The sequence below is a fragment of the Pteronotus mesoamericanus genome, unplaced genomic scaffold (assembly GCF_021234165.1).
Source record: "Pteronotus mesoamericanus isolate MK-2021 breed Mesoamerican mustached bat unplaced genomic scaffold, CSHL_Meso_final contig_78, whole genome shotgun sequence".
Lineage (NCBI taxonomy): Eukaryota > Metazoa > Chordata > Mammalia > Chiroptera > Mormoopidae > Pteronotus > Pteronotus mesoamericanus.
Genome location: NW_026555258.1, coordinates 681,675 through 801,886, shown reverse-complemented (window position 1 = coordinate 801,886; position 120,212 = coordinate 681,675). Strand labels below are relative to the sequence as shown.

At 68.5% G+C, this 120,212-nt stretch overlaps 13 protein-coding genes across 18 annotated transcripts; 10 read left to right on the top strand and 3 right to left on the bottom strand.

Moving 5' to 3' along the window:
- Positions 1–3,299: 3,299 nt before the first annotated feature.
- Positions 3,300–5,462, bottom strand: LCN15 (lipocalin 15). The gene is made up of 6 exons (XM_054584709.1): positions 5,367–5,462; positions 4,834–4,973; positions 4,683–4,753; positions 4,413–4,523; positions 3,670–3,771; positions 3,300–3,355 (listed from the first exon to the last, which is right to left on the bottom strand). Exons 1-6 carry the CDS (start codon positions 5,460–5,462, stop codon positions 3,300–3,302), a joined length of 576 nt encoding a protein of 191 aa, XP_054440684.1.
- Positions 5,463–9,058: 3,596 nt separating this feature from the next.
- On the top strand, positions 9,059–11,909 carry TMEM141 (transmembrane protein 141). The gene is made up of 5 exons (XM_054584781.1): positions 9,059–9,138; positions 9,364–9,430; positions 9,600–9,683; positions 9,949–10,056; positions 10,471–11,909. The coding sequence occupies exons 1-5, from the start codon at positions 9,085–9,087 to the stop codon at positions 10,482–10,484; spliced, it is 327 nt and encodes a 108-aa protein (XP_054440756.1). The 5' UTR covers positions 9,059–9,084; the 3' UTR covers positions 10,485–11,909.
- A 1,214-nt stretch (positions 11,910–13,123) lies between these two features.
- CCDC183 (coiled-coil domain containing 183) lies at positions 13,124–20,702 on the top strand. Its single transcript, XM_054584780.1, has 14 exons — positions 13,124–13,193; positions 13,654–13,775; positions 14,225–14,302; positions 14,449–14,616; positions 14,854–14,958; positions 16,390–16,512; positions 17,569–17,694; positions 17,784–17,838; positions 18,309–18,409; positions 19,249–19,409; positions 19,574–19,742; positions 19,837–19,947; positions 20,017–20,113; positions 20,587–20,702. The coding sequence occupies exons 1-14, from the start codon at positions 13,124–13,126 to the stop codon at positions 20,700–20,702; spliced, it is 1,602 nt and encodes a 533-aa protein (XP_054440755.1).
- A 440-nt stretch (positions 20,703–21,142) lies between these two features.
- RABL6 (RAB, member RAS oncogene family like 6) lies at positions 21,143–35,131 on the top strand. Its single transcript, XM_054584125.1, has 15 exons — positions 21,143–21,516; positions 26,439–26,573; positions 27,411–27,458; positions 28,411–28,463; positions 28,817–28,908; positions 30,133–30,273; positions 30,530–30,635; positions 30,929–31,032; positions 32,115–32,386; positions 32,559–32,706; positions 33,125–33,313; positions 33,389–33,614; positions 33,844–34,015; positions 34,526–34,569; positions 34,644–35,131. Exons 1-15 carry the CDS (start codon positions 21,387–21,389, stop codon positions 34,824–34,826), a joined length of 2,043 nt encoding a protein of 680 aa, XP_054440100.1. The 5' UTR covers positions 21,143–21,386; the 3' UTR covers positions 34,827–35,131.
- Positions 35,132–36,490: 1,359 nt separating this feature from the next.
- AJM1 (apical junction component 1 homolog) lies at positions 36,491–42,283 on the top strand. Its single transcript, XM_054584779.1, has 3 exons — positions 36,491–36,531; positions 38,089–38,172; positions 38,247–42,283. Exon 3 carries the CDS (start codon positions 38,306–38,308, stop codon positions 41,222–41,224), a length of 2,919 nt encoding a protein of 972 aa, XP_054440754.1. The 5' UTR covers positions 36,491–36,531; positions 38,089–38,172; positions 38,247–38,305; the 3' UTR covers positions 41,225–42,283.
- Positions 42,284–43,312: 1,029 nt separating this feature from the next.
- Positions 43,313–44,750, top strand: PHPT1 (phosphohistidine phosphatase 1). Of its 2 annotated transcripts, none has more exons than XM_054584777.1 (3): positions 43,313–43,553; positions 43,773–43,972; positions 44,475–44,750. In XM_054584777.1, exons 1-3 carry the CDS (start codon positions 43,394–43,396, stop codon positions 44,565–44,567), a joined length of 453 nt encoding a protein of 150 aa, XP_054440752.1. In that variant the 5' UTR covers positions 43,313–43,393; the 3' UTR covers positions 44,568–44,750. The 2 variants fall into 2 exon arrangements, with proteins under 2 accessions (XP_054440752.1, XP_054440753.1); XM_054584778.1 differs by having other exon boundaries at positions 43,326–43,553; positions 43,848–43,972.
- Positions 44,751–46,113: 1,363 nt separating this feature from the next.
- MAMDC4 (MAM domain containing 4) lies at positions 46,114–53,832 on the top strand. The gene is made up of 27 exons (XM_054584776.1): positions 46,114–46,159; positions 46,724–46,831; positions 46,914–47,087; positions 47,189–47,314; positions 47,460–47,590; positions 47,679–47,763; positions 47,878–48,003; positions 48,159–48,296; positions 48,390–48,478; positions 48,565–48,738; positions 48,998–49,120; positions 49,194–49,323; positions 49,409–49,537; positions 49,692–49,823; positions 50,436–50,552; positions 50,638–50,772; positions 50,909–51,045; positions 51,111–51,324; positions 51,472–51,609; positions 51,748–51,866; positions 51,957–52,047; positions 52,163–52,309; positions 52,426–52,560; positions 52,694–52,821; positions 52,914–53,022; positions 53,460–53,647; positions 53,791–53,832. The coding sequence occupies exons 1-27, from the start codon at positions 46,114–46,116 to the stop codon at positions 53,830–53,832; spliced, it is 3,411 nt and encodes a 1,136-aa protein (XP_054440751.1).
- A 768-nt stretch (positions 53,833–54,600) lies between these two features.
- On the bottom strand, positions 54,601–58,164 carry EDF1 (endothelial differentiation related factor 1). Its single transcript, XM_054584775.1, has 5 exons — positions 57,992–58,164; positions 56,490–56,541; positions 55,975–56,135; positions 55,549–55,642; positions 54,601–55,053 (listed from the first exon to the last, which is right to left on the bottom strand). The coding sequence occupies exons 1-5, from the start codon at positions 58,067–58,069 to the stop codon at positions 54,992–54,994; spliced, it is 447 nt and encodes a 148-aa protein (XP_054440750.1). The 5' UTR covers positions 58,070–58,164; the 3' UTR covers positions 54,601–54,991.
- A 7,297-nt stretch (positions 58,165–65,461) lies between these two features.
- Positions 65,462–81,973, top strand: TRAF2 (TNF receptor associated factor 2). The gene is made up of 11 exons (XM_054584773.1): positions 65,462–65,531; positions 71,578–71,795; positions 72,155–72,233; positions 72,442–72,540; positions 75,708–75,869; positions 76,798–76,872; positions 78,510–78,584; positions 79,925–80,245; positions 80,486–80,663; positions 81,076–81,224; positions 81,722–81,973. Exons 2-11 carry the CDS (start codon positions 71,608–71,610, stop codon positions 81,938–81,940), a joined length of 1,545 nt encoding a protein of 514 aa, XP_054440748.1. The 5' UTR covers positions 65,462–65,531; positions 71,578–71,607; the 3' UTR covers positions 81,941–81,973.
- Positions 81,974–86,098: 4,125 nt separating this feature from the next.
- Positions 86,099–108,123, bottom strand: FBXW5 (F-box and WD repeat domain containing 5). 5 transcript variants are annotated; one of them, XM_054584121.1, is made up of 9 exons: positions 108,107–108,123; positions 90,110–90,325; positions 89,691–89,848; positions 88,986–89,160; positions 88,740–88,888; positions 88,240–88,663; positions 87,935–88,082; positions 87,651–87,863; positions 86,099–87,564 (listed from the first exon to the last, which is right to left on the bottom strand). In XM_054584121.1, exons 2-9 carry the CDS (start codon positions 90,300–90,302, stop codon positions 87,327–87,329), a joined length of 1,698 nt encoding a protein of 565 aa, XP_054440096.1. In that variant the 5' UTR covers positions 90,303–90,325; positions 108,107–108,123; the 3' UTR covers positions 86,099–87,326. The 5 variants fall into 5 exon arrangements, with proteins under 5 accessions (XP_054440096.1, XP_054440094.1, XP_054440093.1 ...); XM_054584119.1 differs by lacking the exon at positions 108,107–108,123 and adding an exon at positions 91,307–91,468; XM_054584118.1 differs by lacking the exon at positions 108,107–108,123 and adding an exon at positions 91,105–91,252.
- C8G (complement C8 gamma chain) lies at positions 91,958–93,590 on the top strand. Its single transcript, XM_054584124.1, has 7 exons — positions 91,958–92,221; positions 92,335–92,471; positions 92,595–92,665; positions 92,736–92,843; positions 93,151–93,252; positions 93,332–93,370; positions 93,454–93,590. Exons 1-7 carry the CDS (start codon positions 92,084–92,086, stop codon positions 93,498–93,500), a joined length of 642 nt encoding a protein of 213 aa, XP_054440099.1. The 5' UTR covers positions 91,958–92,083; the 3' UTR covers positions 93,501–93,590.
- LCN12 (lipocalin 12) lies at positions 97,271–100,381 on the top strand. The gene is made up of 6 exons (XM_054584708.1): positions 97,271–97,387; positions 97,638–97,774; positions 99,148–99,227; positions 99,298–99,420; positions 99,511–99,612; positions 100,290–100,381. The coding sequence occupies exons 1-6, from the start codon at positions 97,271–97,273 to the stop codon at positions 100,379–100,381; spliced, it is 651 nt and encodes a 216-aa protein (XP_054440683.1).
- Positions 108,124–110,161: 2,038 nt separating the features above from the next.
- Positions 110,162–113,435, top strand: PTGDS (prostaglandin D2 synthase). Its single transcript, XM_054584772.1, has 7 exons — positions 110,162–110,356; positions 111,207–111,346; positions 111,450–111,526; positions 112,092–112,208; positions 112,322–112,423; positions 112,993–113,018; positions 113,291–113,435. Exons 1-6 carry the CDS (start codon positions 110,243–110,245, stop codon positions 113,016–113,018), a joined length of 576 nt encoding a protein of 191 aa, XP_054440747.1. The 5' UTR covers positions 110,162–110,242; the 3' UTR covers positions 113,291–113,435.
- Positions 113,436–120,212: the final 6,777 nt, after the last annotated feature.

The window sequence follows — 120,212 nt, the reverse complement described above, 5'->3', positions numbered from 1 at the left end:
CCCCAGGCCCCCACCCTGACGCCTTTCCCCCCGGACCCAGGCCCAGACGACATGTGCACCAGGGCAGCCGCCCGGCCCCCTCCCGCCGTGGGGCCCACCTCCTCTGCCTCAGCTTCCGCATCTGTAGCGATGGCGAGGCAGAAGGGCAGGGGGTCCGAGCGTGCCCAGAGTGGCTGCTGCCCAGACCGACACCCCCGGTCCTCGGCCGGCGGGAAGTGGGGAGACAGCCGCCCCGCCTCTGGGCCGGGAAAGCCCGCCCTGGAGCTGCTCGGGCAGGTGAGCGGAGGGCAAAGACGGTCAGGTTGGGTTAAGGGCCCGAGCTAGGACGGTGGCCGGGGCCGGCTGGCACGATGGGGACCCAGGGGGCCGCCCAACGGGCAGGCGCGGCATGGCATCCGGCGGAGGAGGCTGGGGCCAGGCAGACCCCCCCGGCCCAGGGCTGATACACCAGGGCCCCCTGGAACGGGCTTGGCAGGGCGGCAGGGGAGACAGGAAGTGTGGGGCCCGCCCACTGTCTCTGGATGACCGAGGGCAGGGCGAGGACAGGTGTCCGCAGGGCCGATGGCTTCTGGCTCCGGCTCTGTGGGGGCCGCGGGGCCACGACCAGCGACGCGGGACCTCCGGCGCCTTCCTGCCCGCCCCGGGCCGGGCCCTTTGAAGTGTGTGCTCCCACGCCCAGCGTTGCCTGGACGCCCGGCACTCCCAGGGGGTCCGGAGGCCTCGTGGGCCCCGGGGACGGGCCTCCTGCCCCCCGATCTTGTCACGGGTCAGCATGGAGCCCAGACCCTGGAGCCTGACCGCTGGGCCTGGACCCTGGGCTGGCACCTGCTGGGCAAGTCGCTGACCTCTGTGTGCCTCAGTTCCCAGATGTGTGGAACGTGGGCCAGGTCGGCGGCGAGGGCTCGGAGCACACCGGCCGCATTTGTGATGCACGTCCAGGCCTCATAGAGGGTCACACTGTGCCCCAGGTCCGGGGCACACCAGCGGCGGGGGGGGACCCCAAAGCCCCATGTCGCAGCCTCCAGCCCCGGCAGCCAGGGCTCTTGCATGTCCAGCGTAGCCCCAGCAGCAGGGCCGACCTCCGCAGGACGCCTCGGGTGCTGTGACCCGTAGGGGTCAAGCCGGTGGGGGCTCCATGCTGCCTGGGGGTGTGGCCCCGGGGCCAAGCCCACAGCTGCCAAGCTTGGCTGGAGCCCCTGCCCCTTAGCCAGGAGGAGCTCAGCAGCCAGCGCCCCTTCACACCACCTCCCTGCCTCAGTTTCCCCAGCAGCCCAGGGCCAAGGGGGGCCCAACCTGCTCTCCCCGAGGACCTCTCCAAAGAGACAAAGAGCCTGGAGCCGATGGAATCCGTTTATTGAGGGAAAGAGGGACGGCCCGCTGGGGGCCGGGGCGGGGCAGATGGGGGCTGAGGCGCCAGGCCTGGAGAGAAGGGAGAGCTCGGCTTCCCGGTGACCTGGGGCGGCGCGGCCCGCTGCTCCGGCCTGCCCTGCGCAGACAGGAGAGGCGCAGTCACCGCACCCGCCCACTCCCTCAACATACCGTCCCGGGGCGCCCCGCTGCCCAGCACACAGAGCCGGGCGGCACCTTCCCCCTAAGGGCCACCCCATCCCGCTCGCTCCCCCGCCCCCCGCCGCCCCAAAGCAAGACCCGCGGAAGCTATGCTGCCACCCAGACCTCTGCAAACCGGGAGACACACCCACTGCCCCTGCCCCGGGCCCTGGGGCCCCCGCACGGCGCCCAGTGCCTGGCTCGCAGGCTGGCAGGGCCGGCGGGGGCGGGGGGGGGGTCCTGCAGGGAACGAGGCCCCAGAAGGGCCAGGGAAGCACAGCCACGGCCCACGGAGCGAGGCGCCTGTCCCCAGAAGCTGTTTTTCCCTTTTAAGATAATCTGGGGGTGGGGCACAGAGCAGGAAGCCAGGGCTCGCAGTCTCCCCAGGTAGAACCTTCTGGAGCAGCGTGATTTGGCTCAATTCCTGATCCCCTCTCCTCCCACCTGGGAATGTTTCTGGAACAAGCACGTGTGTGGCTGGCGGCCTCAGATGTGTGATCAGTTAAAGCAGCCCCGTGACGCCAGCGCCCCTGGGTCAGTAGCCAGGGCAGCCAGAGAGCAGGTGACAAGTGGGACACGGGGAACACCCACCACAGGGTGACACAGAGTCGCCCCTGTTCCTGCCGGAGGGTCCGAGGGTCGCCTCCCGATGCTGGAGACCATTATGTCGTATCCGCTACTTACTGGTTTACTTAGGATCCAGATTCCTCGTGATGAACTCGGGTAGGGGGCCTGATGGCTCCCCGGTGACTACTTTTGGGGGAAGGGGTCCCCAAGAGCCCACCTGCCTCTGTGTTCCCAGGGCTCTGGGGACCCAGCCCGGCAATGGCAGTGAACGAGAAAGTGGTGGTTCCCGCCTCAGGGGACCCTCAGGGAGAGGACGAGGACCCAGGCCATCCCAAGGCAGGACCCCGTGCCCGGGGGGATGAGCTAGGGCCAAGGGGGACACAGTGTGCTGGGTTGGATAGGGTCCGCCTAACATTCAAGTCCCCCTGGAACTCTGAATGTGAACTTGTCTGGAAACAGCATCTTTCAGATGTCATTAGTTAAGGACCCCAAAACGAGATCCCCCTGGATGGAGGGTGGGCCTTCCATCCAGTGACAGCTGTCTTTATAAGAAGAGGGAAATTTGCCCCGGCCGGTGCGGCTCAGCGGGTTGAGCGCCGGCCTGCGAACCAAAGGGTCCCCTGTTCGATCTCGGTGAGGGCACAGGCCTGGGTTGTGGGCCAGGTCTCCAGTGGGGGCGCTTGAGAGGCAACCGCACATGGGTGTTTCCCTCTCTTCCTCCCTTCCCCTCCCTCTAAAAATAAATAATTTTAAAAAATAAAATAAAGAAGAGGGGAATTTGGACACAGACACACGGAGGGCAGACGGCCCTGTGACAACGGACACACAGCCGAGGGGTGCCAGGACTGCCGGCCCCAATGGGAGCGGGGGTGGGGCTGGGGTGCCCCCGAGAGCCCCCGCAGGAACCAGCCCTGCCTTGGTTTTGGGCCTGTGGCCTCCAGAACCGACAGGACAATGTTTCGTGTTTTAAGCTACCCGGTTTGTGGTCATTTGTTATGGCAGACCTAGGCAATCAGTGGAGGCTTCCCGGAAGAGGTGATGTGTAAGCTGAGACCTGAAGCGCACACACCAGGCGGGAAAACGCAGAGTGGCCGGGGCGGGGGGGGGGGGACCTTTGGAGAGAGGACAGGGGGTCTGCTGGGAGAGGGGCAGCCCACGCAGACCCTGTCCCCACCTGGGAAGGGTCAAGGTGAGTGTCCGCAGGCATCATGGTGTTCCTTGTCCCTTGAGGCACACGCGTCTGTGGGAAGGACAGTCCTTGGGAGGCTGAGCTGGCCGGACTGCCCACCGCTTCCTGCAGCCCCGGCCCCTGGGTGTCGTGGGGCCTGGTCCAGCCACCCCCCAGAGGGTGGGGCCCAAGGACTCTCCTTCCTGAGCTCCCCAAAACCGCTCCCCCGGCGTGCGTTGGGGGAAAGGCTGCGCTAGCCCAGCCTCTGGTCCGCACACATGGGAATCGGGCAGGCGGGCTGAAGGCGGGGCTTGGCAGGGCGGCCTCCTGGCGGGGGCGTGGCCTGGCCGGAGGCGGGGCTCGGAGAGGGTGCCTGGCGGGGGTACCTGACTTGGGCAGCAGGACCATCATCTCGTCCGAGAGACCCACGGTCGGGTAGAAGTCCTGGAAGACCCTCAGGGCGTGGGGGCTCGCTTCCTGGGTCCGGCCTGGGGCAGAGCGGGGCCCCTGTGAACCCCGTGGCTCCCAGAGCGAGGGAAGGAGAGACGGGTGTCTCCCTGCCTCGCTTCCTTCAGGGCGGACAGCAGGTTGGCCCCCCTGCCCACGTCGGGCCGGTTGTGCCGCCAAGTGCCTGCCTGGCTGAGGGACCGGCGGGGACTGGAATCGGCCCAGAGGAGTGCCCTTCCCTAACTCACACAAGGGGTCCAGGAGGCTGGGGACCCAGCTGACCCCCCGGCCATGGCAGGGTTCCCCTCCTGCCGCCCCTAACGCCACTGTCCCGCCCTCACCCCGGCGTCTGCACCCTGGGGAGCTCCAATCGGCCTATCCCCCGGGAAGTAAAGCCACACAGGAGGGTCTCAGCCCTGGTTCAAGGTCGCAGGCAGCCGGGGACGATGGGTCCCGCTCTCAAGCGGTCAGAGGGGGCCTGAGTGTGCAGCCCGCAGGGGCCCCGCCAGTCCACCCTGCCCTTCCGAAGCGCCGCGGAGGCCCTGCCCTCACCGCGCCGCCACCGGACCCCGGCCGGGCCCAGACCGGGAGCGTGGGGGCGGGGCAAAGGAGGGTCGGGGCGGGTCCTGGGGGGGGCGGGAGGGGGCGGGGCGGGGCGGGGCGGGGCGGGGCGCGGCCTCACTGTAGAGCTGCACGACGGTGCTGAGCGCCCCCTTCTGCTCCTTGTAAACGTAGACCACGGCGAAGGAGCGGTAGTCCGTGTCCACCACGCGCACGTCCACGAAGCCCAAGGCTGCGGAGGAGGACAGCTGCAGGCGCCCAGGCACCGGCCCCACCCACCCTGGCCTCTGCAGGAGGTGGCGGTGGAGGGCTCCTGGCTGAAGGACCGTCCCGTGTCGCCCTACGGGGAATCGGCATCAGGTGCCGCGGCCAGGGGCGGGGCAGGACCTACCTGGGACGCGGAAATGCCCCTCGGAGCCGGCCTTCAGGTACTCGACGTCCACCTGGCTGCAGCCCTCAGAGCTGGGGGCGAACAAACCGCTCAGTCTCCGCGCCGCCCCGGCGCAGCCACCCCACCCTCTGCACCCTCCCACCGTGCTCACCCGGGGACCTCCATGTGCACGCTGAGGTTGCCCCCCGCCGTGGCTGTGACGGCCGCGGAGGACATCAGCAGGTGTTCCTTCTTGCCCAGGAAGACCTTGCAGTCGGAGGCCATGGAGACCATGTACCAGAGACCTGAGAACTGGGAAGCCGCTCGGTGACGCGCAGGCTCCGGGACCAGGGCACAGGGCCAGCAACCCGGAGCCAGAGCGTGTCTGGAGCTACACAGCCAGCTCTCCGCAGCGTCTGCCCCTTGGGTCTGAGGCCCGGGTGGACGAGGGCCCTGTCCTGAACTTACCTGGGGCAGGTCGTGCTACCCGCCGTGAGCCCCAGTGCCCTTACGGCGGGCACTAATCAGCCCCCTCCCCACAGAGCAGTTTCAGGGTTACAGGGAGAGCAAGTCTAAAGGGGTCGCAGCCCTGAGGCCCAGCAGGTGAAAGCAACCGTCGCTGCCCGCCCCCCACCCACTGCGGTGGCTCCCAGTAGGGACTCAGCCCCCAACCCCGCCACTGCACAGCACGGAGGCCTCCGGTACCTTCTCGGCATCGAAATCCGGCTGCACCAGGACGTCGGCACAAGCCACGGACGCCCAGAGCAGCGCCAGGACCCGGCCCAGCAGGACGGACTTCATCCCCGTGCCTGTCTTTGGCTGCTGGCACCACACCCGGGCCCCGGCGGCCCCGCTTTATAGCCCAGCCCAGCCGCTGGGCTCACCAGACCCGCCTGCTGGCGGCCGGAAGGCTTTTGGACTCTGGAAACTCCAGCCCTCCTTTGTCCATTGTTTGGCACAATCACTCGAGTGTCCCCACCAGCTCCAGGGGGCACTTCCTGGAGTGTTCCAGAAAACGGGGCTCTCACCTGACTCCCCTGCGCCGAGGGTTTCTCCCCCTTCCCTGCCAGGCAGTGCTGGGGGCCCAACCAGAGGCTGCTGTGGCCTGCAGAGACTCGGGCCCCCTGCACCCTGGTCTACCTCCCATCTGGCTGGGGCTGGCGGCCCAGGGCCCTGGGCCTGCTGCTGGGAAGCAGTCAGGCCGGCTTTGCTCGGGCCAGTAGGTCCTCTGAGGGCCGGGTCGCCCACAGTCCTCACCTCCGCCCCTCTCCACGCAGCAGTGGGGTCACCACTGGCCAGGCCCCTGGGCCTCGTCTGGGGCAGAGCCTGTGCCAGGGCAGCTGTGACAGAGGAGACATCAGAGGCCTGGGCGTCCCTCAGTTGCAGACCCTGGTCCTCTCACGCAGCCACCAGCTGGGCTGCCAGCACACATCTGGGGGGAGGGGCTGAGCCGTTACTTAAGTGGATTATGGTCTCAGAACCGCCTTATCTCCGGATGCAGAAGCTCACGGGCGGGGGCGTTGCTAAGGAGGCACTGTAGGTGGCTGGTGGGCGCTCCAGCCGCCGAGGCCTCTGCAGGTGACGTCTCCTCTGGTGTCCACGGTGCCAGGAGCAGCACGTGGCCTCGGGGTGTGCCACCCAGATGCCTCTGGTGAGGGGCAGGGGTCCCTGAGGAGGGCCAGGACGACCAGCGCTCAGGAGTGGAAGTGGGTACAGGGCGGGGGGAAGGCCCCCATCCCCAGCTGGAGGAAGGGGCTGGACCCAGGCTTCTGGTCGCCACCTCCACGGGGTTTCAGGTGGCGCCAGCTCTCCACCAGGTCCCAGGGCCACTGGATGGAAGGCGGGCAAGTCTTCCGGTGGAAAGATTTACAAAACACACAACTGATAAAGGACTTGGACCCAAAAGTCTGCAAAGAATTCTCCAGGCTCAAAAAATAAAAACAAACCATCCAATTAACAACAAGGAAAAAGTGATTTAAAAGGACATTTCAGCCCTGGCCAGTGTGGCTCAGTGGATTGAGCGCCAGCCTGCAAACCGAGAGGTCCCTGGTTCAATTCCCGGTCAGGGTACAGGCCTGGGTTGCAGGCCAGGCCTGCATTTGCGAGGGTGTGAGAGGCAGCCACACATGGATGTTTCTCTCCCTCTCTATCTTCCTTCCTTCCCCTTTCTCTGAAAATAAGCAAATAAGATCTTTTTTTAAAAAAAGACACTTCACGAAAGAAGACATTTGGTTGGAAAATAAACACGGGAAAAAATGCTCAACCTCTTTCATCCTGGGGAGATGCAAATGAACACCAGAAGGCCCAGCACACCTGTTGGAATGGCAGCATGTGTTTTGTTTTTTCTAAAGTTTTTTTAATCCTCACCCAAGGACAATTTTTCATTGCTTTTAGAGAGAGGGGAAGGGAGAGAAACATTGATTGGTTGCCCCCGCCATACGTGTCTGAATCGGGGATCAAACCCCCAACTCGGGTATGTGCCCTGCCCTGGAATCGGATCCACAACCCTTTGGTTACAGGACGACGCTCAAAGCCACTGAGCCGCACAGGCCAGAGCAGCAGCATGTTTTAAATACACACGGTCGCTGCGGGGCAGGGAGGCGGTGGGGCGGGAAACCGCTTGGTAGGTGCCGGGAAAGCTCAACCCCCGTTTTCCATCCAACTCGACAATCGCACAGCTAGGTGTTTACCCCAGAGAGATAAAACCCCTGTGTGAGTGGAAACAACCACGTGTCCCTGGGAGGGGGTGACAGAGCGGCAGCCGCCCCACGACGGGCGCTTCTCAGAAGCAGAGGGAGCAAGTCGTGGGCTGAACCGCAACTTGGGCAAATCCCACACCTGCTGCCGTGAGTCAGAGGAGCCAGTGACAAAGGCCGCAGACCTGGTGCCCTTTTCTAGGACGTTCTAGAAAAGGCAAACCGTAGGGGCAGAAAGACGTTCCATGGTTGCCAGGGACGAGGTGGCAGAGTGGCTGATGACAAGGGGTGTTTGGTGGTCACATGACTGCGTGTGTCTCCAGTTAGAGAGCTATACACCAATAAAGGTGAATTCCACTGTATGGAAATTACACCTGAGTTCTTAAAAGCGTATACATGCAAACTACACATGTATATCAAACCTTCCCCCCATACTCCCCCCCGGGGGGCAGGCAGGGCGGCCCCAAGGAGTGAGAGTCCCGGTGTCACTGTCCGTGGAGTGGCCCGGCACCGAGGAGCAAACAAGAGTCCCGTGAGGTAAGGAAGCTGTTCACTCAGCTTTTATTGAATGCGAGTGCACTCAAGATAGGCCATCGACGTACACTAATATCCTGCTCACACTCTAACAGCCTCGGAGGACTATAAAACGCACGGCAATTGATGGGGGACTACGATCCCGAGTCCCGGAGCCTCAGCCAGCGGCCCCGGGAGACAGCATGGAGCAGAGCCTCCGGCGGCCGATGCCACGGGAGACCGGCGTGGCGTGGGCAGCGCCCGGTGTGCGGGGCTCAGCTGTCTCCGCAGTGGTCCGGAGCCTGCCTCAGCTATGCCCTTGAGGCCCGCGCACGCCACGCCTCTGGGTCTCTTGATGAGTGTCTGCAGACCCCTGATGGCGAGTGGGGAACTTCTTCCTGAGCTCACCCTGGGCTCTCCACCTCCACAGACGTGACTGTTCAGGTCACGTGTGCAGACACCTTGAACACTCCGGCCTGCCAGGCATGACTTCAGTATTTTCCTTCTTGAACCAAAGAATCGCGGCTGGCTGGCAGCCATCTTGGTTGGCACGAGTGACTCCATTTTGTTTTATATATTTTTATCCTACCTTGACCAGACGCCTTGTTATTGGTCCTGCTCTCCACACCCGGCTACAAGTCCAGAATGCCAGAGAAAGGTTACTTCCCAGCTCCTACTGGAGGGAAGTATGGGTTTATAGTATTTTTGGAATTAATTTGCTAAATACTCTTTCCATACATAGCAATTCCGTGACTGTTTTTCTTTCCATACATAGCAATTCCGTGACTGTTTTCAAGAGATTTAATCCCTTCATCGAAGCCCCACCGCAACAAGTAATACTATCAATCACCATTCCGCCTCTGCGCGCGTGGCAGTGAGGCAGAGTGACTAACGCCTGGCCAGCGAGGGGCCTACCGCCCGCGGCCCGAAGTCGCAGAAATGGGAACGCAGAGACTGGGCTCTGGGACCCGCCCCCTCCCGGGGCCCGCCCCGTCTCCGCTCCGCCCCCTCTCCGCTCCGCCCCCTCCACCTGGTCCAGAGCAATCCCTGCCCCCTCGACCGCAGCTCCGCCCTGTCCCGCTCCTCTCCAGCACGCCCGCCCCTCCACTTGCGCCTGCGCAGATCGGCCTTCCAGGCCCCGCCCCCCACACCCCGCCCCCGGCCGCCCCCTCCGCCCGCGCCTGCGTGGATCGCACCGCCAGGCCCGACCAGCCATGGTGAACCTGGGCCTGTCCCGGGTGGACGACGCCGTAGCCGCCAAGCACCCGGTGAGAAGGCCGGCCTAGCACGCGGGCTCTGGACCTCACAAGCAGACCTGAGCCGGGCAGGGGCTCGGTGGGCGTGTCCCCGTCTGTGGAAAAGGGCAGAGTCGGGACCCTCTTGCTTAGGGGACGGGCACCCAGCCTGGGCAGCGGGGAGTGCCCTGAGGAGGGACAGGAGGGACGGTGCAGGGAGACGGAGGGGCCTGAGCCTTCAACACCTGCCCCTCCCAGGGACTGGGCGAGTACGCCGCCTGCCAGTCGAACGCCTTCGTGAAGGGCGTTTTCACCTTTGTCACAGGTAAGCTGGGTCCAGGTGTCCCCGGGTGCAGAGACCTCACCCCCTGCCTTATCCGGTCTCCCCAGCAGGTGGCGCCATGTCGGCTGCCTGCAGGTGCCGGGAGCCGCGCAGGCGCCTCGGGCCCCCAGCCGGTGGACGGCTGGCTGATGGGGCCCGTGTCTCTCGGCAGGCACTGGTGCGACCTTGGGCCTGCAGATGTTCCTGCAGAGGAAGTTTAAGTACCCCTTTCAGTGGAACGTCCTGGGGGCCGTGGGTGGGTACTCTAGCGTCACTGCCTGGGGTCCCTGAAATGCCCCCGGGCTGCCAGAGGTGACTCTGGGTCTTCTGCGGGGGCAGGTTCCCACCGGGAGTGGGCGGGAGCTGTGTTCCAGGCATTCTTGCCTCCCGGGATGGGGCCCCCGTTCCCGGAGGGAGCCGAGCCCACACCGCCATCTGCCCAGGAGAGTCCTGTGCTCAGGTTCTCCTTCCCCGAAGAGCGCAGAGGCCCGGGCCCCCGCCCACCGGCCCCTGCTCCCCAGTCGCAGGCTCCGTGGCCAGCTACTGGGTGACCCGAGTGGAGACGCGGAAGTGCAGCGACCTCTGGCTCTTCCTGGAGACGGGGAAGCTGCCCACAGACGCGGGCCCAGGTGAGAGGCCCGGGGCCGTGGGAAGCGGAGGCTGTGCCGCTGGCGCCCATAGTTGGAGGCCGGCAAGCTTGGGGCGGGAGGGATAGGCTGTGCGGGGCCTCGGCACTCTGGCCTGCGCCCTCAGCATGCGCTCTGGAGACGGAACGCGTGCCGCGGAGCAAACTTCCCGAGCCCCGTGTGCAGGAGGAAGACGCCCCTCCCTGGAGAGGTTGGGTGGCCCTGGGGTGGCGGGAGCCCTGGAAGAAGGGCCGGCCTCAGAGGCCGGGCGCCAGACAGTGGGCTGATGGGCCCGAGTCCCGACCCCCACTGCCCGCGTCCTTGTTAGGGGGTTCTCCGCGGCTGTCGCCGCTGTGAAACGGGCACAGGGACCAGGAGCAACCTAGGGGCGGGTCTGTCTCTGTTTGCCTCTTGTAGATCAGCGCTCCTAGAAGACCTTCCCCACAGCATCCAGCGAAGGCCTGGAGAGTTCTAGAACACAGCCCTCAACCGCTCCACCCCCTGGGCCGGCCCTCCCCCCGACAGTGCCTCCTCGCACCCTGAGGTGCACAGGCCTCTCCTGCCCAGGGGGTCGCGCCCGCCGGGGCCACTGCTGGGTTGGCCTCCTGCGGGGCAGCGAGCGGCCCGGTGGACCCGAAGCCAGAGGGCCGTGGTACAGCGGCGTGAGGGGAGGGCGGCTGCCCCCCCTGGTGCACTGAGGCTCCCTGTCTGGCCCTGCGTCCCCCACGGTCAGCGGCGACAGGTGCTGCTGGGCCTGCGGCACTAATAAACGCCTTGATCTTTTTGCCACCTGAGTTCTGGAAAGCAAGCGATCGGAAAGCAAGTCAAAGCAGGAAGCAGCCGAGAGACAAGTGTCGCCTTCATGCCACGTGGCTGCTACTCAGGCTGTGCCAGGCAGCCCCTAACACTGAGCCCTGGGATTAGACCCTCCTGCTGGCCCTGGGGTCTGTTTCTGTGCAACTGGCTCAGAGGAGTGGACCCTGTGTGTACAGCCCGTTGCACCTGGCTCCTGAGAGACAAAGGACAGATGGTGGCTGTGCCCAAACACCTGCCAGAGGAAGTCTCTTCTCTTCAGGGGCGGAGGGAGGTCGGAGCTCGCTAACCGGAGCTCAGTCCTCATGGGAGGAAAGCTCGCAAGTGGGCAAGCCCACCCCCCTCAACCACCCCAACGGGCAGAGGTGCAGATTATATAAACTCTGGGCAAGTCCACTGGCCTTTGCAGCTGGCCTCCCATTCCCACCGAAGGCACACAGCACAGGGCCACGCCGCCCGCGCCAGCTCAGCCCCCAGGCCCTTGGCCAGCCGGTCGTTCAGAAGAACGTCTGCCGAGCACCTGCTAGGCCCTAGGACCCTGTGGGTGGGAAGGCAGCGGCAGGAGGCCCAAGATAACTGTGCCGTAAGCAATGTAGAGCCTCTTTCATGTAAAGGTCGAATCGGGCAGCCTGAGGCTGACAGTCAGGGGCCCGGACTCCTTTTAGTCAATTGCCTGTTGCAATGGCATCTACTCCAAATCTACCTCATGGTCCCAGACAGCTGCACCACCTCCAGCCATTGTGTCTTCATCCCAGCCACCAGAGAGGAGGAGGCGGAGGGCAGTTCACTCACCACTGTGCTTACACTGCATTGGTACACTGTGCAGAGGCACCCGGCAAGGCTGCCTTGCGCTGAGCAGCCCTGTGCCCCGACTAAAATTCAGGGGCTAGCCCTGGCTGGTGTGGCCCAAGGGACTGAGCACCGGCCTGCAAACCACAGGGTCTCTGGTTGGATTCTCAGTCAGGGCACTGGCCTGGGTTGCGGGCCAGGTCTCCAGCAGGGGGCGTGTGAGAGGCAGCCACATTGACGTTTCCCTCCCGCCCTTCCCCTCTCTCTAAAAATAAAATCTTTAAAAATAAATAAAATAAAATGGAGGAGTTCTATATCTCAGCAGGAAGGGAGAACCAATGTTGGGGAACAGCAGGCAGCTGCTGTCCCAGGCTCTGGGTCCGGGGTAGGGGGAGGTATGGGGCGCAGACTCTGCAGGTGTATGTGGCAGGTGCTTCCATCTCCCTGAGGGTGAGACTCAGCTCAGAGGGCAGGCGGAGAAGGTGAACTGGGAGTTTTAGACCTGACTGGACCCACTTTATACAAACAGAGCGACCAGAAAAGTAAAGCTTCTATGTAAGAGGTCATACGGGAAGACGGTGCTGTGACATCAGGTGATGCCATTGCTATGGCTGAGCCGTGACCCCCAACTTCACACGTTACAGCCCTAACCCCAGGGCCTCTGAAGAGGCGACGGAGTTACCATGAGAGTGGGCCCCAACCCCGCCCGACTGGTAACCTTGCCAGAGGGGGAGACGGGGACACAGGCAGGGACAGAGAAAGGGCCATGGGAGGACACGGGGACAGGATGGCGCCTGCAAGCCCAGGGGAGAGCCAGGAGGAGCCAGCCCTGCCCGCACCTGCAACTCAGAGGTCCAGCCTCCAGGCCACGAGGCGGGGAACGTCTGCTGTTCAAACAGCTGCCGTCAGAGGTGCTTTGTCTCGGAAAGTGACTCGGCCAGTGTGCGCCCGTCCCCCTCCCGAATCCCAGGCCGTCCGGTGCTTGATGCTCGTGCTCTATGGGAATCCTGGGCTGGGGGTGCAGAGAGGGGACGGATCCCTGCTGGAGTGACATCCAAAGCGAGACCCGGGGCCTCCCAGGGGGGCGCAGGCAGAGCTCAGAGAGAGGCGAGGTAGCGAGGGCCCAGGCCACCGGCCTGGCATTTGGGCCCGGCTGGGCGGGAGGAGCGGCCCTTCAGGAGACAGCGGAGGGAGCCGGGGCCGCCCTGCCACACCACTGCAAGTCCCCTGCCCGCCGGAGGGGGCGCCTGGCCCGGCGCTTCCTGACCTGAGAGAAGCCACAGGACTTGTGTCCAGGGCACAGCCTCAGGCCGACCGGGGGCAGAGGCGGTGGTGGGGTGGCTAGGAATCCCAGGGTTCCTTGGGCTTCGAGAACCTCAGGCCCTATCACAATGGCCCGAGATTCCGGGACAGTCTGAGGGTCTGAGCGGCGGCTCTGCTGAGCAGCCCAGCACCAGGCGTGGGCACCATGAAGATGCGGAGCGAGGCGGACGTGGACGAGAAGATCCAGGAGCTGAAGACCATTACCCGGCTCCAGGGTGAGCCGCGCCGGCGGGCCGGCCCCCAACGTGCCCGGGGGCCCCGGGGTGCAGGGCTTTCCGTTCCAACACAGGGGCAGTCCAGGGCCAACGGGCTACGGGCCACCTGCCGCCTCCCCACCAATGGCTGGGAGAAGGCACCAAAGGGGCCTGCCATGGGGGGGGGGGCGCGGCGAGGAGAACCTGGGGGCTGCCCAGATGGTTGTGCGCATGGCGGACCTCGAAGCCAGAGGGAGCCGGAGGAGACCCAGCTGCTTCCGTGGGCCAGCCGGTCAGAAGGGAGCCTGGGTGGTCCCCATGGCTCAGCACAGCCACCCAGGTGGCGCTGCTGAGCGGTGTGGCCCGGAGCCCGCCGGCAGCGTGGGAGTTAGGCACAGGGCAGTGGAGGCTCCCCAGCTCCTGCGTCCTGGGAGGCCAGGCCCTGGGCCCACTGGCTGCCCCGACCCCCGGCTGCCCACAGAGCAATGCCGGGCGCTGCAGACCCAGGCCATGAAGGAGAAGACGGCCAAAAACAAGGCGACGCAGGCGCTCTTGCGCAGCAACATCCGTCTCGGGGCCCAAAAGTGGGCTTTGGCCAAGAAGGTGACCAGCCCAGCCCCTCCCAGCTGCCTGGGGAGGGGGGCGGGCACGTGCTGCACCAGACGTGCAGGTGGACTGTGGGCACCTCCGCTCCTCTCCCAACTCTGACTTCTGCAGCTGGGGCATCTCTGGGGGGCCTCCCAGGGACCTGCTCTGGGCCCCAGCCCCTCCAGTGGGCCCGGGGGGCGGGGTTGCTGATGAGGCGCCCTGTCCTGGGCTGCGGGCTGCGGCCGGGCCCGTCCAGCGCCCTGGCCCTGTAGGGAGGCCTGGGCCCTCATCACCTCTGAGCTGGGCAGCCTGCATGGCGTCCTGTAGCACTCTGTCTCCCGGGGTCTTGCTGCTGGGCGGCCCCGGGCAGAAGCAGCTCCGGGAAGATGCCTGGTGGGGCCGGTGGCCGGCATACGCAGACGTGCCCCCAGCTCAGCCGCCTCCGCCGCCGCCGCCGCCCCCAGGACGACCAGCAGTCCATCGCCAAGGCCTGCGGGAAGGACGTGCCCATGCGGCTGGCGCATTGCCGCTGCACCATGGAGGTACGGCGGCAGGAGGGGCCCCACCCCCACTAAAGCGTCGCGGCCGGTGCGGGGCAGAACGAGTTTCCCACCCCCGGGGCTCTCCCCGCCCACCCTGCTGCAGGCGGGCCCACGGGCCCCTGCGCACCATACCCTCCCCAACCCAGGTGGCACGGGAGAAGCTGCGCAAGTACGTCTTCGACCGAGTGAACGTGCACAACGCGCTGATCCACCTGGCGCGGCGGCGCGGGCAGCAGCTGGAGAGCATGCAGCTGGCGCTGGCCAGCCTGCAGAACCAGCCGGCGGCCACCAAGGAGGAGCTGCGCCTGCGGCAGGTGGCCCGGCGAGCGGGGCGGGGCCTCCGGCGTCCGAGGCGGGGCTCCTCGGTGGCAGGCCCGGGAGGGGTGGGGCCTCTGGGACCGGGATGGAGGGCCGGGCGGGGCTTCGCGGGGTATGGCCTGGAGGCGGAGCTCCGCGGAAGCGGGTCTAAGTGAACAGGACCTTACCCCCAAGAGCGGGCCTCGCTGCCCCCAGCGGGCCAGGCTCTCATTGCGCCTTCGGGCAGCCCCCAGGTCATCCGCCAGCTGGAGAACAACATCGAGAAGACGATGATCAAGATCACCACGAGCCAGAACATCCACCTGTTGTACGTGGACCTGCTGGACTATCTGAAGAAAGTGAGCCCCTCACCCGAGCACCGACCCCAGGGAGCCCAGCTGGGTAGGAGCTGGGGTCTCCGTAGGGATGGAACCGCCCCTCCTCGCGGTAGGGCCTCCCCCCAGGCCTGCCGCTGTCCTGGCCTAGCTGCCTGGAGAGGACTGAGGCAAAAAAAACATTCTTCGAGAACTTGTCACTGCTGCTCAAAGAAGGCGTCTCGGGGGATCAGAATGGTTTGCATTGGCTTGCATGTACTGGATGGTTAGTGTGGCTTTTTGTTTGCCCGTCATTTTTCATTGCTTGGCCTCTGAGCCCCGAGAAAGTCCCCCAATGTACAGGGCACGTTGCCTCAAAGCAAGCCGGTGGCCTCTGCTCGCTGCCCACCATGGAGGAAGCCAGCAGGGAGCCCCCAGTGGCCGCCAGCCGCCGGGAGGCAAGACCCCCTCCCGGGATGCCCCTCCTGGCCCCCACAGAGCAGAGCGCAGGCATCTGCCACAGGCCAGGCGGACGGTAGACGGCGGGTGGGCGCAGCCCGCAGACCCGGACCGCGGGCCCCAGAGCCGGGCAGCACAGCCCCACCCTCCAGCTGGTCCCCTTGTCCCGCCCCCGCCCGGCAGGCGCCCGAAGGCCCCGTGCACCTTCCCGTCCTGGGCTGCTCCCACTGTCCCCCAGGGCCCAGCTCCTCCTCCACCGGGACCCGCTGTGTGCCCCCCAGCGGGGGCACCTTCTCTTTCCAGAACATGTGCATTTTTAAAAAATAACACCAGGGGCCACCTGCATTTTTTAAAAACAGCGGAGGTTCTGTCTTGCAGTCATGAATGACAAAATACCAGGGGCCAAGGTGTCTTGGACATCTGTGCCCCCGGCCCTGTGCTAAGCACCTCACTGCACCTTCTTGGTCGACAGCGCCCTTCTGGAGAAGCCAGGATCACCTCTGCACAGATGGGGCGCCCGGAGAGGCTGGCGTCTCTCCCAAGGTCCCACACGAGCTGGCCAGCGTGGCCTGGACCTTGAGTCCTGCGTCTCTGACCCCAGCCCACCTCGAGCCCCCTACTTCACGTCACAAAGCAGCCACTCCCGAGCGGCGGGTCTCCCTGGGTTCAGCGTCCCCTCTCACAGGGCAGGACGCCCCATCGCAACCTTCTGGAAGTGTCGCTGGGCTCCTGGCCCCAGACGTGGGAGAGTCCGCCAGGGAGATGCTGTGTGCCCCTCCCAAAACACTTCCCTTCACCTGCCCTGTGCCCCGCAGGGGGCTGGGGCCACAGGCCACTGTCCCTGGGCGCTCACGGTCTGGAGCGAGGGGTGGGTGGCGGGCTCGGTCCACTCTGCAGGGCCCACAGGAGCACCGCGTGGGGCCAGGGAAGCTGCTGTGGACAAGGGGCGGCACGCAGTGGGCCCGCAGCCCTGGGCCATCGGGCTCCACGCCCACCTGCCCTGTCCCTTCGGCTCAGGAGCTGGCAGGGTACCCCATGGCGCTGGACAAGCTGCAGAACCTCGTGGCCGACTACTGCTCCGAACTGTCGGACATGACCGTCATGTCCCAGGACGCCATGGCGATCACAGACGAGGTCAAGGTGAGCTCCGGGCGCCAGCAGGGGCCCCGCGGGGCTCTCTGCTGGACCTGCCTGGCCGAGGGCCCCGTGGGATGTCCCCTGCGCACAGCTCCTGCAATCGCCGGAGCCGAGCGGCCCCCAGCAGCCTGCTCTGCGCATGCTGCGGGGCTGGACAGAGGGAGCCCCCTAGGCAGGGAACCACAGGGTGGACAGACGAGGGACCCAGTCTGTGCCAAGGCCCCCGAGGCCGCCCGCGTGAAGGGGCCGTGTCAGGAGGAGCTGCTCGCCCTTTCTGGTCACACAGCCTCCAGCCAGTACAGCAGAGGGAGACCCAGGGGCGCTGCCCTCCCAGGGCAGCCGGGTCAAGGGGACTCTGGAGCCAGGGCCGTCTAGGCCGGGGGCGCGCCGGGCCTGAGCGCAGTGGCGGCCGGCTGCTGCGGGCAGCTGGGGCTGGGGCGTCGGCCCCCCACCGCCCCTGGAGCCCAGGAGGAACTGGGGCAGATGCGGTCAGATGGGTGTGTTGGAGCAGGTGCGCTCCGGCTGCGGAAGCTGGGGCCAGACCAGTGGCGGAGTGTTGAGGGGGGGGCGGCTGAGAAGCCTTTAAGAAGTCGCTGATGGGGTGGCGCTGAGTTGGCTGTGAATGGTGAGCGACAGAGCAGCCTCCAGGAGGCGTCAGCGGGTGTGGACGGACCGTGGCGCTAGCCCCGGCAGCAGGACAGGGGGAGACCAGGTTTGGGGGAGGGTGATGAGCCGCTTTCAGACTCGGGGATCCGCTGCAGCGAGCTCCCTCCGAGCGGAGCGGCCGGAGGCCGGGAGAGCGCCCGAGCCAAGCCGTGGCCGCAAGGAAGTGCCTGGGGCGCAGGAGGGAAGGCACCGCCACCCAGAGGCCGGGCGGAGGGGACACGGGACCCCAGAAGGAAGGTGAAAGCCGCCGGACCGTGTCTTAGGGGGAAGGCCCTGCCTACGGCCTCGAAAGCCGTTCCAAATCTAGGAAGATGGGGTCTGAAAGCGGCTGCTGGGTTTAGCGCATGGGAGGCCTCATTGAGACAGACCCCCGCCACCTCCCTGTGCCCCCAGATGAACATGAGGCAGGGGGAGGCCACCTTCATCGAGGAGCGCCGGGCACGGGAGAATAGGCTGAACCAGCAGAGGAAGCTGATCGAGAAGATCCACACCAAGGATACCAGTGAGAAGTACCGCTGGGTGAGCGCCCGCGGCCCCAGCAGCTCGAGGAAGGGGTGGGGAGGGTGCTCCCCAGCACTGGCTGCTGCTAACCCGGCCCCCCCAACCAGGGCCAGAGGGATTTGGACTTTCCCTCCAACCTCATGGGAATGGAAACCCTGAAAGGTAAGTGCTCAGCTCCCTGCATGTCCCCACCTAAGGTCCCAAGAGGCCAGCCCTGGCTCGAGCCGCCCAGTCAGGTCACTGTGAGGCCAGGTGTGACCTGCAGTGGCCCCAGTGAGGGGTGTGGCCCTGCTTCTCCCTGGATCTACCTGCGGAGGCTGAGGGCCTTGGCCACCAGCTTCAGGGCTCCGGCTTTGGGTTCCTGGCCCGGTGTGGCTGCGCCCTTGGTCTCTTCCCTGGGCCCTGAGCTGCCCCGAGAAGCTCCCCGAAGGCTCACTGAGCCACGCTGCTTCCCCTCTGCCCATCTGGATGGGCGGCCCTGGCCCCTCCCCCGCAAGGGCTGTTAGGGAGGAAGCAGGTGAAGGTGCCAGTGGGCGATGGGGACCCAGCTCTTGGGTGGCCTTCCCTGATGAGGGGCAGCTGTGGGGGCACCCACCCCTGCACGCTGCCCGTCCTCCCTCTGCCCTGCTCAGTGAAGAGAAGAGGGACCTCCATGGCCAACATCGAGTACCAGTCGAATATCACCGCTTTGGTGGAGAAAGTCAAGAGCACCGTGCGGTGCTCCCACCTCTGGGTACTGCTTCCTGGCGCTCCCGGGCCCTGGGGGAAGGGCAGGTGCCCCCCACCCCGCTGAGCAGGGCCAGGCTCTGCAGGCGTCTCGTCTTAAGATTTTTGATTTATTTACTTTTTTTTTAGAGAGGGGAAGAGGGAGAGAAACGTCCATGTGTGGTTGCCTCTCGCTCGCCCTCTACTGGGGACCTGGCCTGCAACCCACACCTGGGCCCTGAGTGGGAATCGAACTGGTGACCCTCTGGTTCACAGGCTGGTGCTCAGTCCACTGAGCCACACTGGCGAGGGCTGCAGGCACCTTTTGTATGAATGAATACACAGTGCTGTGGCCTCCTCAGCTCAGAGTAGAGGGCTCTCTCGGGACACAGCTGGCACACGCCAGTGCGTTCCAGGGGACATGCGGAGCCACACCATCTGAGGATCCAAGCCCCAGGGCGTGGCCTCCACCTCCAGCCCCTCCCTGTCCCAAACTGTCAGCATTACAGCGGGTGGCTGCCTCTCCACCTTCCCCCCGCCCCCCGCTTCATTTTAATCCAGTCTGGGTTTATTATTAGTAAGCCTTCAGCTCCTACGGCCCACGGCCCCGGCATGAGCTTGTCGTCCCCTTACAAGCGCCTCGGAGCCGTGCAGCCTCTTAGTGGTGGTCTCCGGTCTCTGCCCTCTGCTTGCTGTGAGGGTTCCATGCGGTGATGCCCACGAAGTGCTTCAGCCGATGGCCCCCCAAGCACTCAGTGCTTGGCTGCCCTGGGCGTCATTGCCGACCACCGGGCAGGACCCGGAAGGAGCAGCCCTGTGGGTTCCGCCCGGCCAGCCCACACTAGCCTCTCCCGCTGGCACCACCAGGACATCACAGGCCAGTTCCTGGCTCAGAGGACCACGGAGGACAACCTAGAGGTGCAGATGGGGGACTGTGAGGCGAGGCGGACTCAGCTGGGAGCCCTGATGAGGCAGCTGGAGATGGAGGAGGCGCTGCTCAAGTTCCACCAGATGCCCAGCTCCAGCAGGTACCCAGGTGCCCGCCCTCCTCCACCCGGAGCCACACGCCGGGCTGCCGGTCCAGCGCAGGCTCTGCAGATGAGCCTGGGGCCATGTCGCAGCCCCCGAGCCCCTATTAGCGTAGCACCCACCACGGCCACCGGGTCTGTGCCCATCCCATCATCCTCAACAGCTTTGAGTCTGCCCAGAAGAAAATGAAGGATATACTGAAGGAGGAGGAGGAGCGGCTGCAGCTGGCCCAGAGGAACATGACCAAGGGCCAGAAGCTGCTGCTGACCGTCCAGATGGGCATCGACAACCTGTGCTTCCGGCTCGCCGGCATCGCCCTGTCCCGCGCCCAGGTATGGGGGGAAGGCAGCAGAGTGGGGAGCAGCTGCCCCGACAGGGAGCCTGGGAGGGGCCGGGCCGAGCCGAGCCCCTCCTCCTGGCCCGCAGAGAGAAGTGGTGCCCTTGGACAGCCTGGACGTGCACAGCAAGCTGGCCTACTGCGAGAAGAAGCTCCTGTACCTGGCCGACAGGGTGCAGGCGTTGTCCCCGACCGAGGAGGTAGCCTTGTGGCCCCGGGGCCTGCTCGTACAAGCGCCCTCAGAGCTGACAGCCCCCTGTGCCCTGCAGATCAACATGAAGGTGAGGGATGCCTTGGAGTCCTCGACTCTGAAGGAGAAACAGAACACCAGGATCACCTTTGAGGACCTGGAGGAGGACATGATCGGTACAGGCTCCGCGAGGGCTGGGGGGCCAGGTTGCGCCCCGGGGTCGGATGTGGGGCTGGCGGCTGGGCTGAGCTGTGCAGGGGCAGAGGCCGGGCCTGTGGCTTGCTCCATCAGACCGGGACAGCCCTTACCGGGTTTCTGCGGGAAAAGGAGGGTCAACAGTTTAAGATGAGCACCTCCAACGGGCCGGGGACACGGGGCCGTGCCCACTTGTCTGGTCCCTGGCCCTGACAGGGGGTGACTTGGGCAGGGAAATGTTGGCTCGCTGTGACATTTTGATGAGGAAGTGAGGGGCTGTGCATTGGTCAGCTTGCAAGCCCTGGGGCGCAGTCTCTCCCCGAGTGTGCAAGACCCCAAATGCCAGACTAACAGGGATACAGAAAATAATGTCGCCAGTACCTGGCCCTGCGATGGATGAGGGCGGCAGACAAGACCATGACCTAAGGCCCGACTCCCGCCTGTCCCTCCCCAGACACCTTCCACTTCGCGGATGTGGACCACAGCTACGTCCCCTCGCGGGCCGAGATCAAGAGGCAGGCCCAGCGCGTGATCGAGGGGAAGCTCAAGGTGCCCAAGAAGAAGAAGTGACCAGGAGCGGGACCCTGCCCCCTCCCCCTGCCCCCAGGCCACCGCTTTGTTATACAAATAAACAGTTTTCCACAACTGCTGGGGACTCGGGGCGGGGCGGGGAGGTGGAGGGAGGCTCAGTAAGTGAATCTGGGTCGGGGGCGCGTACGTGGGGACCACGTTGGGAAGACTGCGGGAAGTGTGGTGTACGATGTGGATGCGCAGTCCTCCAGTCCAGGGGAGAGGGTAAGAAAAGGGGTCTCAGCGGACTGGCGGCCGGAGTCCCGGTTTAAACTGAAACCCCTGGGACCGCCTCTGTCCACCCGGCCCCGCCCACCCCGCCCCGCGCGTGCGCGCCGCCGAACCCCTAGGGCCCTCGCAGCGCCCCGTAGCCGCGCGCTCTACCCCCGCGCACGCGCACTGCCGCACTCCCGTGGCCCTCGAGGCGCCCCGTAGCCGCGCGTCCCGCTGAGCAGTAGCCAACATGGCAGCGCTGGCGGGCGGAGGGCGGCCGCGCCGGGGGCCGAGGGGCCCGGAGCAGAGTCGCCGCGGCTGAGCTCCCGAGAGGCCTTTGAAGCAGGTGCCCGGCCGCCGGGACGCGGGGCATGGTGCGATCCGCGTCGCGCCGCCGCCGCCGCCGCCGCCGCCGCCGCTGCCGCCGCTGAGCTCACTGGCCACGCCGAGCTCGGACACGGAAGCGGGAAGATGTTTTCCGCGCTTAAGAAGCTGGTGGGGTCGGAACAGGCTCCCGGCCGCGAGAAGAACATTCCCGCCGGCCTGCAGTCCATGAACCAGGCTCTGCAGAGGCGCTTCGCCAAGGGAGTGCAGTACAACAGTGAGTGGGCGCGGGGGCGTGGGAAGTAGGGTCCGCAGGCCCGGGCCGGGGTCCCTGGGACTCGGCAGAAACCGACCCGGGGAGCCCTGGGCGGCCTGTCGCGCCTCGGGCAACTCGCCGTTTGCGGGGCGATCGTGGCAGATCCTATTCATATGTTTTAGGATGTGCCTGTACGTCGCGGGTGCCCTAGCGCATTCCCTTTGGTCCGGAGGGTGGGCGGGCGCTGCCCTGTGGCCGTGGGTCCTTCCCGAGGAGCGCCGGCCCAGTAGGAAACCTGTGTTTGGCTCGCGCAGTGAAACTGGCCCGGGCGGTCCGCGTCCGCGATGCGCTCTGCCGCGCCGCGACGGGTCCGGGTGACCACCTCCGAGAGGGATTCTTACATAACACGGGAAGAGCTCTGAGGTCTGTGACCCTTTGAAAGGGGTGACGGGCTCTCCGTCCGTGAGCTGGGGTCACCTGCGCAGGGGCGACGAAGTCCCGCTGGCTCCGGTAGGACGAGCTCGAGGACCTTTGAAGACGGAATGTCTCCGACGCCACACATTCTTGCCCCCGCCCCGCCCCCCTTTTAAAGATGCGTTTGTCAGGGATCTAGTTAGAGAAGCCCGGAGCTCACTTGCCGCTGCACCAGAGCCGTTGACAGCCGGCGGCGTTTCCAGCCCTGGTATAAATTATGTAAACGGCAGAGCTCCTCGATGCTGTCTTCCTGACCTCTTTTAAGTCTTTCCGTCTGGTGGGTTTTTTTTTCCTAACAGTTTTTAAAGGCTTTCTGTGTCCTCTGCTTTTAGGTCGTTCCCTCTCGAGTATTTTCAAAGGTGCTCCAAGATTTGGGCCTTCTCCCTCTTTGCTCCTTGAAGGGGAGCCTTCTAGTCTGTGATGCCATGTTTTGGTGACCACGTACGGTATTAAGAAACTGATCGGAAAGACTTCAGGGCAGCTTTCAAAGCGAGGCCATTGTTGGGGTGTTCCACTCAGGTTGTGTGTGCATGTATTTCTCCGACAGGAAGAAAACAAGTCAAAGTGCATATTTCACAAATCTTTAAAAGCTTGCGTTCCCTATTTAACTTTATTACTTACAGTATTATTTTAAACACATTTCCAGCCCTTTGGAAATTTGACCTAGAAACTGGAAACAGTTCACCTTCTGGAAAGGCCTTCCTGACAGCCCCGCCCCTTAGTGTGGGGGGGGTGGGGTCGGGAGTAGACACGCCGCCCTCAGGCGGTGGGGGCCAGGTGCGGCTCCCCTAGAACCAGATGGAAGGAGAAAGGTTGGGGTTTGGACCTGAATTACAGCCAGAGGGACGTTGTCCCTACGGTGGAGTAATAAGCGATTTAAAAACTTCCTGATGTCCTGTCTTAGTTGACTAGAATGTCTCAAATTTTTATTTTCCAAGATGTATTAGAGGAGCAAACCAGCAATGTGATAATTACAGGTTCAGGATTTTTGTAGGTGAGAGTCGATTTCCAAGTACACGTCCTCATAGAATGTTGTCCCCCTGGGTCAGATCGGTCGTTTTGTTTTCAGTTGCTCGATAATGAGAAGTGACTTGTGTCACACACGCACAGAGCCCCCCGCTAGAACCAGGTCAGAACCAAAACCCAAACGACGCATGGGGCCCTGTTTGTCGTTTGCAAGGCGTTCGCATGTCGAGTGGAAGGAAGAGCGTGACCCGAATGGGCCCGCGCCGCCTGTGGCAGCCGGACACAGGCCGTCAGCCGCGTCTGCGGGGCAGCGTGGCCTGCGTGTGCCGGCGGCAGGACCGCCGCGCTCGGGCCGCGCGCCGTACCACAGAGCTGCCCCCGGACGACAGCCCGAGCCCGGCCGCCGGGCCGCGGGGCCGGGAGTTGGAAACGGACTTGAGCTCTTCCTCACTGGGACCGTCTGGGAAGGTCGATTCAGGGCCGGGCGGCTTTCCCTTCGGGGAGTGAACGGCTGCTTTTGAGGAGCAATTCGACCTGCCCAGTGGGGTCGCCGACCTACCTGCCCAGTGGGGTCGCCCGGCACGTTGCCGAGCCTTGCTGCCCGTGACCTGTCACGCTTCCTCTGTGGCTGTTGCTTCTCCAGCACTCGCCTGCCAGCGCACATGGACTGTGTCCGTGGTGAAAACCCAGACGCCGTCCCTGCCTGTGGCGCCTGTGCTCTAGGGCGCCGGGGGCGGAGGACGGGGCGCCGGGAGGCAGGCAGCGCCCTGGGGCCTGTCTGAAAGGTTGGGGGCTGCGGAACCAGGGAGCGTCGAGGGGGTTGGGGCTTCAGGTGGAGGACGGAGCCGGCCGGGTGGGGTGAGAGGGTGCGGGGGAGGCACAGCAGGTGTGTCCTGGGCTGCGCGGGTCACGGGGCCCGGCTGCGGCGCAGCAAGGCCGGGAGAGCGGTGCGGGCGGCGAGCTGGCGGGCACTTGGGAAACAGAGCTGCGAAGGACTCTGAGCAGCCAGGGACCCGCTGGGAGTTCGCTGTCACCGTCCTTGTGAGGGGACGGCTGCACAGCGAAGGGCGTCACGAGCAGTAAACCCAGGTCTCCTGCAGAGGTGACTGCACGTTTGCCTCTCAGAGAAGCCAAGTGGTTGGGGGTTTTGGGGGTGGGTGTGTGTGTGTGTGTGTGTGTGTGTGTGAGAGAAAGAAAAAGGTTTTTATTGTTAGGAAATGTGTGGAGATGTGAGTGAGCCAATAGCGAATCGGGGGGTCGGGGGAGAGTCGCGGGCCGCCGTGCGGGCCGCCCTCTGCGCCAGGTCCTCGCTGTGGACAGAAGCCCTGTCTGTCTGTCTGTCTGTCTGTCTGCCTTCCTGGAAGCCAGCTGGTTCGCCGCAAGCTCCGCAGAGAAAAGGCTGCTCTTCCCACTTTGAGGTGAATCTCAAAGGTTTTTCCAGGCACATCACTTGGCTCAGCGTGTGTGAGCCAACGTCTCAGGTTCTGAGATTGATTCAACTTTGTTAAGTCGGGATTACTTTTGTTTAACAAATGAAACCAGATCGTTTTACTTATTTCTGACATTCTAGGGCTTCTTTTAATTAACCTTTAAAATGAGTCAATATCAAAGTTTAAAATGATTTGACTTTGGGAGAAAGTAAAACTTTCCATTCTCAGAAGCTGAAAGAAAATAGAAAACAAATGCTTTTTAATTGGTGAGGATAAGAAGAAGGAAGTTCCAAGATCATGTCAAGATTGTGAACCGGCAAGTCCCGTTTGGCAGAGAGCCCGTGGGAAGGGAAACGTGGTTGGTCACCGAATGAAGAAGTCGACACGGGAAGTCCGCTGGGGACAGATGCGCGGCGCCGAGCCGGAGCAGGTCCGGCGCGCGTCAGGCGGGAAGATAGGATGAAGGAGAGGCTGTATTTGGAAAAAAGACAGGATTTCTCCGTAATTCATGAACCTCATGAAACTGCAGGCCGTCTGAGTCCAGAATTTCATATCGTCTGCAGCTGGAAACAGCACTGGAAACTTTTGGAATCAAAAAGAAAGACCGAGGAAGCAACCAGAGCGAGAAGACGGGCTCGGGGACAGCGCGGCCTCCGGGGACACGGCCGCCTCGGGGACAGCGCGGCCTCCGGGGACACGGCCGCCTCGGGGACAGTCCTGCCCGCCTGGCGCTCCCCTCCGCGCGAGCTGTGGTTTGAGGCGACCGTGATGAGGCGGGTTCAGCCCGAGACGGACGGCCTGCGGTGCGCAGGTGCTCGCTGGAGCGACCGCTGGAGGGGCGCCCTGGAGGGGGGCCGCGGGGCGGGAACGTGCCGGCCGGGCGTGTGCGGGCCACGTCTCCGCGTGCGGCGGTTCTGCTGCTGGCAGTGACCATCAGCACGGGGACGTGGGCCGAGAAACCAGAGTCCCAGAAGCCAGCGCGTCGTCCAGGGCACGGCTGGTCAGAAGTGAGGCATTTGAAAGCCTTTGTGTTATTTAAGGGGAAGAGAAAGACGTTTATTAACTTCGGAGTTTATCACAGCAAATGTGAACGCTAAAAATTGAAGAGTTACCACTCAAAAAATAGGAATACATCAGCAAATAGAAGAATAAAGACTGCACAGCCCTGATGTTGTCCTGCAGAGTGAAAGGTCGCTGGTTTGATCCTGGGTCAGGGCTCCGGCCTGGATTGTGGGCTCGGCCCCTGACTGGGGCGCGTGTGACGGGCAGCTGATCGGTATTTCTCTCCCATGTGGATGTTTCTCACCTCCTCTTTCTGCCCCCCTTCCCCTCTCTCTAAAAAATAAATATGACCTTAAAAACCAAGGCCCTGCCCAGCGGGGTGGAGGCGGCACCGGTCAGCCCCGCTCTGGCCACGCCCTGGGCCTCGCCCGCCGCGCCCGCTCTGCAGGGCGCCCCACTGCCCTCCTCGACGTCTCCCTGCAGCAAACCAGACCGCGGCGCCTGGCGCTGGGCCGCGCATCTCTCCGGGCAGCCGCAGCCCCGCTCGCACACCCCTGCCCCGGCTTGTCCTGCTGGCACGTGGCCGGGCGCGCTCTCCCGGCCTTGCCGTGTTCTGCCTGCAGGCCCCTCTGGAAACACTTGTTGAGCAGCATAAAACACAGGCTTTCTGCTGTAGCCCCCACGTGGGGCCGTCAAAAGCCTGGCGCTCTGCCGAGTCGCGCGCCAGAAACACAGCTGCGGCAAAGTAGGTCAGGAGCGAAGCGTTGGGGTCTAGGAGCCTGTGGGCCTCTCCGCAGTCCCGCTCCGGAGAGACGCTCCCCTGGGAGCCCGAGGTCCGAGTGGGCGCCCCGTGTCTGCCCAGCAGGAAGCGCCTCCCGCTCCTCCAGTGAGGATGGGTGGGGCGGGGCCCGTGGGCTCTCGTGGGGCCCCGCCCCCCTCCGGACACCCCGGCCCGCCCGCCGCGCAGGCAGGGGTGTGCCGAAGACAGTGCAGGCGCGCATAGACTTGGGGCGGGGGGTTGGCTGTGGTGTGGTTTCTCTGCCTGATCTGCCCTTTCTCCCCCCCCGCCAGTGAAGATCGTGATCCGCGGGGACAGGAACACCGGCAAGACAGCGCTGTGGCACCGGCTGCAGGGCCAGAAGTTCGTGGAGGAGTACATCCCCACCCAGGAGATCCAGGTCACCAGCATCCACTGGAGCTACAAAAGTGAGCGCTGGCGGGCGGGCTTCGTCCCGTGGCCCTGCCTTGGCGGGGTCCCGGGGGCGCCTGCCCCGGTGTGGCGGCGGCGTGGGAGCCCTGCGCACCTAGGCCTGTGACCTCAGAGTGGCTCTCTCAGGGAAGTCACTTTTGGGGACCCTGGAATCCCCTCCCACAGAAGTGGACAAGGCGGCAGGGGCTCATGGGGCAGGGGGTCCCAGGCCTCCCTCTTGAGCCTGGAGACCTTGGGAAGGCCCGGGGCCGCGTGCCAGGGAGCCTGGCCCTCGCTGCCGCGGCAGGAGGGGTCCTCAGTCCCCCTGCGCCACAGGTCTTTGCTTCAGGGCTTGAAGGCCCCGTCCCTGAAAGGAGCTGACGGGCAGAACAGGTCCGGGGGCCGCGGCTGCCCCTCAGGACGCAGAGCTGCCGCCCGGCTGTCCGGGTTCACGAAACAGGTTCAGCGTGGCTTTCCACTGAGAAGTCTGCAGCAGGGCACACGGGGCCTTTGTAGGGGTCCTGCGTCCCCTCAGCGACGGCCGGGCCGCGTCCTGGGACGACGGCAGGGCCTCTGCGCAGCCCCTGCTCACCGGCCAGGGCTGCCTGGGGCCTTCGGGCAGCACCCCAAGCTCCACCTGCCCACCCCCCAGCACCCCCTTCCTGGCCAGGGGAGGCCGGCGGGGCAGGGGCACCGGGGTCCCCTTGGAGTCCGTGGGGTGAAGGGCAGAGAGCCTTCCTGCGGCCGGGGAAGGGGTGCAGGGCCGGTGGGGCGGGGGGTCCCAACGGCGCTAATGGCCCGTCTTTGTGGCACCAGTGGGTTGCTTGGGTGCTAATCGCGCTTTCTCGTTTTAGCCACTGACGACATCGTGAAAGTCGAGGTCTGGGATGTGGTTGACAAAGGTGAGTCGGCCGTTGCTGCGGGTCCTCCCCCTTCACGCTTCGCGCGCCTTCTCGCGAGCAGAGCCGCCTCGGCCCGTCTGTGCCCGGCCCCTGGACGTCCTTGTCTGTCGCGGCCCCCGCCTGCCTTCGTGTCAGCTCTGCCTGCAGCGGGCAGGACGGGACGTGGGCACCGCGGGGCCTGCTGGGGACCGAGGTCTGCGCCGCTCAGGCAGCGGCTCGCCCGCTGGCCCCGGGCAGTGCCCGCGGGGGCGCTAAGGGGAGCAGCCTGCTCTCCCCCGCCCCTTGGCACCGGCTGGATGGGGTTGGAAGGCGACGAGGGGCTCAGGGAGAGGCTGTGAAGGAGACGGGTGTTGGTTTTTTAATAAACGAACCCCGGTTTGTTCTGAGGGGTTGGTTTGTTTCGCCCGGCCGGCTGCTTCGAGCCTGGGGGACCCCGGATTCCCCGGGCGAGAGCAGTCCCCGCTCCTCCATTAGAAGCGCCTTGGCCATGGGGGCGGGTGCTCTGTGTCACTCGGGGTCCCCAGCGCTCGGCCCCGGGTCCGGCCGGTCCCCGCAGCAGCGGCCCCTGAGCCTCCGCGAGCTGGGGGCCGCGCCCTCTCGGGGCTGGGGCCTGTCACCCCTGCCAGGCAGGGCTCACGCGCGAAGCTAAGCCTGGAGGGGGCATGGGCATGGGGAGCGCCCCGGGGCCCCCCACCTTCAGGGCCGGCCCCGCTGCTGGCCTCCTGTCGGGGCTTTTCTCCGGGCGGGACCGGGTTGGGCCGGGGAGCCTCACCCGGGCCCCACCACGTTGTGCCCGACGGGGCGCTCCAGACGGGGCGCTCCAGCGCTAGCGTGGGGCCTCCGGTCCACGCGGCGCCCCCTGGTGGTGGGACTGGCGGGTGCGGGGTGCGGGGTGTGAGGGAGGGGCCCCGCCGCGAGCGCCCACCTGGTCATTTCCGTGTCTTTTAATAAGGAAAATGCAAAAAGCGTGGCGACGGCTTGAAGATGGAGAACGACCCCCAGGAGGTGAGCGGCGTCCTGCCCGGGGGCCCGCGGTGGGGCGGAGCGCCGGCCCCTGCTTTCCAGACCCGCTGCCTCCGCGCGGCGGCTCCCGGGGCCGGCGCCGTGCCAGGGGCTCCGTTGGCCCTGCGCCCAGTTCGGGGGCCCGGGAGGGACGTAGGCGAACTGGCCAAAGCGCGCCTTCCTGTTGCAGGGGCCTCAGGTCTTAAGGGCCCGGGCGCACCCCCAGGCCGCGGCGGGCTGTGCGGACTGTAGGAGTCCTAGTCAGGCTCCCGGTCGGGCTTGTCCGAGGGCTGCGGGTTCCCACCGCGGGAGCCGCCCGCGGCGCTGCCTCTCACGCGCGGCGCCCGCCCCCGCAGGCGGAGCCCGAGATGGCCCTGGACGCGGAGTTCCTGGACGTGTACAAGAACTGCAACGGGGTGGTCATGATGTTCGACATCACCAAGCAGTGGTAAGGGGCCCTCAGCCCGGGGCCAGGGGACAGCCACTGGCATCCCCGCCGGGGCCGTGGGCCGTGCACGCTGGCCGTTCAGCCTCGTGGAACCCGGCCCAGGCCTCTCTGGGCCTCTGCACGTGTGGGCGCCTGCGTGGGAAGGCGGGCGGGCTCGGGATGGGCGTGCAGCGGGCCTTACACAGCCCCACGGCCTCTCCTGAAAACTCTAAAATCTGGTGGAATGAAGCGGCGCTTTGTGTCGGGCACCCCCAGGAACACCCCACATTCTTTGGTCTGTGCTAGGATGACGTATAGCAGATCCGTCTCAGCGAGAGGCGCCCGAGCAGGATCAGCCGGCGGGGAGCGCGGGGCGAGGCGGGGTGCTGGGCGCCAGCTCCTGGGGCCTCTGCGTGGAAGCACGTGGGATGGCACCTGTGACGTGTCCATGGGGACTCGTGGGATGCGGCACTGGGACCACCTACTCCCAGAGGAAAGCAGGTGTCCCGAGTCAGCGCACAGAGCTCCTTGCCAGGCCAGGGCTGCCTCCAGCTGATTTGAGGCGCCACCAAAAATCTGAGTCCTTGAGACGCCAATGTGGGAGGGGCTGGCAGCCTGCGGGTGCACCCGGCCTTCACGCTACTCCCTGGCGGTTACTGTTATTACCGCACGGGGACCCCGACGTGTTGGCAGACCCCGGCGTCGGGGCTGGCTCGGCTGCGGTGGGTGGCACCCGGCCAGACTCCTGCGCATTGTGCACGCACGTTTCCTGCCGTGCTCGGCTCTTGCGTGCATGCTGTGTGCCCGTCACGGCGGGCCACCTCCCTCGACCCCGGGTGCCCCGCAGTGACGCAGGCCCCAGGGCCTGCCGGGCACGGCCGGCAATGCACCGGAGACGCGTGGGGAGCTGGGCGGTGGAGCCGTGAGCGTGGGCGCAGGTGCTGAGGGCCCTGTGCCAGGGGACCACGTGAGCCCCCCATGTGACCCAAGCGCAAAGCCCCGAGTCAGTGAAGGGCCACCTCGGAGAGCCCTATGAGCCCTGTGGCCTGCAGAAAGGTGGTGAAGGCGTAGCGTGGCAAGGGGGTGCGTGAGCGCCAGCGACAGACAGCACCGGAGGCGGCCTGGGGACCGGAGGTGGCCTGAAGCCCCCGGAAGGCGGGGCAGCAGGCGCTGCGCGGGGGCTCGCGGGTCCAGGGCACTCGGGCTGAAACTCAGGCGGGTCTCTCCTCACGTGCGCCGCCGAAGGACCTTCACCTACATCCTGCGGGAGCTCCCCAAGGTGCCGACGCACGTGCCGGTGTGCGTGCTGGGCAACTACCGCGACATGGGTGAGCACCGCGTCATCCTGCCTGACGACGTGCGTGGCCTCATCGACAGCCTGGACAGGTGGGTGCTTTCGCGGGGGCCCTGGCCGGGGGCGCAGCCTGGGAGCCGTGCGGCGGGGGCGGACCCCGCGGGAGGCAGGGACAGTAGGGCCCTTGAGTGGCTGGAAGGGTGCGTGGCGCTGCCGAGGCCTAGGTCTGGGTCCCCCGGGGCTGCTCGGGGTGGTCGCCTGCCGAAGACAGCTCAGATGCAGGGAGGGCAGCAGGGCCGCTCAGCCCACAGCTGCGCCCACGCCTCACGCTGTGGCCTCCGCAAGCAGACCGCCGGGCTCCTCCTACTTCCGCTACGCCGAGTCCTCCATGAAGAACAGCTTCGGCCTGAAGTACCTTCACAAGTTCTTCAACATCCCGTTCCTGCAGCTGCAGGTGAGCCGGCCCTTCCTGCGCGGCAGGCGCCTCGCTCCCGCGGTGCTCGGGCCCACCCCCCGGCCCCAGGCGTGCAGTTTGGGGTGAGCTTCGGGCGCCGCCGCCACCCCACGGACGCTGGGGGCCCCAGGGTGGCCTGCCGTGTCCCCGCCCCTCTGCTGGGCTGGCTGGAGACCCAGGCCTCCCTGGAACCACCTGCGGCTGCCGGGTATGTGGGCACCGCCTCCGGCCGAGGGGTGGGCGCCGCGGCCCCCCCGCCCCGCGCGTGCTCAGGCAGCCGCTCCCTCCTGCAGAGGGAGACGCTGCTGCGGCAGCTGGAGACGAACCAGCTGGACATGGACGCCACCCTGGAGGAGCTGTCGGTGCAGCAGGAGACCGAGGACCAGAACTACGGCCTGTGCGTCCGCTGCGCGGGGCGCAGCAGGGGGCGGTGTCCAGGCGGGGCCGCGGCGGCGCCTGTCCCCTCGGCCTGCGGGGCTCGTGGGGCTCCCGGGGTCGCTGCGTCGGCACCGGGTTTCCGTTAGTAATGGCAACCGCGAAATACCTAGGGGAAGGCAAGCACTTGTCTGGAACAAGTGGATTAAGTTTGAAATGGAATCCACCCGGCCTTGGGGGGCACCGCCTGGCTCCCCAGGTGCTCCTGTGGGTGGGAGGCCCCGCCCCCCAGCCTGTGGGGCTGGACCCCTGTAACCGTCCTGACAAGACCCACAGTGGCTCCCAGCGGTGGGGCCTGACTGGGGACCCTCGGTTCCTCAGAGCTGGCTGCCCCGCGGCCGCCCCAGACAGCCACCTGGCTGTGGGGACACGGGCACACAGGTGGGGTCCCCGCTTCTGCCCCGGCCAGCCTCACCTGTTGGCCATCGGGCGTGTGGTGCCGGGACCGTTGACGGGGCGCCTTCCGCCCAAGGCCCCCGCGGGACCCGCCCCCTGACATTGTCTGGCTGCAGCCACAGTCCCGGGTGGGAGCTGTTTCCCGGGCGGCGGCCGCAGAGCCGGCTCCTGGAGAGCCCCTGGCTCTTGGGAGGGCTCCTGCGGTGGGACCGGACCCCTCCAGTCGCAACAGCAGAAGGGGAGGGCAGAGCGGGGCAGCGCCGCCGCCGCAGGAGGCCGGGCGGCCGAGGACGGGCCGCAGCCCAGAATCCACTCCGGCCGTGTCGGGCCCAGTCTGGGGGAGGGCAGTGTGCCAGGCACCTGCGCCCAGCCCCCGGGGGCTCGGCCTGCCAGCGGGGACCGGCCTCGGGCGGGTGCAGTCCCACCGCCGCTGCGGGGGCCCTCCTCCCGGAGGCCGGTCCTGCCGTCTACACACAGGGTGGCAGGCAGGTCAGCCCGGCCCCTCCTCCCCGGCCCTCTCCCCAGGGACGCTCCGCTTGACACAAGGGGGTGCGTGGCTGCTGAGCTGAGGGCAGGGACACTGCTGCCATCACAAATGAGAGAGAGGGAAGACGGCTGCCTTCTCACTCCCACCCTGTGCCCCCCCAGCTTCCTGGAGATGATGGAGGCGCGCAGCCGCGGCCATGGGTCCTCGCCGGTGGCCGACGGGCAGAGCCCGTCCTCGGGCCCCCGGTCCACGGGGAGCGGCGGCCCCAGCACGCCGCAGGCCGCCCCCTCGGCCTGCCCCTCCCCGCTGTCCCCCACGGAGGCGCCGCTGCCCCCCACACAGCCTGCAGCCCCCGCCCCGGCCCCGCGTCGCAGCATCATCTCCCGGCTGTTCGGGACCTCGCCGGCCCCTGAGGTGGTCCCTCCCCCGCCAGGTAGGCCCTGGGGCGGCCCCTCGGGAGGCGTGGGCGGCCCGAGTGGTGGCGCCATCTGCCTGGCCCTGTGAGCTCCCCCAGACCTGCATGGGGTCCCCCTTCTTCCTAAGTGGTGGCTTGATGGCCCAGCCACACCCAACCCCCGGCTTGTGTCCTGTCCCTGTGGGCACAGACCCAGTCCCCGCTGCAGAGGCCCCGGCGCAGGCACAGGACATGGAGGAGCTGGTTCCTGCAGGCGGCCTGGACCACGGCTTCCTGGATGACGTGGCCCCCCCAAAGGAGAAGAGAGTCGGGGCTGAGGTCCCCCCGGACAGTGACAGGTCAGGCGGTGCCACGCCCCCTCTGAGCTGCAGGCAGCAGCGGCCCCCCCAACCCCCCGCCCCGGCATGCAGGCCACACACCCCCTACTGGTGCTGAGCCCCAGGCGGGGCCCGCTTGCGCGTCCCCCGTTCCCGTGCCTCCGTGGGAATGCCAAGGAGGGAATGGAGCCAGTGGTGCCCTCCGGCCCGAGTGCCTGGCCCCAGCGTCGGGCCCCACGCCGCGCGGAGACCACAGGCCGCCCTGCAGCCCCCCGTCCCCGAGACCCGTCTCATACCCCCGACAGCCCCGAGCTGGGCCCCCCTCACCGCCTTCCCCGAGGGCAGCGGCCCGCAGTCGGTGTCCGGTGCGGGTGCTGCGGGGGTCCTGGGGGCTGGGGCTGGCCCCGCTTACAACCCCTGGCCCCTGTCTCCGCTGCAGTGATGCAGAGGCCCCAGGAGGGAACCCACTGGTGGCAGGCTTCCAGGATGACGTGGACGTTGAAGACAGGCCACTCAGCAGGTCCCCACTGCCCGTGGGCCCTGTCCCTGACCCCAGGGAGAACACCACTGTCTCCAGTGAGGTGGCGGCCCTGGCCCCCCAGAAGTGCTCTGAGCCAGAGACCAAACAGTAGGTGGGGTCGCGGGGGGCGGGGCTCCAGGGGCGGGGCGGGCACAGGCCCCTGACCGCCGCCTTGTCCTGAAGGCCCTCTGCAAAGGCCTCGAAGCCACCCAGGGGCACAGCCCCCCGGGCCGCCGAGCCCCCCAGGCCCCCCGCAGAGGGCGCCCCGCTCAGGCCCGAGGACGGGAAGGACGACGAGCCAGCAGCATCGTCAGAGAGCGACCCCGAGGGGCCCATTGCTGCCCAGATGTTGTCCTTCGTCATGGACGACCCCGACTTTGAGAGCGACTTGGAAGTGCCCCAGCGAGCGGTGAGCCGCCCGCGGCGTGTCCAGGGTGGACGGGCGGGGAGGCTGAGCGCTCCAGGGGCCGTCCCCCCAGCCCAGGCCTGCCCGCCCCCCACGGCGCCAGTGCAGGGGCCTCGCCGTCCCCTGACCCTGGGTCGGCGGTGGCCCCTGGTGGGGGCTCGGCACCTGCCCGGGAAGTGGCAGAGCCTGGCCGCAGGGCTGACCAGGCCGGCTCCGTGGCCTGCTCCCCTAGGACGAGTTCCCGGTGCGAGAGGATGCCTCCGACGTGACCGACGAGGACACCGGCCCCGCCCCGCCGCCCCCGCCCCCCAAGTCCCGCATCCCCTCCTTCAGGCAGAAGGACGACACGGATCTCTTTGGCTTGGGGCTGGAGGAGACAGGCCGCAAGGCGAGCAGTGGTGAAGGTAGCTGGGGGCCTCGGGTGGGGTCACAACCATTCAGCGCTGCTGGGGGCGCGGTGCTGTCCTTCCACACCCTGGGGGTCCTCAGAACAGCAAGGCCGCCCCGCAGGGCCCAGCCAGCTGGCCGTTAGTTTCCCTGGGTGCCCCTCGGCCTTGGTTGGGGTCCAGCTGTGCTCCAGCGACCTGGCGCTCAGGGTTGGGGGCCGGCCCCGTGCCCTCCCAAGAGGCATCGGGGGGTGCCGCTGTGGGCTGGCGGGGAGCTGCACGCACCCCAGGTCCAGCCCCCTGCAGAAGCGCGGGCACAGCCTTCAGGCCCGATGACTCTCCGGGGCTCCCTGTCCCTGCCCTTCACCCTGGACCTTGAGTGCCCAGCTCTGCCCCAGCCAGCAGTGTCAGCTGGTTCCGGGAAGGGAGAGTCAAGGGCCTTCCCGGGCTTGGCCTCGGGGGTGCGCCTGCTGCCAAGAGCGCTCCAGGGCCCGGTGGCCGGGCTCATGCAGTGTGTCCTCTGTGCAGATAAGCCTCCGTCCAAGGAGAAGAAGAAGAAGAAAGGCAGAGAGGTATCTCATGCAGGGGCTGGGCGGTGGGGGGGCCTCCAGTCTGCCCACCCTGCTGATGCCGGCTGCGCCCGCAGGAGGAGGACAAGGCTGCGAGGAGGAAGAGCAAACACAAGAAGGACAAGGACAAGGAGGAGCGCCGGGAGGACCGGCGCCGGCGGCGGCGCGAGAGGACGGCAGTGGACGAGCTGGAGGCCTTCCTGGGCGGTGGGGCTCCGGGAGGCCGCCTTCGTGGGGGCGGGGACTATGAGGAGCTCTAGGCCCGCCCCTTAGGGTTTGCCCACTCGGCCCCCGGGCCCGCAGGCAGGGGGCAGCGGCCGCCCCACGGCTTCTCAGGGAGGGACTAAGGCCTGTGCCGGTGAGGCTGTCTGTTTACAGAGGCGGGAGCACCCTGGTCGCCGCCTGGCCCCTGCTTGTCCGGCCCCGCATGCGGCCCGGCTTCCGCGGAGCTGGGCGCTGCACCCGTGTCGTGCCCGTTGTGGGCGCCTCCAGCTGGGCCAGGGTGTCCTCCCTCGTTCCCTTTTTCTCCATCCACACTGACCCCCAACCATAAAGCTCTTGTTTTACTGCGTGTCTGTGTGCCGCTTCCTCCTGTGGGGCTCCCAGGGCGGCCAGGCGGGCCGGCCCCATTGCCTTCAGTCGAAACCAAAGCCTTGGGCTCCCGTGGGGCCAGCTGCCCCTGGGGCAGGAGGCCTTCCTGCGGGAGCCACGTGTCGTCCAGACCCGGCCAACGTGGCCACTGTTGTGCCTGTCTGCCCCAGGCCGCCAGGGCCAGGGCTGGGCAGCTGCACCTGGGGGCGGGGACAGGGTGCCCGGCTCTCGAGGACAGGTGTGTGTCAGTGCTCTGCTGGCCTCCACGGGTCCCTGGCCTGTCCCAGCCACCTGCAGCGCCTGCCCTGCCCCCTCCCCCACAGTTGCCATGGGGATGGGGCGGCTCTGAGGCCGAAGTTGCCCCTCTGGGTGGCGGGCTGAGCACCCAGTGGGAGGGTGGTATCTGGGTGTTGCCTCCCTCTCCCAGTCGAGCTTTGGAACCGGGGGTTGAGGGGGCGGTGGGCCAGCAGCTGCTGGGCAGGCACCCAGCGGACAGGCAGGGGCTACCCTCAGCCCACGGGGCTGGGCGTCCCTGTTCTCACCCAGGGAGGAGGCCAGCACGGTGTGGGCTTGCCCAGGGCCCTGTCCCCACCCAGCACGGGTCCCGCCCTCTGGGGCAGAGGGTGTCCTGCTCCTGTCCTCTGCCCAGCCAGAATGTTCCCTGGCTTGGCGCTTGCTGGCCGGGGTGGGAGAGGGGGCCGGGGGTGCGGCGTGGCCCGGGGTGCCCCCTGCAGCCTGGCCCGGCCCGCCTGACACTGGAGGTGGTGGTGGGGGCAGGGGCCGGCAGCTGGTCCTCGCGTCGGGGGGCTGGGCATCTTGCGAAAGGCTTCAGACCCCAGTACGGATTGGGGACCATATGGCCCAGGTACCTGTGGAGATCTGGCGCCTCGGTCCTGCAGCACAGGGCGGGGGGCGGGGGGGTGCGGGGCCCATCTGCTCCTGCCTGGGCCCAGTCCTGGGCGTGAATTCCAGAAGATGCCACCGTCCTGGCCAGGGCCCTGCTCACTCCCATGCCTGCCAGGCCATCCGCTGCCAGGCGGGAGCCGGCAGCACTGGGAGGCCCCCTGGCTGGACCTCGGGCCTGCCCCTCCTGGGTGCGGGGCGGCTCGTCCTGCAGCTCCCAGCACCGCGCCGGTGCAGAACCCGCGCACCGCGCGGGTCCCAGGCCCGAGGCGCGGCCCCTTTAAGTGCAGCTCCGCCGGCTGCCACCTGGGGCAGCACTGAGAAGCCGGACGGCCTCCGCTCCGCTGCCTCGAAGCTTCTGCCGGTGCCGGGGACGCGGCGCGGATGCAGCGGGGACGCGGGGGAGCGGGGGACGGTGGGCGGGCTTGGGCCTGCGCAGCCCATCAGGCTCGGCGGGGGAGCAGTGACCAGGTAAGGGGTCGGAAGCTGCTGCCCCGCGCGCTACCTCGGGTGGGGCGCCCGCAAGGATGGGGTCCCGCCCCCGGCCATCCTGCAAGGGCCCTCGGGGCCGGGGACTGGGGGCCTGGCTGTGCCGAGGGGAGGGCCTCCCCCAAAGCTCATCGGGCATCGGACCCACACGGGCGACCCCCCTGTCCCCATGGGGTGGGTGTCGTCCTCACCGTAGCAGCAGCAAGGCCAGGCTGTCACCTCCCTGGGGCGGAGCCTCACCCTGTCATGCGGCCCCCAATTCCGGCCTGGCTTTTAGGCTAAGGATGGTTGGAAGGGGGGCGGGGGGAGTCCTACCCACCGGGGACAGATCTGGGGCGCACAGCAGGCATGGACGGGGGCCGGCACTGGGCCCTGGCGACCCCGACCCAGAAGGGCCGCCCCACTGGCAGGGGCCCCTTGCGCTCCTGGGACACAGGGTCTGCGGCCCCGGGGACCGACAGGAGGAGGCCCAGCATCCCCTCTCCCCCAGCTCACCCGGGGCGCACTCCTCGGGCGGAGGGGGGCTGGGGTCCCCTCGGCTCCCTCTGAGCCCCTCCCCAGCCTGCGCAGCCTTGGCACGCAGAGGGGCCGGTGGCCCAAGTCTGAACGTGGGCCGAGGCCAGAAGCGCGGACCCCGGCCCGGCGGCACCGCGGGGGCGCAGAACCTCCGGTTTCCATGGAGCCTTCCTGAGATGCTGTGGGGGGCCCTCTCCTGAGGAAGGGGGTGGAGCCCAACCCACCCGCCGCCCCGCCTCCGCCACAGGCAGCCAGCCTCCTGGCCAGGCGCCCTCCCGCGGGGAAGAGGGGAGCCTGGGCCCTGCTCCCACACCCCCACGTGGCCTGGCAGCCCCAGGGGGCGCTGGCCGCACACATGCAGCGGCGCTGGGGGCCACTCTGCCAGCGTGGTCCTGAGGCCCCAACAAGCCTGGTGGGCTTCCGCCCCCCCCACCGGAAAGCTGGGGTCAGAGCCTTCTGCAAAGAGAAGGGGGTTGGGGGCCCACTGTGCTCTTCGAGGACATTATTCCAGCTGGGGCCACACCAAGTGTCAAGGGTGGAACGGGCCACTTTCTCAGCCTAAGTGCCGTGCCTGGACCGATGGGGCCCCCGGCTGCCACCCGGGCGGGCGCCGCACCGGGGGAGGGGGAGGGCTCCACGCCCAGCCCCGCCAGCAGGTGCGGTGCGAGACTCAGTGACCGCAGACACGGCTCCAGCCAGCGCCCCTGGAGGGCGCGCTCTGTGCCGGGTGCCCAGAGGGCGCTTCTGTCGCCAGTGGGCTGTGGGGCCGGCAGCCATAAGGAAGCCTGTGCTTCAGGCTCAAATGAGCTCACGGTCATTCCAGCCACGGGCACCAGGGGGCAGCCCTGGCCCACACCCCTTCTTTTCCTACCGGGGCCTGTGCTGGGAAAGGGAGTCTGACCACGCCTGTTTCACCCCGCCCGGCCTTTCTAGCCCACCCACCCCAGCCTCCTCCCAGAAAAGGTGGGCGGCAAGGAAGGGGCAGGGGGCCTGAGCGGCTGGACAGCTGGGTTCCTCCTGCAGGGGCCTCCGCCGCCAGCATGGAGCAAGTGCCCGCCGCGGCAGCCAAGGCCCGACGCCAGGGCTGCTCCGCCCACTGCGCCCCAGGTAAGTGGGGCCAGCGCACGGGGGAGTCGGGCCTGGGCTTCAGAGAGGCCACTCTGACCCCTGTCTCCCTCCAGGGTGCAAGCCCCACAAGGCCCAGTGAGCTGCAGCCGCTAGCCTGGGGACCTCTTTTAAGATGACCCGCACGGACCCGCCAGACTTGCTGGTGTCGACCGTGTATCAGGACATCAAGGTGGCGACCCCGGGGCCCGCGTCCAGGCGCCCGCCATGTGAGCGCTCCATGGCCCGGCCTGCTGCGCCCGTGCCTTTCAACAAGCGCCACTGCCGCAGCTTCGACTTCCTGGAGGCGCTGGACGGGGCGCCCATGGAGACCCTCCCTGAGCCGCCGCCCCCGGAGCCCCCGGCGCCGCGCGCCCGGCCCCGCGACAGCGAACCCCGGCGCCGCGCCCGCTCCAAGAGCGCTCCCCGCGCGCCCCCGGACCTGGCGCCCGCCTCACCTCCAGTGCTGCCGCGCCGAGGCCGGGAGGTCCAACGGGCGGCGCGGGCGGAGGGGTCACCACGCCGGGAGCCCGCATACCCCGCGCTGCGCGCGCTCGCCAACGAGCTGCACCCCATCAAGCTGCAGCCACAGCGCGGCGGACCCGGCCGCATCGCTCCGCTGTGCCCTGCCGCCGGCCGCTGCGCGCCCCCGGAGCCGCCTGCCGGGCCTGCCCCCCACGTCCGCTGCCGCCTGGACATCAAGCCCGATGACGCGGTGCTGCAGCACGCGGCCCGGGGCTCGCGGTCCTGCAGGCCCCTGGAGGCCACGCCCTGGGTCCGCGCCACCCCGCAACTCCACGGCCTCACGGTGCCCGGGCCTCGCCCTGTGGCGCTGTCGCGCACCCCTACCCCCAGTGACTCGTACTGCACGGATACCCGGGCGCTTTACTGCGACGGGCCTCTGCCGGGGCCCCGAGACTACGTGGACCGGCGTAGCCTGCCTTTCACCACCCCGCCAGGCCCCACTCAATTCTTCTACACGGAGGAGGCCGAGGGCCCCCCGGGCGGCTTCACAGCCAGCCCCGGCCCTGCCTTCGACAGCTATTTCCCCAGGTCCTTCCAGCCCGAGGAGTCCCGGGGGCCCAGTCCAAGGCGTGCGGGCGGCTACTATGCAGGGGACGTGCGCACCTTTCCGGTCCACCAACCGCCCTCCCGTGCCTACTATGGAGAGGGCCCCCGAGCCTACGGCCCGCCCTGGGGACCCCACTATCCCCCCGAGGAGCCCCAGGCCCACCCCTCCATCCGACCCTTTTACACAGAGGACTTCGGGCGGTACCGAGACCGAGACGCCCTGGCAAGGACTTACCCGCACCCCCGGGGCAGCCTGGCCTGGGGCGACTGGGGCCTGAGGCCGTACGGGACTTTGCAGGTGGCGCCTCCTCCAGACCCCGGCCCCTTGCTCGCTTCATGGCACGGCGGCACCGGCACCAGCCCGCCCCGGCTGGCCACCGACAGTCGCCACTACTCGCGCTCCTGGGACAACATCCTGGCCCCTGCGCCCCGCCGTGAGGACCCCCTGGGCCGTGGCCGCAGCTACGAGAACCTGCTGGGACGAGAGGCACGGGAGCCGCCGGGCACGTACCCGGAAGGCCGGCGCGCGCCGGTGGTGGTGAACCTGTCCACCTCGCCCAGGCGCTACGCAGCTCTGTCCCTGTCCGAGACGTCGCTGTCTGAGAAGGGCCGAGCGGGCGAGGGCCCGGGCCGCAACTGGTACGTCACGCCGGAGATCACCATCACCGACAACGACCTGCGCGCCTCCGAAGGCCCGGCCGCCAGAGGCTGGGAGCTGCCCCGGGGCCGCCCGCGGCCGCCCGCAGCCGCCGCCGCCGCCGACGGCCCCTCCCCTGGCCGCCAGCGCAGCCTCGAGCAGCTGGACGAGCTCATCACCGATCTGGTGATCGACTCGCGGCCCGCCGCCGGTCAAGGACCCGAGCCTGTGGCCGACAGCCTGGGCCGCCAGCTTCGCCGCCTTCTGGACTCGCGGTCCGCAGGCCCCGAGGCCCCCGCGCTGGTGCCGCGCTCTCCACCAGCGTCGGCCGGCAGCGCCGAGGAGCCTACGGCCCCGGGGCAGGCGGCCGACGCGTCCCCGGACCCCAGCGCGGACGAAGACGACCTGATGACTTGCTCCAACGCGCGCTGCCGGCGCACTGAGACCATGTTCAACGCCTGCCTCTACTTCAAGTCCTGCCACAGCTGCTACACCTACTACTGCTCGCGCCTGTGCCGCCGCGAGGACTGGGACGCGCACAAGGCGCGCTGCGTGTACGGCCGCGTGGGCAGCGTGTGCCGCCACGTGCTGCAGTTCTGCCGCGACAGCGGGCCGGTGCACCGCGCCTTCTCGCGCATCGCACGCGTAGGCTTCTTGTCGCGCGGCCGCGGCGTGCTCTTCCTGGGCTTCCCGAGTCCTGGCTCCGCGGAAAACTTCTTGCGTTTCGGCCTCGAGGGACTGCTGCTGTCACCTACCTACTTGTCCCTGCGCGAGCTGGCCACGCACGCGGCACCCCTGGGCAGCTATGCGCGTGAATTGGCGGCTGCAGGGCGCCTCTACGAGCCGGCCGAGTGCTTCCTGCTCAGCGTGTCGGTGGCCGTAGGCCCTGGCGCCACACCCCCCGGCGCCCCGGCGCGGCCCGCGCCGCGCAGCCCTGGGCCCACGGTGCGCAAGTTCGCCAAGGTGGCGCTGGCGGCCGGCAGCCCGGCGCGGCCGCCCCCGGCGCGGGGTCGCGAGCCTGACATGGAGACGCTGATCCTTACGCCGCCACCGGGCACGGCGGGCCTGGACCAGGACGGCGAGGCAGGCCGGCGCGCGCGCGAAGTGGCCTTCATCCACATCCAGCGCGAGCTGCGACTGCGCGGTGTCTTCCTGCGCCACGAGTTCCCGCACGTCTACGAGCAGCTCTGTGAGTTCGTCGAGGCCAACCGGCGCTTCACGCCCACCACCATCTACCCCACGGACCGGCGCACAGGCCGCCCCTTCATGTGCATGATCATGGCCGCCTCCGAACCTCGCGCGCTGGACTGGGTGGCCAGCGCCAACCTGCTCGATGACATCATGTGAGACGCGGGGGGCTCGCCGGGGCCCCACCCAACCCACCTAGGGCCCGCCCAGGCCACCCAGGGCCGCCCTCTAGCCCCGCCGAAGTCACTCAGGCCCCGCCCACCAGGGCCACCCTGAGCCCCGCCCAGCCCACTCAGGACCTGCTCCCTCCATGTAGACCCTGCCCCGCTTCTTTTAAGCCCCGCCTCGAATCCGCCTAGACCCGCCCTCCTCGACTCGAGCTCCGCCCAGGCCCCGCCCCGCTGCGTCCGTGCTGCGACGCCCCCCTCCCCGCCCCGACAAGCCCAGCCCCGCTACCCCTTCCCCAGCTCTCCCTCGGGCCTCTCCAGACGCCGGTCCTTGGCCACTTGGTGCTCCCCGCTGGGAGGCGGGGTGGGCCTGAGGACCGCCCGGCCCTGCGCGGAGGGGTCAGTCACTATTGCAGATCCGGCCCGTCCGTTCGTCCCCTGTCCTCCGCAGGGACTCCTTGGAACCTCCCCAAGCCTGGTTCGCCCTGGTCCAGGAGCCCGAGTTGACCAAAGCCTAGTCCCGACCCACTTAAGACGCCCCCACCCGCCTCCTGTGGACTGGATTGCGTCCGGTTCAGAGGCCTTTCCTGTCTGGAGGACACCCTGGTCGGCCTCGGTGTGTCCGTGTCCCGAGCACGCCCTGCCCTGGTGGTGTGTGGTGCCTTTCCACTGGCCCCGGCCCCGGATGGAGAGGGTACAGCCGGCCCCCGAGCTCGCACGTTTTTCGCGGATCCCCGCCAGCCTCCCCTCACCACAGGTTGTCCTGGCCTGGGCCCTGCAGGAGGGGCTGGGGCGAGCGGCAGTGGTGGGGCTCTCGAAATCTTCGGCCAAGGCACAAGACACTCAGCCAGAGGAGAGGAGGGCCAGGGCAGGGGAAGCAGAGGACAGCGTGGGACGCAGGCCAGGCGCCGGCCCAGAGCCGAGACCTGGCTGGGCATGAGGCGGGCTGCCTGCCCACACCCGACAGGATGGCCCAAGGCGGATGCCAGGGCCAGGTTTACAAACAGCAGCACAGGCTCTAACCTCACGGCGGGGGGTGGGGGAGCCGGAACCGAGGGCCGAGGAGTGGGAGGGCTGCAGGAGGGGCTCCTACGCGCTGGCTTGGGGAGACCAGAGGACGGGTTTCCTAGGTGGGAACTGGGAGGGGAGAGCGTGGGTGGAGCAAGTGAAGGCGCCAGATAGTTGGTCAGGGCAGGCCGAGGGGCGGGACGTCGTTGCACAAACATCCCCCACCCCTGTGCGCTCGCTCTGGCTGTGCCTTGTGTTACCCGCTGGAAAGGTGAAGTTAGCTGCCGGCTCCGGGCCGCGGGAGCGCAGAGTTGAGTGGCCCTTGGCCCCCGACCTCCCCAGGAACTCATCCTGGCCCAGGCCCGAGCTCCGTGGAGAACGAATGGCCGGGAGAGGGGGTGAGGCCGGGTAGGGCTCTTCTGGAGCTCCCGTAGAGGTCGAGAGGGGGTATCGATTGAATTAAATTGTGCACGCCTCCGTTCCGGGCTCTCTGCCCCGACCGTGCCCCCCGTGACTCCCGATTTCCCCACGCCTGCGCGCCCGCCTCGGCCTCGCGCGTTTGCACCGGCCACGCGCCCCGCTTGTCCTAGTCGCCTTCGCCCCTTCCCAAATCGGGCCGCCGCTCCATCTGCCTCCCTGGACCCCGCCTGCGGCCCCGCATTCGGGCCGTACGGTCTGGAAGGACTCCGGAGCGGATTGTTTCCAGAGGGCGAGCGCTTTTCGAAGTAAAACAACTCGAATGTAACCATTGCTGCCTCATTATGCGGGGGGGCGGGCGGCCTTCGAACACGGTGGGGCAGGAAGGCCTTTAGCCACGGTGAGGGAGGCGGTCAGAGCCGGCGCGCGTCCCTCCGGTCTCACGGGTCGCCTAGCTCCCGTCAAACGAGTCTGGTTTTAACCACCACCCACTCGTAGATCTACGTTCTCCTTTAAGTGGGAGCCGCGTGGTTCGAGGGCTGCAAGGAGCTGGGTTGCGATTGGCCAGTCGGTGCGGCGGCTTGGCGGCACGATTGGTTAAGGGTGAGGGCCAGGGCTGCATGCCCCCGCGGGATTGGCCGTGGCCTCCCAGAGCCCGCCTCCCGCACTGTCGACGCAGCCCCGGCTGGCGGGGGAAAGGACAGAGGGCTGCGGGGGCGGGCGGGCTCCAGGGAACATGGCGGCAGCGGACCTCGCCCAGATCCCCGATGTGGATATCGACCCCGACGGTGTCTTCAAGTACGTGCTGATTCGAGTCCGCGCGGCAGCGCCCTCCGAGGCCCCGGCCGGGGAGAGCAAGGACATCGTACGCGGTTACAAGTGGGCCGAGTACCACGGTGAGGGCGGGGCGGGGCTGAGGACCAAGGGCGGGCCGCTGCGTCTGTGGGCGGGGCTGGAGCGTTGTGGGCGGGGCTCGCTCACGGGGTCTGGGGTCCTAGGGGCCAAGGGGCTGCCTTGGCCCACCCCTTCTCTCTTAGGCCCGCGCCCCTGCTCAGGCGCACCCCCTTTTTCCCTCCCCATCGTGGAGGGGATTCCTTTCTCGGGGAATCGATCAGCTGCCCAGCGCTGGGGCTTCAGACCCCTCGGCCCGAGGGCAGCCAGAGCTGAGTGCCGCGCTCTCCCCATCCCAGCGGACATCTACGACAAGGTATCTGGCGAGATGCAGAAGAAGGGCTATGACTGCGAGTGCCTGGGAGGCGGGCGCATCTCCCACCAGAGCCAGGACAAGAAGATCCACGTGTACGGCTACTCCATGGTGAGGCCGCAGTCCCGGCCGGCCCTCCGAGCCGCAGAGCTGCTCGCATTGCCGTCGCAACTGCGGAACTCACTCCCGGCCTGGGGCCCACAGCCTGCCCGCTTCCCGTGTGCACAGGGTGGGAGGGAGGCCACTGCCTGCCCCTCAACGACAGCGGCCTGTGGCCGTTTCCGCCCCAGGAGTCTTCAGGGGGGTGTCACTGTCCCCCAGCGCTTTGAGGCATCAGTTTTGGGGTGAAACACAGAGGCCCCTCTTTTCTTCACCAAGCTCCCAGCGGACCACGGGGCGTTCTCTTGGCACCGCAGAACAGCCCAGGCCTTGGGTCGAGGTCTGTTCACCTTGGCGGCCGCCTTTCTGCAGGGGGGCTCCCTGGGGTGGTTGGCGGATGCTGGCACTTGGCTCTGCCCTGGGACCCCAGCCCCCGCCTAGGTCCCGAGCATCCCTGCTAACTGGCCACCCTGAACCCACGCACGGGCTGTTAAGAGACACGGTTTCTCTTCAGGGCTTTGGGCGCGCCCAGCACTCTGTCTCCACCGAGAAGATCAAAGCCCAGTACCCTGACTACGAGGTCACCTGGACTGATGACGGCTACTGAGGGCCCCCGAGGCCTGCTGACTCCAGCCGCCCCTCGGAACTCTGCCCTTGAAGCCCCGCCCGAGGGGCAGGGCCGCACCCCTGGCACCGTGCCACCCTGCCCTGGCTGTGGGGGGGCCAGCAGCCCACCCAGTGCCCGGGTTCACCTCACCCCCTGGAATTAAAGTGCCGTCACCCCAGCTGGTCCCTGGGTGCTGTGTGTCTTGGCTTCTCTGCACCTGGGCCACCCCTGCAGACCCCCGAGAAGAGCGGTGGGTAGCACTGGGTCCTCTTGGGACTCCCCTCATCCGGCCCCAGGGGCCCCAGGGAGTGGCAGTGCACATTCAGCCCCTTGGGGTCTGATAAGGGCCCCCCACTGCCTGCAGCCATCCCCGTTTATGGCCTAATTGCCTCTCCTCATGGTGGCTGCTCTCCCCAAGGACGTCTGAGAGGAGGCCCTCCTCGCCCTTGCGCAAGGAGTTAGCGGCTGGTTCACCGGTGCCTGGGGCGGCGGTGCCCACCCCGGGGTGCGGTGCAGGGAGGGTGCCAGTGGCCACCGTCCTGGTGGCTGAGTTCACTGCGCCTGTGCGCTCTGCCAGCTGATGTCACACACGAAAGTGGCCTGTGACTCCTGGTTTCCATGACCAGGCGCCACAGCCCGAGTGACCGGGCAGAGCTTCCTTCCGACGCGGAGCCGGGAGCCCCCTCTCCGAAGCCCCTCCCCTCCCCCGTGCAGGGCTGGGGGGGTCACCAGGCGCGGGGGCAGAGGCAGGCACAGAGGCACCGCTGTCCCTGTGGCTCATGGGGCGTGGGCGTACCTTGCTCGGGCCGCCATCCCATTGTGCGCGCCATCGGGGAGCTCCCGGGAGCCTCCACGCAAGTGCCGCTACCACGACATTTTGCCAACAAGGAAATGCTCGGGTGAGCTGGGCTCCCAGGTCACACGTCAGCGGCCGGCAGAGCCTGCCTCTCAGCCCTGCACCGGGGGTCTGTCTGTGGTCTGTGTCGGGAGAACCGGGGCCCCTAGGGGCCCAGCCATGCTGCTCAGCACAGTTGCCCATGAATAAGTGATTGCTGACTGTAAGCGAACAGGGACCGCAGGCTGAGTGGCAGGCGGAGGTGGTCAAGGTCCCTGGCTGCGAGCCCCCTCCACGGGTTTGCACGTGCCAGGCTCCTGCTGGCAGCCCGGGCCGGGCCGGCCTCACAGCCCTGGCGGGGACAGAGCCCCAGGAGAAGCAGCCGCAGCCAGTGCTGCCTGGAGCTGCGTCCAGCGAGGCCTCCAGCAGGCAAGGCCAGGAGGCCGTGGGCAGGACGGCCAGGGCTGGGGGTGCTGGGCAGATGGGAGCTGGTCTGGGCCAGGGGCCCCTCTGCTGGACCCTTTTACAACCGGATGTGCACCCTCAGCAGCCAGGGTGGGGCCTGCCGAGGGGCCACAGCACAGGAGGGGTGAGGCCCCCTCTCCAGTTAAAGCAGAGCGAGGCTGTGCGCCGGGGACTGGGAACCGGGCAAAGTCCCCACCGGGCCGCCCAGCGTACGCGCAGCCCCGGCCTTGCCGCTGCAGCCCGACCATGGCTCTGCCCGGCCACCTGCTGCCTGCCCTGGCCCTGCTCCTGGGTGAGTCGTCGGCTCTGGCTCCGGGAGCAGAGCTGGCTGGGGACTTGGGCACAGAGCCCCGGGCGGCCTGCTCTGGGGGGCCCAGAGTGAGCCTTCGGGGTCCTGGGGGCTGCCTGCTGGGGGAGGGACAGAACTTCTGCTCTCCCAAGCCCTGAAGCGCGCGGGCCCTGGAGGCGGGTCCATGCTCCAGGGCTGGATGGCGCCTGAGGGCTCTGGGTCACCCACTGACACACCCCCTTGTTCATACCCACTGACGCGTCTCCCTGCTGGGCTCCTGCCTCCCTCCCCAGAGGCGGTTTCCCCCGGGGGGCCGTGGCCCAAGGCACGCCCGCGTCCTCCACCCTGACCGGCAGCCAGCCTCTCAGGCCAGACGTGCTCTGCTCGGCCTTGACCGGGCGCCCCAGCCCCAGACCCAGGCCCCCCTCCTGACCTCCGGCTCTACGCCCCTGAGTGGGGCACCGGCAGCCTGGGCTCCCGGGGTCTGAGGGCTTCTGGGGCTCCCAGGCCTATCGGGGCGGGGGGAGTCACCCTGCCGCCGACCACCTGGCGGTCTTCTGCTGGCAGCAGGGTCCGCAGCCTGGACCCGGGCCCCCGACCACTGCGGGACCCCCAGCCACACTTTGTGCGACTTCGTGTGTGACTGCAGGGCCTGCTCTGACGAGACCCAGTGCGGTGAGCAGGCGCCGGGCGGGGGCGGGCGGGGGGCGGGGGCGGGGCCAGCCGGGGGCGCTCCCCTGACGGCCCGCTCTCCCAGGCCACGGGGGGGCCTCTCCCGCCCCAGGGGCCCCCTTCACCTGCGACTTCGAGCAGGACCCCTGTGGCTGGCAGGACATCAGCACCTCGCGCTATGGCTGGCGCCGGGGCCGGGCGGGGGCCGCGCTGGAGAGCGCCGGACCGCGCTCCGACCACACTCTGGGCACCGACCTGGGTGAGGCTTGGCCGCCCCCTCCCTTCGTTGGTCCCCACGCCAGCCCCTCCCTCCTGGGGCTCCGGCTCTGGCCCCATCCTCTGACCTCTCTGCCTGTCCAGGCTGGTACATGGCCGTCGGCACCCACCATGGGAAAGAGGCGTCGGTCGCTGCCCTGCGCTCCCCCGTCCTCCACGAGGCGGCCTCTACCTGTGAGCTGAGGCTCTGGTACCACGCAGCCGCCGGAGGTGGGTGCCCAGGACCCCGCGACCCCTGCTGGGGCGGCGTGCCCCGGGACGGGGGGCGAGCGGGCCGAGGAGGCCGGCTGCAGCAGACTGGGCGGGGCAGGGTTCGGGGCAGGGTGCCGCCAGCAGGCCCGTGCCCCCACTGCAGATGCGGCTGAGCTGCGGCTGGAGCTGACCCACGGCACGGAGACGCTGGCCCTGTGGCAGAGCTCAGGGCCCTGGGGCCCAGGCTGGCAGGAGCTGGTGGTGGCCCCCGGCCGTGTCCGGGGTGACTTCCAGGTGACCTGGAGGCCGCTCTGGATGGTGGGGGGGGCCGAGGGTTGGGTCTGAGCCCTGACTTAGGTCCTAAGGACCCTGTTCGCCTCAGGTGACCTTCTCTGCCACCCGGAACGCCACCCACAGGGGCGCGGTCGCCTTGGACGACGTGGCCTTCCGGGGCTGCGGGCTGCCCGGTGAGACCCCGCCCCGTGGGCCCACGGCGGGGGGCGGGGGGGCTCCCGCCCAGCGCAAAGGCCCCGAGCCCCTGCCCGGGCCGCCGGGGTGACTGGGGGCCCTCCGCGACGCAGCCCCCCAGGCTCGCTGCCCCCAGGGGGCCCACCGCTGCGGGAACGGGGCCTGTGTGGAGCCCCGCCAGCTCTGCGACGGGGAGGACCACTGCGGGGACGGCTCGGACGAGGGCGCGGCCGCGTGCGGTGAGCGGGCTCTCACTCCGCGGGCGGGGGCGCGGGGGGCGCTGCCCTGGGCTCGGTCCCTCCGGGGGCGGGCGGCCCGTCCAGACACAGGGCCCGAGGGCCCGCGGCGTCCCGGGGAGGCCCTGCCCGGCGGCCTGAGCCCCCTTCCACCCTAGGCCACCACGTATCTGCCGACTTTGAGGGGGGCCTGGGCCTGTGGAACTGCTCGGAGGGCTGGACCCGCAACCACAGCGCCCGCGTCCCCCTGCGCCCCTCCTGGCCGCGCCGAGACCACAGCCGGAACAGCGCCCGGGGTGAGGCCCCCTGGGGACCCGCGGCGCAGCCCTGGCCCCGGTGGTCGCTGCGCCCCCGCGCCCACCCCTCGCCCATGCCCGCTCTCTCCCCAGGCTACTTCCTGGTCTCCGTCGCGGGGCCGGGCGCCCCTGCCGTCCTCTACAGCCCCGAGCTCCAGGCCTTGGGCCCCCACGGCTGCTCGGTGAGGCGGGCTGGGGCCGCCGGGCTGCCCGGCGGCGGCGGCTGGGTCCCCGGCGCCGCTCCTGACCCTCCTCGGTCCCTCCCCAGCTCACCTTCTATCACTACCTGCACGGGTCCGAGGCCAGCCTCCTCCAGCTGCACCTGCAGGCTCAGGGCCCCGGCACCCCCAGGGTCCCCGTCCTGCTGCGCAGGCGCCACGGGGAGCTGGGGGCCGCCTGGGTTCGAGACCGGGTGGACATCCAGAGCGAGCACCCCTTCCGGGTGAGGCCGCCAGGGCTGCCCTAGGGGCGGGTGGGCAGCACCTCAGGCGGGCTCCGCGGGGCGCTTGTTGGCCTGCGGGCTCTGGAGAGCCCAGAGGAGGGTGGCTTGCAGATGGCCCCTCCTGAGGGGCCGCGGGGGTGGTGGCAGGCGCGCTGTCCAGCACACAGGAAGTACAGGCGGCGGGGAGAAGGCTCGAAGGAGCAGGCCCCGGGGACAGCGCATGGGTGCCAGGCGCCGCCCGAGCTCCCTGTGTCCTCAGATCCTCCTGGCCGGGCAGACGGGTCCCGGGGGCGTCGTGGGCCTGGACGACCTCATCCTGTCTGACGGCTGCAAACCAGCCCTGGGTGAGCCTGCTGAGCCCCCTCCTCCCCGGGCAAGCGCCGCCCCCGCCCCTGACTCCCGTCTGCTCTGCCCCCACAGAGGTGTCCCGTTCGTGCCCAGCCCCCGGCGCCCAGCCGCCTGGCCTGCCGCCCCAGAGTTCCTGTGAGCCGGGCCACCTCTCCTGCGGCGACCTGTGTGTCCCCCCGGAGCAGCTGTGCGACTTCCAGCAGCAGTGTGCCGAGGGCCAGGACGAGCGGGGCTGCGGTGAGGCGCCGCGGCAGGGGCGGGGCTGCGCCCCTCCCCCGCTGGGGGGCCGGCCCCTGCCGCTCAGCGCCCCCTGCTGTTGCAGGCACCGCGGACTTCGAGCACCCGGCGGCCGGGGGCTGGGAGGACGCCAGCGTGGGGCGGCTGCAGTGGGGTCGTGTCCGGGCCCAGGAGCACGGGGGCCCCGGCGCGGATGCCGGCCGGGCTGCCGCTGGTGAGGCCCCAGCCTCCCGCTCGGGCAGCCGGCAGCCTGCCGACTGCGAGTTGCACCCCCAGAGGGGTCCCTTGCTCTGCCGCTCCCACGAGGGGGGTCTCTGAGCTGGGGGTCCCCGGAAGGAGTCCGCTCTAAGCGGCCTGCCCTTCCCCAGGGCACTTCCTGTCCCTGCAGAGGGCCTGGGGGCAGCTCACCCCGGAGGCCCGGGCCCTCACGCCCCCGCTGGGCCCCTCGGGCCCGCACTGCGCGCTCCACATGGTTTACTACTTTCGGAGTAACGCCCAAGGTACTGTTGCCCCGTCCCTCCCGGCGCCCAGCCCGCCCCGGGCCGCAGGGCTCCCAGGTGCGCCCGGAGGCGGGCTGAGCTAACCCTTGGGGACCCTTGCCCAGGCCTCCTGGCCCTGCTCGTGGTGGAAGGCGGCACCCGGGAGCTGGTGTGGGAGGCCCCGAGCGGCAGCGGCGGCGGCTGGGAGTCGGTCTCGGTCCTCCTGGGGCAACGCCGCCGGCCTTTCCGGGTGAGGAGGGCAGCCTGGGGCGGAGGTGGGGGGTGGTGGCCGGGGCGGGGCTCCCGGAGCCAACCCTGACTTGACAGTCCCTCCCGCGCGTCCCCCATGAAGCTGGAGCTGGTCGGCCTGGTGGACTTGGACAGCCCTGGCCAGCAGGGCGCTGGGGTGGACAACGTGCTCTTGAAGGACTGCAGCCCCACAGTGGTCACCAAGGAAGACGCAGGTCTCCCCCATCCCCGGGCGCAGGCCCCACCTTGGGGCCTCCCTCCAGATCCCCCCAAGGGACCTCCGCAGGCCCTTTGTGGAGAGAGGGTCTCCCCGCCCTCTCAGGAAGCCACAGGGGCGTGGGGTGGGGTGCGGGGCGTGCTGACCCCCCGCTGCCCCGCCCCCAGAGGTCTCCTGTAACTTCGAGCGGGACATGTGCGGCTGGCACACAGGCCACCTCGCAGACGCCCACTGGCGCCGGCTGCAGAGCCGTGGCCCCGCGTACGACCACACCACAGGCAAAGGTAGGGCGGGAGCCCCAGGCTGGGAGGCAGTGCCTGGGAGTGGGGGCGGCGTCCAGACTCAGGGTGCCCCCCCCCCACCCCACAGGCTACTTCCTGCTCCTGGACCCCACGAACCCCCTGGCGCGAGGCCCTGGGGCCCACGTCCTCACCCGGCCCCAGACACCGGCAGCCCCTCGGGAGTGTCTCTCTTTCTGGTACCACCTCCACGGGCCCCAGATTGGTGAGTGGCCCAGCGCGGGGCAGGGCTTGGAGACGCGACGTGGCCACGCGCGCCTGCGCCCCTCGGGGGCTGCGGAGAGGGTGGGAAGGTGTCAGGAGGGCGGTCTGCTCCCCTCCGAACCCCACTCTCCCTGCAGGGACGCTGCGCCTGGTCGTGAGACGGGATGGGGAGGCAGACGCGCAGCTGTGGTCCCAGTCGGGCACGCAAGGCAACCGTTGGCACCAGGCCTGGGCTACGCTCCACCACCGGGCGGACTCTGGTGCTAAGTACCAAGTGAGGTCCGGCTCCCGGGCGGGGGGCGCGGGGCACGGCCCCGCACTGACACCCTGTGCCCACAGCTGCTGTTCGAGGGCCTCCGGGACGGGTTCCACGGCACCATGGCGCTGGACGACGTGGCTGTGCGGCCTGGGCCCTGCTGGGCCCCTGAGCGCTGCTCCTTCGAGGACTCGGCCTGCGGCTTCTCCATGGGGGGCCTCTGGACTCGCCAGACCAACGCCACGGGCCTTGCCGCCTCTGGCCCGGCCACCGACCACACCACGGAGACAGCTCAGGGTGCCGGCCGGGGCGGGCCGAGGGCGGGGGCGGGGCCGGGGGCGGGGCCAGACCGGGAGGACGTGTCAGGCGGGGGCGGGGCCGGCGCGAGAGACGTGGGGTCAGCGTGGGGCAGGGCCGCAGGCTGAGGCTGGCGCCCTCACCCAGGGCACTACATGATAGTGGACACGAGCCCACAGGTCTTGCCCCGCGGCCACGTGGCCTCCCTGACCTCAGAGGAGCACAGGCCCCTGACCCAATCCGCCTGCCTGACCTTTTGGTACCACCTGAGCCTCCGCAACCCAGGTGAGGGCTGTCGGGAGGAGGGGCTGCGCGTCCACGCCAGCCCCGTGCCAGGGCTGCCTGGGGGCTACTGTGGCGCGGCCCTGAGAGGGCATGGCTCCCGCACCGCTGCTGACCTGCGCTGGCCGTTTGGTGGGGCAGGTACCCTGCAGGTCCACGTGGAGGAGGCCGAGAGGCGACAGGTGCTCAGCCTCAGCGAGCACGGAGGGCTTGCCTGGCGCCTGGGCAGCGTGGATGTGCAGGCCCAGCGGGCCTGGAGGGTGAGTGCCCGGGGCGCGGGCCCTTTCTCGCTCCCTCGGGCTGTCCAGACCCGGCCAGGCGTGAGGCTGCCTTGCCCTGTGACTGCCCAGGTGGTGTTTGAGGCCGTGGCCGCCGGCGTGGAGCGCTCCTACGTCGCGCTGGATGACCTGCTCCTGCAGGATGGGCCCTGCCCTCGGCCAGGTGGGAGCCCTGCAGCCCGGCCCCGGGACCTGCTGTGACTCCCGGGTGGTAGCAGCTCTGTGCCAGCGCTGTCCCCGGCAGGGGCAGCGCCGCTGACGGCCCTGGTCCCCTGCAGCTTCCTGTGACTTTGAGACCGGACTGTGTGGCTGGAGCCAGCTGCCGCGGCCCAGCCTGGGCGGGTACCGCTGGGACTGGAGCAGCGGAAACACACCCTCCCGATACCTGCAGCCCCCCGTGGACCACACCCTGGGCACCGATGTGGGTAGGTCAGAGCCGGGGAAGGGCACGCTGCCTGCCCAGCTATCCATCAGGGTCAGGGCCTCGGGTCCGGGGCCCAGCCCCACCCAGCCAGTGGGCCCCCTCTTCTCGCGTTTCCAGGCCACTTTGCTCTCTTTGAAACCGGTGTGCTGGGCCCAGGGGGCCGGGCAGCCTGGCTGCGCAGCCAGCCCCTGCCCGCCACCGAGGCCTCCTGCCTCCGCTTCTGGTACTACATGGGCTTTCCCCAGCACTTCTGTGAGTGGCCCAGCTGGCGGCGCCCGGGCGGCAGGGGCCGGGGGGCGGGCGGCAGGGAGCAGGCGGCAGGGGCCTGGGGGCAGCCCCACCCCCGGGCCCTCCGGGGGCCTGACCTGCCCGGCTCTGCTCTCAGACGAGGGCGAGCTGAGGGTGCTCCAGCACAGCGCCCGAGGCCAGCTGGCCCTGTGGGGCACGGGCGGGCGCCTGCGGCAGCAGTGGCTAGAAGCCCGGGTGGAGGTGGCCAGTGCTGAGGAGTTCCAGGTGAGGCCGGCTGCTTGGAGCCCGGGGGCCTCCGGGGGCTCCGGTGGGCCCTTCTGCCTCCAGTGACACAGCCTTTCTGCGGTCTCGGTCAGATCGTGTTTGAAGCCACTCTGAGCGGCCAGCCAGCCCTGGGGCCCGTCGCCCTGGACGACGTGGAGTATCTGGCCGGGCAGCGTTGCCAGCCGCCTGCACCCAGCCAGGGTATGCCCTGCCCACGCTGGCCGCCTGCTCTGGGTCTGGGCCTCCGTGGCTCTGCGGCTCGCGGCCCACGTGGCCGCCTGAGAGGCCAGGAGAGCCACCGAGGCCAACCCTTCGCCATCCCCGCCCTTGGCCCGCCGGCCCAGCTGCGTGCTCTGCTCCCAGGGTGTGGCTGGGCCCTGGGAGGTGCCTGTCAGGCCAGACACAGGCCAGCCCCTTCCTGGAGCCCTGTTGACTGCAGTCACTTCACCACTCAGTGGGGACCAGCCTGAGGCCATGACACCTGGCTGCCAGGTCCCCGGCCCTGGCCTGGAGCCTGTGCTGGCCGCGCCCCGTTCCGAGCAGTGGACCCCAGCGTCCCCCGGCATCGCCCTTGGCCTCGGCAGCGGGGCTGACGGGGGGGCGGACGTCCCGGGACTCACTGCCCCCCCGGCCCACAGGGGACGTGGCTGCAGCCGTGGAGGTGGCGGCCGCGGTGGGCGGCACCCTCTTCGCCATGCTCCTGGCTCTGCTTGGACTTGCGGGGTGGCACTGGCTGCAGAGGAGGGGGCGCTGCCCCTTCCGGGGCAGGACAGCGGCCCTGGGCCCCGGCCCGGCCCCAGGCTTTGACAACGTTCTCTTCAGTGCGGTAGGGCCACAGGTGGGGGCGGGCGGGCGGGGGGCAGGGGGCGGCACTGTGCCCTGTGCTTGGCCTCTCCCTGGAGTACGGGGAACAGTGGGGCAGGGGCCCGTGACCTGCCCCGCAGCCACCAGACTCCACTGCTCCCCTAGGACCAAGTCGCCCTGCCAGCCTTGGTCACCAACAACCCGTAGACCCAGAGAAGACCCTGGCTCCTCATGCCAGCTCCCCTGCTCCGGTCCGCCTCGGCCCAGGAGGGACGCCTGCCCCTCCTGGGGACGATGGGCTCAGCCCCGCAGCTGCGCCCTGCCGACGGCCACCCGCACGCCCGGCAGCCCTCACCCCGCCAATAAACCCCGGCCCCCCCGGGCGGCCTCTGCCCCTGGCCCGTCTGTGCATCCTGCTTGGGGGGGGCCGTGCCCGCCGCCCCGCGGCCGGGGCGCCTGTGTGCGAGCAGCCGCCACAGCTGTGCGTCTCCGAGCGGAGGCCACTCGTCCCCCACACTCTGAGGGGCTGAGGGCAGTGACGTCCCTAATGGTGTGTCCAGGTCCCTGCTGAGCCCACGCGCCATCCTCATCTAGGGACATGGAGCCAGGTCTTTCTGACCTAGGGAGGGTGTTGGGCCCTGCTCTCCCATGGTGGGTGTGGACACTGCCCCGTCCGGGCTGGGAAGGGGGTGATGGCCAGGTGCCCCCGTCCTGCCAGCTCCACCGCGCTGCTCGGGCCCACCAGACTCTGCGGGGGCGGGCGTGGCCACGGGCCGCAGGCCGGGGGAGGGCGGGGCACGGGGTGCCACGCCAAGAGGCCAGCGGACGCCCACTAACTGTCCTGGTGGGTGGCGGCACTCGCAGCTCCTCAGGCACCACCCCCTCCCCCTACAGTGGGCCAAGGGGGGAGGGCGCTAAGGCTGCGCCCAGAGGGCCGGACGACAGACAGGATGACGCACACCCGCAGGGAGGGCAGCGAACCTTTATTAGCGTCTCTATCAGCCAGACTGGAGGTGGCCTCTTCCCCTCCTGGACCCGACTGGGCCTCCCCAGCACCCTGCACCCACGACGGGCTCCCACTCAGCGCCCCCCGGAGCCACACCCACAGCCAGGCTGACACCTCGGGAGAGAACAGTGGCATTTTGCACCTCAATTTGAGGATGGGGGGTAGGGAGGAAAAACAATCAGGAGAAGCAAACATGTTGCAAGGTTTTGTTTGACAGCAGGTTCGGGTGGAGGGGGTCCCCGGGCAGGACTGACACCCCGAGTCCCGCTCGGCCACGCGAAGAGACCCGTGCTGGCGCTGGGGGTCAAGGGGAGCCAACCAGACAAGACCAGCCGGGGCGTGGGTTTCGAGGCTTTGTGCTCACTTCGCCCGGGGCCCCTTCTCGATGGGCTTCCCGACGTCCTTCCCCCGGAGCTTGAGGCCTGGAAGAGTCGTCGGACCCACTGACCCCTGTAGCTCAGAGCCTGGAGCTTCGCAGGGCAGAGCAGCACTGCGGCCTCCCCAGCCAGGGGTCCCCGAGGCGGCAGCGGGGGCCCCCTGGGTGCCCTGAGCACCAGTTCCCTCACCCCACAGGAAAGAGGAGAGAGGGGCCGGGTCCAGGGACGAGTGGCCCGCTCCCAACTGGGTGCTCCACAACTGCCGGCCGCAGGACCCAGAGCCACTGTCCCTTCCCTCCCCAGGACCAGCACTCCCGGGACTTTGGGCCTGGGGCTCCGGCTGGCACCACAGAGGGGCGAGTGGGAACAGCAATAGCCTCGGAGGACGCCTGACCCGGGGAGGGGCGGTGGAGGGAACGTGAAAGGGGAACGGAGCCACACAGCGCGCGCCTGGGGTTTTTCTCAGAGCCCAGCCTCTCTGCCCGGCCCAGGAGGGGCGGCCCTCGCACCCGGTCCCCCGGCGAAGGCTAGGACACTCACCAATGGCTCGCTCTATCTTGCCCAGAACCTGATTATTAGGAATGGCTCTCCCACTCTCGTAGTCCGCGATGACCTGCGGCTTTTCGTTGATTTTCTAAAGAGACGCATCCCACACCGTCATTTCAGCAGGGAGACGCTGCAACACGGGGGCGGGGGGGCGCGCACACACGGGCCCGGGGCACCGCCTTCCGTGACAGCCGGGCCGAGGGCCTCCGCGGAGCGGCTCTTGGACACTCGGGGGTCACACGTGAGAGGAGGGCACGCCTGGCCTCCCGTGGCTTCCCCCGAGGCCTTAGGGGTCCTCGGGGCAAGGGTGAGGGCGACCGACGCCTCCCAGCCACCGGGCAGCCCAAGCCGGCAACGCAGACCCTCCTGAACGCCGCCCTGCCCACTAGCCCGCAGCCCAGGTGCGCCCGCCACACTCACAGTCGCCAGGTCCTTCTGCGTCAGCCCCTTGCTCTGCCGGCCCTGCTGGATGACCTTGCCCACCTCCAGGGTCACCCGGTCGTGGTGCAGCTCCTCCGTCTCCCGGTCCAGTTTGGCCGTGTTCTTGGTGATCGAATGCTGTTTGTTCTGGCCGGCAGCCCCTGGACCGGGCGGGGGCGGGGGGGGGCAGGACAGACAGGGTTTGCTCCCAATGCCAAGGAGAGCCACTTCCGGATGGGAACCAGGCATGACAGGCAAGGCCCCCTGCGCCCAGGTGACCCGGAAAGCCAGGCCACCCAAGCTGCGAGAGCGTCACTGGCCTCAGAGCAGAGAGCCCAGAACTCCCTCCCAGCGGTGGGAGCAGGCAGAACGAGCCGCCCGACCCGTGCCGACCACAGCGGCTCTGGCGAGATGCCAGGCGCTGCCAGCAGCTGCCCTGACACCCGGCCACAGCATGCGCCGGTGGGGCCGCCCGCCACCGCACTCCCGCCGCGACCGGAAGCCCAGGCACCTACATTTCTTGGACGTCTCCACATCTTCTCCTCGTCTCTGGGCCGCTAAGATGGCCTAAAAATGAGGAAACGTTTCTTGGGGAAAACGAGCTTTGGCAGTCCTGGCGTGGGCTGCCTGGTGCCTTCCGAGGCAGCAGACTCCCAGGTGTGGCCGCGACACCGGCACTTGCAAGGACTGACACCAGGGCTGGGTTTAAACTCAAGCCCATCTTCAGCCAACTCCCCATGAGCTGCTGCTAAGGGAGACGGGAACCGTTCACGCCCCTGCTGCTGAGAAAGACCCGCTCCCGGCCTCCTTCCCGGAGCCTGCACCCGACACAGGCCGACCTCCGGCACACGCATCGCGGACCCGCTCTGGCCTTCCCCGGGGGCTCCCGGCCCCAGTGACACAGAGGGCGCAGCGCTGGGAGCCTGCACCCCGCTCCGAGCACCACCACGAGTGACACCCATTATCTGTCGTCAACAAAGGATAACACGTTCGCTTCTTGGTGCTTCTAACTCTTCAGGGAAGTGACTGTGGGACACTCATAAGTATGATGTGTTCAAAGACGCTTTCTAGACTTTTTCACGTGGCTCCTAGCTCACGGCTGTTAAGTTTCCTTTGGGGAAAAAAAACAGCGGACTTGCTCTTGACTGCGCAGCAAGCCCAGGACAGGCCCATGAGGGCTGGTCACCGGGCCGCAGCCAGTCCTGGCCCAGACCCAGCGCTGCGTGCCTAAGGCTCCTGAGAGCGTACAAGAGCCGGGGTGGTGACTGAACCACCCCTCCCCCCACATCAGACTCGCAGGTGACCCTGGACAGGTTGGCGAGGCTGAGAACCTGCGCCCAGGCGCCCTTCGGGGGTCATCTCCACGTGCAGGACGGGGAGGCTGGCTCAGCCCCGGCGCAGAAAGCCCCTACAGACTGCAGTGTGCCTCGGCGGCCTCGGACCGGACGCTCTCTGGGGGGCTCAACCTTGCCCGGTCCCATCCCACCCGTGCCCCCTATCCGTGCCGCAGGACCCCCGTGCCGGCCCAAGGTCCACCCTCACAACCCTGTCCCGTCCTCCATCTGCCTCACCCTTGCTGTCCCTGTCCGCGCCCAGAGCTCTCAGGCCTCCGGACCTTGCCCGGCGCCAACCCCAGGTCTGGATCATTGGTCCGGAAACCTCTGATCCAGGCCAGGCCCGCGTCCACGCCCCCCCCCCCCCGCCCCGTCCTCGGCGTTCCGGTCCCCACCCGCCCTGCCGTGTCCTAGCCCCTTGATCCTGTCCCATCCCCCACCCACCCGCTATCACCCGACCGTCCTCGGTTCTACCTTCTGCCCCTATCCTCACCTCAGACCCGCCACGTCCGCCCCGAACTGTCCCTGATCGGCCATCTCTCCTGCCCCGATCCCCGCCCCTTCCCTCGCCGGTTTCCCGACAGCGACCCCCGGCTCCTCGTCGGCCCCGCGCAGGTCCCGCGCCGGTCCCGCCCGATCCTCCCGGCCGATCCTGGGTCAGGAGACCGGAGCGGCGCCCGCACCTGCTTGGACTTGGCCTGCGCGGCCGTGGGGCCTTTCTTGCGCAGAACCGTCACCGTATCCCAGTCGCTCTCGGCCATGGCGGGGCGGGCGGGTCCCGCGGTCGGTCCGACGGCTCCGCGGCAGCTGCTGGAGATCCAGAGACGCGACGTCGCCTCGTCGCTCCGCCGCTTCCGGTGCTAGCCAGGGTCCCGCCCCCGCCTCCCATTGGCCTGCGGCCCGGAGGGGCGGGCACTTCCCTCGGCTCGGGGCCAATGCTCGCCCGGCTCTTCTGAGGGGAACGCGGGGGCGGTGCGTGACGTAGGGGTGGCGACGTCAGGGCGCGGAAGGGGCAAGTAGGGGCGGGGAGGAGGCCGGAGGGGGCGCGCTTGGGGCGCCGTTAGGGCCCGGAGTGTGCGCCAGGGGGCGCGGAGGGGCGGGGATGGGGCCGGAGGGGGCGCGGAGGGAACGACGTAAGGGCGCAGGTGGAGCGCGGAAGAGCCGGGGAAGGGGCGTGAAGGGGGCGTGGGGGAGGTGGAGAGGCACGGAAGAGTGGAGCGGCGGCACGCGGGCTTGCGGTCCTGAGCGCCGGGGAGGGCCTGTGCGGAGAGCGCGCTCGAGCAGAGGAGGGGCGCGGGTGCGGGGCATATCCGCTCGCGAACTGGGGTCAAGGGAAGTGCATGTGCCTGTTTCTCTGTAATTGAACTTCGTCTCTGCTTCGTCCCTTTATTTTGTCCCCGTGCGTGCATTTTGGAGCTCTGTTTTGCGGGAGTTGTGGTCACGTGATGCAGAGACGTTGGGCACAATTTGGGGAACGACTCTCAGATGAAGGAAAATTGTAACACCAAAATTAGAAAAATACATAACTTCTGTGTAATATATAGGCGTTATTTTACAATAGTGTAATAGTTTACAGTAATTTTTACTATAATTTTGTATAAGAGGGGCTTAAATTATAAATTTAAAAAGCAAACGTCACAAACATCGCAAAATTTAGAAAAATAATCTGTATGGATTGATGACTGCATATCTGGCGCTTTTGCTTACGTTTTTGGGTGTCCTCTTTACATGCCACATCATGACTTTGCAGAACTGTTTCATGGAAAGAAGAGACTGAGGATTCAGACTTTTGCTAGCGAGCTTGATCAAATTGGTATCTGATAGTGTTGACATTAGTTTGGGTGGTACTCAGGACTTCGCATGGAAGTGTTCACTGTAGCATTCCTACAGGTAGGCGTTTGCTGCACAAATACAGGAATCTTGATAAATGCAGTTCCCACCCGAAAGGAAAAAAGTAGGTGGTGGATTCAGTTGTTTATGCTGCATCATGGAATACCTTCTTCAGGGGAGACAACTTTCATTCTGTCTAGGAGTTGGGCAGAACTGAGCCCTCTGCAATTTTGCACATCGCATGATTAGAAGAGTTTTGCACAGGCTCATTTCTAGTTCACACTACAAACCTTATTTCTACTTCACTCCCGAGTATGGCGAGTGCTGGACACTTGTGTGGGTGGGTGGTTGGCAGCTGTGGAAGACATACCTACCCCAGGACAGGCCAGCACAACTGTGAACTGCGTAAAAGTATCCCATAAGCTCCCACTCAATGCCTGTCAACTCAAGTTCCCCTTAGTGGTGTTGGCCTAAGAAATGAAACATTTTGCCAACAAAAATGGGTTTATGAGGTCTGTCTAGAAAGTATCCAGCCATGTACTATGAAAAAGAGACATTTATTGAAAAAGACACACGGCACAAGAAACGTACAAAGGACAATGGTGCCTCAGTCCCCTTCAAAATAGGCACGTTGGGCCCTCGCACAGTTCTCCGAGCGCCTCTTCCACCGTTCAAAACACCTGCAAAAGCCTTTGTTGGAATTGCCATCAGCTGCCCTGTTTTATTTTCCTGAATCTCATTGATGGTCTGAGATCTCTTCCCTTTCAAAGGTGATTTTAGTTTGGGGAAAAGCCAGAAGTCACAGGGCGCCCAATCTGGGCTGTAGTGGGGCTGAGTCACCTGGGTATTTGTTTTGCCAAAAAACTGCGTGAGGCATGATGCACGAGCAGGCGTGTTGTCGTAACGAGCCTGCCAATCACCAGGTGCCTACAGCTGCAGCTTCTGAGTCATGGAAGGAGTTTCCGTGGAGGAATGTTCAAGGTTAACACAAAATCTGATGCAGGTTCATCGCTCTACTCTTTTGAGTGTGACAGCCACACAGTACTCATGCTCACTCAACACCTCACTGACTGCTACAATGAAGTCATTGTTGCTCATGCATGCGCTTTACAGTCCACCCGCCTTGGCTGCCAGGTCACATCGATGTCACACAGGCTGTTCTCGTTATATTAACAGTGGCTGGACTTTTTCTGGACAGACCTTGTATTGAGAAACAGTAAAGAATCACAATTCAGGACATGCAGTTTATGGCAAAACCATAGGCAAGTCTGGAGACTTGCTTAAAGGAGTCGAACTTCCGTTTAGAGAGGAAACGGGAAAGTTGGGAGGGGTTGTTATAAACTGAGCCCACTGAAGGAAACTCGGAGGTCCAAACGGAATGGCTTTTCATTGGCTGGGTTGTGACAGTATCTCATTGGCTGAGCTACTGCCAGGTTAGGAGAAAATCGTCCTCCTAGGTGGGGAGTAACTTAAAAATCTGTTGGAGATGCACATGTCTCTTCCGTTTGGGGTGATTGGCTGCTGAGTGGTAGGATGGAGGGACTTGCCCTACAGATCCTCCCACTCCAAATTCTATCTGAGATTTCCTTCCTAATTTTTGCAGTGGGGTCCCAAAAATGCCTGTGGTCACTCCAGTGTGCCCCAAGGAGAATGTACGAAGGAAGGGTCGGCCTGAAGAGAGCCGATGGCAGCTAACCGGTCAACTCAGCAAATTTCACCAACACTTGGACGAGTAGATCCTACGGCAGGCTCTCTCCAGAGCAAGGCTGGCATCCCAGCAGAGAGGTTGCATCAGCTCCAGGGTGTTGGGTGTGCTCTGATTAGGTCAGGCCTGGAAACGGGGCATCCAGTCCTAGGTGTCTGCAGCGTAGCCACCATCCCTCCTGGTTTTTGGTCAGGAGTCCAGGCCTGATGCCACAAAGACTTCTCCTACTCCCATTCCCAGGCGCCTGCTACCACCAGGGCACAGACGGAGCAGGCGTCCATGCCTCCCGCCGCCTATCCATGCTGCCCCAGCTCACCTGCATGCACCCCTGAACTGCCTCCATCCTGTAGAGCAGGAGTGTTTAGAAGGATCCCACAGGTGTCCAGCCCTTGGCCTCACGTGAGGATGGGAGTGAGCAAATGGCGCGGTGGCGGTGAGGGCCATCGGCCTCTTTGGAGCGCTGGTCCTGGTCCAAGGAAGCAAGCAAGGACGGTAGGCAAGAGGCAGGACCAGGGTCTCAGCGCCAGGGATCCCAGCTGGGCTGAAGAGGGCCAGGGAGGGCAGCAGGGCGGGCCTGGGAGCGCCTGCTGCAGCGGGTGCGGGGGGCACCCTCAGAGGGCGCCAGGCGACCGGGAAACAGTCGGCTCAGCCCACACTGGGGCTCAGCAAGTGAGACCGCCTGGCCCAGGTCCGCAGCCCGGAGGACGGAGCGAGGTGCCCACAGGAAGCGAGTGGTGCGCGGTGCCTGCCCCGGCGTCGCCTGCAGTTGCGGCCTCGGTCGGAAGGTGGCGCGCGCGGACAGGCCGCTGCGCGGGGAAGGCGTTGGGTCCCGCTGCACAGCGAGCCCCGGGGCCTGAGCCCTGTCCAGCCGCTGCTCTCCACTTGCTCCTTCTCCACCCAATGAGAACGAACCCAGAATGAGCTTCCAAGGAGGCTGCAGGGGCCGCGGCCCTCCAGGGACCCACATCTAGGGGAGGACACAGGCATACAAACCGATTCTAGTTGCCTGGGATGAGTGGGGGGAACCCATTCCCCCTGGGACCACCCGGAGCCAGCCTGTCGTTATCCCCGGACGCTCAGGCCTGCAGAGGACGCCGGACTGCCAGGCACCCGGGGGAAGGGGAGCTGACGATCCTGGTGAGGCCTGGCTGTGTGGTGGCCAGGCCCCAGGCAGCAGAGGCGGGCTGCCCAGGACAGCCTGGCCGCTCCAGTGCTGGAGCGCGCGGGGCTGGGGCCTGGCCTCGGGCTCCGGGTGCGGGATGGCATTGGTTCCGAGGTTGCTGGAAGGGAGGCGGGCGTTAAACTGGGTAGGGAGTCCTGGCGAAGCCTGTCTCGGGGGAGGGAATTCGGGGTGATCTTTGCTTTCTTCTTGGTACTTTTTTTATCTTCCAGAGCTTCCAAAGTGACTTTCTGTTCCTCAAACACAAATGTGGTTTGACTAGGTAAAATTGACAGTGGTTTTTTATTGTTTTTTAAAGACTTTATTTCTTTTTAGAGAGGGGAAGGGATGGAGAAATTGAGGGAGAGAAACACCCTTGGGTGGTTGCCTCTCGCGTGTCCCCCACTGAGGGTCTGGCCCGCAACCCAGGCCTGGGCCCTGACTGGGAATGGAACCCGCGACCCTGTGGTTCGCAGGCTGGCACTCAATCCACGGAGCCACACCAGCCGGGACGACAGTGGTTTTAAAAAGTGTGAGACAGTGAACAGTGAACAGGCCCCCAACCTTCACTGCCTGTACGTCCTTGCCCCTCTACCAAGAATGCAAACGGTCGCGAAAACTCTCCTTCCCCAGCTCTGCGCCCCGCGCTTTCCTCCCGCTGGGCTCCCATTGCCCACAGGTGGCCCTGGGCGGGCCCTTCCCACATGGGCCCCAGTCCTCCTCCCTGCAGCTCTGGGTGACCTCCTGGTCCCAGAGCCCTGGCGCCGTCGGGGGCGGTGAGGCCACCCTGGTCTCCTTACCTCAGGGGTTGTCCCAGGGGAGGGGCAGCCGGGCTGTGCATTTTGTAGGGCAGGCGGAGGGGGAGCCCCTCCTGGCTGGCGCCGGTGCAGGGGGATTCTGGTGCAGAGCCGGCGGCAGCCGGCCCTCCTGGAAGTGCGTCCCTTGGGTGACGGTGGAGTGAGCGTGAAACCAGCTTGTTTCAGAAGCTGCAGCCCAGGGCTGACCTTCAAATGTCTGAAAAGTAAGAAGGTGGGGAGAGCTCTTAGCCAGAGAAGCGGGTTGTGCTTGCTGAGGTGGCCACACCTCCGGAGGCTCTGGGGACAGCCCAAGGGGCACACGCAGGACATCCCATGTCCAGGTCCTGAGCGGGGGCCCGGGTCGCCCGTCCTGCCTCCTGGCCCCGTGTGCAAGCTGGTGTGTGTCCTCCCAAACGCCTGAGCGAGTGAAGGGTGGAAGGTGAGGGCCCATGCGGGGACTGGCTGCGCCTGGTAGGGCAGACGCTGAGGGGAGAGAGGAAAACGCAGGAGGTGAGGGGGCTGTCACAGGCGAGAGAGGTGAGCGGCTTGCCTTCAGGCAGGATTGGTGGCAGTGGTAGCCACGCCCACCACCTCTGCACACCCAGTGGGCGCCGACGGGGCAGGTGGCTCCCTGGCCTTGCCCTTGATCTGCAGCCAGGCCCACGATTGGCCGGGGTGGAGGGGGGGGCGGAGGCAGGGGCTGAAGCTCAGGGCAGCTGCTCCAGGCCTGCGACCTCCCTTACCCAAGACCCCAGCGCAGGTCCCCTCCGGGGGCTGCCCTGGGAGCCTCCTGGCTCCTCCCCAGCCATAGCTGCCTCTGCTGGCTGAGTTTTGCTTTCTTTTTGGCAGGAAGGAGCCTGACTGGGAATCCCCTGAGCTGCCCAACGACCAGAGTGAGTCATCCCTTTCCAGCCTGCCAGGACAGAGGTGTCCCCCCTTCCCAGCTGACTGGCAGGGGCGGGACGGCCCCTTCCTGGTCAGGGCCATGCAACCGAGGCTCCCACTCCATTGTCAGCTCGGCTGGCTTTGCGAGCCTGTCGTTAAATTAAAAAAAAAAATGTGCGCGCATGAAAACCCTGCAGAAGCAGCAACGTTTATAATAAGCAACAGTGTTCTCAGGCTTGGCAAGCCCACAGGCAGCTGGCTGCCTTCCCAGGAGGCGAGACCTTGCTCGCAGAGGTTCTGGACCCGGGGCTGGCTGAGTCGGCTCCTGGCCAGGCTTCTGCTCAGCCCTGACCTGGCGCAGCGACCTTCCCAGGAGTCACTGCAGGAGTCAGGCAGACGATTTCCTGGTTTTCACCCTGAGGGAAGTGGGAGCTGCCACTGAACCTCTTCTTTGCAACAAGAACGATTCCCTGCCGAATTGCCGCTGGGTTTGCAGAGGCTGGAAGGAGAGACTTTCACACACCTGAGAGCTCGCACAGCCACGGGGCTGCAGGTGGGAGGTTCCCGCGGCGGCTCGTGGCCAACGCAGCCTCCAGTTCATGGAACTTGCAGCAGCGGCCGGGCGGCCTGGCCGGTGTCTCCCAGGGACGCTGTGTTTCGGGCGGGGGAATTCCGACCGCAAACCAGGTGGACTTAGGGTGATGCAAGCGCTTCTCTTACAACGTGGACTGTTCATGTCACGAAACTAAGACTGCCCGTTCTTTGGTTTGTCCCGTCCTCCACAGTTGCTTCAGATGATCCCTGGGAGTGGAGGTGCCGGATGTGCTGTGTGATCCGGCGTAAGGAATCTTGACCTCTCTGAGCCTCTGTTTCCTTTTCTGCGAAGTGAGGAGCGTTTTGCCCCTCTCCAGACGCTGGTACGAGATGAGGTGCTGTTTGTCTGCGAGTTAGAAAAGCCCATGCTTCCCCAAATGGAGAGATCAGCCATCCAGTCCCCACTCTCCTGGGCACAAGAAACAGATCGGGCTGAGGTCACACACGTAACAGGCGGTGAGGCGGGTCAGCACTCTGTCTTCCCAGCGCTGCCCTTTTTTTTACTGGCCCAGACCGCGGCCTTGTTTCCAGATCTGCGTGTTCCACATTTCCGTGTGTCTGGAGGACGTAGGCTATGCATTTTTGTTTTTGTTGGTGCAAAAATTCACTTAACCTAACATTCTCCATTTAAACTATACAATTTTGTGTCACTTGCACATCCGCAATGTCGGGCAACCATCCCCACTTCTAGATCTAGAACGCCGCACTACCCCGAGACCCCGTCGCCTTCTTACCTTGTAAGGGGGCGGGGTCCTTTCGTGCTGCTTCTTATAAACCTAATTCAAGCTGCGGTGGGAAAGGCAACGTCGCGGTGCCCTCGGCCTGCGCCTGACTCTTCGTGGACACCGGCCAGGTTCTCCTGGAGGAACAGCGAGGGTTTTGCTGCAGGAATTCCGTCCTCTCACGGCGCACGGAGCTCCGCGGCCACCGAGCCGCGAGGAAGCCCGGCGAGCTCCGCTCGGAAAACCTAGGTGAAATGAATGAAGTATCACGTCACGGCTGCTCCACCCAATCGGCGCCCGCTGCGGCTCCCTGCGTGCTCCTGGTAGGCTTTTGTGTCAGTCCGTCAAAGTACGGCAGGAGGAGGAGGGCCGGGGGGAAATCTGGCCAATCGGCGCCCGCATCGGCCCCCTGCATGTTCCTGGTAGGCTCTTGTGTCAGTCCGTCAGGAGGGCTCGGGGGTGGATCCTCGGCGACGGCTGCCGCGGCGGCGGCTGGGCTGGCGTGTAGTTCTGGGCGCGCGGCGGCCGTTGGTGAGTCCGTCTGCGAGGGTCGACGTCGGGGTGGGCGATCAGGGGTCGCGGTCTGGGTGGAGGACGCGCGACGCTAGGAGGCCGGGCAGGGAGGGCAGGGCCGCTGCCGCTGCCGCGCGGGCCTGAGGGGATTTTTCGAGGCGCGGGAACCGGAAACTGAAAGTAGGCGCGGGGCCGGCGCCGGAAAGTTCGCGAACGCCCGCGGGCGCCCTGCCGGGGGTCCACAACGCGAAGTCACGTCCCGCGGTCCATGGCGCGGGGTCAGGCACCCCGGGCGGACGGCACCGCCCCGTCCCCGGCGTCGCTGCCCCGAGTCTCCGTTGCGGCCTGCGGGCGTCTCACCCCGTCCTTCCCCGGGCTCGGCGGTGGGCTCACCTGGCCTCCCTGGGCTCGCTTCGTGCCCGCGGAAGGGCCCTCCGACCTGTTGGGGCGTGGACGGGCTCCCCCACCTCGGGCGGCGCTCCGCACTCGGGCCTCCGGGCCGCCTTTTCTCCCTTTGCTGCCCCCCGCAGCCAGGCCCCGGGGCCCCAGGGCCTCCTGCCGTCTGCCCACCCACCTGCCCCCAGACCCCGTCTCCGGCCCCTGCCCGCGCGCCCGCTCCCCCGCGCCCGCTCCCCCGCGCCCCCGCTGCCGGTCCCAGCCTCCCATTCATTCTGCTGTTCGCGGAAGCGTTTCTCGGCCGGTTCGCGACAGGGTGGCGGGCAGGGGGCGCGGGGCAGCCCGCAGCCCGCCCCCTCCGCCCAGGACGCTGGGGCGGAGGCCGGGTGGTCTCTCTCTTTGGGCCCCTGCGTTGGCGCGCTCCTTGGGACGGCGCGCTCGTCCTGTCCGGCAGGTGAGCGCCGGCGGGGGCGGGGGGGGGGGCCGGGGACGTGGACCAGGTGGGGTCACCCTCGATGGTGACAGTGGAGATCCCCCGACCGCTGCTGGCGAGAGCAGACGATCCGTGCGCTTGCGACACCGACCCTGACTCCCAGCGCACGAGGAGGTGCCCAGGGGACGCCTGTCACGGGGCTGCGATGTTTAGCCACCCGCTTACTGGTTTTTAGGGGGACGTCCCAGCCTGCCTGAAATTGCCGCTTGAGTGTTTTTTTAACAGCTTTACTGCAGTATAATTTACATGCCACAAAGTTTACTGTTGCTTGAATTTCAGCCGAACAAAACCCTAAGAACTGCTTTTGCTGAGGCCTTTTCCCAGCAGCCGAAGCGGCAGCGCCCGCACACGCCCGGGCGGCTGCTCCCCGGCCCCAGCCACTGTCCCCTGCTCAGCGCCCCGAGGCCTCGGCTCCCAAAGGCTCTGGCTGTGGCCTGGGCCTCTTGCGCTGTGCCTGCTGGTCCTTTGTCCTGGGACAGCCTTTCCTGTGTCCCGCCGCGCCCCCGACCTCTGCCACTGAGGCTGTATTGCGCCATGTGGCCCTGCCGACTCTATGAGCGGTGACGCCCGTCTCCCCAGCCCCATACGGGGCCGCGGTGCAAACAGTGGACAGCGAAGGCCACGGGCCCCCCGCCTGGTGCAGTGACGCCCGGGGCGGGGCTGTCAGCCGGCTTCTGTCTCTTCAGGAGTCTCCAAACTTACTGAGGAGATAAACCTGACCGTCACTCCTCTGGGGACCTGAAGGGATGCGTTGTTTCAGCAGTGGGTGGGGACTAGGGCCCAGATTTACAGCGACCACTCGTTGCTGGAAAAAGAAGCCCTTTCTCCAGGAAGAAGGAGGCCTTTCCACCCTGAGTTTCCAGTGCCTGGGTTGCCCTCCCCTGCCCCCGGCAGTGGGAGCGCCGCCTCCCCACCCCCGTCCTGCAGTTGCGTCCTGGCTGGGTGTGGCCTGGCCGGTGGGTTCCCACGCCAGATTGGGAGGGCATGAGCAGGGGGGCGCGGGAAGGTCCGGGGGAGAATCCAGAAAAATTTACCCACAGGCCCTACGACTCTGCCAAGAAGGGCGCAGCTTCTCTCTGCCCTCGAGTCCAGACCTGTGCTAGATGCTCCCGCCGTCCCTGTGAGCCGGACTGCGTGTCCACAGGGAGGGCGCGCCGCTGCCTGGAGGGGCTGAGCCTGGGCAGGGCGGGGTGGGCTTGCAGCAGCCGCCTGGGAGTCTGCGCTGAGAAGTGCTGGGCTGTGGAGCAGGGCGGGGGCTGCGTCCCCTGCAGGGCCCAGCAGGGGTGCGGATGGCATTTGCACAGGTGGTCTCGAGGACTGGTTGTGGTTAGGCGCAGGGGGCGGGGGCGGGGGGAGGCCGGGGCGGCTGGCCGGCACAGCCCTGGGAGTGGGGGCCCTGGTTGGGCCCGATCAGTGGGAGCTTCGGGCGGGGAGCCTGGAGAGCAGGAAGTCGCTCACGTGCCCGCTGCACAGGCCTGGGACCCTTCTCCCCCCAATCCCGCAGGTCCCTGCCTCCTGGCGCTCACCTTCTAGAGGAAACAGGCAGTGAGGGTCCTCAGGGAGGCTGTCCTGAGAGCAGAGGCCCTCTGGCTGGCAGGGTGGAGTTGGGGACATCTTGGGGGTCCGAGGGAGGAGCAAGAGGCCCAGTTGCATGTTAAGGGCCCCCCTGGTGGCCGGTAGGGCCTGGAGAGCCTGCAGTGGAGAGCCCGGTCCCAGTGGACGGGCCAGGGCCAGAGCCGTGTGGTCCGTTTCCGTCTGGTCACGGGAGGTGGAGCCCCGGGGTTCACGGACATGCTGGAGGCGGGCGGGTGGGCGAGCCTGGTCTCCAAGAATTCGGCCCCAGCAACTGGACGAGGGTGTGCGGCGGTCCTGGACACACACACACTCGGACGCCAGAGAGGCGGATGAGGGGAGCAGGGTGGTCCTCCGGGCCACGCGACTTGGGACAGAACTGCTGTCTCGCAAGGAACCGGCTCCTCCCTGATGGCAGCTCTGGGTTTTAGCAGGAGAAGGGGGGTGCTGGCGACGTGGGAGGGCGGGGCCTGGGCCGCAGGGCCCGCGGGCGCCGGGTACGCGGGGCGCGCTCAGCTCTTCGGCCTCATGCTGAGCCCGAGACAAGGGGGCCTCGGCACGGAGCTGCGGTTTGAGAGCACGTTCCCTTGTTGGGGGCGCGTCCCGTGGCCGTGCGTGGCTAAGGTTCGTGAGTGTCCCTTCGGTGGGCTTGTCACATGCAGGTGTGAACCGGGCGTGGAGCCCCAGCACGTGCTGAGCAGGAGCTGCCGTCCGCGGGACGGGGAGTCTGAGGTTCCTCCTGCACCTGGGGTGTGATGGGGTGCGGCGCGGGGTGAGTGGCAGCACGGGTCCCCCAGCCCCGAGGCGTGTGCTCCGCAGTCGGACGCGACGTAGTCCGGGCAGCGTTGGGCCGCTGTAACAACACAGCCTGCTCCTGGGAAGGTCGCTTCCGGATCTCGCCGAGTCACGCGCGCGTGCCAGGCACGCAGCAGCCTCCAGGGCCTCTGCAGGGAAACGCTCGCTCACGAGGGACAGCCCCGCGGGGGCGGGCGGGGGCTCCTGTGGCCCCTCCGCTGGCTGCCCTGCCGGCACCTGGCGCGCACTCAGCCCGAGAGCTCTCTGAACCGGCCCTGTGGGGTCCTGTGGGGTCCGCCGTGGAGCACGGTCGGTCAGCGTGTCGGCCGTTGGCGACTGAGTCAGTGCGCAGCTCCATCTCCCCTCCCTGGAGCTGGGGGTGGGCTGGTGTCCACAGGAAGAGGCGCTTGGGAGTAACAAAAGATGCTCTGCTGTCCGCACCCCTCCCGGAGGTCCTGGGGTTTGGGGGGCTCTTTGTCGGAATCTGGGAAGAAGACCGAGCAAACGCCTGGCGCATCGCCTGTTGCACCGCAGGAGCCACGGCTGCCCCGGGCCCCTCACCCTCGCCGTGGGCCGGCATGGCCTGACCTCGGTGCCGCGGAGCTGAACTCACTCCACGACCGCTGCTTTGTGTCTGGTGGGAACGCCCTTTCCACAGAGGGTGTGGCTGTCCTGGGAGGCTAGCGCACTCGGGTCAGGAGCGCGTTTTGGGGACGGGTGGGCCGTAGGCGAGTCACCGCAAATGGATAGAGTTCATAGTTCTCGCTTTTAACCAGCTTCCTTGAGGGAGTCAGGGCTTGGAACTGGAGTGGAAGCTTGAAAGAGTGCGCAGGGCGTTTTGGTGCTGAGTCGAAGCACTTGTGACATTGGACCCCCTGTGGCTGCTGCCCAAGGGCAGGGTCCCCCCCTGGACACGTCTGCGCAGCGGGCAGCCGGGGAGCCCCGGGCTGCGAGTGCCTTCGGCCACGGGGAGGTTCGGATGGGCCAGGGACACGCACGGTTTCTCCCAGGGTTTGGGTGGCGGGCGTGAGAGGGCTGCAGGAGCGGTCACCTTCAGCAGGACACCTTGGAGTCCTGTGCTGTTTTCACTGTAGCTCTTGAAAGTTAAAGCACGTCGCTGGGTGAGGTTGGAATGGAACGTGGAAGACCTAAGAATGCCCAGAGCGCACGTGAGCACCCCTTGTCCATCTGACCTGGGGCCGGGCCCTGGTGCTAGGTGGGCTCGGACCCCTCCCTCTGTGTGTTAGGTAGCTGTGACCGCCAAGCAGGCGGGAGCAGAGGGACAGAGGACAAGGCCCGGCTGTGTGTTGGGGCCTTCTCCTGTTTCTCTCAGTCAAGGGAGACACTGTTTTTGCCTCTAACGGGAGTCTGAGTCGGTGGAGCTGTCAAACGGGTCCCGTCTGCCCTAGAAGGCGTGGCCAGTCGGCCAAGAAGCTGGGCCCCAGCTGTGTTCGGGTGTTTCGCACCCCTGTCTGACGTTTAGAGCCCTCATTTTAAACTGGGAACGGTTCGTGGCATCGATTGGGTAGCGTGCCCAGAAAAAGGCCGCAGAGCAGCACACGCGGCGTGTTCTGAGGAGGGTGCCCCGGTGTGGCTGCGCGCCCTCCCTGCACGGCGCCCTGGCAGCGTGCTCAGCATGGCGGAGCTGCGGGGCACAGCCTCCGCCCAGAGGGCTTCTGCCTCGGGGCCGCCGTCCCGTGCTCTGCGTCTGCGCCATGTGGGCGGGAGAGGGCGAGGCCGCCCAGTCGTAGGGTGGGCAGCTGGACTGGCCAGGGCCCAGGGCAGTCGCGCGGTCAGACAGCATGTGGGCCTGCGAGCGAGTGGATGAGCCACAAGTGCGCCCTTGCGTGGCGTGGCCCTGGGCACCGCGCCTGCTGGGGCCGGGGGCGTCCGCGCAGGCCGGGCAGCTGTCGGGAGCAGGGCGGTACCCTCAGGTGTGAGGCCTCCCCAGGGCCAGGGCCAGGGCTGACCGCGAGGACCCAGCGCGGCTCTGCCCGACGGCGCCCCGCCTGCCGCTGTTTCCTGTGGCATCAGGCCAGCCTAGGACGGTGGAGCAGCCTCGGAGTGTCGTCTGCTCTGTGCAGACCCTGCCTCTCCCGGGAGGGGCCGCGTTGCAGCGCTGGCTGGCTGGACCGTCGCAGGCTCCCGCCTGGACCGCAGGCAGACTCGTGATTGTTCCGGGCATGGGGAGGAGAGCCCTTGGGTGTCTGCAGAGGCCGGTGGGTGCCGGGGTCTCGAGTGTCCTGGAGGGGACAGCGCCTCCGTCCAAGGGCTCCTGGGCTCCTGCCCCTTTTCTTGGGCTGTTTGAGGTCATGGGGGTTGGACTGTGAGTTCCATGGGAGGTCTCCACATCTCTGAATGCCGTGGGACCCCCGCCGTCTCCTGCCCTGGTTGCCTCGCCTTGGGGACCTTGCCAAGGCCTGGTGGGTGCCGGAGGGCCGTGGCCCTGAAGTGAGGGGGGCTGTGGTGGCGGCGGGCAGGGCTGCTGCAGGCGAGGCCCTGGAGGGCGGGCTGCCCCCACCCCCCCAGCGGCTGGCACAGGCCCTGGGAGCCACCACCCCCAAGGAGGCCGAGGGCTGCTGGAGTCGGCGGGGGGGGGCGGCGCGGGCATCCTCTACTTTCCCTGCGGTGACGGAGGGTGGGGCTGAACTGTTTCCCCGGGTGCCCAGAGCACCCAAGTCCTTCTCAGGTTCGCAGCCACCCTGCCGGCCCGGAGCCCTGACCGCCAGGCCAGGGCGTTGTCCCCGGAGGAGCGCCGGGGCATCGGGCGCCTCTGGGGCCGCCGTGATGCGCTCTGTCCCTCCTCAGGCTTGCTGGTTTCCCGGGGACGCGGCTTCCATGGCTGCGGCCAGCGTGACCCCTCCCGGCACCCTGGACGTGCTGCAATTCGGCTTCGCAAAGACCATCCTGGGGACCAAGCTGGAGGACAAGTACCTGTGCTCTGCCTGCAAGAACGTCCTGCGCAGGCCCTTCCAGGCGCAGTGTGGCCACCGCTACTGCTCGTTCTGCCTGAGCAGCATCCTCAGGTGCAGGGACAGGCGGGCGGGCCGGTGTGGGGAGGCCGTGGGGCCACGCTCCGGGCGCACCCGTGCTGACGGCGCAGGCTCAGTGTTGGGAGAGCGCAGCAGGGGCCCCGTGAGGGCGGGTCGCCGTGGACTGGCAGGCCCTGGGGGTGCGGCGCGGCTGGGGGCGGCGTGTCGGTGCTGAGTGGCGGCGCCTTGTTCACAGTGGGGCGACCCTCTGAGGGGCCCCCTCCTCACTGCTCTTAACCTCTTGATCCTCACGTTCACGTGTGCGTGTCGCTGACTTGGGAACGGTGAGAGCACGTGGGCCGGCAGACGTGCGTCCCTGGCCGCCGCTCTCACGCAGCGCCTCCCTCCCACAGCTCTGGGCCCCAGAACTGCGCCGCCTGCGTGCACGAGGGCATCTATGAGGAGGGCGTTTCGATTCTAGAAAGCACCTCGGTAAGTGGGGTCTCGCGGCTGAGTGTTGACGCGAACAGAAAACGTTCTGCGTTCTTTTCAGCACCAGTGGCTGATGGAACTTCAGCAACTGGGGATGACCCGGAGCCGCAGTGGCGTCCGGTTTGGACGGGCCGTGTACAGGGGGCTGGGCCACGCGGGGCAGGGGTCAGGGCTGAGGAGGCTCCACACGAGGCCGCTGTCCCCCCAGGCTTTCCCGGACAACGCTGCCCGCAGGGAGGTGGAGAGCCTGCCGGCCGTCTGCCCCAGTGAGGGCTGCACCTGGAAGGGGACCCTCAAAGAGTACGAGGTAGGTCCTTCCCGTGGCCCAGCCTCCCAGGGAGGAAGTCCCTTCCCACGCGCGGGCGGGGGTGGCCCCGGAACCCGCACAGCCCCATCTGGGCCTGCCTGCCTGACATCTGTGGGGCCTCAGCCGGCGCTTACGCTGCTGAGACACCTGACTGTGCCGGGCCCAGACCTGCCCCGCGAACCCTGTGTAGCGTGGCCTCCGTTTTCGGGCCCGTGGACGGGGCAGCAGCCACTGCCGTGGGGCTCGCGGTGAGGCGCGGGGCGTGTGCCGCCCGAGAACCGCCGCAGCGAGCCCGGCGCGTTCCGGAAGCCGGCTTTCTGGCCCCACAGGGCGGCTCCGTCTTCCTGGGCTCACGGAAAGGGGCCTGGCCTGCGGCAGGCAGGGGCTGGCGTGCGTGTTCTCCCCGTGGCCGTGTCTCCTCCAGGCCGGGTGCCCTGTGTCCCTGCGTCAGCACACGGGGGCTTCTGTGTGACCGCACCTCGTGCGGACCCTGCGGCCTGGAGGCTGGGCGGTGTCGGGGCGTACAGTTACGTGGTCGCCTCTCTTCTCAGTGAGCACCCTTAGCAATGACGTTTCAGGTGGTTACCTTTACGTGAGGCTCACAGGGGCCAAGCGCCCACCAGCTGGTGAAGGGACAGACGAGATGTGGCGAGTTCAGACCTTGGAGCGTTACCCCGCCACGAAAAGGAAGGGGACCCTGACTCAGGCGGGAGCGTGCAGGGGCCCGGGGGCCCTGTGCGCAGCGGGACGAGCCGGACCTGGGCAGGCGCCCGGGGGCCCTGGGAGAGCCCGCCTCGGGCCGGAGGTGCCGGCTGTGGCGGCCAGGGGCCGGGGGTGCTGTCCTCAGGTGCAGAGTGGCCTGGGACCGAGCACCACGGCCGGGGACCGCGGGGAGGGGGCATCGGGTCTGCATGGGGGTCCTCGGATCCTGGCGTCCTGGGTGGGCTTCCCCTTTCCTGCTCCTGCCACGTGCGCTTGCCCCCTGGGCCGCTGAGTGGCGGGGCCTCGGGCCATCGGCCGTGCCCTGTGCCCTGTGCCCTGTGCTCTGCCAGAGGAGCTGCTGGGCCGGGCCTGGGAGGAGACTCGGGGGGTGGACAAGCTGATGCGCGGGAGCCTGGGAGCAGAGCAGCCCTGGGCTCCCCACACCTTTCTGGGCCCATCCTGAGAGCGAGAGACTTCCGCCCCCGGGGACAGAGGTCTTGTTGCCCAGGGGCCGCCAGGCTGCGCCTGGACCTGCAGCCTCTGCTGCCGGCTGCCCAGAGGGACCGTGGGGGCAGGGTCTCTCCTGGGAGGGCAGGCCGTGTGGGGCGTGGGGCGCCGTGCGGCCCTCTGAGAGGACCAGGAGCCCCTGGCGACAGGTGGGCTAACCCCCACTCCCGATTCCTCTGCGATTTCTGCCGCCTCCAGGCCTGCGGTGCAGGTGGTGGCTTCCTGGGTCTCCGGCTGAGGGAGGGACGGCAGCCAGCCCCGGCTCCCACTGCGGCCGGCAGGCACGCAGGCTGGAAAGTCCCTGGCTGCCCCCGAGCTCCGGAAAGTCCCTGAGAGCTGGTTTGGTCATGTGGGAGGGCGGCGCTGCTCTAGGACATGCTGGCCGTGGCCTTTGACATATGGATCAGACCTCCCCCACCTGTGAGCGCCACGGGCCTCAGGGCTCAGGTGCGCCCCGCCCCCCCGAGCCCCGCTGTCAGCTCTGAGCCGCCTTGGCGCATGGCCGGGACACTTGGGTCGGGCTAGCGTCGCGAGGTGCTCACGTTGCACCGCAGGCAGATGGCAGCGTGGAGAGACGGGGAAACCCTGCCTTGCCCTGGAATGTTTTGCCTCTGCGGTGACGTCTGGCGCTCCCCAAGAGCTCGGGGCGGGGGGGGGGGGGGCGTTTGGGGACCGCCTGCCGGGCGTGCCGTGGTCGGGCCGGCTGCTCTGGAGGGAGGGGCTGCGCGGGCGCGACCAGCAGAGGGCCGGGGGCTCGGTCTCTGCTCTGCACTCACAGTCCTCGTGGGAATTCTGCTGAGCGAACGCCGCCGCCTCAGACGCCCCTGCCTCCCTCTGAAGGGCCCCCTGGGCCGGGAGCTGACGGAGCCTGCTCCGGGCTGGGCGGTGGCGGTGCGGGGCCACTGCTCTGGACACGGGCCTGGGGCGGGGTGGAGGCGGGGGAGACCCACGCTGGCCTGTGCGCCCTTGCCCACCTGCGCCGCAGCGCCCACGCTCCCCGGGCCTGTCAGACTGCCCCGCACCCCATGGAGTGTCTGCTGAGCCCACCCTGCAGGGAGCCCATGTGCCCTGGCCCGGGCGCTACGCCAAGGCCTTCGCTGAGGCCCCTCTGGCTCCGGTGGATCGATAGCTTTGTGCTCAGAGTGGCCTTGACCTGGGCCCTGCCCTCCGGGCTGGTGGGGCTGTACCGGAGCCACAGCGCCCTCAGGGTGAGGAAGGCCACGCTAGGGTGGAGCTGGGAGGAGGCCGCAGAGGGCGGGCAGGGTGAGGGTGCCCCCGGGGAGGAGGGGCACAGGGAGTGAGGCCCCCTCAAGCCACTGCAGCGTCAGGGCCCCCGGCCTAGCCCTGTCCTGGCCCAGCTGCCTGTGTCCGCTCGCCCGTCTGGCTGCCGAGGGGTCGCTGGGGAGGCTGCCCAGGGTCAGGATTTGGGCGTCCACTCCAGGAGGTGTGCGGGGGTCTAGGAGGAGGCCCTGCACCTGAGGTCCGTGCACCGTGGGTGCCACACACAGGCCTCGAGTGCACCTGTCACCTCTGCTCGCTCCTGAACGGCAAGTGCCGAGCGTCTCCCGGGTGGAGATGTGGCCAGCGTGTCGGTGCGCGCCCTTGGAGCGGCATGCGTGGGCTCTCCTCGTGCCTCTTGGGGCCCTGGGACCCCTGAGCTGCCCCCGCTTGTGGGGACCCCCTGTGGAGGGCCCTCCTCCCCCAGCAGGTTCCCTCTCTCCACGTCACCCACCTGGCACGCAGGGATGTGTGCTCCAAGACTGACATGGTGCTCACAGGGGGACCGTCCCATGGGGCCCCCACACGAGGTCCCTGTGGGAGGCAGGCCCACAGAGACGGAGCCCACAGCGGGGCCACGGCCGGGTGGCCGTCCGCAGGATGTGCGCGGCATGGCCTCCACAGCGCCCCACGGGCGCCCTGCGGACACTGCGCCGACACCATGCCCCCTGTGTCGCCAGAGCTGCCACGAAGGACACTGCCCGTTCCTGCTGACCGAGTGCCCGGCGTGCCGAGGCCAGGTCCGCCTCGGCGAGAGGGAGCGGCACGCGGAGCAGGAGTGCCCCGGGAGGAGCCCACGCTGCCGGCACTGCAGGGCCCCCTGCGGCGGGGCCGGTGCGAAGGTCAGGGCGGGCCCGGGCGGGGGGCGGGGGGGCGGGGGGCGGGGGCCAGGCCCAGCCGCCTCGAGGTGCGGTTTTGTTTCTCAAGATGAGAAATGAAACGCACGCGCAGGAGGGCGGGGTGGGCCCCGGTGCCCTCCCAGGACTGCGGCACCCCCGCCCGGCTGCGCCCCTGCCTGGCTGCGTCCGGCCCCTGGGTGGGTGGCCCAAGCGCCAGGTTTCACGCTCTCCCACCCAGAAGTCCTCCCGGGCACCTTCTCTGTGCAGAGCTCTGTGTCACTGCCCCGTCTAAACGTAACGGCGACGCCTTGTCATTTTTCTGCCATGGTTGTGGGTTGGCCCCGGGACCCAGGTGGCCTCGCCGCACTTCCCGGTACATCTGCGAGGTCTCTCTTCACCTTCAGCAGTTCCCTGGGGGTGATTTTCCCTTCACGTTTATTTGTCGAAGAGGTTGGCCAGTCTGTGCTGGCTGAATGTGCCCCAGCGTGTCCCTCACGTGCTCCTCTGTCCCCTTTCCTGTGAACAGTCCGATCTGGAGGCCGGGCCGGGCCAGCCTGTTGGGCGGGTGCCAGGCACCTGCTGCGTCTCGGAGCTGTTCCAGCTGCTCTGTCGCTGGAAAGCCCGCCGGCCCCCGCCCCGGCCAGTGTGGCCACGTCTCAGTCAGGGCTGCGAGTGGCCTCGCTCGTGCTGAGCCACTGTCAGCGCTTGTCCTTGTCATGCTGCTCTGGTGGCCACCAGAGGAGGTTCCAATGGCTCTGAGACTCGGTGGGGCCTGTGGGGCCCACCTGCCTCTAGTGACAACTTGGAGGCAGGGGTCTTGGGAACTGCGGGCCCCACGGAGCCGAGGACGGTGATGCCAGGTGCCGGGCCAGGCCCCGGCGTCCGCATGCCCGCCCGCCCCGCCGTGACGCCCTGGCCGCTTCTCTTTAAGGCGCACCAGGAGGTCTGCCCCAAGCTCCCTCTGGCGTGTGACGGCTGTGGCAAGAAGAGGATCCCGCGTGAGAAGGTGAGTTGGGTCCCGCGCCTCTGTGGCTGGCGTGGGCGGCGCGAGCCTGGGCCACAAGCAGCCCGTGCTTTGCGGCACGCCCTGGTGCCACGGGAGAAGGGGCGTCCGGGGCGTCTGGGCCGCTTTCCTGTTACGTTTTTGTTGATGGAAGCAACCGGCTGGGCGGCGGCAGAGCGCACAGCATGGCCCCTGACTGTCCTGAGGCTCCGGGATGTGGGGCAGCCACCTCCCCATCCCTGCCCCTCCGCCACGAGGCGCGGGCTCCGGGACCGGGAGCAGAAGCCCTGGCCTTTTCGGAGAAAACTCACCACAGGTCCGCGCTGACGAGGCTGTTGAGGTCCTGACTCCTGTGTTTACAGTTCTTCCCGCTGCAGAGACTCTGGGCCCCTGAAGACCTGGCGCAGCCCCAGCCCCAACTGCGCCCCGGCCGCACCTGCTGCTCTGGGAGGCGGGTGGGCAGCTGGGTCCCGCTGCACCAAGGGCTCCCTCTGAGTCGCTGTCCCTGAGCCGAGGAGCTGCGGGACCCGCCCGCCCGTCGGCGCGTTTGTTTCCTCCTGCTTTGGAGTTTTACGGTTGCTCCTTCAGGAAAAGGACCCGAGTTCATGAAGGGTCATGCGGCTCCAAAGGGAGGACCGGGCACGGGGGGCGCCCGAGGGTCAGGGGGACGCCTGGGGCCCAGATACCTGCGCCCCATCTGTCTGGGGGAGCCTGGGCCCCAGCCCGCTTGGCACGGCCTGTCGGGCTCGTGGGGCCGGGGACGGCTTCTGGGGCCGCTTCGGGTGATGCGTCACCCACGTAAACGGGAGCAAACGGTGAGCACGGTTGTGCGTCATCAGTGTCCTCCTCACGTCAGAGTGCGACGCGGCGCCTCTGGTCCGTTTCTCGGCTGGGCCTTCGGCCGCCCGTCCCCTGGGAACCCTGCGTGTGGGTGACGGGGTCGAAGCCGTGTGCCTTCTCCTCCTCTTGCAGGTGGTCTGGCTCGGGGGTGCTGCTCAGGGCCCCCCTGCTGCTGCCGACTCTGGTTCAGGGTTGGGGCTGCTCCCCGGCCCCTGGCGGCCGGGGTTCACAGGCCCCTGGCGGGCGCCGGGGTGGGGCCCCCTTGGGCTGTGCTGTGGCCGCTCTGCCGGTGGGGACGTCGCTCTGCCCTTGTCCTCCCTGGGTCTGGGGGCTGTGTGTCTGTCCGGCCGGCCCCCCGGCCTCTCTCTGGCTCCGTGGGTCTCGGCGGCGTCCTGCGGCAGCGTCACAGCGGGTCGGAGCGGGTGTGTGGTCCCCGTCAGGCCGGCCCCTCTTCCTCCCCGGCTCCGTGGAAACCAGGCTTCTGGCGCCAGGGCCCGTGGGCTCAGACCTGCTGTGCCCTGGGCCGTGGTGGAGGAGACGGGGTCTGGCATTGGTCGAAGAGCTGGCCCCAGGCAGTGCCCCCGCAGCGTGTGTCCGTGAGCACGTGTGCGTGCGTGTGCCTGTGTGGGTTTCCACGCCCCCAGGGAGCATGTTGTGCATTTACGTGGGTGCGGGAGTGTGTGCACCTTTGGCTTTGGAAGTAGGCCGTTGAGGGGCAGGGTGGGCGGGGTGGGGCAGGCACCCACGCACCCACTGACCGGGCTGAGAAGCACGGCACTCGTGACGCTACGCCCTTCCAGTTTCAGGACCACGTGAAGACGTGCGGCAAGTGCCTGGTGCCCTGCCGGTTCCATGACGTCGGCTGCCCTGCGATGGTGAGTCTCGGTCCCCTTGGGAGTCCCGTCTCCTGCACCGCGTACTGTTCCTGAACCTGGTTTTCAGCAGCCCCCACTGACTGCCAGTTGACCGCCACCTGCCCGGCTGCCTGTGCTCTGCAGCGTGGCCATCGGCTTCCCTGCCTGCTCTTCTCCCCCTGGGGTCCACGTCCTCGCGGCCCTGGCGCTGACCACGCCACCCGCTGCAGGCGCCCAGCGCCTCCCGTCTCCCCGCCGCCCAGTGGGCGTAGCAGACCCCGCTGTGCGCCAGCCCTCCGCCTTGTCCAAAGCGGCCGCTCTGGCCGAAAGCCCAGGGGTTGCCTGGACCCTGGCTGCTGGGACCTCACGTCCCTGCTGTCGCCGCTGGCCCGGCCGTCCTCTGGCATCCCAACCTCCTGCTCCCAGACTCAGGCCCTCTCTGCGTGGCACACGCTGCTTTCTGTGCGGCTCCCTCCTCCCAGGCAGCTCCCTGTCCACGTGCCCCGTCCGGGGCCTGGCCCCATGGAGACCGGGCCGGCCTGGCACGTGCTCCTTAGTGGCCGGGGCCCGGGCGGCGGTTCTGGCAGTGGCCCTGCTCCTGCGGGGCCACCGGCTGCCCTGGTCTCAGGAGTCTGGCTTTTGTGTTTCTAAGGACAGTGCACAGGAAACGGTGCTGCCCCGTCCCCTCGGCCTGCCTGCTCTCGTTTCCTGGGCGCCTCCGCGCTGGCTCCCTGGCACAGGGGCTGTGAGAGGCCTCGGCCCCTCAGAGGCTGGAGAGGGCGCGTCCCAGTCCGGTCCCAGCACAGCTGCTCGTTGCAGAGGCCTTGTCGGTCCGGCCTGCCCTCTGGGTGCCGGGTGGCACCAGCTGGCCTTCCCCTGCGTGGTGTGCACAGCGGTCCCCGCCGCTCCCTGGGGACCTGGGGCCTCCTGACCGAGCACCATGGCACCTGCTCCCTGGGGTGGAGGCGCCGCACGTGCACGCTTGTTGTTCCTGCTTTGAGTTTTTTGAGAGGGTCAGGCGTTTTACAATTCGTGGTGGAGGTTTAGAAGAAGTCTGGCTCCAGAGGCGGCTCCATGTGACAGGCTGCCTGAGGCGGCCTGGCCCGGCCCGCCCCGCCCTCCATCCCCTGGGGAACTTGGGGAGGGGGCACTTTCTCTGTTACTTTGAACACGAGCCAGCGGGTCAGCGGGAAGGTCTGTGGTTTGAAACGCGCTTGACTTCCGACAGTGACAGAGGAAACGCGGGCAGGCAGACGCGGTGGAAGTGTCCCTGACGTGGGTCATCATCGCCTGCTCCTGCGGGCGTGTGGGCCCTGCCAAGGCCCCGGGCGCGTGCGCAAGCCTCCCTGTCTGGCCCGCAGGTGGAGGGCGAGAAGCAGCAGGAGCACGAGGGGCAGTGGCTCCGCGAGCACCTGGCCATGCTGCTGCGCGTTGTGGAGGCCGCATGCCCACCCCAGGGCCTGGGGGGCGGCTGGGAGGCCGGAGCTCTGGCCCCGGGCCCGCAGCCCCCTGCGGCGGCGGAGCTGCTGCGCCGGTGCGAGGCCCTGGAGAGGAAGACGGCCACCTTCGAGAACATCGTCTGCGTCCTGAACCGCGAGGTGGAGCGGGTGGCCATGACTGCCGAGGCCTGCGGCCGGCAGCACCGGCTGGACCAGGACCGGATCGAAGCCCTGAGCAACAAGGTTGGCGCCTGGCTGGGGCGTCCGGGGCCTGGGCCGCGGGCACAGCCTGACCTCCGGCACGGCACCTGCGGCCTGCCTCTGCGCGGGGCCCCCGCCTGAGCCACGTTCGCCGAGGGGCCAGCGGGGGCAGGGAGGGGGCGGAGGTCTCACGGGGGCTGGGGGCCGCGTCCGCGGGGCGGGAGGCGGTGTCCGCAGGGCGAGGTGCTGACCGCTGCGCCCTCACGGGGCTCTGGGCCCCAGGTGCAGCAGCTGGAGAGGAGCCTCGGCCTGAAGGACCTGGCGGTGGCCGACCTGGAGAAGAAGGTGCACGAGATGGAGGCGTCCACCTTCGACGGGGTCTTCGTCTGGAAGATCTCGGACTTCGCCAGGAAGCGCCAAGAGGCCGTGGCCGGCCGCACACCCGCCATCTTCTCCCCAGGTGCCGTCTGGGGCGCCCCGTGCCCCCGGGCTGGCGTCCGTGCCCTGCTCGTGCCCGGAGCGGCTGTGCCTCCCGGGGCGGGGCCGTGTGTCTGCCGTGTGCTGACAGCCCCTCGGGAGCCAGCGTCACGTCCCCGCGGGGGGGTGGCACCTGTTTCAGTGGGGCCGCCAGGCGGGTGGCCGCACCCGTGGGAGGCCTCAGGCCAGGCGGCGGTGCCCCCGTGTCCGCGCTGGCTGAGCTGCTGGCTGTCCCTGCGCCCGTCCGCCCCAGCCCGTGGGTCTCCTAGAGGGCGGTGTGCAGAGGGAGTGGGGGCTGCTCTCTGTTCCTGGGCGATGGCGGCTGGGTGGGCCCAGCCCCCGCCTCATGTCCCCTTCTCATGTCCCCTTCTCATGTCCCCGTCCCCGCCCCGCAGCCTTCTACACCAGCAGGTACGGCTACAAGATGTGTCTGCGTTTGTACCTGAACGGGGATGGCACTGGGCGGGGCACGCACCTGTCCCTCTTCTTCGTGGTGATGAAGGGGCCCAACGACGCCCTCCTGCGCTGGCCCTTCAACCAAAAGGTGCGCGAGCTGCTCTCCGCGGCTGCCTCGGGGCCAGCGGGGGCGGGGGCATGGGCAGCAGCGCGGGAGCTCGTGTGTGCTGGGCCCCACCGCCCCTGCCGCGCGCGCGCTCCGGTGGTCATCAGCGCCACACCACGGCCGCTGGAGCCCACGTGCTTTGAAGTGCCGCCTTGGGGAGGCGGCGGCAGAGGCAGGGGCGTGGCCGGGCTGCGGCCTGTGCCCGCTCCTCCCCCAGACCCAGGGCTGCTGGGGGCTCCATGGAGGAGGTCCTAGCCCGGCAGGTGCGCCTCCTGAAAGGGGCAGGGTGTGGGCGTGGCCGAGGGGCCTCACTTGGGAGACGCAGGGGGGCAGGGCGGGGGTGGGGGGCGGGGCGCAGGTCTGTAGTGTGGGGCTCGGCCTCGGGGCCCCGACGGAAATGCCACCATGGGCCCAGCGAGCCCAGGGGCCTGGCGGGGGGCATGCAGGCTCACGTGGTCCTCCCGGCACTGCCCTCCCAGGTGACCCTGATGCTGCTCGACCAGGACAACCGAGAGCACGTGATCGACGCCTTCAAACCCGATGTGACCTCGTCCTCTTTCCAGAGGCCTGTCAGCGACATGAACATTGCGAGCGGATGCCCCCTCTTCTGCCCCGTCTCCAGGGTGGAGGCCCGGAGCTCCTACGTGCGTGACGACGCCGTCTTCATCAAGGCTATCGTGGACCTGGCGGGGCTCTAGTCACCTCTCCCGGGTGCCAGGCAGCCCCGGCCAGTGGGTGAGGAGCTGCCGTGCTGGGCCTGAGCCTCACCGTGGAGGGCGGGAGCCGCCTCCAGGGGGGCACCCAGCCCCGGCCTGAGGCTGGGCCCCGGGCCTGCCGAGCCCCCTGCGGGCTGTGCTGCGGGTCCCGGCAGCGCGCTGTGCGGCAGGGGCGGCCGGGGCGGCCGGGGCGGCCGGGCGCGGCGAGCAGAGGGCCGGCGGGCCGCGAGGCGCGGGCCTCCCAGCAAGGACTGCCGGTGCCTGGTCCTGCCCTTCAGCGCTGGAGGGCCAGGCCCACCTCGGCCTGGCCGTGGCTCTGAGAGGCCTGCTGCTCCGGCCCAGCCAGGCCGGTGGGTGGGAGGCGGCCCGTGCCCTTGGAGCGCCGTGTCTGTCCGCCGCCCCCGCGGTGTGTGGGGTGCACCATCAGCCTCCCTGAGAGACGCGTCGGCTGCGCCGTCAGGCCGCCGCAGCGTCCCTATTAAAGTGTTGAACCTCTGTGGCAAGTGGTGTCCACTCGGCTCTGGCCGGCTAGGGGCCCGGGGGCTCCCTCCTGGCTCTGCGGCCCCTGAGCCGTGCTGTGCGTTTCCTGCCACCCCAGCTCGCGCCTGCGGCCTTGTAAGCTGCTGCGTCTTCTGGGAGGCTTCGGTCGCGGGCCCCTCCCTCAGGGCTTCCCCGGGGGCGCCTGAGAGCAGAGCCACGTTTCCTCTTCTGGGCGCCCCCCCCCCCCCGCCCCGTGCAGCACCCTGGCCCTGGGATCGTCAGCCTTGGGGGGCCTGACAGTGGCCCCGGCCCCGGCCCCGCCCGCAGCCCCAGGGCTCCTGGGCGCCAGCTGCTTCCTCGGCAGCTGCGGGGGGCGGGGCTGCGCAGGGCGAGCTCCGCAGACTCAGGTTGGGGCCTCAGTCTGTGGGTGAGGATGGGCGGCTGTCCTTGCGCTCGGGACCCGCGGTCTGCGGCTGGCCCGGGCACCCGGGCGTGTCTTCGGAGAGGAGCTGTGGCGTGGGTCCGCCGTGGACGCCGCCTTGCGTCTCCCTTGAGACGGTAAACGGCGGGAAGCGCGGAGGCGGGCGGACTCGGCACGCGCGTCCCCGGTCACGGGCGCCCCGCAGCCCCTGGTGCCGCCCTCGCCCGGTCTCTAGGTTTGCATTTCCTTCTCCGCGTCTCCCCACAGACGACACCAGTGCGTCTTTAAATTGTGGTGGGACTCAGGCGGAGCCCCCCGCAGGCGGTAGGTCTCCCCGCCCCTGAGTTTCAGAACCTGCTGTGCCGGGCACGTGCGGTGGGTCTGCGTCCCCCCCACAGACGACCTGGCTGCAGGCCCCCTCTGGCCCTGGCCGCCCGCCCTCGGGGGACTGGGGGGCCAGCAGGTGTCTGCTCCTCCCTGATCTGGGAGGACGGCCCACCTGCCCCGTCCATCTGCCGGGCTGGGTCCCGTCAGCCTGTGAGCCAGAAAGCGCCCGTGGTCCCGGGCTCCCGTCCTCGATGGCTCGCGGAGCTGTGCGGGGGCGGCCGTGCACGGAGCGTGTGGACGTAGACGCGGTTGCTGGCCGTCCTCCTCTGTGAGGGGTGCTGCTGGCCATCGTTGGAGAACCCCGCCTTCCCAGGGGTCGGAAACCCTTCTGTTTTCTTCTGATTTTTTTTTTTAACATTGGGTTTGACGTTGCCATTTGAGCCTGGGGTGCGCGCGCCTGTGTATTAATTTATATACGCGTGTTTTTGCCAGGTGGACGAGTGACTTCAGAAGTCAGGTCAGAGTAGAAAGGTTCAGGCGCCGGTCACACAGGGGACAAGGCTGTGGCCGAAGGCCGGTCTGTGCCCACAGCGCGAGGCGGGAGGGGCGGGGGGCCTGCGCGGGCCTCGCTCCAGGGCAGCTGGGAGCGCAGGACAGAAGGCCCCGCCCTGTAGTGCAGGTCACTACCCGGCGCGGGGTCGGGCCTCAGAAGACGCTGCGCCCAGAACTGCAGAGTGCAGCCCCCGCCCTCGCTGACGGGCTTGTGCCGGGAAGCCGGGTTCCCTGGGGAAACCGAGTGCTTGGGAGGGCCTGCGCCAGCCCTCATGTCCCCTTCCCAGACGCGCCTGCTCACCCTCCGCTGAGGGCCTCCTGAGCAGCACCATGCTGCCTTTGCGACCCTCGTTTTGGGACACGCCGCAGCCCCTGGCAACCACTGACCCGCCTCGTCCCGTGGGTCTGGCTGTTGGGGAAGTTCATGTGAGTCTGCCCAGAAGGAGTCCTCCCACAAATGTGAAAAAGAGTTATTGAAGACACAAGAAACACTGGACACAGGACAAGGACACCTTGGTCCTCTTCAAAGCGGGCGCCTTGGGACCTCACACAGTTCTGTCATCAGCTGCCCTGCCGTGTTCTCCCGAATCTCATGAATGGTCTGAAACCTCTTCCCTTTCAAGGTGACTTTAGTTTGAGGAAAAGCCAGAAGTCTCAAGGCACCACATCTGGGCTGTAGGGGGGCTGAGTCACCTGGGGGATTGATGTTTTGCCAAAAAACTCTGCATGAGACGTGATGCGTGAGTGGGCGTGTTGTGTGGAAGCTGCTGATCACCGGGTGCCCGCAGCCGCGGCTTCTGCCGCCCCCGGAGCGCCTCGGGGGGCCGGGCGGCTGCGCGCGTCACCAGGCCCTGCCTCCGTTCTGCCCGCCCCGTGGCCGGCCCGTGGGCTCCAGGCGTCGGGGGCTTTGAGTCGAGCTGTTCTGAGCACGTCGGCACTGAAGTCCAGGCAGGTGTCCCTTTCCCTAAGCGCGGTGCTGCTGGGCCCCACGGTGCGTGTCCTGTCAAATCATGAGCCCTGGCCAGCGTGGCTCCTCCCGGCAGGGCGTGTGCCTGGGTTGTGGGGTCAGCCCCCTGGGGTGCAGGTGGAAGGCAGCCCGTTGATGTTTCTCACGTTGGTGCGTCTCGCCCGCTCTACTCTCCCCTAAGCTCAAACATAGATTTTAAAAATAAAGTCGTAAGAAACTGAAGTCATTTCCAGAGCAGCTCCTTGGGACCTGAATGTGTCCCCCAGCGCACGCGTGCGCGCGCGCGCGCGCGCACACACACACACACACACCCATTTTCGTCCTGTAGCCCCGCCCTGCGAGGCGGAGGTGCTGGGAGGGGGTCCCTGAGGAGGTGACGAGGTCGTGAGGGGATGAGGGCCCTTGTGACGGGGGCCACAGAGCCTGCTCACCCTTGCAGGGCTGAGAGGGTGTGGCCTGCGCAGTGGCGCCCCTGCCCTTGGCCCTCGGCCCCCGCAGCCAAGGCGGGGGGCCCCTGCGTGTCCCCGCCGGTACGGGTGGCGCGGTGGCAGCTCCTGTGGCGGCCTGACCTCGTGGGCGCCGTGGGCGCACGCGCTTGTGTGGCAAGTCCTCGTTTGGTGGCATGTCCCAAATGTCTAATGCTGTTCAACAGCATGACTAAAGTGTTTCTTTTTAAGTTGTTTTAAGAATGATATTTTTACTTTTTTAAATATTTTTATTTTTAAAGATTTTATTTTTAGGGGAGAGTGAGAAACTTCAATGTGTGGTTGCCTCTGACACACCCCCAACTGGGGACCTGGGCCGCTATCCAGGCGTGTGCCCTGCCTGGGAATCGAACCAGTGACCCTCTGGTTCGCAGGCCGGCGCTCAGTCCACTCTCTTTTGCCCATTTTTAAATTGGGGTGGTTCTTACTGCTGAGTTTTGAGAGCCATTTATTTAGATACAAGTTCTTTGTTGGATGTGTGATCTGTAAATAGTTTTGGTCAAGCTTATCTTTTTATCCTCTTAACAAAGCCCTTTTGGGAACAGAAGTAACAAGAGACGTGAGAGACGGTGACGCCGCCCTTGGCCAGCTCGCCCTCAGGCGGGTCCTGCCCGTCTCCTGTTGGGGCACCCCGCCCACATCAGCAGCGCGAGGCTCCCTGCAGTTTCCTGCGGTGGCCGTGCCCCAGGCCACCCTGTGAGCGGCGGCCCGCAGGGTCCAAGCCGTCCCAGGTGTGAGGGGCACACCTGAGCCCTTGCACGGCCACTGTCCCAGCGCCGCTCCCTGCAGTGGGTGTCCGCGGCCCGCGGGAGGGCAGCCTCCCCCCGGCCTCGCTGCCCTGCTCCGGTGAAGCCGCCGTCTCTGCGTCCTGCGTCATGGCAGGTGGCCGCGCGAGTGCCGCATCCCCCAGCTCCGTCCTTTTCACTGTTGTCTGAGCGGTGTTTGCTCCTTGGTGGGTACAGAGGTGTTCACAGTTGCCCTGACTGTGTCTCCTGGAACCCCAAGCCCCGCGGGGAGGGGCCTCTGCGCAGGCCCCGGGCTGGGACCACGTGGCAGAATTCTGCGTCCACGCCCGTGCGTGTTTTGTGAGGCTTGTACCTGAGCGTTTCTCTTTCCAGCCAATGCAGAAGGCCTTGGCTTTTAGATTTTGGTTTCCAGGCGTATGTTCCTAGCGTTTAGAGAGGCCTGGTTCATTTCTGCATTACCCTTGCAGCCTATAAGCTTCCTAAGTGCACTTTCTGCTTCTAGGAGGTTATTGGAGGTTTTCATACATCATGGGGGATTTTATCCCTAAACGTTACGTCACCTGTGAACAGGGACGGTATCGTTCCTTGGCTCCTGCCTGGCTGCAGTGAGCGAGCGCGGCGCAAGGGGCAGCCGGTCCTCCTGCGCACGCTCGGACCGGCAGGTCCTCCGGCCCCCACCCCTGACGTCTGGGAGTTTCATCTGACCAGACGCCCTGTGAATGGTTCCCTGCACCGTTGACCAGCAGCGCGGGCGGCCTCCCCGGGCGCTGGGCCAGCCCGCAGCCTCAGGCGCCCTGCCCTTGGCCTTCAAGGCCGCTGGACTCGCATCAGTGTCTTGCTGGGGGCTGCGCGTCCGCACTAGCTCACACAGACTGGACGGCGGCATGCTATTGCCAACTGTTTATTCGGGTCCTGAACAGGTGACTAGTGACATGCAGCTCACCCAGGCCTACAGCAGACCCACACCACCGGCCACGGGGGAGCCTGGGGCTCCCAGATGAGGTCGGACCAGGGACGCCACCCAGGGGCCCAGAGGGCCAGCCAGGGGAGGTGTGCTGACGTCCCAGGGCCCAGGCCCGGGGAGAGGGGTGAGTGAAGATGGGGTTCCCAGTGTCCTGTGCACCCCACATCAGCCAGGAGGCTACCCAGGCACCCCAGTGCTAAGCATCAAGGCTGTGGGAGGTGGCGAGCGTGTGTGAGCGTGGTGGGGGTCAGGCCGCCCACTCCCCGCCAGACCCCCTTCCTGAGGCGTTACTGCTGCGAGCTTCTCCGCCCCCCACGCAGTCTGGGCAGCAGCTCAGCCATGGGGAACAGCCACAGCCTCTACTGCGTCCTCAATGGGTCCCAGCAGCCGGAGGACACGCGGGGCACTCCTGTCGGCCCGTGGCCCTCAGCGCCTCGGGCTGGCAAACCAGGAGAAGAAGCTGCGTGGGCGCGGGGCCCGGTGGATGCGCACAGTGCGGGGCGAGCGCCAGGCTTTGATGGTGGCGTCGTCGCTGGCCGTCAGCAGCAGCTCCTGCTCCTGAGGGCTGAAGACCACCGAGTTGACCACGTCCTGGTGCCGCAGCTTGGCCAGGCAGATGTTGTAGTGGCGGTCCCAGATGTAGCCGTGCCGGTCCTCGGCGCCACTGCGGGCAGCCTGGGATGAGCCCCTTCGCGCCTCGCGGGCCCCTGCCCCTCACCCCCCGAACCCTGCCGGGCCCGGCGCCTCTACCTGGCCACAAAGTCCTTGCTCACGTCCAGGAAGATGAAGAAGCACTCGTCGTTGGGCGTGTAGGCGCGGTGCGCACGCAGGGCCCGCTTCACCTCCCGCATGGTCTTGAGGTCGAACACCAGCAGGTCGATCTCCTCAGCGATGGGCGGCGGCTGCATGGGGTCGGCCACCACAGAGCCACTGGGCCAGGCGCGGCTGTTCACATACAGGTACCTGGGCGAGGGGCACTCTGCTCGCTCACGCGCGCCGCCCTCGGACACCCCCGCCCCAGCCCTGGCGCACACCTGTTGTCGGGAGACAGGCCCATGCCGATGATGTGTCCGCGCACGTCGATCACGTGGTCCAGGGCATCGAAGAAGGCGTCGGAGCCCCGCCCCTCGCCCAGCACCGGCCCGGCCGTGGTCATCTGGTGCGGCAGGATGTGCTTGATGCCTGCGGAAGGGCCGGGTGAGGGACCCACCGCCCCAGGCGTCCACAGGCCCTGCCCTTCGGGATGGGGCCGGGATGGGGCCGGGATGGGCCCCTGCATGGAGCCAAAACAACTGTGCCCAGGGCCCTGGGGACTGAGGGCGGCCCTGCCCATAGTTACCGATCTGGTGCGGCGAGTAGGTGAGACAGCCCGTGGTGAAGATGAGGAGCTTGTTCAGGGCACTGGCTGCGCTGCGCTCCGGGGGCTTGGTGCGGCCCTGGGCCAGCAGCTCCGCCACCTTGGTCTCCAGCGCACGCTCCGCCAGCTGCGGCTGTGTCCGCGCGTCTAGCAGCCCATCCAGGAGGCGCCGCAGGCCGTCCTTGGCCCGCACGGGCGCCGGGCTGGCTGCCTCATCTTCGTCCTCGGTGTCACCGTCCCCTCCCAGGTCGAAGACGCGGCTGGGGGGTGTGCTGGCGTCCAGGAGGAGGTCGGGGCTGTCGAAGCGACTGCAGTCGGCCACCATCACGGTGCGGATGGTGCTGGCGTTGAGGTTCTGGATTTTGAAGAGCCTCTTTACCACGTTGACGTTCTCAGACTCAATGTCCTGGGGGGGAGAGCAGGCGGTGGGTGACAGGCCCGGCCAGGGAGGGGGGTCCCTGCTGCGGGGTGCCTGCGCGCACCTGGAAGGCGTTGTTGAGCCAGAGCACCGAGCAGGAGGTAATGTCTCCGATGCGGTGCAGGTTCCCCGAGATCAGGCTGGTCTCCGTGAGCCAGCAGCCGAAGACGTCGTAAGGCTTGTTGCGCACACGGGACAGCAGCGTGAAGTTGTCTGCAGGAAGCGCGACAGGAGGATAGGGAGGGGCGGGCCTGGCAGGGGGCATGGCCGAGGCCTCCCGGCCCCCCCGCCCCCCCCGCGGCCCCCTCACCCAGGCTGATGACGGCAATCTCGCCGGAGGAGGCATTGTGGGGCCCCAGGAACACGCCCGAGGCCAGCAGCAGCGAGTCGTCCTGGTTGAACTGGGAGAACTGGGTGTAGCTCCAGTTGTAGGGCCGCATGTCCGCGCTGTGCAGCAGCGAGATGGTCAGGTCGTTGTTCCAGATCTGCGAGCGGGCCGGGAGCGTCAGTGGGCCCCAGGACCCTGCCCCCGGGGTGAGCGGGCGCCCAGAAACCGCGATCGCAGCCGTGGCTCCTTGCCCCTGGCTGCCATCCACCCCAAGGGCGTGGGTACACAAGGCTGCGGGCCCAGCCCTGGAGCAGGACCCTCTCCTCTGTTGGCAGTTTGGTTTTTTTTCCTCTTAAAGATTTGTTTTCAGAGGGTAAGTGAAGAGAGGGAGAGACACATCAACCAGCTGCCTCTTGTGCGCCCCCTCCTGGGGACCGGGCCTGGGTTAGGTATGCACCTTCGGTCAGGAATCAAACTGGGGACCCTTCAGCTGGCAGGCCAGCGCTCAGTCCACTGAGCTGCGCCAGCCTGGCTGTCGGCAGGCCTGACCCTCCCCCACCACCCACGCCGCGCGATCATGGCCGGCCCTCGCTGTGGGGAAGCGGCGGCCTGACCCTCTCTTCCCACCTGGGAGGGCTGCTTGCCCCAGGCCCCTCCCCACCCCTGTGGCTCCCGGGAGGCCCTCACCTTCACGGTGCAGTCCTTGGAGCAGGAAGCAAACTGGTAGCCCGAGTGGGAGAAGCTGAGGTGCAGCACCTGGTCAGTGTGCTCCCGGAGCGTCTGCACCTCCACGCAGGGCACGGTGTCGTAGAGCCGCCGGAACTCCTCGTACCAGGATGTGGCCGCTGCGAGGCACGTGGCGGGGGGCTCTCACTGCTGGGCCCCCGCCAGTGTGGGGGCCAGCCCTGCCCCTGGGCCCACTGGCCGCCACTCCGGCCTCCGTGGGGGCCGCCCCCTGCCCACCCGTGGTCCCCGCCAGGCCTTGTGCTGCCATGGCCCTGGGGTGTGAGGCCCCAGGCGGCGGGCGCAGCCTGCAGAGCTGGGGACAGCAGCCGGGGTCAGCCCCGCCTCCCGCCCGGCCGGCGCGGCTGTGCAGCGGCACTGACCTGGGTGCCGGGGCACGTCGCGGGCCACCTGGTAGTAGCGATAGAACTGCTCCCTCCACAGGAACTCGTCTCGGGACACGGCCTGCCACTGGCGGCACACCAGCCCGGCGGCCAGCACGTCCGCCGGGCCCAAGCTCAGGAAGATCTGGTAGACCAGGCTGTCGGGGAGCAGGGGCGTGCCCCCCTCATCCATGGTGACATTCTGCCCAGACGGCCCTGAAATGCACGCACGGCCCCGCAGCTGACAGCCAGTCTGGGAGGACACTGACCCCCAGGCTGCAAGAGGTGCGGGCCCGGGGGGGGGGGGGGGCAGCAGAGGCACCCCGGCCGCTCCTCCAGCCCCACCCCCTGCACTGGTGGGAACTTAACTGGGCCGAGCTGCGAGGGGACCCAGGCGCTGCCTGCCCAGCCGAGGGGCCAACAGCTTCACCAGGCCCCCCTGGGGCAGCCGCGCTCCTCGACCACACACCCCGGCGGTGCCCCCAGCAAGTCCCTGGGTTCCCTGGAACAGGCAGCAGCTGGGCAATGAGCAGACCCTGCTCAGCACCTCCGAGCCTGGTCCGGCCTAAGGGGTAGCGGGGGCGAGCCCCCCCGGGGCCCCCAGACCCACCTTCACCCCAAAAGATTGGGGGCCTTGGGGGCAGGCCTTCAGGTGGGGCCCTCTGACCTCCCCCTCAAGTAATCCCAAGGAGATATCTGGGTGCCAGGGCGACCGCTCCAAAGGCCGAGAAACGAAGGGTTCGCGGCGCCCTCCTGTCACTTTGACCTCGCCGTCCCAAGGCTTCGAGGCTGCCAGCCTGAGACACAGACTTCCTTCCCAGGGGGCTTGGGGACAGCCCGCCCGCCCCGGGCGCCGCCAGCGGTACCAGCCGGCCCTTGGACTCTGCCCAGTGGCCTAGGGGAGCCAAGCCAGGCGGTCTGCGGGGTCGATACGGCCGCGGCCAGAGGAGCGGGGGGCGGGGCGGAGACGGGGACCGCCCTGCGCCCCCTCCCACCTTCCGAGGGGCTGCTGTGGGCGGGGCCTCGAGACTCATTCATTGGCCGAGGGTGCGGCGGGGGGCTGGGAACCAGGGGCCAGGGCTCGGGGACCGGTGACGACGCTCCCCGGGGCCGGGGGTCAGGAGCCGGGGTCCCGGGCCGGGAAACGACGCTCCTCGGGGCCGAGTGACGTCGTTCCCGGGGGCTGCGCGCACTCACCGCGGCCGCCTCCGCCCGGCTGCGCTGCCCCCGCCCCGGCGCCCTGCTTCGGCCCAAGGACCCGCTTCCGCCCGCCGCCGCTCCGGCCGCCGCGTCTCTATGATGGAGCCCGCCAGGCCGCCGCCACGAGCCCCGAAGCATCGATGGCCGCGGAGGGCCGAGCGCCCCGCAGCCTGCGTCGCTGCGCCTGCGCCCCGGGCCCTATGACGGGCGGCGCTTTGTGCGCCTGCGCGCTCGGGCTCTCTCAGAAGGGCGCCCCTGGCGGCCCGGAGGAGCGGCGGCTGCGGGCGGCACTCCCGCGCGGTGGGTTCCCACCCGGCTCTGGCGCTCTCGGGTTCGGGGCTGAGCAAGTGGCTTCAGCGCCGCCGCGTTCTTCGCCGTGGGAATTAGACCAGTTTCTGTCTCAAAGAACTCATTAGACCAGTTCCTATCCCTTAAGCTGCTGGCAGTTTAAGGCAGACACACATGCAAAGGGCTGAGCACTGGCCGCAGTGGAAATCGGTGGGGGCTCCTGGACCAATAGCTAGGAACCAACTTGGACTTTGTACACAGGGCGCGGTGCCAGGGCCCTGCCGGGACGCGTAGGGTCGAGGTCAGACGTCCAGGACGAGGCCAAGCTCATGCGGAGGCTCTGCGGTGGGGGGCCCCTGGCTCTGAGCTGGGGCTGGGGGAGACCGGACTGGACTTCCTGGGCGGCCTGGACTGTGGACTCCGACCCAGCACGTGGCCGCCCTGTCCTTGGCTCCCCTCAGTCCTGTCCCTGTCGCTGCCTCCGCCATGCTGCCTCCCAGGACTGTGCTTTTCTCGATGGCAGTTTTGGCTGCTGGCGTCCTGGGTCAGAGGGCTCGGAGGCCCCCCCGGCCCCCGTCCCCCATCAGCGCCATCCTGCCCAAGGCCGACTTCGACGCTCAGCAGGTGGCGCAGGGGGAGGGGGGGAGGCAGCAGCTCCCTGGCTTCGCAGGGGTCCAGCCTGGGCGGCTGCACGACCTCCCCCCTCACCCCCGCCCTGACGCGGCGGCCGCCTCCAGTTTGCAGGGACGTGGCTCCTGGTAGCCGTGGCTGCCTCGTGTCGCTTCCTGCAGGAGCAGGGCCACCGGGCTGAGGCCACCACGCTGCACGTGGACCCGCAGGACACGTTCATGGCTGTCAACACCTTCCGAAAGCTGTGAGCACAGCGGGGCCCGCAGCCCCCCTCCCCCCGCCTCCTCCACCCTGCTGCGGCCCAGACCACGGCGCTGCACGGGGTCGGCTGGGCCCCTGAACCTGCTGTGCTCCCCCCACCGCGCAGGGATGGCATCTGCTGGCAGGTGCGGCAGCTCTACAGAAGAACAGAGGCCCCAGGCCGCTTCCGGCTCCAAGGTGAGGCCAGGCCGCCGGAGGGGGTGTGGGGCTGGCGTGGGGCCGACACCACCGGCCTGTCTCTGCGCAGCTCGAGGCGCCAGTGGGGAGGTGCTCGTGGCCGTGGGGGAGACGGACTACCGCAGCTTCGCCATCCTGTACCTGGAGCGGGCGCGGCGGCTGACGGTGAAGCTGTACGGTGGGTCCACGGGGGGCCCAGGCTCTGCTCTCCTGGTCCCATCGGGGGGCTGGGCGAGCCCAGGTGCACACAGAGACCCTCCCTGCCCGCCCTCCCTCCCTCTCTCCTCGGGGCGTCCGGACCCTCTCCTGCTGATGGGGTCGCGGGAGGTGCCCACGCAGACAGACCGCGCTGTGGGGCCAGGAGGGGCGGGAGGGCCAGTCTCCGACGGGGCGCGGCGTGTGGCAAGCGCACAGGCCCTGTCCCCCGAGTGCCCCGCCCGCCCGTCCGTCCATGGCGGGGGCTGGGACCGGCCTGCGTCCCACAGCCCGCTCACTCCCTGTGGACGACTCGGTGGTGGACATGTTTGAGCAGCGGGTCCAGCAGGCCAACCTGACCCAAGACCACGTCCTGTATTTCCCCAAATACGGTGAGCAGAGCCGGGGCCCGCCCAGCCGCCCGCCCCCAGGGCCTCGGCCCTGCTCCGCTGACCCCCACCTGGCCCCCAGGTTTCTGTGAGGCCGCAGACCAGTTCCACGTCCTGGACGGTGAGCGGGCGGCCGGCGCGGCTGGGCGGTGCACCCTGCGCCCGAGGCCGCCCTGCGGGCTGAGTGCCATCTCTGTGCTGCAGAAGTCGGCAGGCGGGGCCCACAGCAGCCTGTCGCTGAGGAGGCGTGAAGACCCCCACGGAGGCTGGCATCCCCCTGCCCCCACAAGCGGCCCCTCACCCCCAGGTCCCTGGGGCACTGCCCCCATTAAATACCACCCTCCGAGGCCGGACTCCTTACCTTCTGTGCTGGCCCCGGCTGGGGCCTGTGTGCGCCCGCTCCTCTCCGGTGCCTCATGGGCTGCCCCCCGGCTGCGTGGAGAACTCCCCCCAGGGAGGCCAGGTGGCAGCGGTTCCCGGGCAGGGGGACTGGCATCTGTTGGGGGGCAGCCCCATGGCCAGCCCAGTGGCCAGCAGGGCCTGGCGGGACCATGGACCGGTCCGGGGGCAGGATGACCTCCGGGGCAGAGCCCACACCGGCAGTGGGCAGCAGGCGCCTCTGTGGTGAGGTGCGTGGACAGGTGCGCGGGGGCGGCAAGGCGGGCGCCGAGGCGGGCGCGTCTGTGCCCCAGGCTACGGGGAGAGGGCCAGCCCCCCTCCCTGCCAGGCCCGGGCGAGCACAGGCCCTGGGCGCACGGGGTGGGGGGCCCGATGCGGGGTGGGCCCCCAGGAGCTGCCAGCCAGGGCTCGCCAGGCTCACTAGCCAGCGATGTACGGGCCGGGTACACTGTGCCTGTAGGGAAGAACCTTCTGGACCGTGGGGCCTCCGAGGCCTGGGGGGAAGAGGGCGGGGGAGGGAGGGACTGAAGATGGAGGAGTGTGCCGCGCCCCCAGTGGCTGCCGGGAGGGCCCCTCCAGGTTGCCCTACGCTGTCAGGAGAGTGGAGGCGCTGGGCCGGCCGCCTCCGGGGCGGGAGCTCCCTGGGGCCACCTGGGCAGACGGCGTCCCTTCCACACGGTGAGGCCCAGCCAGCACGCCTGTCCTCACCGGGGTCCCCAACAGTGGGGAAGACGCTGGGAAAGAAGACCCGAGGCTCCAAAAAACTGACCCCCCAAACACTCCAGGACACTAGCATCGCTCTAGGACCAGCTGTCCCTCCCCCCACCCTCTTAGCCAGGGGTTCCCAGGGCCCGGGACAGCGGCCCAGGGCCCGGTGGGCTCCCCTGGGGGAGTGTCTGGGCCCAGCTGCCGCCCCTGCCTGCCCCGCCCCTGCATCTTATTACGCAGCTGAAGGCCTTCCTTCCCCGGCTGTGCCAGAGCACTGGCAACTTCCGCAGCCCTGGTGGTTCGGGGGGGCGCTGGGGCCCCACACGCCCACCCCACTTCTCGATGGGGACGGGTCGGGCGCCCTGCTCCCAGGGGCCTCCCGCCGGGAGCCGGCCCCTCCCATCGCGACCCGTGGGCCGCCCTCCGGCCGGGCTGGGCCCGAGCTGCCCGTGGCTGTGAGCCCTGCGCCAGGGGTTCGCCCGCCCCGGGGCGTCTGGAGCCCAGCGTGCCCACACCCCTCGCAGCCCCCCTGCTGCCCGCTCCCCCGCCCGCCCCAAACCCCACCAGGGACTCGGGAGGGTCTGAGGGCAGACGGCAGCGTCTGGGCTGGGGACAGGCTGCGGCCGGAGCCCACCCCAGAGCCGCCCTGGCTGGGGCCCTCGGCGGGGTCCCAATGAGCCTCCCTGAGGGGCCCGCCTGGGGCCAGCCCTGGCCCCGGGGGCGTCCCCGCCACGGTGACTCCACGTGCGGCGCCGGCCCCCAGTCAGCCAGCGGTGGTGCTGAGGAGGCCACTGGGGGCTGGACCCCCCAGCTCCCACCGTCTCCCCTCTAGCAGCCTCCTGGGCTTCGGGGAGGACAAGGCCGCCCGCATGGACGGTAGGCCACAGAAGCGGGACCGCCGCCAGGCCGCTGGGGCGTGGGGTCAGGGTCCTCGTCCTTTCCCCAAATGCTCCCCCATCGGCCTCACCCCCCGGCCGGGCCAGACCAGGATGGTGGCCGCCGGGAAGAGCCAACAGCAGCCCGGGAGACTGTCCCCCTTGGGTGGGGACTGTGTCCGGCCCTGCAGACCGGACTCCCGGAGGGACGGAGGGGTGGGGCTGGTGGGAGGAGGGCGTGGCGGGGGTCCCAGCTCCTAGGGGTCCAAGGGACAAGGGCAAAGGAAACCGCAGCTGCCCCAGCCCCACGGGCCCCAGAGACACACAGGGCGCGTGCACTGCCTGCGCGGAGGCTGGAGCAGCAGCGCCCCAGGGCGCCCCCTGCACCCCGTGCCCCCGACAGGGAAGCTGAGGGCCTCTGCTTGGGGTGGGGGCGTTTGGCAGACCCTCCCCCCAGGGCTTCTGGAGCAAGGAGGGTGTTCCTGGAGTGTCCAGGGGGTGGCGCCAGAGACTCTCCCAAGTGACCACTGGCCTGAGGCTGCCCTGACGCCCACGGCCCGGCCGGTCTGACCTCTGACCGCAGGGCCAGGCAGGAGCTGGGACAGGGTGGGGGCGGGGCCTGGAGAGCTCCTGGTGCGACTCGTCGCGTCTTCACAAGACGGTTGTTGAGCTCTAAGCACATGATCAGACCGGAGGTGAAACCGGAGCTCTCGGTGAATCGTTTCTACATAACTGTATCCAGTTGTTCATCAGGCCGCTGCGCTGGCCAGGAAGGCGGGGAAGGCGGGGTCCCGACTCGCTGCTGTCCCTCCTGAGCCCCCGTGGATAAGGCAGCTCCGGGGAGAGGGCGTCCCCTGCCTGTCCCCAGATCACAGGGGCGTCTGGGGCCGGTAGGGTGGGGCCCCAGGCCACCAGGGGGCAGGGCAGCTGTACCCCAGCCTCCGTGGGGGGGTGGGCTCCTTGGGTCTCCAGGGGTCGTCATTCGGAATGTCCCCCCGGGTGGGCCTGTCCCCGGAGCACACCGCTGACCGGCGGGCGCGGCCCTCCAGACCCCTGGCCCTCGCCCGCGCGGGGGCCCGCGCAGGACCCGGAGAGGCCGTGGCCACCGCCGTCCAGCTGGCACTGGGAGCCCCCCTGGAAGAGGAGAGGCCCCAGGTCGTGGGTGGGGGCCCAGGCCTTCCGTGAGCAGAGGGAGGCCTGGGAGGAGCCCCTCAGCCTGGGGGGCCGGGCGCCCTGCACTGCCTGGCGGGGGCTCCTGCTGGGGACAGGCTGCCCAAGGCCACGGGCGTGTGAAGGGAGGCGGCGGCCCGGGACGGGGGGGCCCGGGGGGTGGGGACAGGGAGCTCACGGATCAGGGACGCGTTGTCCCCGGCCGTCCTGGAGTCCAGCACCCCCACGCCTGGGGCCCCCGGCAGGGAGGCCGTTTTCCTCCCGGCCCCTTCCTCTGGGGCATCGGGGCAGGGAGAGGCTGCAGGTCCAGGGCCGGCTGTGGCTTCCCTGGGCCCGGGGTGCGGCGCCCCCATCTGCTCTCCCCTGGCTGGGGGCTCCTGCAGGCTGCCCGCCCTGGCCCTGCGCCCTGAGGTGGGGGCGTGTGGAGCAGCGTGGGCGCCGGCCGCCCGGGGCACTGCGCTGCGTCCCTGCAGTGGGAACAGGGCAGCCCGGAGGCCGGGCACCGAGAGGGGCAGCTCCCTGCCCGCTGCGCAAACACCATGGGCTGGTGCTCGCCCAGAAGGGGGGCCGTGGGCTGCAGAGCAGGGAGGGGGTTCTCAGGGGTCAGAAGGCGAAGACCGGGAGCCCAGCCGGCGCCGTGCCCCGCTCCCTGGCCCCTCGCCCGGGCACGCACCCAGTTGCCCCTCTGCGGGGGGCAGGGTCTGAGGAAGGCCCCGCCCCGCTCAGCTTGCCCCCAGCCCCCTGCACCCGCTGTCCCTCCGGCCAGGCCCCCGCAGGGAGGTGGAGCTGCCGCCCCCCAGGGCGGGCCGCTGCGGGGAAGGGGCACCATAAAGGGGCAAGTGGAGTCGGCAGCGCGCAGAGTGGCGGGGATGGGGCTGCTGTGTGCGCTGTGGGTGGCACTCGCGCTGCCGGAAGCCCTGCAGGGCCAGCCCCGACCATCCCCGGGGGCCCGCGCCCCCGTCTTGCAGAGCTTCCAGGAGGACCAGGTCGGGGGGGTGTTGGGAGGGAGGGGAGGCCGCTGGCCAGGTGCGGGGAGGGAGGCAGGCCCCCGCCCGGCTTGCAGACACCCCCACTCGGGAGACCCCGGGCGCCCATCCGAGGCCGGGCCCCTGGGTGGGTCGGCCGTCCCTCCCGGGGCCCTGGCTGTCCCTGTGGGGCCACCCCAGTCCCTCTGCACAGACCGAGACACCGAAGCTCCGGAGGCCGCGCCGCCCCGCCCACCCCCGCCCCCTGCAGTTCCAGGGTCACTGGTTCGTGCTGGGCCTGGCGGGCAGCACCTACAGCAGGGTGCACAGGGCCCTTCTGGGCCCTTTCACTGCCACGTTCGAGCAGAAGGAAAAGAAGCGCCTTGAAGTGTCCTACGCCATGACCCGGTGAGTGCGGCCTGGGCTGCGCCCAGAGGCCAGTGGCTCCGTGGCCCGGGGCCGCATCCGCCCCAGGCCCCCGCCTCAGGCCAGCACAGCGCAGCCCGCCGGGGATGCCGCCGGCCCTGGGCCGCGCCCCGACCGGGGAGGCGCTTGCTGGACCGCGGACTCAGCCCACGGGCGCGCGGCTTTCAGGCTCAGCGGGATCCAGGAGCCCAGGCAGCGTGCTCGGGCCTCGGCACACGCCCCCCCCAGCCCTCTCCGCGCGGCCCGCCCCAGGCCTGGGTCCCGGCCGGTGCCTGCCTCACCGGGTGAGAGGGCGGCCTCAGCCGCCGTCCTCCTCAGGGCCCCAGTTCCAGAAAAGGGGCCATCCCGGCCAGCTCGGTAATGGCCGTGGCCGGCCTTCTCGAGTCACGTGCTCCTCCTGGGCCAGCCGCTGCGTCCGGGGTGACGGGCGCACTCACTGGCCTGCCGGGGTCAAGTGCCCGTCCGCTGACCGGGGAGGAGGACAGAGCCTTGAGGGGCAGCCGCCCTTGGGGGCAGCGGGCCTTCTCTATCCCATCACCCCGCTGGCGGGCGGCGGGGCAAGGTGGCCGCGACCTCTGGCCAGGGCTCCACGCAACATCAAGTAGGAGCTTCAACAGGCAGGTGTGTGGTGGGCGCTGACCGTCCCCTAGAGGCTGAGGGCAGGGCACAGGCTGGCCTCTGAGCGGCTGCACTCAGCTCCTGCCCCAGGCCTCCAAGGAGCTCGGTCGCCCGCCGGCCCTCAGAGCTGCCCGCACGGCGTGGCCGTGCCGGACGCCCCCCCCCCACCCCGAGCCGTCTCAGACTCCGGGGCGCCTGACCCGCCCGCCTGGGCTCAGGCCGGAGGCTCGACTGATCGGCGGGGCAGGGAACCCAGTGCAAACGTCCCCCCGGGATGAGGCCTCCGGGCAGCCCCCCGCCCACCGCAGGCCGGGCTGCACGTGCCGCTTCTCACAGCCAGCGGTTCCCGCCACAGCCCCGCTCCGCCCGCGGGTCGTGGGGAGGCGTAGCAGGCCCGGCGCAGGGTGGCCCCCCTCCTGCTCCGGCCCCCGAGACCCCGGAGAGGGAGGCTTGTTCGTATCGCCGCGCACCCTGTTCCAGCCGGAGTGGGAGGGTCAGTGGGCGGGCTGGGCAGCCGCTGCGAAGAGGTCAGCGCCCACGGGTCGCTGCTCCGGGCGCAGGCGGCCTCAGGGGACACCGGGCGGACACAGCCTCCCGGGGACAGCGGGGCCTCCAGTTGGCTGGGCCCAGCCACCCAATTCCCCTTGGGGGGCCCACCTTGGGGCCAAGGAGGCCTGGCCGGATTCCAGAACCTGCCTCCTCTGCCCGTGGCCCCCACCCCCCACCCCCGCCTACAGGGGCCGGAGCTGCATCACCTGGTCTTACGTGCTGATTCCTGCGGCGCAACCTGGGAAATTCTCAGTGGACAACAGCCGGGGTGAGAGGGCAGGAGAGGGGGCGGCGGCTCGGGGGGCGCCGGGGGCCCTGACCCGCGCTGCGCCCCTCAGAGCCGGAGGCCGACGCCGAGGAGCTGCAGGTGCACAGCACCGACTACACCACCTTCGCCCTGATGGTCTCCCGGAGGCAGTCCCGCACCCGCGCCCGGAGCCTCCTCAGGGTCTACCTGCTGTGTGAGCCCCCCTCCCCCGCCTCCTGCCGCGGCGCGTGGGCGGGCGGGGCCGCCGCGCCAGGAAGCGCCACGCCGTGTTCTCGGGCTCCAGGCAGAATGTGGGCGGTCGAGACCCAGGCGCTGGACAGATTCGCCTGCCTGCTCAGAGCGCAGGGCCTGACAGAGGACAACGTCGTCTTCCCAGGCGTGAAAGGTGCCGCTCGCCGGCGGGGCTGCGCGGGGCTGGAGGCGGGGCGCCGGGCCCTGGGCCGCGGGGCCCCGTAGGTGCGCGCTGCCGACGCTCGGGCCCGTGCCTCGGGGGCCCGGCCTGAGCCCAGACGGGGGGGTCTCTTGGCTCCGCGGCATCGGCCCCCGCCCAGGTCCCTCTCTCCTGGGCCACCACCCCCTCAAACTCCGGGAGAATTTCCCATCGTGCCCCCGCATGTCCTGCCTCTGGCCCTTTACCTGTGCGCATGCACTCGCACACCCCTGCACACATGTGAGCACAGGGAGAAACACATGGCGCAGGTGTGCGCTCTGCTCAGAAGCACATGCATATCTGCACTTGACAGCACACCCACCTGCTCACCCACCGCTCACCCACGTGCACCTGGCCACCTGGGTCTGCATTGAGTTGGGGGCTCGTAGGGCTTCCTGAGGGCCAGGCGTGGGGGCGAGCAGCACCCTGGGGGGGCACATCCCTCAGCCCCCGGCCTCCTGCCCCGGCCCCTCCCCCCGGAGCCTCTGCAGCCCCCTTTCCCCCACCTCCTCCCCCTCCTCCCCTTCGGAGGCTGCGTCTCCCTCCCCTCCTCTGGGCCCCGGGCCCTGCCCCTGCCCTTCCCTGTCCTCCATTCTGACTCTGCCACCCCGTCAGACTGGTCGCACCACCAGAAAACGTGCTGAAGGATGAGGCGGCCCCCACCAGGCCCTGTCACGGCCCGGCCCTCGCGCTCAGCAGCAGCGCCGAGTCCGACCCTCTGTGACCTCAGCGGCCGGAGTCATTTCCTCCCGTGTGACCTGTGCCCCAGGAGCAGCCGCAGACACTCTCCCCCCAGGGACCCACCGTTGGAAGTCGTCACGCGGCGTCACTTGCACCCAAATTCGTAGACCTGCGCTGGGTGGGAGGCCGTCGGCCACGTGGCCGGGGGCGGGGTGTGTGGGGGCGGCAGCGTCTTGGGGGTGCAGTCTGCCCGACGCCAGCGGACCTGTGGGGCTGACAGCCGCTCCCGTCCCCGCTCCTAATTAAGATTAATTAAATTCTTTCTTACACTGTTTCCTCTGCATCAGCTTGTTAACGTACTTTGTTGTTTTAACCACCTTAACCGTATCTCAGGGCACAGCTCAGGACGTGCCACGCTCCCCGGGCCCCTCCGTCTGCCCACGCGGACACTCCGTCCCCATGGAACACCCGCCCCGGCCGTGGCCCCGCCGTGGGCCCCGTCTCTGTGGGCCTGCCTCCCGCAGGGACCTCGGTGGGTGGCGCCTCCCGGGACGGTCCCTCCCCTCGGCACCGTGGCCTCCGGGCCTGTCCCCGTGGCCTGAGCCAGGACGCCGTCCCCCTCGTGGCCGAGGGCCGCTGCACTGTGTGGGCCGGCACCGCCCCGCGCGCGGGTGCTGGGCAGCTGTCGTCCCCCGGCCCGGCTGGACCCACGCCGCGCGTTCCGTTCACACGTCTGTCTGCCTCGGTTTGCCACGGACCTGGGTTCTGGACGGAGCCGGCTCCCCCCATCGCCTCGGCCCCTCCTGGGTGGCACATCCACCGGCACCGTTGTCCTCCGGGTGACGGGCGCCTTCGGTTTCATTTTTCCAAAGAAAGTCCTGCGTTGCCTTCGTTTCTGAAATACGAACCTTCTGGAGTGTGTTTGACAACCAGCGAGGGGCCGCAGCCCAGCCGGCGCGGACAGCTGTGCAAACACCGCCGGAGCTGGCGGCCGGCCCCACGCCCCCGGGGCACTTGCAGGCGGTGCCCGGCCGGCCCTGCAGCTGCGGCCCTGACTCCTGTCCCCGCGGGGGGCTCGGCCTGACCCCGGGTCGCGCAGCAGTGGCTGGGGTGCGGGCTCCGCTCTGGGCCTGGGAAGGGGACCCCACCGGGGCGCCGCCTCTCCTGCCCCCTGCCTGGCCCGGAAGCGGGAGGAGGGCGGACCCTGGGAGGGTGAGGGGCCCTGACCGAGGCAGCAGGCGGCGCCCCCGCAGGGCGCCGGGTGGCCAGCACAGCGCTGGCACTGTCCCGGGGCCGGACGCCCACCGCCCGCCGCCTACACCGGGCAGGGGGCGTGTGCACGGCTCCCGCTCCAGGCGGCGCCCTGGGGGCGCTCCCGGCAGACCGGGAATGGCGAGGGGCTCAGAGACTGCGAGCCGGGGTCTCTGGCCACACGGGACCAGCCTGGGGGCCTACGGCCTGGACAGGAAGAGGCTGTGACCGCCCACCTCCCTTCCCGGGGGAGGAAGCGACAGTCTCCCAGGAGGGTGGGGGCCAGCGGGTCGTCGCCTCCACTGGGGCCACGGGTGCACGCCCAGGCTTACGCGCACGTAGGCACACCCAGACGTGGGAACACGGGCACACACGGACACTCAAACCCAGGTGCACACGCACACCTACGCACGCCCAGGGGTCGCGCACGCGCACGCACGCAGGCCCCGCCTCTGCTGGGCGGTGCACTGCCTCCCGATGCCCCTCAGGAGCTCCCGCAGCGGCTGGCAGGCGGGGCGCGGGGCGCGGGGGCGCGGGGGAGGGGGGGAGGCGGGGAGCGGCTCTGGCAGAAAGAAAGCTGTTTTGTTTTGAAGGGAGTTAACCTCTTTCTCTGGTTTGTGCGGATTAACTGGGAGCTGGGTTTTTCCGCCCTGTCCATGGCCAGGGCTCGGAGGCCCTGGACAGCAGGTGTCCCCCGAAGCAGCGGGGCGCTTCCGCGCGGCCCTGGCTCTGTCCCCTCGGCGGGGCTGGGCACAAGCTGTCCCCAGGGCGGGCGGAGCGCTGGCTGAAGGCGGCCGGCACTGTCCCCGGAAGCAGACCCGCCTGGGGGCACGGCTGGCCTTGCCTCTGTGCCCGCATTCGTCCGCCTACATCTACATCCCAGGTCCCTTGAGAGCGGTGCTTCCTGTGCCCCACTAGCCGGCGTGGCCCTGCCTCAGGGAGGAGCGGGCAGGGCGGCCGTGGGGGCGGGGAGGGCCGGAGGCCCCTTGCGATTGATCCTTTGCCAAACGTCGGAGCCACGCGGTGGGCCCCCCCACGTCGCCGCCTGGCAAAGCCCTTCTCCTGTGTCCGGCCAGGCCCGGACAGGACAGCCACCCACGGCTCATGGCCTGGCGCCCACACCTCCTTTCCCACGGCCTCCGGCCAGGAACCCACCGGGACCCTCGCCCCCACCCCTCTTCCGGTCCAGCCTGGTCTGGGGCTGAGCGAGCATCTGCCCCATCCCCTGGGGTAAGGCCGAGTCCAGGCACAGCCGGCCCTGCTGCCCTGGGACAGCTGCGGGTGGTGACCGGGATTCTCACATAGGACAGGAGGGGCCTCTGTCCACCAGCAGCGAGCAGAGCCTGCCTCCTGCCAGCCCCTCTTCTTGGTGGTGGCTGTTGTGACCTCCTTTGACCCCTGACCTCTGTGACCCCGGGCCTCCCGGTTTCTCTCCAGGATCTCCCTCTGCAGCCTTTCAATCCTGGTCCTCTGGGTCCGAGCCACTACCCCGAGGCCCACGCCTCCAGGGGTCCTTCCCGCCCCGATGCTGTTGCTGTCGGCAGCCTTGACCCTCTCCTGCCTGCAGGCCTGGGTCTGCCGCCCCCGGGACCCCACTGCCCCCTCCCACCATGCCTGCCCCATCCCCTCACCTGCCTCCTACAGAAGCAGGCCCTCCCCGGGCCCAGGGGTCCGCTGCCGCCCCTTCCCGGCGCCCTCTGCGGCGGCCGGTCACACCGCCGCCTGCGCGGGGACTGGCCGGGGCACCCTCGTGGGCCAGGGGCGGAGGTGGCTCCTGCCCGACCTCTGGGCCTGCGGGCGGCTGGGCTGCGGTGACCTGGGGACCTTGGCCACGGCAGACAGTGGACAGGGAGTGCCCTCCAGGCTCCGGGACGGGGGCTGAGAGACCAGACCCCCCCCTTTCCCTCTGGAGAAGGGAGCTGGCCCTTCTGCCCTCGCCGCCCTTCCCTGCCACACCGCCCGTTCGGCCGTCGGGAGGGAACACCCATCCCGCCGAAGACGGAGGACCCGCTGCCAGCGGGCAGGGCGGACGCAGGCAAGCTCGGCCCGGGGGGACGGGGTGCAAGCTGCCTCTCGTCCCGGCTGGACGTGGACCCTGAGTGTGCGCAGGCAGCACGGCCCCCGGCAGCGGGGACGGCCACTCCGACTTCCTTGGCGGCTGGTCCTGGCCACGCAGCAAAGTGACTTCCTGGAGGTGGCTCTTCCTGGAGGCCCTCTGTCCTCGGTGCTGGCGGGGACGAACACGCACGCGGGGGGCCGTGCCCGTGGGCCGTGAAGCCCCGCGTGGCCCCGCCTCTGGGCTTCTCTGTCAAAAAGAAATGACTTCTGTCCCGCCAGTGACACTGGATTTTCAGCCAAATTCCAACCGAGAGACGTCTACAAAGTCCCTGATCAGGCCTCCGACCCGTCAAGGTCATTGGAAACAGGAGAGGCCGGGAACGTGTCCCAGCCTGGAGCCGTGGCGGGAACGAGCTGCCTCGTGGGTCCCGGACGGGGTCCTGGGACCGGAAAGCGACTTGGCAAAAACCGAGGCAGCCTGGTAACGCGCGGGGTTTCGCTGACAGTGTGTCCACACTGAGCGGTTCGCTGTGACAGGTGAGCGAAGCTGACGCGACGCTCCAACACCAGGGACGCTCCGCACGACGCCGTGTGACTCGGCCAGAAAGAGTGAAACGTCCGCATCCGCGGCCGCGCGAGGGCCTGGGGGCGTCGCGCTCGCTGTGCGTCGGGGAAGGACAGGCGCGGCAGAACCCCGCTCACAAGCTGAACGCACAAACGACCCTGAAACAGACTCACGCCCTGGAGAGGGGGCTGCGGGCCAACGGGCCAACGGCCGACAGGGGCGGGGGGCGGGGCGCGGGGCGGGGCGCTGGCTGGAAGGGGGCGTGGCGAGGAGGCGCCGAGGGCAGTCCCAGAGCGGTCCCGGGGGCCTAAAGGCCCGTGACGAGACTGTGACAGCCACGTGGGGGGGGGGGGGCAGGGCTGGACACGTCTGGGCGACCTGAAACCGATCCAGAACAATACCGAACGTCGGCTGTAAATGAAAATAAAATTTAAAAAATAATAGTAAGAGGCGAGCCCCGGCCGCTGTGGCTCCGTGGGTTGAGCACCGGCCCGCGAACCAAAGGGTCGCAGGTTCGACTCCCAGGCAGGGCACAGGCCTGGGGTGCGGGCCGGATCCCCCGCAGGGGGCGCGCGAGAGGTCGCCGCCCACGGATGTTTCTCTCCCTCTCTTTCTTCCTCCCTTTAAAAATAAATACATAAAATCTAAAAGTAAGGAAAATATTTTTTGAGAAAAATTAGTATTAGGGGACACTGGGTTTCCTGAGGACCAGGGGCTGGAGCCAGGGCAGGCGCCAGGGGGCGGGGTCCTGCCCCTGCTGACCGGCCTCATCCTCGCCCTGAGCTTGGGGGTGCTGCGGCCCCCGAGGTGGGGAGCGCCAGCCCAAGGCCCAGCCCGGCCTCTCTTGCGCCCCCCTTTCCGGTGGGCTCTGTCTCCAGACCCTGTCCGCACCCCCACTCACCCCCAGGCCAGGCTGGCCCCCTCTTCTGATCAAGGTGGACGCCCCCTTGGGAGCCTGGCCTGGCCCTGGCTGACGCCGCCCTCACGGCCCCGTCCCCCCAGGCCACATCTGTCCCCATACCCCTCCCTCATCACAAACAAAGCCCTGGTGCCAGGCGGAGCCGGCACGGCCGCCAGGTGGCCCCCGGGGTGCACAGCGGCTCCAGAGCACCCGGCTCCAGGCTCAGGCGATGAGGGTTCTCGCTTGGCCCTCTGGCACCCGCCCCCCATGGGCTGGGCGCCCCCTGGCCTGGCCCCGGCTCCCAGGGCCACAGAGCCAGGCCTGTCCTCCCAGCAGGGCCCCCTGCGATGGCATCCGGCCGAGGTGGCCTTGGGCCTGGGGGGCCGGGAGCAGGCAGTGGCCCCGGAGGGGCCCCTGCGGTGCCAGGTGGAGGCGGGTGACCAGATGCCCCCTGCCGGCCCCACGGGCCCAGCACCCCCTGCCCCGCCAGTGCCCGCCCTGCTGAAGGGCCACCCCGGGCTCAGGATTAAAGGCGGGGGCGCCCGTCCCCAAGCCTGCTGAGGCCAAGGACCAAGGACCCCCGGCCCCGCCTGAGAGGTGGGCCCACTTCCCCTGCCGGGACCAGGACGTGCTGCGGGCGCCTCGGGGGCCAGCCCGTCGGGCCGGACGTGGAGGCCAGGAGGCCTAGTGTGGAAGCCGGAGCGGACCCTGGGCCTTGGGATCCCACCGGCCGCGGCCGTCCAGGGCCCTCCGGGGGCCCCGGCAGCCACGCCGGCTCAGCAGAGGCAAAGCTGAGCGGAGGCCGGGTCAGCCCGGGACGATGGGCGGGTGCTGCGTGGGCACCCGAGGCTGGGCTGCCCTCCTGGGGGGGGCATGCGCTGGCTGTGCCCCACACCCTGCACCCCGGCCGGGGCCCTCCCGCTGCAGACCCAGCACCCGCCCAGTGTACGGCTGTGTGCCTCCCCGTCTCCGCTTCCGGTCAGCGGGCTGACACCTGGCGATAGCCATTTGTCCACCTGGAGGTTGGGGAGGGGACGAGGCCTTCGGGGATTTTGAGGAACACTCTAGCAGCTTCTCCAGAATCCCTTCCCCACCGACAGCCCTCTGGGGCCTCCCCATCACCTCCCACAGAGCCTGTTGGGGTGGGGCACCGGCTGGCCCTGGGGCCAAGTGGGTGGGGGTGGGGCGGAGGGGTTGCGGTGGGGTCCAGCAGGGCTGCCCCTGCCCACTGCTCAGGGTCCCCCAAAGCCCCTTCCCGCAGGCTGGGGGGAACTGGTCATCGAGCAGCAGGCGGGGAGGGGTCAGGAGCTCTCTGTGTCCCATCCAGGTCAGCGAGGGGCCACTGGGCACAGAGACAGCCATGGGCCCAGAGGGCCAACCAGCGCTGGGACACGGCCCAGGGGCTGGCCCGTCACCTCCCCCCCAACCCCCAGGCGGAAGCCGAGCCGAGGCCTGGGCCCCGGGCTCACTGCCAACCCGCTGGCCAGAGGCGGGGGCCCGTCGAGGACGACGCCGACTCCCTGCACCGCAGGCTCAGGCTCGGGCACCGGAACAGCAGGCGAGCAGCCTCCTTCCAGCTCCCCCGCCCCCCGCCCCCTGTAGGCGGATGCCACTCTCACCTCCCGGACCAGGCTCCAGGGAAACTGCAGCCTCAGCTCACGGGGCCGGCTTGGGCCTCTGCCCGCTGGGCCCGCGGGGCCCGCGCCAGCCGCGCCCGGAGCCGCCAGCACGGCGAGGGCCGGGGAGGGGCTGCCCCGAGGGGGTGCCCCCGGGCCAACCTCTCGGGGGTCTCGCCCTGCACCCGCCTCGCGTGGGGCTCCCGGGGGCCGGCACCTGGCCTGCGCGCTTGGCACAGGTGCCCTGCCCACCCGCTGGCCGGGAGCGGTGGCGCCGAGACCCAGCCTCTGGGCTTTCAGAGGGTGGGCTGTGCCGCCCCCATCGTCCAGGACCCCCCCACCCAGCTCGCCGGGTTGATCAGGGGCCCCGCAGGGCGTAGGTGGCTCAGCTTGGATGGCCGGCCACCCACAGAGCCAAGCGCAGCGGGGTGCGGTGCCCGCTGACAGATGAGGGGCTCTGGGGGCGCCCTGCCCCACCCCCGGCCTCCGTCTCGTGCAGCCCCGGGGCGGGGGTGGGGGCCGGGGTCCTGCCAGTGTCTCAGCCGGAGCTGCTGCTCCAGCCCCACCCCCGGCGCCTGGCGAGGGGCCCATCGCCGGCCGGGGGCGGGGCGGTGGGGGCTGGGCCGCGCGTGCCCACCAACGGGATTCCCAGGGGCAGCTGCCGGGCACCCGTTTCCCATGCCCCGAAACCGCGGCCTGGCTCCTCTGTGGCTGGGCCGGGCCTCCCACGGACCCCCACCCCCGCTCAGGGCTCCCTGCTGCCTGATTCCCAGGTCTGTGGCAGAGCCCAGCACGGGGAGGGGTCCAGGACCCAGCCCACAGGACCGGCGGGAGCCCCCCCACCACAGAGTGGCTCCCTGGGGCAGGCCCGCCCGGCTCCACACTCTGCCTCATCCCCCTGAGCCCTTGGGAGGCGAGAGCTTCCTCCCTCTCTGCACAGACAAGGAAACTGAGGTTCAGAGAGGCCGGCCACTGGCCCAGGCCCACCCCGTGCCTGCCTGGTGGCCCCTGGCTCCTGCCAGCAGCCTGGGCGCAGGCCCAGCTTGGAGCCCCTGCTCCCAACTCTGGTTCCCGGGGGCTCGGGCCCAACCGCCGGGTGGCCCCGCCTCTGCCAGGCAGGAACTGTGTTTAGGAAGAAAGATGGCAGCTGCCCAGAGCCATGGCAGCACCACCCACTGCAGGAGCCCCTTCCCCGGCAGCAGGGGGGGCCCCCACCCCCGCTCCAACTGCGCCTTGAGCCAGCGCTCGTTCGCATGCTCATTCTTCACCCGACCCAGTTTTCCTGGCGCCCACAGGGGACACAGTCCTTGGAAAACAAAACAGCAAGGCCGGAGTGTCCTGGAGCAGGAGGGGCACCGGGTTCCCTCGGAGCCTGACCTGGACCTGCACGGAGGGCTTCCTGGAGGTGGTGTCTACATACAGCCTTTGGGGAGCCAGCGTCTGACAGGGTGGCAGGGGTGCTGGGCGCGAGGGCCAGAGGGAGCTGCTCCTTTGGCCATCGGGGGGCGGGGCCGTGGGTGCGGCTGGGAGGCCAGCGCAGGTGGAGCTGGGTCGGCATAGGGAGGGCAGAGAGGGCTCGGGGGCGGGGGGAGCCCACAGGAGCTGCTGGCTCTGGCCGCTGGGTGGACTTGGGGAGCAAGGAACAGAGGAGGGGCGGGTTAGGGGCTCGCTGGGGTGCCAGAGATGGGGGAGGGGTGGGCCAGGGGAACCCCCGGCATGGCACTGACTGGACCTGGGGGGCGAGTTGCCCGGGGAGAACACAGGGGGACCTGCAGGAGGAGGGGGCCCCGGGGCAGGGCGGGGGAGGCAGAACCCCGGCCCTTCCACCGCGGCCCAGCCCCCACCTTGCTGGGTAGCCCCAGTCCCACCCCTCAGGGCGTGCGCTGTGCCCACGGGATCTGAGCGTCCGCCCCCGGCCCCCGCGCAGCCTGGGCTGCATGGCGGGTGGGGGCCGAGCCAGCCCAGCCGCCGTGCCTGCAGAGCACACAGCCTGCCCCGCTCACAGAGCGGCTCTGCGGGAGAAGCCCGTGGGGGCAGGGCCTCCTCCACCCCTCCGGGACCCCGGGGCGCAGAGCCACCGTGTGCAGGGAAGACCCGCCACCCTGGCCCCAGCCCCTCGGCGTGGAACCCCTGCTCTCTGCTCTGCCTTCACCCGCATCCCCAGGCTCCGAGCCCCGGAAGGGCGCCCAGTCCCGCCAGAACATGCGTGGCCGCCTGCTTCGGCCCGTAGCACAGTCCGGGCCTGGGCCGGGAAGCCCACGGGACTGAGGTGCAGGTGCCCCGACCTCACCAGGCCCTCGGCAGGCCTGGCGCCCGCCCCGTGCCCCGGCAAGGCAGGCGGCAATGCCCACGCTGGTCCCCACAGGGAGCGGCCCCGGCCCCACGCCTCCCTGCTGACCATTTCCTGGGGCCTTTCCAAGGCCCGAAGCCGGCGCTGCCAAGAACCCAGCATCCAGGCGGAAGGTGCCAGGCTGGGGGCAGAGCCCTGCACCACCCCCGCAGACTGGGCCCATCCCCCCGCAGCCGCCGCGAGTCTGCAGCCCGGCGGCGGGGCCCAGGCTGCCCCACCTGAGGGTCCTCGGGCAGGAGCAGAGAAACCGGTGACACCGGCCAGATTTGAACAGGGCCAGGACCCCAGAGACAGGTGCCAACCCAGGGAGACCTCTGGGCGCAGGAGCCCCTCTGCAAGGGGGAGTGAATCCTCGGGCCCCTGCTGGGGGAGGCACGTGAGCAGCCCCCGCCCCGATTCCCCGGGCACAGGCTGGCCCAGGTGCTGCTGGGCCAGACGCGGGGGCAGGACAGCGCGGCGGTGGCGCTCGAGAGGAGGGGCTACGCCCAAGGCCAGAGCGGCCCGGCTGAGAAGGGTGCCTGGGCCAGGCCAGGGTCCCGGCGGCGGCGGCTGTGGGGAAGCCGTGCCCCGTGCGCCTGGCTCCTGGCTCCCCGTCACTGGCGGGCGGATCTCGTTTCTGCCCCTTAGCCCACCTTTCCCCTCGTGCCCCGGGCCCGCGCGGCCTCTCAGGACTGAGCTCACACGGTACGAGTGGGGCCTGGCATCCCCACCCCGAGTCACCAGACTGGGGAGGGAACGATGAGACCTCGGGCTTCCGGGGGGGGGCCCGAGCCCAGGTGGGGGGTGCCCGGCACCCCAGAGGCAGGGCCGCACCAAGGCCGTGCCCCTGCCCCCATCCGGGCTGCTGGGCCGGCTCTGGCTCTGGAAACGGGACGGCCCGGGGACCGTCGCCCCCACCCCTGCCCCCCGCACGGTGTCAGGGCCCCGGCTGCCTGGCCACCGCCTCTTACATAAGCAGCCCTGTGAGGGGCGAGGCTGCAGCTGCGTCCCACGCGGCCTCCCTCCACCCGCCGTCACGAGCCTCCAGTGGGCTGTCCTTGGCTCTGGGAGAGGGCCAGGCCAGGCCCATAAATAGGGGTCTCCCCGGCGGCTCCCGCTTGTCCTGCCACCTCCCACCCTCTGCCCACACTGCTGACCGGGGACGCCCGCTCGGCTCCGGGAGGATGGCCGCGCTGCACACGCTGGGGACGGGGCTGGTCCTGCTGGGGGTGCTGGGGGTCCTGCAGCCCCGGGCCGAGGCCCAGGTCTCCCTGCAGCCCAACTTCCAACAGGACAAGGTGAGGTGCTCCCCTGCCGGTCCCCGAGGCGGGGCAGAGCTGCCAGGGGAAGGGGAGCCCGTCCGCAGAGCTGCCTCCCTGGGGAGGGGTAGCTGAGCCCTGGAGGAGGCTGACCGGCAAGGGGCTCCCCTGGGGCGACGACAGTTCCCGCCTGAGAGGGAGGTGGTAGGTATCCCGCCGCGCAGGCAAGCACCTGTGTCCGCGAGTGCGCACCTGGTACGTGCAGACACGCGGGCCACCTGTGCACCTGCGCCATCCAAATGGTCGCCCCTCGGGGCTCATGACGCTCAGAGGAAACGGGCACACTTGGATCCCAGGACGGACCCTGGGCCGTGTCCCCGAGAGCAAGCACGCAGACGGAGATGGCGCCCGGGGTCGGTGCGCAGGGCGACCCGCGAGGATGCCGCGCTGGAGCTGTGCCAAGGGATGGCGCACGGACCGGCCACAGAACACTGAGTGCGCGCGGGTCCGCCCCGCGCACAAACACAGCCGGCAGCGCGCGCGCGCGCTCGCGCTCGGGGGCTGCGCGGGGACGCAGCCGTGCTGGTCCCCCGCCCCGCCCTGTGGCCCTTCCCTCGAGCGTGGCCGACGCCCTAGCGGTGGGAGAAGTCAGCCGAGCTCGCCCCCAACCCCTCCAGAACCGGCCCCGGGGCGCCCTCTGCCGCCCGCTCCACCGACGGGCTGGGCGGAGGTGGGACCGCGCCCGCCCCAGGGAGGGGGCGCGCTGCGGGCCTCCGGCGGGACGGGGCCGGGCCGAGACTGGTCGCGGGGCGGTTTGAGGGGGGCAGGGGCTCCCGAGCAGGCGGCCAGAGAGGGTCTGGGCCGACTCGGAGGGGGCCGTTTCCCGCAGTTCCTGGGTCGCTGGTTCACCGCGGGCCTCGCCTCCAACTCGAGCTGGTTCCGAGAGAAGAAGGCGGCTCTGTCCATGTGCACGTCGGTGGTGGCGCCGACTGCAGACGGCGGACTCAACCTCACCATTACCTTCCTCAGGTGGGACCGCGGGGCGGGCTTCTGGGGCTGAGAGCCGCCTGCCTGTGGTCGGGGTCTGGGGACCCTTGGACTGGGTCCTGACCTGAAGGTGACCTGCCCACAGGAAAGACCAGTGTGAGACGAGGACTCTGCTGATGCAGTCAGCAGGCACCCCCGGCTGCTACAGCTACACCAGCCCTTGTGAGTGGCCCTCCCCCAGCCCCCCGGAGGCCCCGGCCGGCCCTGGGCGGCACCTGCTGGTGGGTGAGCAGGGTGGGGCCGCTCCGCGTGGGTCCACTGCGAGCCCAGAGCCCGGCCCGGCTCTGCCACACGCCCAGGTGTGGGGGACCAGGGCTCCCCTCTGCGGCCACGTCCTGCCAGGCCCTCCCTGACCCGGGGGGAAGGTCCCCAGGCCTTGGTTGTCCCCTCCTTGCTGGACGGGCAGGGCCCCCGGAGCCATTCACTGCCCCCAGCAATGGCGAACCCACCGGGGCGTCTTTGCTCTTCCTGGCCACCGAGAGGGTCGGGGCTGCAGCAAGAACCCCTAACTCTCTGAGCCTGCGTGGTGTTGGCCTGGGACTTCTCGTGTGGGGACACTGGCCCCCACCTGGCAGAGTCACGGGCTGTCCAGGCGGGAAGCAGGGGGCTGGCCACCGGCTGAGTCGGGGAGGGCGCGGAAGGCAGCCCCGCCTTGGCGGGCACCCCCTCCGGAGGCCGGAGGCCCGGAGGCAGGGCTCCCAGCGGTGGCCGTCTCGTGGGTTCCCAGACTCGGGCAGCGTGAACGACGTGTGGGTGGCAGCCACGGATTATGAAAACTACGCTCTGCTCTACACGTCGGGGACCAAGGGCCTGGGCCAGGACTTCCTCATGGCCACGCTCTACAGTAGGCTCCCGGCCCTGGCCCTCCCCCTCGGGGGCGGGGGCGGGGCTGCTCCCGCAGCGGGCGGGGGACGCAGGACGCAGAGCAGAGACCCCCCACTTCTCTTCCCTGCCCAGGCCGGACCCAGACGCCTGGGGCCGAAGTGAAGGAGAAATTCACCACCTTCGCCAAGGCCCAGGGCTTCACAGAGGACTCCATTGTCTTCCTGCCTCAAACCGGTGAGGGCCACTGAGCTGCTGGGCGGGGACTGAGGCCAGATTAGAGACGGGCAGGCCTGTCTCCTGAGTCAACGGAGGCGAGGTCCCCGCTCCTCTGGCCAGGCTGCCCGCACACCTGCTGCGTGGCTTCCACGGCGGTGGGCAGCCTGTCCACCCCATGCCCTTGGCCTGCATCTCCGCGGGGGGCGGCCGGCAAGAGGCTCCTTCTCCAGGAAACCCCCTCCCCAGATTCACCAAGAACCTAGCAGGGAAGCCAGGTCCCGGGTCAGCCCCCGGATACGGGGGTCCCTGGCCAGGGGGCAGGCACCCATGGGATCGCGGGCGCTGGGGGCACACGGGCCAGTTGCGTGGGGCGGCCCGGGGCGGGCTCCCCCAGGCCCAGTGCCCGTGGCCCCGGGGGTCCGGCAGACAGCCGTGGGGACAGGGCCAATTCTGTCTGCGGCAGCAGAAGCTGGGGGAGGGAGGAGAGCCACAGTCGCAGTTTTGAGGGTCAGCGGGCTCCCCGGGGCTGCGCGTGGGGGAAGTGGCTCTGGCCCAGGCGGTCACCCTCCCCCCTTCTTCCTTGGCAGACAAGTGCATGGAGGGGCACCCGTAGGTGAGTGGACCGTGGGCTGGCCTCACCCCGCAGCCCCACTCCGCCAGGCAAGGGAGGTCCCAGGCAGACAAGGGCCGGTCCAGGGGGGTTGCCGGGGTGGGAGGGGCTGGAGGCTGGGGTGGTGCCCCGTGGGGAGGTCCGAGGGGGCCGGTGCCCTTGCTGAGAAACGTCAGCGCCGGGGGGCGTGGCGCTGGGCGGGCTCCACCCTCCTGCCGGCCGCACCCCGGGGCAGCCGGGCGCCCCTCCACCTGCGGCCCCGCTCTCTCCACCAGGGGGCCCCGCCCGCGGGACCCGGCCGTGCTGCCCTGCTCCGCTCTCCACCAAGACCCCCAGTCCCCGGCCCGGGCTCCCCCGGCCACAGCCCCTGCCCCCTCCTGCTCTCTCCTGCCTCTGAGAATAAAGCCCTGAAGCAAGTCAGCAGCCTGGCTCCTGCCTGTCTGTGCAGCAGGTCGGTCGCCCATCGCTGCCCCGGCCTGCCCGGCCGGCTCCCTGGGGTCCTGACCCCCCGACTCCCTGCGGACGTCTGCTTCCCCGCCCGTCTCTGTTCTGCAGGGCGTCTGGGAGGACAAGGTGGGGACAGGGAGGCGGGCCGGGTCGGGAGTCGGGACAGCTAAGGGGAAGCCCCCCCACGGCCACAGCCACGTGAGGCCGAGCCCCAGGGGATCCTGGGGTTGGGGCGGTCTGAGCGCAGGATTGGCACAGTGCGATCGGGCAGAGATAAGGTTTCCCAGGGACCAGGAAGAACGGGCTGGAGCCTCTGTCTCCCTTCCCCCGCTGGGACAGACTGGCCAGGTGGGCTGGAGACAGGCCGCACTCACACCGTCTGGCTTCCTGCGCGCCCACGGCCCCTGGCCCCTGGCTTGGGCCTCCAGAGCCACAGCCCTGCTGATGCGCGGGACGCGGGCCCCAAGTCCGACCCGGGCAGGAGCATGCTCTCCCCCTCGCCTCCCGCCGCGCGGGGGTTGCGTTCAGGCCCCCTCCCGGGCCCCCGCTCACGATGTGTGGAGCCCGCTGCCGCCTGCCCCCGGGGTCCCAGCCCGGCTGGGCCCTGCAGAGGCAGCAAGGGCTGCGAGAGGCTCTGGGTGAGAGTCGGCTTCCGGGGCGCTGCTTGGAGGAGGGGCTGGGCTGTGCCTGAGCTGAAGGCTGGGGGCCGACGCCCCAGAGGGCCGGCCAGGGCTGCGCCCCCCAGGAGGGAGCGCCAGTGGGGCTGGACCAGCCTGCTCGCTGCAGGCGAGCCCACCTCGAGCCCGCCTGGGTGGTCCGTCCTGGCGGCAGGCCAGCCGCTCTGGGCATCTCAGGGGCAGGACGGCCGGAGGGCCTGAGGCAGCCCAGCCCTGACCGCACCTCCCTGACAGCTCCGCTTGTATGGGGGCCAGAGGGAGCCCCGTGCCCCTGCCTCATCCCACTGGGGGGGGTGGGGGCTGCAGGCCCCTCGGCTGGCCCCCGGGCGGTGCCCAGCAGCACGCCTCGGGCCCGCAGGCCAGGATGGGGCCCAGCTGTCCCCACACTGGTCAGGGGGACGCCCACATCTCTCCTTGCGCCCTCCCTACGGTTCTGGGCCGCCTGGTACGTAGTTGGGCTGGCGTCGCATGGCCGGGCTTCCTGGACTTTAAGGACAACATGAAGATGCCCGTGGTCTCGGTGACCCTCTGGGCCAATGGCGACCTGGCCCTCGACCTCAGGTACCACACACAAGTGACCCCACCAGCTCCACCTGGGCCTTCGACCTGGCCGGTGTGAGGCCAGGTGTGAGCCCACAGGAGCCAGAGCTGTCCCTGACATAGTAGGACCTGGACGGCCCTGGGCCCCTGCTGGCACCGGGCGGCGGGGCCGTGGGGACAGACATGGTGGCTGTGTGTTGCCAGGGGGCCCAGCGCAGTGGACGCCCCGCCCGAGGCCGGGTGCGGGGGACAGTGTCCCCGTGTGTGTCTGGAGGCGAGACCTGTGTCCCCTGGCTGTGCCCTGACCAAGCACCTAACACCTGCCCCCGGCGGGCTTCCTCCCCGCAAGGCAATGGCGAGCAGCCTGGGTGTCGCTGGGAGGGGTCTGGGTGCAGGGCCACGCGGCGGTCACTGGCATAGAGGGCCGCAGCCTCCGTGGACGGTGGGCTGGGCTGAGGCTCCCTGGGCCTCGGGGCCGGGCAGGTGCTGGAAGAGCGACGTGACCTTCACCTCAGGTGCCGTGGACGGGCAGTTCAGCATCGTGGCTGAGGGGGCAGCAGCCAGGGGCAGGTGCGGGCAGCCAACGGGGCCCCCTGCGAGGCGGCGATGGGCTTGGGGCCCCGGGGCTGTGCTGGCCAATGGGCTGGTGGCCGAGGCCCGGGACCCTCTGGCTGGAGTGTGGGCCACATGCACATTCCAGCAAGTTCCAACCCAGGGCAGGAGTTGGTGTCTCCTGGGGACTCTGTGTCTGTGGCAGACCCTGCCCCGTGCCTCCCTCCTGGCTACCCTTCCCTGCCCCCCCACCCACTCCCTCTCCCACACCCCCCCGCCCCGCCTCTCGCCCGCGCCCAGGGCTGTTTCCTGTGGACGCCCCGAAGCGGCAGCTCCTGGCACTCCAAGTGGGCCCACGGCAGGTGAGCACCGCCCCCACCCCACGTGGTGCTGCCGCCGTGGGAGCCCAGGCCCCAAGGCCCGCCCCGCTGACCCCAGACACAGGACAGGGGCTGGCCCGTCCGGGCCTGTCAGGGCCAGGGGAGGGCGGGGGCTCCGCCCCGGGGAGCGGGCCCCGGGGGGCCCCTCAGGCCCCGCTCTTCCCCACAGACCAGCACGCTGGCGCCTTCTCCTGGGTGAGTCCCCGGGAGCTCGCCCAGACACCCCTCCCTGACCGTGTAGCGCCCAGGGCCCTGCAGACCCAAGGAGGCCCCTCCCGGCCAGAAGGCTGCACCCCGGAGTCCTCCGCCTTGGGGGCGGGGCGGGGCGGAACCACCGCAGCAGGTGGGAAGGCGCAGAGCGGGGCCCTGGGGAGAGGGAGGATGCCGCCCATCCTGTGCACCTGCTGCCTGGCCGCAGCGAGGCGTGCAGCCCCGGAGCCCCGGGCCCCCCGCCCGCCCGCCTCTCCCCGTACGGCCTCCCCAGGGGGCACCGCCGCCGCCCCCGCAGGAGAACAGCCGGCCTGCGAGCCTCGGGCGGGGGAGCGGAGGGGTGGGGCGGAGGGGCTGGTGGCCAGCTGTAGCAGTGGCCCACCTGGAGAAGGGCAGCCCCTCCCTGGCCGTCCCAGGGCCCAGGCAGGACCCCTTGCCCGGCGAGGCCCCGCTCAGGCTCTGCCCCCCCCGGGGACAGAGCGTTGCAGGGGCCTCCCTGGGCCCCCGCGGATGTGGGGCGCTGGGGCTGCGGTCTGCTCTCGCCCCACGCCCAGGCCTGTGCGGCACCCACTGTGCAGAACCTTGTGCCAAGGGCACGAGGGCCTCCCGTGGGCCCAGCCCTTGGGGTCCTCCCTAACCGCGCAGGAAGGAAAACATCCGGGCCCTTCCGCCCGGGGAGCCCCTTCCAGGCCCCCACTGCTCCCCTGACCGCCCACCACTGCCCAGGGCTCCCTGTGGAGCCCGGAGCCAGGCCCTCCCTGACCAGCGTGGGTGGGGTACGCAACTCTGTCCTGCGTGGGGCTTACGGGGGACAACGTCGCTGCCTTCAGGTGCAGCCTGAAGAACCCCAGAGCAAAATGGCGGGAGACCTCGTGAAAGTTAACAGCGCAAACCACCCCGGGGCGGCGGCGGGGTGACCGGCAGGGGGCGCTCTCACCCCTGCCACGCGCCGGCCGCCCGGCCCGGGAGGGACACCTGCGTCTCTAAGAGCTGTTTTCTCTAAGTCACCAGCCCGGAGGGAGGGAGGTTTTCCCGCGGGCGGGCAACGGCTCAGCCAATGAGAGGCCGTCACGACCCCGCCGCGGAGACGCCGCCTCCGTTTGGGCCACCGAGTCCCCTCCCGCGGGCACCGTGGGTGGCGGCCCGCCCAGCTCCCCCTTCCTCTGCCAATGAAGGCTCCTCTCCCTTCTTGCCGGGAATTACAATTCTTTATTGTTCCCGAATAAACCCATTTCTGCTGCTAAAATAACGGACTGACTTTTTTCTAGGACAACAGCCCATAAATAGTTCAGAAAAAAATAATACTGGACACAAACATCAAAATGTTGACAATTTTCACATCCGGGTGAGGCTCATTCTGCTTTTGCTCCTGCCTGACACCAGCCCAGAATGAAAGCCCTGGTTGGGGGCGGGGGATGGGGGGGCTCCCAGACAACCAGCCCCTCGCCCCCACATATCCGTGATCTGGGGGCGCAGCGCCCCAACCTTCCTCCAACGCTCGGACGCTTGGATGAGGTGCCAGCTGCTCACCGAAGGGAGGCGTCTGCTGAGAGATGCTGTTCGCTCTCTAGGTGAAAAATCAATTAATTGATCGATCCATTGATTGATCTATCGGTTGTCATTCAGCTTCCACCTGAGCCACGGGAAGGAAGGGCAGAAGGTGCCAGGAGGCGACAGCAGGGGTCCGAGGTGGAGAGGTGGGAGGCCTGTGCTCCTGGCAGCAGGCTCAGGACGGCCTGCCACTGGCGCCCCACACCCTGGGCTCCGGTCCCCTGCCTCCCCGCTCACTGTCCCCTTCCTGGTCCCCTGGGAAGGATCTGGAGCCGGGGATGCAGGTTGCCCTCCAGGGCCTCCTGGACGCCCTTCCCTCAGAGAGAGGCTCCCTGCGGGAACCCCGCAGCACCCCCACATTGGCCCAGGAGGGGCCGTTCCTTGAGGATGTGCAGACCAGCCCTCTGCCCGCGCTCCACCCAGCAGCCCACCGATGCGTGTGCAAGGCCTGTCAGCTCACATGTCCTCTGCTCCCAACTGCCCCCGGTGGGTCCCCTGTCACTGAGAATAAAGGCCAACGTCCTTAGGTGGCCAACAAGCCCCTCCCTGGTGGGCCCTGCTCTGCCCACCCCCTTCACTCCAGCCCCTCAGGCCCCTTGAGCATGCGCCCCGAGCCTGCCTCAGGGCCTCGGCCCGGGCTGTCCCTGTTTGGGACGTCCTCCCAGCTCTCCGCTCTGCTGGCCTTCTCCGCTCCTCCGGAAGCTTCTGCTCAACGACCACCTGCGCAGCCCTTCCTGAGCCTTCCCTGCCTGCCCCCCGGGCCCCCAGCTGCTCCGCTGGGCCCTTTGCTTCCTGCGCCGCCCCGGACACCATGCCCCAGCCCCCCCGCCCCCCACACTGCTCTCCCCCGCACCCCAAGCCGGTGCCCCGGCTGCCCGCAGGCCTCCTCGGGCCCTGGCCTCCTCTGCCTTTGAGGCCCCGCCTACCTCTCGCCCTGCCGTTGCTTGAGCCCTCAGCCTCCAGCACACAGGATTGTCCCCTGCGGGGGACCTGGGGTGGTGAAGACAGGTTTTGCTACATTTTCTAGATTTTTGTGTGATTTTTTAAGATTTAGATTGTGCAGTGTTCTTATCAGTGTTCTTTGGAACTAACTTTTGTTTCAGACCTTGTTTTAGCTTCCTGCAGCTGCTGTGACAAATTATTACAAACTTAAAACATACATTTATTCACTTAGAGTTTTGGGGGCCAGAAGCCTAAAACCGGCTGCCCTGGGCCGAAACCGAGGTGTCAGCAGGGCCGCGCGCCCCCAGGTGTCCTGGGGGAGGACCCTCCGCGCCTTTTCCATGTTCTGGTGGCCGCTGCTGTCCTTGGCCGGGAGCTGCCTCGCTCCTCCTGGCCTCTGTCCCCACGGCCACTCGGCCTCTCTTCTGCTCGGTGAGGTCCCCCTCTGCCTCTCGTGCTGGTGTTCAGGACCCGTTCAGAGAGCACAGGACGACCTCCTCCCTCAAGGTCTGTCCCTGACCCGCTTCTGCAGAAGCCTCCCTCCACACAAACCGACACCCACGGGTCCCAAAGGTTAGGACCCAATACCCTTAGGGGTCACGGGGTCACAGTGCAGCCCACCGCCACCTACTGAGGCCCCACACTTTGACCTGCAGGGCCTAATGCTGGTTTTTTTTAAAAAAAGATTTTGTTTGTTTTTTAGAGAGGGGAAGGGAGGGAGAAAGAGAAATATCCATGCGTGGCTGCTTCTCATGCGCCCTCTACTGGGGACTCGGCCCACAACCCAGACATGTGCCCCGACTGGGATTCGAACCGGCAACCCTTCAATTCGCAGGCCGGCGCTCAATCTCCAGACCATCTCCTCCCTCTAAACCAGAGTCTTGTGTGCTCAGCACTCTCCCCGTCAGACACCTGGCCACTTCGCAGAGTTGACAGAACACAGCAGGGGCCCCCCTGTGCTCTCCAGGCCCGGCCCAGCCCAGTGGCCTCCGGAAGAGCTTGTCCCCTCTGCACCTCGTCTGAGCCCCGGGCCCGGCCTCCGTCGGCTCTGCCCCGAGGGACGTGGCAGGCTCGGTCCCCTCCTCTCATGGCACTCAGTGTGGGCTTCACACACAAATCGGGCGCGCGCCCCGCCCCCCCCGGCTTAGACGGTCCAGCAGCGTCCCACGCTGCCTTCACTTATTCGCAACAGGCGCTGAATATCGCCGGGTGCCGGGCACTGTGTACGCCCTGAGGACGCAGCAGCAAATAAGACAGAACTGGGCAACCAGGAGGGCCTGTGAGCGGTGTGTTAGCCCCCCCGGCTCCATCACAACTACCCCAAAACTTGGCAGCTTAAAACAACAAGCACGTGTTCTCCCCCAGTGTCTGGGGTCAAGAGTCTGGGCCCAGCAACCCGGGCCCCCGGCACAGGACGTCTCACGAGGCTGCAGTCGAGCCGCTGACCAGGCTCTGCTGGGAGGGGCTGCGCCCCGCGCGGCGCTCGGGCTTTCGGCCTTGGTCCTCGCCCGTGGGTGTCTCCACAGGGCTGCCCCCGTCACGGGGAGCGACTCGAGAAGGAGGAGGAAGTGGCCGTCCTTCACTTCGGCCACGTGCCGCTGGCTCGGAGCAGGTGGCTCAGTGAGACTCGGAGGAGGAACCTGCAGGGGCGTAAGCACAGGACAGGGATCGCTGGGGTTCCTCTTAAAGGCTGCGGCCACAACCAGTGAACCAGAATGTACTTCACGTTGTGCCACGTGTGGGGAAAAGTAAGTAAAACAGGTCAGATGTTGGCAGGGGTTTGATGTTTTATATAAGGTGACTAGACAAGGCCTCCTTGAGAAGGTGACTGCCGAGCAGAGGCCTGAAGGGGAGTGTGTGGGTTGGGGGAAAGCCAGCCAGGCAGGCGAAGGTGCACG

What these genes read in the sequence shown, in the direction of transcription:
- LCN15 (XM_054584709.1), bottom strand. Translation starts at nt 5,462, where the DNA reads ATGAAGTCCGTCCTGCTGGGCCGGGTCCTGGCGCTGCTCTGGGCGTCC. An exon ending in GTGCACATGGAGGTCCCCGG is followed by an intron (nt 4,754 to 4,833) that starts GTGAGCACGGTG and finishes GTTCGCCCCCAG; the next exon opens with CTCTGAGGGCTGCAGCCAGG. An exon ending in GGGGCATTTCCGCGTCCCAG is followed by an intron (nt 4,524 to 4,682) that starts GTAGGTCCTGCC and finishes CCTCCTCCGCAG; the next exon opens with CCTTGGGCTTCGTGGACGTG.
- TMEM141 (XM_054584781.1), top strand. Translation starts at nt 9,085, where the DNA reads ATGGTGAACCTGGGCCTGTCCCGGGTGGACGACGCCGTAGCCGCCAAG. An exon ending in CGTTTTCACCTTTGTCACAG is followed by an intron (nt 9,431 to 9,599) that starts GTAAGCTGGGTC and finishes GTCTCTCGGCAG; the next exon opens with GCACTGGTGCGACCTTGGGC. An exon ending in GAACGTCCTGGGGGCCGTGG is followed by an intron (nt 9,684 to 9,948) that starts GTGGGTACTCTA and finishes CCTGCTCCCCAG; the next exon opens with TCGCAGGCTCCGTGGCCAGC.
- CCDC183 (XM_054584780.1), top strand. Translation starts at nt 13,124, where the DNA reads ATGAAGATGCGGAGCGAGGCGGACGTGGACGAGAAGATCCAGGAGCTG. An exon ending in TGCTGGACTATCTGAAGAAA is followed by an intron (nt 14,959 to 16,389) that starts GTGAGCCCCTCA and finishes CCTTCGGCTCAG; the next exon opens with GAGCTGGCAGGGTACCCCAT. An exon ending in GGGAATGGAAACCCTGAAAG is followed by an intron (nt 17,839 to 18,308) that starts GTAAGTGCTCAG and finishes TGCCCTGCTCAG; the next exon opens with TGAAGAGAAGAGGGACCTCC.
- RABL6 (XM_054584125.1), top strand. Translation starts at nt 21,387, where the DNA reads ATGTTTTCCGCGCTTAAGAAGCTGGTGGGGTCGGAACAGGCTCCCGGC. An exon ending in GTCCCCCCGGACAGTGACAG is followed by an intron (nt 32,707 to 33,124) that starts GTCAGGCGGTGC and finishes TCTCCGCTGCAG; the next exon opens with TGATGCAGAGGCCCCAGGAG. An exon ending in TGGAAGTGCCCCAGCGAGCG is followed by an intron (nt 33,615 to 33,843) that starts GTGAGCCGCCCG and finishes CTGCTCCCCTAG; the next exon opens with GACGAGTTCCCGGTGCGAGA.
- AJM1 (XM_054584779.1), top strand. Translation starts at nt 38,306, where the DNA reads ATGACCCGCACGGACCCGCCAGACTTGCTGGTGTCGACCGTGTATCAG.
- PHPT1 (XM_054584777.1), top strand. Translation starts at nt 43,394, where the DNA reads ATGGCGGCAGCGGACCTCGCCCAGATCCCCGATGTGGATATCGACCCC. An exon ending in CAAGTGGGCCGAGTACCACG is followed by an intron (nt 43,554 to 43,772) that starts GTGAGGGCGGGG and finishes GGAATCGATCAG; the next exon opens with CTGCCCAGCGCTGGGGCTTC. An exon ending in ACGTGTACGGCTACTCCATG is followed by an intron (nt 43,973 to 44,474) that starts GTGAGGCCGCAG and finishes GTTTCTCTTCAG; the next exon opens with GGCTTTGGGCGCGCCCAGCA.
- MAMDC4 (XM_054584776.1), top strand. Translation starts at nt 46,114, where the DNA reads ATGGCTCTGCCCGGCCACCTGCTGCCTGCCCTGGCCCTGCTCCTGG. An exon ending in CGAGGGCGCGGCCGCGTGCG is followed by an intron (nt 48,004 to 48,158) that starts GTGAGCGGGCTC and finishes CTTCCACCCTAG; the next exon opens with GCCACCACGTATCTGCCGAC. An exon ending in CACCACGGAGACAGCTCAGG is followed by an intron (nt 51,325 to 51,471) that starts GTGCCGGCCGGG and finishes GCCCTCACCCAG; the next exon opens with GGCACTACATGATAGTGGAC.
- EDF1 (XM_054584775.1), bottom strand. Translation starts at nt 58,069, where the DNA reads ATGGCCGAGAGCGACTGGGATACGGTGACGGTTCTGCGCAAGAAAGGC. An exon ending in CGCAGAAGGACCTGGCGACT is followed by an intron (nt 55,643 to 55,974) that starts GTGAGTGTGGCG and finishes GCGTCTCTTTAG; the next exon opens with AAAATCAACGAAAAGCCGCA. An exon ending in CAAGATAGAGCGAGCCATTG is followed by an intron (nt 55,054 to 55,548) that starts GTGAGTGTCCTA and finishes CGACTCTTCCAG; the next exon opens with GCCTCAAGCTCCGGGGGAAG.
- TRAF2 (XM_054584773.1), top strand. Translation starts at nt 71,608, where the DNA reads ATGGCTGCGGCCAGCGTGACCCCTCCCGGCACCCTGGACGTGCTGCAA. An exon ending in TCGAAGCCCTGAGCAACAAG is followed by an intron (nt 80,246 to 80,485) that starts GTTGGCGCCTGG and finishes TCTGGGCCCCAG; the next exon opens with GTGCAGCAGCTGGAGAGGAG. An exon ending in ACCCGCCATCTTCTCCCCAG is followed by an intron (nt 80,664 to 81,075) that starts GTGCCGTCTGGG and finishes CCCGCCCCGCAG; the next exon opens with CCTTCTACACCAGCAGGTAC.
- FBXW5 (XM_054584118.1), bottom strand. Translation starts at nt 91,147, where the DNA reads ATGAATGAGTCTCGAGGCCCCGCCCACAGCAGCCCCTCGGAAG. An exon ending in CGACGTGCCCCGGCACCCAG is followed by an intron (nt 89,849 to 90,109) that starts GTCAGTGCCGCT and finishes CGTGCCTCGCAG; the next exon opens with CGGCCACATCCTGGTACGAG. An exon ending in GGCCTGTCTCCCGACAACAG is followed by an intron (nt 87,864 to 87,934) that starts GTGTGCGCCAGG and finishes CCCCTCGCCCAG; the next exon opens with GTACCTGTATGTGAACAGCC.
- C8G (XM_054584124.1), top strand. Translation starts at nt 92,084, where the DNA reads ATGCTGCCTCCCAGGACTGTGCTTTTCTCGATGGCAGTTTTGGCTGCT. An exon ending in GTCAACACCTTCCGAAAGCT is followed by an intron (nt 92,472 to 92,594) that starts GTGAGCACAGCG and finishes CCCACCGCGCAG; the next exon opens with GGATGGCATCTGCTGGCAGG. An exon ending in AGGCCGCTTCCGGCTCCAAG is followed by an intron (nt 92,666 to 92,735) that starts GTGAGGCCAGGC and finishes GTCTCTGCGCAG; the next exon opens with CTCGAGGCGCCAGTGGGGAG.
- LCN12 (XM_054584708.1), top strand. Translation starts at nt 97,271, where the DNA reads ATGGGGCTGCTGTGTGCGCTGTGGGTGGCACTCGCGCTGCCGGAAGCC. An exon ending in CTCAGTGGACAACAGCCGGG is followed by an intron (nt 99,228 to 99,297) that starts GTGAGAGGGCAG and finishes TGCGCCCCTCAG; the next exon opens with AGCCGGAGGCCGACGCCGAG. An exon ending in CGTCTTCCCAGGCGTGAAAG is followed by an intron (nt 99,613 to 100,289) that starts GTGCCGCTCGCC and finishes TCGCACCACCAG; the next exon opens with AAAACGTGCTGAAGGATGAG.
- PTGDS (XM_054584772.1), top strand. Translation starts at nt 110,243, where the DNA reads ATGGCCGCGCTGCACACGCTGGGGACGGGGCTGGTCCTGCTGGGGGTG. An exon ending in CCAACTTCCAACAGGACAAG is followed by an intron (nt 110,357 to 111,206) that starts GTGAGGTGCTCC and finishes CGTTTCCCGCAG; the next exon opens with TTCCTGGGTCGCTGGTTCAC. An exon ending in TGTCTTCCTGCCTCAAACCG is followed by an intron (nt 112,424 to 112,992) that starts GTGAGGGCCACT and finishes CTTCCTTGGCAG; the next exon opens with ACAAGTGCATGGAGGGGCAC.